Below are 144,179 nucleotides of genomic sequence, written 5' to 3' on the forward strand. Positions count from 1 at the left end.
GGAGCGATAAGAGCGTAGTAGTGGAAAAAGGAATATATTCAAATATAAACTACACAGAAGCATTCTGTGAAACTTCTTTCTGATCTGAGCATTCAGCTAACAGAGTTAAACCATACTTTGGATTGAGCAGTTTTCAAACACTCTGTCTGTAGAAAATGCAACTGGACATTCGTAGAGCTAAGTGGGTAATAGTGGAAAAAAGAATATGTTCAAATATAAACTACACAGAAGCATTGTATGAAACTTCTTTCTGTTCTGTGCATTCAACTAACAGAGTTGAACCTTACTTTTGATTGAGCCATTCTGAAACACTCTTTCTGTAGAAACTGCAATTGGACATTCTGAGCGCTAAGAGGCCTATATTGGGAAAAAGAATGTCTACAAATAAAAACTACACAGAAGAATTGTGTGAAACTTCTTTCTGTTCTGTTTGTTCAACTAAAAGAGTTGAACCTTAGTTTTGATTGAGCCGTTCTGAAACACTCTTTCTGTAGAAAATGCAAGTGGAGATTCGGAGCGCTAAGTGGGTAATAGTGGAAAAGGAATGTCTCCAAATATAAACTACACAGAATCATTCTGTGAAACTTCTTTCTGATCTGTGCATTCAGCTAACAGAGTTAAACCATACTTTTGATTGAGCAGATCTGAACACTCTTTCTGTAGAAAATGCAACTGGACATTTGGAGCGCTAAGAGAGTAGTAGTGGAAAAAGGAATATATTCAAATATAAACTACACAGAAGCATTCTGTGAAACTTCTTTCTGATCTGAGCATTCAGCTAACAGAGTTAAACCATACTTTTGATTGAGCAGTTTTGAAACACTCTGTCTGTAGAAAATGCAACTGGACATTCGTAGCGCTAAGTGGGTAATAGTGGAAAAAAGAATATGTTCAAATATAAACTACACAGAAGCATTGTATGAAACTTCTTTCTGTTCTGTGCATTCAACTAACAGAGTTGAACCTTACTTTTGATTGAGCCTTTCTGAAACACTCTTTCTGTAGAAACTGCAATTGGACATTCTGAGCGCTAAGAGGCCTATATTGGGAAAAATAATATCTTCAAATAAAAACTACACAGAAGCATTGTGTGAAACTTATTTCTGATATGTTCATTAAGCTAACAGAGTTAAACCATACTTTTGATTGCGCAGTTCTGAACACTCTTTCTGTAGAAAATGCAAGTGGACATTCGGAGCGCTAAGAGGGTAATAGTGGAAAAAGGAATATATTCAAATATAAACTACACAGTAGCATTCTGTGAAAATTCTTTCTGTTCTGTGCATTCAACTAACAGAGTTGAACCTTACTTTTGATTGAGCCGTTCTGAAACACTCTTTCTGTAGAAACTGCAGTTGGACATGCTAAGCGCTAAGAGGCCTACATTGGGAAAAAGAATATCTTCAAATAAAAACTACACAGATGCATTCTGTGAAACTTATTTCTGATCTGTAAATTCAGTTAACAGAGATAAAACATATTTTTGATTGATCAGTTATGAAACACTCTTTTTGTAGAAAATGCAAGTGGAGATTCGGAGCGCTAAGAGGGTAATAGTGGAAAAAGGAATGTCTTCAAATATAAACTACACAGAATCATTCGGTGAAACTTCTTTCTGATCTGTGCATTCAGCTAACAGAGTTAAACGATACTTTTGATTGAGCAGATCTGAACACTCTTTCTGTAGAAAATGCAACTGTACATTTGGAGCGCTAAGGGCGTAGTAGTGGAAAAAGGAATATATTCAAATATAAACTACACAGAAGCATTCTGTGAAACTTCTTTCTGATCTGAGCATTCAGCTAACAGAGTTAAACCATACTTTTGATTGAGCAGTTTTGAAACACTCTGTCTGTAGAAAATGCAACTGGACATTCGTAGCGCTAAGTGGGTAATAGTGGAAAAAAGAATATGTTCAAATATAAACTACACAGAAGCATTGTATGAAACTTCTTTCTGTTCTGTGTATTCAACTAACAGAGTTGAACCTTACTTTTGATTGAGCCGTTCTGAAACACTCTTTCTGTAGAAACTGCAATTGGACATTCTGAGCGCTAAGAGGCCTATATTGGGAAAAAGAATGTCTACAAATAAAAACTACACAGAAGAATTGTGTGAAACTTCTTTCTGTTCTGTTTGTTCAACTAAAAGAGTTGAACCTTAGTTTTGATTGAGCCGTTCTGAAACACTCTTTCTGTAGAAAATGCAAGTGGAGATTCGGAGGGCTAAGAGGGTAATAGTGGAAAAAGGAATGTCTCCAAATATAAACTACACAGAATCATTCTGTGAAACTTCTTTCTGATCTGTGCATTCAGCTAACAGAGTTAAACCATACTTTTGATTGAGCAGATCTGAACACTCTTGCTGTAGAAAATGCAACTGGACATTTGGAGCGCTAAGAGCGTAGTAGTGGAAAAAGGAATATATTCAAATATAAACTACACAGAATCATTCTGTGAAACTTCTTTCTGATCTGAGCATTCAGCTAACAGAGTTAAACCATACTTTTGATTGAGCAGTTTTGAAACACTCTGTCTGTAGAAAATGCAACTGGACATTCGTAGCGCTAAGTGGGTAATAGTGGAAAAAAGAATATGTTCAAATATAAACTACACAGAAGCATTGTATGAAACTTCTTTCTGTTCTGTGCATTCAACTAACAGAGTTGAACCTTACTTTTGATTGAGCCTTTCTGAAACACTCTTTCTGTAGAAACTGCAATTGGACATTCTGAGCGCTAAGAGGCCTCTATTGGGAAAAATAATATCTTCAAATAAAAACTACACAGAAGCATTGTGTGAAACTTATTTCTGATATGTTATATAAGCTAACAGAGTTAAACCATACTTTTGATTGCGCAGTTCTGAACACTCTTTCTGTAGAAAATGCAAGTGGACATTGGGAGCGCTAAGTGGGTAATAGTGGAAAAGGGAATATATTCAAATATAAACTACACAGTAGCATTCTGTGAAAATTCTTTCTGTTCTGTGCATTCAACTAACAGAGTTGAACCTTACTTTAGATTGAGCCGTTCTGAAACACTCTTTCTGTAGAAACTGCAATTGGACATGCTAAGCGCTAAGAGGCCTACATTGGGAAAAAGAATATCTTCAAATAAAAACTACACAGATGCATTCTGTGAAACTTATTTCTGATCTGTAAATTCAGTTAACAGAGATAAAACATATTTTTGATTGAGCAGTTATGAAACACTCTTTTTGTAGAAAATGCAAGTGGAGATTCGGAGCGCTAACAGGGTAATAGTGGAAAAAGGAATGTCTTCAAATACAAACTACACAGAATCATTCAGTGAAACTTCTTTCTGATCTGTGCATTCAGCTAACAGAGTTAAACCATACTTTTGATTGAGCAGATCTGAACACTCTTTCTGTAGAAAATGCAACTGGACATTTGGAGCGATAAGAGCGTAGTAGTGGAAAAAGGAATATATTCAAATATAAACTGCACAGAAGCATTCTGTGAAACTTCTTTCTGATCTGAACATTCAGCTAACAGAGTTAAACCATACTTTTGATTGAGCAGTTTGAAACACTCTGTCTGTAGAAAATGCAACTGGACATTCGTAGCGCTAAGTGGGTAATAGTGGAAAAAAGAATATGTTCAAATATAAACTACACAGAAGCATTGTATGAAACTTCTTTCTGTTCTGTGCATTCAACTAACAGAGTTGAACCTTACTTTTGATTGAGCCTTTCTGAAACACTCTTTCTGTAGAAACTGCAATTGGACATTCTGAGCGCTAAGAGGTCTCTATTGGGAAAAATAATATCTTCAAATAAAAACTACACAGAAGAGTTGTGTGAAACTTATTTCTGATATGTTCATTAAGCTAACAGAGTTAAACCATACTTTTGATTGCGCAGTTCTGAACACTCTTTCTGTAGAAAATGCAAGTGGACATTCGGAGCGCTAAGAGGTTAATAGTGGAAAAAGGAATATATTCAAATATAAACTACACAGTAGCATTCTGTGAAAATTCTTTCTGTTCTGTGCATTCAACTGACAGAGTTGAACCTTACTTTTTATTGAGCCGTTCTGAAACACTCTTTCTGTAGAAACTGCAATTGGACATGCTAAGCGCTAAGAGGCCTACATTGGGAAAAGAATATCTTCAAATAAAAACTACACAGATGCATTCTGTGAAACTTATTTCTGATCTGTAAATTCAGTTAACAGAGATAAAACATATTTTTGATTGAGCAGTTATGAAACACTCTTTCTGTAGAAAATGCAATTGGAGATTCGGAGCGCTAAGAAGGTAATAGTGGAAAAAGAAATGTCTTCAAATATAAACTACACAGAATCATTCGGTGAAACTTCTTTCTGATCTGTGCATTCAGCTAACAGAGTTAAACCATACATTTGATTGAGCAGATCTGAACACTCTTTCTCTAGAAAATGCAACTGGACATTTGGAGCGCTAAGAGCGTAGTAGTGGAAAAAGGAATATATTCAAATATAAACTACACAGAAGCATTCTGTGAAACTTCTTTCTGATCTGAGCATTCAGCTAACAGAGTTAAACCATACTTTGGATTGAGCAGTTTTCAAACACTCTGTCTGTAGAAAATGCAACTGGACATTCGTAGAGCTAAGTGGGTAATAGTGGAAAAAAGAATATGTTCAAATATAAACTACACAGAAGCATTGTATGAAACTTCTTTCTGTTCTGTGCATTCAACTAACAGAGTTGAACCTTACTTTTGATTGAGCCATTCTGAAACACTCTTTCTGTAGAAACTGCAATTGGACATTCTGAGCGCTAAGAGGCCTATATTGGGAAAAAGAATGTCTACAAATAAAAACTACACAGAAGAATTGTGTGAAACTTCTTTCTGTTCTGTTTGTTCAAGTAAAAGAGTTGAACCTTAGTTTTGATTGAGCCGTTCTGAAACACTCTTTCTGTAGAAAATGCAAGTGGAGATTCGGAGCGCTAAGAGGGTCATAGTGGAAAAAGGAATGTCTCCAAATAAAAACTACACAGAATCATTCTGTGAAACTTCTTTCTGATCTGTGCATTCAGCTAATAGAGTTAAACCATACTTTTGATTGAGCAGATCTGAACACGCTTTCTGTAGAAAATGCAACTGGACATTTGGAGCGCTAAGAGAGTAGTAGTGGAAAAAGGAATATATTCAAATATAAACTAAACAGAAGCATTCTGTGAAACTTCTTTCTGATCTGAGCATTCAGCTAACAGAGATAAACCATACATTTGATTGAGCAGTTTTGAAACACTCTGTCTGTAGAAAATGCAACTGGACATTCGTAGCGCTAAGTGGGTAATAGTGGAAAAAAGAATATGTTCAAATATAAACTACACAGAAGCATTGTATGAAACTTCTTTCTGTTCTGTGCATTCAACTAACAGAGTTGAACCTTACTTTTGATTGAGCCGTTCTGAAACACTCTTTCTGTAGAAACTGCAATTGGACATTCTGAGCGCTAAGAGGCCTATATTGGGAAAAAGAATGTCTACAAATAAAAACTACACAGAAGAATTGTGTGAAACTTCTTTCTGTTCTGTTTGTTCAACTAAAAGAGTTGAACCTTAGTTTTGATTGAGCCGTTCTGAAACACTCTTTCTGTAGAAAATGCAAGTGGAGATTCGGAGCGCTAAGAGGTTAATAGTGGAAAAAGGAATGTCTCCAAATATAAACTACACAGAATCATTCTGTGAAACTTCTTTCTGATCTGTGCATTCAGCTAACAGAGTTAAACCATACTTTTGATTGAGCAGATCTGAACACTCTTTCTGTAGAAAATGCAACTGGACATTTGGAGCGCTAAGAGTGTAGTAGTGGAAAAAGGAATATATTCAAATATAAACTACACAGAAGCATTCTGGGAAACTTCTTTCTGATCTGAGCATTCAGCTAACGGAGTTAAACCATACTTTTGATTGAGCAGTTTTGAAACACTCTGTCTGTAGAAAATGCAACTGGACATTCGTAGCGCTAAGTGGGTAATAGTGGAAAAAAGAATATGTTCAAATATAAACTACACAGAAGCATTGTATGAAACTTCTTTCTGTTCTGTGCATTCAACTAACAGAGTTGAACCTTACTTTTGATTGAGCCTTTCTGAAACACTCTTTCTGTAGAAACTGCAATTGGACATTCTGAGCGCTAAGAGGCCTATATTGGGAAAAATAATATCTTCAAATAAAAACTACACAGAAGCATTGTGTGAAACCTATTTCTGATATGTTCATTAAGCTAACAGAGTTAAACCATACTTTTGATTGCGTAGTTCTGAACACTCTTTCTGTAGAAAAGGCAAGTGGACATTCGGAGTGCTAAGAGGGTAATAGTGGAAAAAGGAATATATTCAAATATAAACTACACAGTAGCATTCTGTGAAAATTCTTTCTGTTCTGTGCATTCAACTAACAGAGTTGAACCTTACTTTTGATTGAGCCGTTCTGAAACACTCTTTCTGTAGAAACTGCAATTGGACATGCTAAGCGCTAAGAGGCCTACATTGGGAAAAAGAATATCTTCAAATAAAAACTACACAGATGCATTCTGTGAAACTTATTTCTGATCTGTAAATTCACTTAACAGAGATAAAACATATTTTTGATTGAGCAGTTATGAAACACTCTTTCTGTAGAAAATGCAAGTGGAGATTCGGAGCGCTAAGAGGGTAATAGTGGAAAAAGGAATGTCTTCAAATATAAACTACACAGAATCATTCGGTGAAACTTCTTTCTGATCTGTGCATTCAGCTAACAGAGTTAAAACGTACTTTTGATTGAGCAGATCTGAACACTCTTTCTGTAGAAAATGCAACTGGACTTTTGGAGCGCTAAGAGCGTAGTAAAGGAAAAAGGAATATATTCAAATATAAACTACACAGAAGCATTCTGTGAAACTTCTTTCTGATCTGAGCATTCAGCTAACAGAGTTAAACCATACTTTTGATTGAGCAGTTTTGAAACACTCTGTCTGTAGAAAATGCAACTGGACATTCGTAGCGCTAAGTGGGTAATAGTGGAAAAAAGAATATGTTCAAATATAAACTACACAGAAGCATTGTATGAAACTTCTTTCTGTTCTGTGCATTCAACTAACAGAGTTGAACCTTACTTTTGATTGAGCCGTTCTGAAACACTCTTTCTGTAGAAACTGCAATTGGACATTCTGAGCGCTAAGAGGCCTATATTGGGAAAAAGAATGTCTACAAATAAAAACTACACAGAAGAATTGTGTGAAACTTCTTTCTGTTCTGTTTGTTCAACTAAAAGAGTTGAAACTTAGTTTTGATTGAGCCGTTCTGAAACACTCTTTCTGTAGAAAATGCAAGTGGAGATTCGGAGGGCTAAGAGGGTAATTGTGGAAAAAGGAATGTCTCCAAATATAAACTACACAGAATCATTCTGTGAAACTTGTTTCTGATCTGTGCATTCAGCTAACAGAGTTAAACCATACTTTTGATTGAGCAGATCTGAACACTCTTTCTGTAGAAAATGCAACTGGATATTTGGAGCGCTAAGAGAGTAGTAGTGGAAAAAGGAATATATTCAAATATAAACTACACAGAAGCATTCTGTGAAACTTCTTTCTGATCTGAGCATTCAGCTAACAGAGTTAAACCATACTTTTGATTGAGCAGTTTTGAAACACACTGTCTGTAGAAAATGCAACTGGACATTCGTAGCGCTAAGTGGGTAATAGTGGAAAAAAGAATATGTTCAAATATAAACTACACAGAAGCATTGTATGAAACTTCTTTCTGTTCTGTGCATTCAACTAACAGAGTTGAACCTTACTTTTGATTGAGCCTTTCTGAAACACTCTTTCTGTAGAAACTGCAATTGGACATTCTGAGCGCTAAGAGGCCTATATTGGGAAAAATAATATCTTCAAATAAAAACTACACAGAAGCATTGTGTGAAACTTATTTCTGATATGTTCATTAAGCTAACAGAGTTAAACCATACTTTTGATTGCGCAGTTCTGAACACTCTTTCTGTAGAAAATGCAAGTGGACATTCGGAGCGCTAAGAGGGTAATAGTGGAAAAAGGAATATATTCAAATATAAACTACACAGTAGCATTCTGTGAAAATTCTTTCTGTTCTGTGCATTCAACTAACAGAGTTGAACCTTACTTTTGATTGAGCCGTTCTGAAACACTCTTTCTGTAGAAACTGCAATTGGACATGCTAAGCCCTAAGAGGCCTACATTGGGAAAAAGAATATCTTCAAATAAAAACTACACCGATGCATTCTGTGAAACTTATTTCTGATCTGTAAATTCAGTTAACAGAGATAAAACATATTTTTGATTGAGCAGTTATGAAACACTCTTTTTGTAGAAAATGCAAGTGGAGATTCGGAGCGCTAAGAGGGTAATAGTGGAAAAAGGAATGTCTTCAAATATAAACTACACAGAATCATTCGGTGAAACTTCTTTCCGATCTGTGCATTCAGCTAACAGAGTTAAACCATACTTTTGATTGAGCAGATCTGAACATTCTTTCTGTAGAAAATGCAACTGGACATTTGGAGCGCTAAGAGCGTAGTAGTGGAAAAAGGAATATATTCAAATATAAACTGCACAGAAGCATTCTGTGAAACTTCTTTCTGATCTGAGCATTCAGCTAACAGAGTTAAACCATACTTTTGATTGAGCAGTTTTGAAACACTCTGTCTGTAGAAAATGCAACTGGACATTCGTAGCGCTAAGTGGGTAATAGTGGAAAAAAGAATATGTTCAAATATAAACTACACAGAAGCATTGTATGAAACTTCTTTCTGTTCTGTGCATTCAACTAACAGAGTTGAACCTTACTTTTGATTGAGCCGTTCTGAAACACTCTTTCTGTAGAAACTGCAATTGGACATTCTGAGCGCTAAGAGGCCTATATTGGGAAAAAGAATGTCTACAAATAAAAACTACACAGAAGAATTGTGTGAAACTTCTTTCTGTTCTGTTTGTTCAACTAAAAGAGTTGAACCTTAGTTTTGATTGAGCCGTTCTGAAACACTCTTTCTGTAGAAAATGCAAGTGGAGATTCGGAGCGCTAAGAGGGTCATAGTGGAAAAAGGAATGTCTCCAAATATAAACTACACAGAATCATTCTGTGAAACTACTTTCTGATCTGTGCATTCAGCTAACAGAGTTAAAACATACTTTTGATTGAGCAGATCTGAACACGCTTTCTGTAGAAAATGCAACTGGACATTTGGAGCGCTAAGAGAGTAGTAGTGGAAAAAGGAATATATTCAAATATAAACTACACAGAAGCATTCTGTGAAACTTCTTTCTGATCTGAGCATTCAGCTAACAGAGTTAAACCATACTTTTGATTGAGCAGTTTTGAAACACTCTGTCTGTAGAAAATGCAACTGGACATTCGTAGCGCTAAGTGGGTAATAGTGGAAAAAAGAATATGTTCAAATATAAACTACACAGAAGCATTGTATGAAACTACTTTCTGTTCTGTGCATTCAACTAACAGAGTTGAACCTTACTTTTGATTGAGCCGTTCTGAAACACTCTTTCTGTAGAAACTGCAATTGGACATTCTGAGCGCTAAGAGGCCTATATTGGGAAAAAGAATGTCTACAAATAAAAACTACACAGAAGCATTGTGTGAAACTTATTTCTGTTCTGTTTGTTCAACTAAAAGAGTTGAACCTTAGTTTTGATTGAGCCGTTCTGAACACTCTTTCTGTAGAAAATGCAAGTGGACATTCGGAGCGCTAAGAGGGTAATAGTGGAAAAAGGAATATATTCAAATATAAACTACACAGTAGCATTCTGTGAAAATTCTTTCTGTTCTGTGCATTCAACTAACAGAGTTGAACCTTACTTTTGATTGAGCCGTTCTGAAACACTCTTTCTGTAGAAACTGCAATTTGACATGCTAAGCGCTAAGAGGCCTACATTGGGAAAAAGAATATCTTCAAATAAAAACTACACAGATGCATTCTGTGAAACTTATTTCTGATCTGTAAATTCAGTTAACAGAGATAAAACATATTTTTGATTGAGCAGTTATGAAACACTCTTTCTGTAGAAAATGCAAGTGGAGATTCGGAGCGCTAAGAGGGTAATAGTGGAAAAAGGAATGTCTTCAAATATAAACTACACAGAATCATTCGGTGAAACTTCTTTCTGATCTGTGCATTCAGCTAACAGAGTTAAAACATACTTTTGATTGAGCAGATCTGAACACTCTTTCTGTAGAAAATGCAACTGGACTTTTGGAGCGCTAAGAGCGTAGTAAAGGAAAAAGGAATATATTCAAATATAAACTACACAGAAGCATTCTGTGAAACTTCTTTCTGATCTGAGCATTCAGCTAACAGAGTTAAACCATACTTTTGATTGAGCAGTTTTGAAACACTCTGTCTGTAGAAAATGCAACTGGACATTCGTAGCGCTAAGTGGGTAATAGTGGAAAAAAGAATATGTTCAAATATAAACTACACAGAAGCATTGTATGAAACTTCTTTCTGTTCTGTGCATTCAACTAACAGAGTTGAACCTTACTTTTGATTGAGCCGTTCTGAAACACTCTTTCTGTAGAAACTGCAATTGGACATTCTGAGCGCTAAGAGGCCTATATTGGGAAAAAGAATGTCTACAAATAAAAACTACACAGAAGAATTGTGTGAAACTTCTTTCTGTTCTGTTTGTTCAACTAAAAGAGTTGAAACTTAGTTTTGATTGAGCCGTTCTGAAACACTCTTTCTGTAGAAAATGCAAGTGGAGATTCGGAGGGCTAAGAGGGTAATTGTGGAAAAAGGAATGTCTCCAAATATAAACTACACAGAATCATTCTGTGAAACTTGTTTCTGATCTGTGCATTCAGCTAACAGAGTTAAACCATACTTTTGATTGAGCAGATCTGAACACTCTTTCTGTAGAAAATGCAACTGGATATTTGGAGCGCTAAGAGAGTAGTAGTGGAAAAAGGAATATATTCAAATATAAACTACACAGAAGCATTCTGTGAAACTTCTTTCTGATCTGAGCATTCAGCTAACAGAGTTAAACCATACTTTTGATTGAGCAGTTTTGAAACACTCTGTCTGTAGAAAATGCAACTGGACATTCGTAGCGCTAAGTGGGTAATAGTGGAAAAAAGAATATGTTCAAATATAAACTACACAGAAGCATTGTATGAAACTTCTTTCTGTTCTGTGCATTCAACTAACAGAGTTGAACCTTACTTTTGATTGAGCCTTTCTGAAACACTCTTTCTGTAGAAACTGCAATTGGACATTGTGAGCGCTAAGAGGCCTATATTGGGAAAAATAATATCTTCAAATAAAAACTACACAGAAGCATTGTGTGAAACTTATTTCTGATATGTTCATTAAGCTAACAGAGTTAAACCATACTTTTGATTGCGCAGTTCTGAACACTCTTTCTGTAGAAAATGCAAGTGGACATTCGGAGCGCTAAGAGGGTAATAGTGGAAAAAGGAATATATTCAAATATAAACTACACAGTAGCATTCTGTGAAAATTCTTTCTGTTCTGTGCATTCAACTAACAGAGTTGAACCTTACTTTTGATTGAGCCGTTCTGAAACACTCTTTCTGTAGAAACTGCAATTGGACATGCTAAGCCCTAAGAGGCCTACATTGGGAAAAAGAATATCTTCAAATAAAAACTACACCGATGCATTCTGTGAAACTTATTTCTGATCTGTAAATTCAGTTAACAGAGATAAAACATATTTTTGATTGAGCAGTTATGAAACACTCTTTTTGTAGAAAATGCAAGTGGAGATTCGGAGCGCTAAGAGGGTAATAGTGGAAAAAGGAATGTCTTCAAATATAAACTACACAGAATCATTCGGTGAAACTTCTTTCCGATCTGTGCATTCAGCTAACAGAGTTAAACCATACTTTTGATTGAGCAGATCTGAACATTCTTTCTGTAGAAAATGCAACTGGACATTTGGAGCGCTAAGAGCGTAGTAGTCGAAAAAGGAATATATTCAAATATAAACTGCACAGAAGCATTCTGTGAAACTTCTTTCTGATCTGAGCATTCAGCTAACAGAGTTAAACCATACTTTTGATTGAGCAGTTTTGAAACACTCTGTCTGTAGAAAATGCAACTGGACATTCGTAGCGCTAAGTGGGTAATAGTGGAAAAAAGAATATGTTCAAATATAAACTACACAGAAACATTGTATGAAACTTCTTTCTGTTCTGTGCATTCAACTAACAGAGTTGAACCTTACTTTTGATTGAGCCGTTCTGAAACACTCTTTCTGTAGAAACTGCAATTGGACATTCTGAGCGCTAAGAGGCCTATATTGGGAAAAAGAATGTCTACAAATAAAAACTACACAGAAGAATTGTGTGAAACTTCTTTCTGTTCTGTTTGTTCAACTAAAAGAGTTGAACCTTAGTTTTGATTGAGCCGTTCTGAAACACTCTTTCTGTAGAAAATGCAAGTGGAGATTCGGAGCGCTAAGAGGGTAATAGTGGAAAAAGGAATGTCTCCAAATATAAACTACACAGAATCATTCTGTGAAACTTCTTTCTGATCTGTGCATTCAGCTAACAGAGTTAAACCATACTTTTGATTGAGCAGATCTAAACACTCTTTCTGTAGAAAATGCAACTGGACATTTGGAGCTTAAGAGAGTAGTAGTGGAAAAAGGAATATATTCAAATATAAACTACACAGAAGCATTCTGTGAAACTTCTTTCTGATCTGAGCATTCAGCTAACAGAGTTAAACCATACTTTTGATTGAGCAGTTTTGAAACACTCTGTCTGTAGAAAATGCAACTGGACATTCGTAGCGCTAAGTGGGTAATAGTGGAAAAAAGAATATGTTCAAATATAAACTACACAGAAGCATTGTATGAAACTCCTTTCTGTTCTGTGCATTCAACTAACAGAGTTGAACCTTACTTTTGTTTGAGCCGTTCTGAAACACTCTTTCTGTAGAAACTGCAATTGGACATTCTGAGCGCTAAGAGGCCTATATTGGGAAAAAGAATGTCTACAAATAAAAACTACACAGAAGAATTGTGTGAAACTTCTTTCTGTTCTGTTTGTTCAACTAAAAGAGTTGAACCTTAGTATTGATTGAGCCGTTCTGAAACACTCTTTCTGTAGAAAATGCAAGTGGAGATTCGGAGGGCTAAGAGTGTAATTGTGGAAAAAGGAATGTCTCCAAATATAAACTACACAGAATCATTCTGTGAAACTTCTTTCTGATCTGTGCATTCAGCTAACAGAGTTAAACCATACTTTGATTGAGCAGATCTGAACACTCTTTCTGTAGAAAATGCAACTGGACATTTGGAGCGCTAAGAGAGTAGTAGTGGAAAAAGTAATATATTCAAATATAAACTACACAGAAGCATTCTGTGAAACTTCTTTCTGATCTGAGCATTCAGCTAACAGAGTTAAACCATACTTTTGATTGAGCTGTTTTGAAACACTCTGTCTGTAGAAAATGCAACTGGACATTCGTAGCGCTAAGTGGGTAATAGTGGAAAAAAGAATATGTTCAAATATAAACTACACAGAAGCATTGTATGAAACTTCTTTCTGTTCTGTGCATTCAACTAACAGAGTTGAACCTTACTTTTGATTGAGCCTTCCTGAAACATTCTTTCTGTAGAAACTGCAATTGGACATTGTGAGCGCTAAGAGGCCTATATTGGGAAAAATAATATCTTCAAATAAAAACTACACAGAAGCATTGTGTGAAACCTATTTCTGATATGTTCATTAAGCTAACAGAGTTAAACCATACTTTTGATTGCGCAGTTCTGAACACTCTTTCTGTAGAAAATGCAAGTGGACATTCGGAGCGCTAAGAGGGTAATAGTGGAAAAAGGAATATATTCAAATATAAACTACACAGTAGCATTCTGTGAAAATTCTTTCTGTTCTGTGCATTCAACTAACAGAGTTGAACCTTACTTTTGATTGAGCCGTTCTGAAACACTCTTTCTGTAGAAACTGCAATTGGACATGCTAAGCGCTAAGAGGCCTACATTGGGAAAAAGAATATCTTCAAATAAAAACTACACCGATGCATTCTGTGAAACTTATTTCTGATCTGTAAATTCAGTTAACAGAGATAAAACATATTTTTGATTGAGCAGTTATGAAACACTCTTTTTGTAGAAAATGCAAGTGGAGATTCGGAGCGCTAAGAGGGTAATAGTGGAAAAAGGAATGTCTTCAAATATAAACTACACAGAATCATTCGGTGAATCTTCTTTCCGATCTGTGCATTCAGCTAACAGAGTTAAACCATACTTTTGATTGAGCAGATCTGAACACTCTTTCTGTAGAAAATGCAACTGGACATTTGGAGCGCTAAGATCGTAGTAGTGGAAAAAGGAATATATTCAAATATAAACTGCACAGAAGCATTCTGTGAAACTTCTTTCTGATCTGAACATTCAGCTAACAGAGTTAAACCATACTTTTGATTGAGCAGTTTGAAACACTCTGTCTGTAGAAAATGCAACTGGACATTCGTAGCGCTAAGTGGGTAATAGTGGAAAAAAGAATATGTTCAAATATAAACTACACAGAAGCATTGTATGAAACTTCTTTCTGTTCTGTGCATTCAACTAACAGAGTTGAACCTTACTTTTGATTGAGCCGTTCTGAAACACTCTTTCTGTAGAAACTGCAATTGGACATTCTGAGCACTAAGAGGCCTATATTGGGAAAAAGAATGTCTACAAATAAAAACTACACAGAAGAATTGTGTGAAACTTCTTTCTGTTCTGTTTGTTCAACTAAAAGAGTTGAAACTTAGTTTTGATTGAGCCGTTCTGAAACACTCTTTCTGTAGAAAATGCAAGTGGAGATTCGGAGCGCTAAGAGGGTAATAGTGGAAAAAGGAATGTCTCCAAATATAAACTACACAGAATCATTCTGTGAAACTTCTTTCTGATCTGTGCATTCAGCTAACAGAGTTAAACCATACTTTTGATTGAGCAGATCTGAACACTCTTTCTGTAGAAAATGCAACTGGACATTTGGAGCGCTAAGAGAGTAGTAGTGGAAAAAGGAAAATATTCAAATATAAACTACACAGAAGCATTCTGTGAAACTTCTTTCTGATCTGAGCATTCAGCTAACAGAGTTAAACCATACTTTTGATTGAGCAGTTTTGAAACACTCTGTCTGTAGAAAATGCAACTGGACATTCGTAGCGCTAAGTGGGTAATAGTGGAAAAAAGAATATGTTCAAATATAAACTACACAGAAGCATTGTATGAAACTTCTTTCTGTTCTGTGCATTCAACTAACAGAGTTGAACCTTACTTTTGATTGAGCCTTTCTGAAACACTCTTTCTGTAGAAACTGCAAATGGACATTCTGAGCGCTAAGAGGCCTATATTGGGAAACATAATATCTTCAAATAAAAACTACACAGAAGCATTGTGTGAAACTTATTTCTGATATGTTCATTAAGCTAACAGAGTTAAACCATACTTTTGATTGCGCAGTTCTGAACACTCTTTCTGTAGAAAATGCAAGTGGACATTCGGAGCTCAAAGAGGGTAATAGTGGAAAAAGGAATATATTCAAATATAAACTACACAGTATCATTCTGTGAAAATTCTTTCTGTTCTGTGCATTCAACTAACAGAGTTGAACCTTACTTTTGATTGAGCCGTTCTGAAACACTCTTTCTGTAGAAACTGCAATTGGACATGCTAAGCGCTAAGAGGCCTACATTGGGAAAAAGAATATCTTCAAATAAAAACTACACAGATGCATTCTGTGAAACTTATTTCTGATCTGTAAATTCAGTTAACAGAGATAAAACATATTTTTGATTGAGCAGTTATGAAACATTCTTTTTGTAGAAAATGCAAGTGGAGATTCGGAGCGCAAAGAGGGTAATAGTGGAAAAAGGAATGTCTCCAAATATAAACTACACAGAATCATTCTGTGAAACTTCTTTCTGATCTGTGCATTCAGCTAACAGAGTTAAACCATACTTTTAATTGAGCAGATCTGAACACTCTTTCTGTAGAAAATGCAACTGGACATTTGGAGCGCTAAGAGCGTAGTAGTGGAAAAAGGAATATATTCAAATATAAACTACACAGAAGCATTCTGTGAAACTTCTTTCTGATCTGAGCATTCAGCTAACAGAGTTAAACCATACATATGATTGAGCAGTTTTGAAACACTCTGTCTGTAGAAAATGCAACTGGACATTCGTAGCGCTAAGTGGGTAATACTGGAAAAAAGAATATGTTCAAATATAAACTACACAGAAGCATTGTATGAAACTTCTTTCTGTTCTGTGCATTCAACTAACAGAGTTGAACCTTACTTTTGATTGAGCCTTTCTGAAACACTGTTTCTGTAGAAACTGCAATTGGACATTCTGAGCGCTAAGAGGTCTCTATTGGGAAAAATAATATCTTCAAATAAAAACTACACAGAAGCATTGTGTGAAACTTATTTCTGATATGTTCATTAAGCTAACAGAGTTAAACCATAATTTTGATTGCGCACTTCTGAACACTCTTTCTGTAGAAAATGCAAGTGGACATTCGGAGCGCTAAGAGGTTAATAGTGGAAAAAGGAATATATTCAAATATAAACTACACAGTAGCATTCTGTGAAAATTCTTTCTGTTCTGTGCATTCAACTAACAGAGTTGAACCTTACTTTTGATTGAGCCGTTCTGAAACACTCTTTCTGTAGAAACTGCAATTGGACATGCTAAGCGCTAAGAGGCCTACATTGGGAAAAAGAATATCTTCAAATAAAAACTACACAGATGCATTCTGTGAAACTTATTTCTGATCTGTAAATTCAGTTAACAGAGATAAAACATATTTTTGATTGAGCAGTTATGAAACACTCTTTTTGTAGAAAATGCAAGTGGAGATTCGGAGCGCTAAGAGGGTAATAGTGGAAAAAGGAATGTCTTCAAATATAAACTATACAGAATCATTCGGTGAAACTTCTTTCTGATCTGTGCATTCAGCTAACAGAGTTAAACCATACTTTTGATTGAGCAGATCTGAACACTCTTGCTGTAGAAAATGCAACTGGACATTTGGAGCGCTAAGAGCGTAGTAGTGGAAAAAGGAATATATTCAAATATAAACTACACAGAATCATTCTGTGAAACTTCTTTCTGATCTGAGCATTCAGCTAACAGAGTTAAACCATACTTTTGATTGAGCAGTTTTGAAACACTCTGTCTGTAGAAAATGCAACTGGACATTCGTAGCGCTTAGTGGGTAATAGTGGAAAAAAGAATATGTTCAAATATAAACTACACAGAAGCATTGTATGAAACTTCTTTCTGTTCTGTGCATTCAACTAACAGAGTTGAACCTTACTTTTGATTGAGCCTTTCTGAAACACTCTTTCTGTAGAAACTGCAATTGGACATTCTGAGCGCTAAGAGGCCTCTATTGGGAAAAATAATATCTTCAAATAAAAACTACACAGAAGCATTGTGTGAAACTTATTTCTGATATGTTATTTAAGCTAACAGAGTTAAACCATACTTTTGATTGCGCAGTTCTGAACACTCTTTCTGTAGAAAATGCAAGTGGACATTGGGAGCGCTAAGAGGGTAATAGTGGAAAAGGGAATATATTCAAATATAAACTACACAGTAGCATTCTGTGAAAATTCTTTCTGTTCTGTGCATTCAACTAACAGAGTTGAACCTTACTTTAGATTGAGCCGTTCTGAAACACTCTTTCTGTAGAAACTGCAATTGGACATGCTAAGCGCTAAGAGGCCTACATTGGGAAAAAGAATATCTTCAAATAAAAACTACACAGATGCATTCTGTGAAACTTATTTCTGATCTGTAAATTCAGTTAACAGAGATAAAACATATTTTTGATTGAGCAGTTATGAAACACTCTTTTTGTAGAAAATGCAAGTGGAGATTCGGAGCGCTAACAGGGTAATAGTGGAAAAAGGAATGTCTTCAAATACAAACTACACAGAATCATTCAGTGAAACTTCTTTCTGATCTGTGCATTCAGCTAACAGAGTTAAACCATACTTTTGATTGAGCAGATCTGAACACTCTTTCTGTAGAAAATGCAACTGGACATTTGGAGCGATAAGAGCGTAGTAGTGGAAAAAGGAATATATTCAAATATAAACTACACAGAAGCATTCTGTGAAACTTCTTTCTGATCTGAGCATTCAGCTAACAGAGTTAAACCATACTTTGGATTGAGCAGTTTTCAAACACTCTGTCTGTAGAAAATGCAACTGGACATTCGTAGAGCTAAGTGGGTAATAGTGGAAAAAAGAATATGTTCAAATATAAACTACACAGAAGCATTGTATGAAACTTCTTTCTGTTCTGTGCATTCAACTAACAGAGTTGAACCTTACTTTTGATTGAGCCATTCTGAAACACTCTTTCTGTAGAAACTGCAATTGGACATTCTGAGCGCTAAGAGGCCTATATTGGGAAAAAGAATGTCTACAAATAAAAACTACACAGAAGAATTGTGTGAAACTTCTTTCTGTTCTGTTTGTTCAACTAAAAGAGTTGAACCTTAGTTTTGATTGAGCCGTTCTGAAACACTCTTTCTGTAGAAAATGCAAGTGGAGATTCGGAGCGCTAAGTGGGTAATAGTGGAAAAGGAATGTCTCCAAATATAAACTACACAGAATCATTCTGTGAAACTTCTTTCTGATCTGTGCATTCAGCTAACAGAGTTAAACCATACTTTTGATTGAGCAGATCTGAACACTCTTTCTGTAGAAAATGCAACTGGACATTTGGAGCGCTAAGAGAGTAGTAGTGGAAAAAGGAATATATTCAAATATAAACTACACAGAAGCATTCTGTGAAACTTCTTTCTGATCTGAGCATTCAGCTAACAGAGTTAAACCATACTTTTGATTGAGCAGTTTTGAAACACTCTGTCTGTAGAAAATGCAACTGGACATTCGTAGCGCTAAGTGGGTAATAGTGGAAAAAAGAATATGTTCAAATATAAACTACACAGAAGCATTGTATGAAACTTCTTTCTGTTCTGTGCATTCAACTAACAGAGTTGAACCTTACTTTTGATTGAGCCTTTCTGAAACACTCTTTCTGTAGAAACTGCAATTGGACATTCTGAGCGCTAAGAGGCCTATATTGGGAAAAATAATATCTTCAAATAAAAACTACACAGAAGCATTGTGTGAAACTTATTTCTGATATGTTCATTAAGCTAACAGAGTTAAACCATACTTTTGATTGCGCAGTTCTGAACACTCTTTCTGTAGAAAATGCAAGTGGACATTCGGAGCGCTAAGAGGGTAATAGTGGAAAAAGGAATATATTCAAATATAAACTACACAGTAGCATTCTGTGAAAATTCTTTCTGTTCTGTGCATTCAACTAACAGAGTTGAACCTTACTTTTGATTGAGCCGTTCTGAAACACTCTTTCTGTAGAAACTGCAGTTGGACATGCTAAGCGCTAAGAGGCCTACATTGGGAAAAAGAATATCTTCAAATAAAAACTACACAGATGCATTCTGTGAAACTTATTTCTGATCTGTAAATTCAGTTAACAGAGATAAAACATATTTTTGATTGATCAGTTATGAAACACTCTTTTTGTAGAAAATGCAAGTGGAGATTCGGAGCGCTAAGAGGGTAATAGTGGAAAAAGGAATGTCTTCAAATATAAACTACACAGAATCATTCGGTGAAACTTCTTTCTGATCTGTGCATTCAGCTAACAGAGTTAAACGATACTTTTGATTGAGCAGATCTGAACACTCTTTCTGTAGAAAATGCAACTGTACATTTGGAGCGCTAAGGGCGTAGTAGTGGAAAAAGGAATATATTCAAATATAAACTACACAGAAGCATTCTGTGAAACTTCTTTCTGATCTGAGCATTCAGCTAACAGAGTTAAACCATACTTTTGATTGAGCAGTTTTGAAACACTCTGTCTGTAGAAAATGCAACTGGACATTCGTAGCGCTAAGTGGGTAATAGTGGAAAAAAGAATATGTTCAAATATAAACTACACAGAAGCATTGTATGAAACTTCTTTCTGTTCTGTGTATTCAACTAACAGAGTTGAACCTTACTTTTGATTGAGCCGTTCTGAAACACTCTTTCTGTAGAAACTGCAATTGGACATTCTGAGCGCTAAGAGGCCTATATTGGGAAAAAGAATGTCTACAAATAAAAACTACACAGAAGAATTGTGTGAAACTTCTTTCTGTTCTGTTTGTTCAACTAAAAGAGTTGAACCTTAGTTTTGATTGAGCCGTTCTGAAACACTCTTTCTGTAGAAAATGCAAGTGGAGATTCGGAGGGCTAAGAGGGTAATAGTGGAAAAAGGAATGTCTCCAAATATAAACTACACAGAATCATTCTGTGAAACTTCTTTCTGATCTGTGCATTCAGCTAACAGAGTTAAACCATACTTTTGATTGAGCAGATCTGAACACTCTTGCTGTAGAAAATGCAACTGGACATTTGGAGCGCTAAGAGCGTAGTAGTGGAAAAAGGAATATATTCAAATATAAACTACACAGAATCATTCTGTGAAACTTCTTTCTGATCTGAGCATTCAGCTAACAGAGTTAAACCATACTTTTGATTGAGCAGTTTTGAAACACTCTGTCTGTAGAAAATGCAACTGGACATTCGTAGCGCTAAGTGGGTAATAGTGGAAAAAAGAATATGTTCAAATATAAACTACACAGAAGCATTGTATGAAACTTCTTTCTGTTCTGTGCATTCAACTAACAGAGTTGAACCTTACTTTTGATTGAGCCTTTCTGAAACACTCTTTCTGTAGAAACTGCAATTGGACATTCTGAGCGCTAAGAGGCCTCTATTGGGAAAAATAATATCTTCAAATAAAAACTACACAGAAGCATTGTGTGAAACTTATTTCTGATATGTTATATAAGCTAACAGAGTTAAACCATACTTTTGATTGCGCAGTTCTGAACACTCTTTCTGTAGAAAATGCAAGTGGACATTGGGAGCGCTAAGTGGGTAATAGTGGAAAAGGGAATATATTCAAATATAAACTACACAGTAGCATTCTGTGAAAATTCTTTCTGTTCTGTGCATTCAACTAACAGAGTTGAACCTTACTTTAGATTGAGCCGTTCTGAAACACTCTTTCTGTAGAAACTGCAATTGGACATGCTAAGCGCTAAGAGGCCTACATTGGGAAAAAGAATATCTTCAAATAAAAACTACACAGATGCATTCTGTGAAACTTATTTCTGATCTGTAAATTCAGTTAACAGAGATAAAACATATTTTTGATTGAGCAGTTATGAAACACTCTTTTTGTAGAAAATGCAAGTGGAGATTCGGAGCGCTAACAGGGTAATAGTGGAAAAAGGAATGTCTTCAAATACAAACTACACAGAATCATTCAGTGAAACTTCTTTCTGATCTGTGCATTCAGCTAACAGAGTTAAACCATACTTTTGATTGAGCAGATCTGAACACTCTTTCTGTAGAAAATGCAACTGGACATTTGGAGCGATAAGAGCGTAGTAGTGGAAAAAGGAATATATTCAAATATAAACTGCACAGAAGCATTCTGTGAAACTTCTTTCTGATCTGAACATTCAGCTAACAGAGTTAAACCATACTTTTGATTGAGCAGTTTGAAACACTCTGTCTGTAGAAAATGCAACTGGACATTCGTAGCGCTAAGTGGGTAATAGTGGAAAAAAGAATATGTTCAAATATAAACTACACAGAAGCATTGTATGAAACTTCTTTCTGTTCTGTGCATTCAACTAACAGAGTTGAACCTTACTTTTGATTGAGCCGTTCTGAAACACTCTTTCTGTAGAAACTGCAATTGGACATTCTGAGCACTAAGAGGCCTATATTGGGAAAAAGAATGTCTACAAATAAAAACTACACAGAAGAATTGTGTGAAACTTCTTTCTGTTCTGTTTGTTCAACTAAAAGAGTTGAAACTTAGTTTTGATTGAGCCGTTCTGAAACACTCTTTCTGTAGAAAATGCAAGTGGAGATTCGGAGCGCTAAGAGGGTAATAGTGGAAAAAGGAATGTCTCCAAATATAAACTACACAGAATCATTCTGTGAAACTTCTTTCTGATCTGTGCATTCAGCTAACAGAGTTAAACCATACTTTTGATTGAGCAGATCTGAACACTCTTTCTGTAGAAAATGCAACTGGACATTTGGAGCGCTAAGAGAGTAGTAGTGGAAAAAGGAAAATATTCAAATATAAACTACACAGAAGCATTCTGTGAAACTTCTTTCTGATCTGAGCATTCAGCTAACAGAGTTAAACCATACTTTTGATTGAGCAGTTTTGAAACACTCTGTCTGTAGAAAATGCAACTGGACATTCGTAGCGCTAAGTGGGTAATAGTGGAAAAAAGAATATGTTCAAATATAAACTACACAGAAGCATTGTATGAAACTTCTTTCTGTTCTGTGCATTCAACTAACAGAGTTGAACCTTACTTTTGATTGAGCCTTTCTGAAACACTCTTTCTGTAGAAACTGCAAATGGACATTCTGAGCGCTAAGAGGCCTATATTGGGAAACATAATATCTTCAAATAAAAACTACACAGAAGCATTGTGTGAAACTTATTTCTGATATGTTCATTAAGCTAACAGAGTTAAACCATACTTTTGATTGCGCAGTTCTGAACACTCTTTCTGTAGAAAATGCAAGTGGACATTCGGAGCTCAAAGAGGGTAATAGTGGAAAAAGGAATATATTCAAATATAAACTACACAGTATCATTCTGTGAAAATTCTTTCTGTTCTGTGCATTCAACTAACAGAGTTGAACCTTACTTTTGATTGAGCCGTTCTGAAACACTCTTTCTGTAGAAACTGCAATTGGACATGCTAAGCGCTAAGAGGCCTACATTGGGAAAAATAATATCTTCAAATAAAAACTACACAGATGCATTCTGTGAAACTTATTTCTGATCTGTAAATTCAGTTAACAGAGATAAAACATATTTTTGATTGAGCAGTTATGAAACATTCTTTTTGTAGAAAATGCAAGTGGAGATTCGGAGCGCAAAGAGGGTAATAGTGGAAAAAGGAATGTCTCCAAATATAAACTACACAGAATCATTCTGTGAAACTTCTTTCTGATCTGTGCATTCAGCTAACAGAGTTAAACCATACTTTTAATTGAGCAGATCTGAACACTCTTTCTGTAGAAAATGCAACTGGACATTTGGAGCGCTAAGAGCGTAGTAGTGGAAAAAGGAATATATTCAAATATAAACTACACAGAAGCATTCTGTGAAACTTCTTTCTGATCTGAGCATTCAGCTAACAGAGTTAAACCATACTTTTGATTGAGCAGTTTTGAAACACTCTGTCTGTAGAAAATGCAACTGGACATTCGTAGCGCTAAGTGGGTAATACTGGAAAAAAGAATATGTTCAAATATAAACTACACAGAAGCATTGTATGAAACTTCTTTCTGTTCTGTGCATTCAACTAACAGAGTTGAACCTTACTTTTGATTGAGCCTTTCTGAAACACTGTTTCTGTAGAAACTGCAATTGGACATTCTGAGCGCTAAGAGGTCTCTATTGGGAAAAATAATATCTTCAAATAAAAACTACACAGAAGCATTGTGTGAAACTTATTTCTGATATGTTCATTAAGCTAACAGAGTTAAACCATAATTTTGATTGCGCACTTCTGAACACTCTTTCTGTAGAAAATGCAAGTGGACATTCGGAGCGCTAAGAGGTTAATAGTGGAAAAAGGAATATATTCAAATATAAACTACACAGTAGCATTCTGTGAAAATTCTTTCTGTTCTGTGCATTCAACTAACAGAGTTGAACCTTACTTTTGATTGAGCCGTTCTGAAACACTCTTTCTGTAGAAACTGCAATTGGACATGCTAAGCGCTAAGAGGCCTACATTGGGAAAAAGAATATCTTCAAATAAAAACTACACAGATGCATTCTGTGAAACTTATTTCTGATCTGTAAATTCAGTTAACAGAGATAAAACATATTTTTGATTGAGCAGTTATGAAACACTCTTTTTGTAGAAAATGCAAGTGGAGATTCGGAGCGCTAAGAGGGTAATAGTGGAAAAAGGAATGTCTTCAAATATAAACTATACAGAATCATTCGGTGAAACTTCTTTCTGATCTGTGCATTCAGCTAACAGAGTTAAACCATACTTTTGATTGAGCAGATCTGAACACTCTTTCTGTAGAAAATGCAACTGGACATTTGGAGCGCTAAGAGCGTAGTAGTGGAAAAAGGAATATATTCAAATATAAACTACACAGATTCATTCTGTGAAACTTCTTTCTGATCTGAGCATTCAGCTAACAGAGTTAAACCATACTTTTGATTGAGCAGTTTTGAAACACTCTGTCTGTAGAAAATGCAACTGGACATTCGTAGCGCTTAGTGGGTAATAGTGGAAAAAAGAATATGTTCAAATATAAACTACACAGAAGCATTGTATGAAACTTCTTTCTGTTCTGTGCATTCAACTAACAGAGTTGAACCTTACTTTTGATTGAGCCTTTCTGAAACACTCTTTCTGTAGAAACTGCAATTGGACATTCTGAGCGCTAAGAGGCCTCTATTGGGAAAAATAATATCTTCAAATAAAAACTACACAGAAGCATTGTGTGAAACTTATTTCTGATATGTTATTTAAGCTAACAGAGTTAAACCATACTTTTGATTGCGCAGTTCTGAACACTCTTTCTGTAGAAAATGCAAGTGGACATTGGGAGCGCTAAGAGGGTAATAGTGGAAAAGGGAATATATTCAAATATAAACTACACAGTAGCATTCTGTGAAAATTCTTTCTGTTCTGTGCATTCAACTAACAGAGTTGAACCTTACTTTAGATTGAGCCGTTCTGAAACACTCTTTCTGTAGAAACTGCAATTGGACATGCTAAGCGCTAAGAGGCCTACATTGGGAAAAAGAATATCTTCAAATAAAAACTACACAGATGCATTCTGTGAAACTTATTTCTGATCTGTAAATTCAGTTAACAGAGATAAAACATATTTTTGATTGAGCAGTTATGAAACACTCTTTTTGTAGAAAATGCAAGTGGAGATTCGGAGCGCTAACAGGGTAATAGTGGAAAAAGGAATGTCTTCAAATACAAACTACACAGAATCATTCAGTGAAACTTCTTTCTGATCTGTGCATTCAGCTAACAGAGTTAAACCATACTTTTGATTGAGCAGATCTGAACACTCTTTCTGTAGAAAATGCAACTGGACATTTGGAGCGATAAGAGCGTAGTAGTGGAAAAAGGAATATATTCAAATATAAACTACACAGAAGCATTCTGTGAAACTTCTTTCTGATCTGAGCATTCAGCTAACAGAGTTAAACCATACTTTGGATTGAGCAGTTTTCAAACACTCTGTCTGTAGAAAATGCAACTGGACATTCGTAGAGCTAAGTGGGTAATAGTGGAAAAAAGAATATGTTCAAATATAAACTACACAGAAGCATTGTATGAAACTTCTTTCTGTTCTGTGCATTCAACTAACAGAGTTGAACCTTACTTTTGATTGAGCCATTCTGAAACACTCTTTCTGTAGAAACTGCAATTGGACATTCTGAGCGCTAAGAGGCCTATATTGGGAAAAAGAATGTCTACAAATAAAAACTACACAGAAGAATTGTGTGAAACTTCTTTCTGTTCTGTTTGTTCAACTAAAAGAGTTGAACCTTAGTTTTGATTGAGCCGTTCTGAAACACTCTTTCTGTAGAAAATGCAAGTGGAGATTCGGAGCGCTAAGTGGGTAATAGTGGAAAAGGAATGTCTCCAAATATAAACTACACAGAATCATTCTGTGAAACTTCTTTCTGATCTGTGCATTCAGCTAACAGAGTTAAACCATACTTTTGATTGAGCAGATCTGAACACTCTTTCTGTAGAAAATGCAACTGGACATTTGGAGCGCTAAGAGAGTAGTAGTGGAAAAAGGAATATATTCAAATATAAACTACACAGAAGCATTCTGTGAAACTTCTTTCTGATCTGAGCATTCAGCTAACAGAGTTAAACCATACTTTTGATTGAGCAGTTTTGAAACACTCTGTCTGTAGAAAATGCAACTGGACATTCGTAGCGCTAAGTGGGTAATAGTGGAAAAAAGAATATGTTCAAATATAAACTACACAGAAGCATTGTATGAAACTTCTTTCTGTTCTGTGCATTCAACTAACAGAGTTGAACCTTACTTTTGATTGAGCCTTTCTGAAACACTCTTTCTGTAGAAATTGCAATTGGACATTCTGAGCGCTAAGAGGCCTATATTGGGAAAAATAATATCTTCAAATAAAAACTACACAGAAGCATTGTGTGAAACTTATTTCTGATATGTTCATTAAGCTAACAGAGTTAAACCATACTTTTGATTGCGCAGTTCTGAACACTCTTTCTGTAGAAAATGCAAGTGGACATTCGGAGCGCTAAGAGGGTAATAGTGGAAAAAGGAATATATTCAAATATAAACTACACAGTAGCATTCTGTGAAAATTCTTTCTGTTCTGTGCATTCAACTAACAGAGTTGAACCTTACTTTTGATTGAGCCGTTCTGAAACACTCTTTCTGTAGAAACTGCAGTTGGACATGCTAAGCGCTAAGAGGCCTACATTGGGAAAAAGAATATCTTCAAATAAAAACTACACAGATGCATTCTGTGAAACTTATTTCTGATCTGTAAATTCAGTTAACAGAGATAAAACATATTTTTGATTGATCAGTTATGAAACACTCTTTTTGTAGAAAATGCAAGTGGAGATTCGGAGCGCTAAGAGGGTAATAGTGGAAAAAGGAATGTCTTCAAATATAAACTACACAGAATCATTCGGTGAAACTTCTTTCTGATCTGTGCATTCAGCTAACAGAGTTAAACGATACTTTTGATTGAGCAGATCTGAACACTCTTTCTGTAGAAAATGCAACTGTACATTTGGAGCGCTAAGGGCGTAGTAGTGGAAAAAGGAATATATTCAAATATAAACTACACAGAAGCATTCTGTGAAACTTCTTTCTTATCTGAGCATTCAGCTAACAGAGTTAAACCATACTTTTGATTGAGCAGTTTTGAAACACTCTGTCTGTAGAAAATGCAACTGGACATTCGTAGCGCTAAGTGGGTAATAGTGGAAAAAAGAATATGTTCAAATATAAACTACACAGAAGCATTGTATGAAACTTCTTTCTGTTCTGTGTATTCAACTAACAGAGTTGAACCTTACTTTTGATTGAGCCGTTCTGAAACACTCTTTCTGTAGAAACTGCAATTGGACATTCTGAGCGCTAAGAGGCCTATATTGGGAAAAAGAATGTCTACAAATAAAAACTACACAGAAGAATTGTGTGAAACTTCTTTCTGTTCTGTTTGTTCAACTAAAAGAGTTGAACCTTAGTTTTGATTGAGCCGTTCTGAAACACTCTTTCTGTAGAAAATGCAAGTGGAGATTCGGAGGGCTAAGAGGGTAATAGTGGAAAAAGGAATGTCTCCAAATATAAACTACACAGAATCATTCTGTGAAACTTCTTTCTGATCTGTGCATTCAGCTAACAGAGTTAAACCATACTTTTGATTGAGCAGATCTGAACACTCTTGCTGTAGAAAATGCAACTGGACATTTGGAGCGCTAAGAGCGTAGTAGTGGAAAAAGGAATATATTCAAATATAAACTACACAGAATCATTCTGTGAAACTTCTTTCTGATCTGAGCATTCAGCTAACAGAGTTAAACCATACTTTTGATTGAGCAGTTTTGAAACACTCTGTCTGTAGAAAATGCAACTGGACATTCGTAGCGCTAAGTGGGTAATAGTGGAAAAAAGAATATGTTCAAATATAAACTACACAGAAGCATTGTATGAAACTTCTTTCTGTTCTGTGCATTCAACTAACAGAGTTGAACCTTACTTTTGATTGAGCCTTTCTGAAACACTCTTTCTGTAGAAACTGCAATTGGACATTCTGAGCGCTAAGAGGCCTCTATTGGGAAAAATAATATCTTCAAATAAAAACTACACAGAAGCATTGTGTGAAACTTATTTCTGATATGTTATATAAGCTAACAGAGTTAAACCATACTTTTGATTGCGCAGTTCTGAACACTCTTTCTGTAGAAAATGCAAGTGGACATTGGGAGCGCTAAGTGGGTAATAGTGGAAAAGGGAATATATTCAAATATAAACTACACAGTAGCATTCTGTGAAAATTCTTTCTGTTCTGTGCATTCAACTAACAGAGTTGAACCTTACTTTAGATTGAGCCGTTCTGAAACACTCTTTCTGTAGAAACTGCAATTGGACATGCTAAGCGCTAAGAGGCCTACATTGGGAAAAAGAATATCTTCAAATAAAAACTACACAGATGCATTCTGTGAAACTTATTTCTGATCTGTAAATTCAGTTAACAGAGATAAAACATATTTTTGATTGAGCAGTTATGAAACACTCTTTTTGTAGAAAATGCAAGTGGAGATTCGGAGCGCTAACAGGGTAATAGTGGAAAAAGGAATGTCTTCAAATACAAACTACACAGAATCATTCAGTGAAACTTCTTTCTGATCTGTGCATTCAGCTAACAGAGTTAAACCATACTTTTGATTGAGCAGATCTGAACACTCTTTCTGTAGAAAATGCAACTGGACATTTGGAGCGATAAGAGCGTAGTAGTGGAAAAAGGAATATATTCAAATATAAACTACACAGAAGCATTCTGTGAAACTTCTTTCTGATCTGAGCATTCAGCTAACAGAGTTAAACCATACTTTGGATTGAGCAGTTTTCAAACACTCTGTCTGTAGAAAATGCAACTGGACATTCGTAGAGCTAAGTGGGTAATAGTGGAAAAAAGAATATGTTCAAATATAAACTACACAGAAGCATTGTATGAAACTTCTTTCTGTTCTGTGCATTCAACTAACAGAGTTGAACCTTACTTTTGATTGAGCCATTCTGAAACACTCTTTCTGTAGAAACTGCAATTGGACATTCTGAGCGCTAAGAGGCCTATATTGGGAAAAAGAATGTCTACAAATAAAAACTACACAGAAGAATTGTGTGAAACTTCTTTCTGTTCTGTTTGTTCAACTAAAAGAGTTGAACCTTAGTTTTGATTGAGCCGTTCTGAAACACTCTTTCTGTAGAAAATGCAAGTGGAGATTCGGAGCGCTAAGTGGGTAATAGTGGAAAAGGAATGTCTCCAAATATAAACTACACAGAATCATTCTGTGAAACTTCTTTCTGATCTGTGCATTCAGCTAACAGAGTTAAACCATACTTTTGATTGAGCAGATCTGAACACTCTTTCTGTAGAAAATGCAACTGGACATTTGGAGCGCTAAGGGCGTAGTAGTGGAAAAAGGAATATATTCAAATATAAACTACACAGAAGCATTCTGTGAAACTTCTTTCTGATCTGAGCATTCAGCTAACAGAGTTAAACCATACTTTTGATTGAGCAGTTTTGAAACACTCTGTCTGTAGAAAATGCAACTGGACATTCGCAGCGCTAAGTGGGTAATAGTGGAAAAAAGAATATGTTCAAATATAAACTACACAGAAGCATTGTATGAAACTTCTTTCTGTTCTGTGTATTCAACTAACAGAGTTGAACCTTACTTTTGATTGAGCCGTTCTGAAACACTCTTTCTGTAGAAACTGCAATTGGACATTCTGAGCGCTAAGAGGCCTATATTGGGAAAAAGAATGTCTACAAATAAAAACTACACAGAAGAATTGTGTGAAACTTCTTTCTGTTCTGTTTGTTCAACTAAAAGAGTTGAACCTTAGTTTTGATTGAGCCGTTCTGAAACACTCTTTCTGTAGAAAATGCAAGTGGAGATTCGGAGGGCTAAGAGGGTAATAGTGGAAAAAGGAATGTCTCCAAATATAAACTACACAGAATCATTCTGTGAAACTTCTTTCTGATCTGTGCATTCAGCTAACAGAGTTAAACCATACTTTTGATTGAGCAGATTTGAACACTCTTTCTGTAGAAAATGCAACTGGACATTTGGAGCGCTAAGAGAGTTGTAGTGGAAAAAGGAATATATTCAAATATAAACTACACAGAAGCATTCTGTGAAACTTCTTTCTGATCTGAGCATTCAGCTAACAGAGTTAAACCATACTTTTGATTGAGCAGTTTTGAAACACTCTGTCTGTAGAAAATGCAACTGGACATTCGTAGCGCTAAGTGGGTAATAGTGGAAAAAAGAATATGTTCAAATATAAACTACACAGAAGCATTGTATGAAACTTCTTTCTGTTCTGTGCATTCAACTAACAGAGTTGAACCTTACTTTTGATTGAGCCTTTCTGAAACACTCTTTCTGTAGAAACTGCAATTGGACATTGTGAGCGCTAAGAGGCCTATAATGGGAAAAATAATATCTTCAAATAAAAACAACACAGAAGCATTTGTGAAACTTATTTCTGATATGTTCATTAAGCTAACAGAGTTAAACCATACTTTTGATTGCGCAGTTCTGAACACTCTTTCTGTAGAAAATGCAAGTGTACTTTCGGAGCACTAAGAGGGTAATAGTGGAAAAAGGAATATATTCAAATATAAACTACAAAGAATCATTCTGTGAAACTTCTTTCTGTTTTGTGCATTCAACTAACAGAGTTGAACCTTACTTTTGATTGAGCCGTTCTGAAACACTCTTTCTGTAGAAACTCCAATTGGGCCTGCTAAGCGCTAAGAGGCCTACATTGGGAAAAAGAATATCTTCAAATAAAAACTACACAGATGCATTCTGTGAAACTTATTTCTGATCTGTAAATTCAGGTAACAGAGATAAAACATATTTTTGATTGAGCAGTTATGAAACACTCTTTTTGTAGAAAATGCAAGTGGAGATTCGGAGCGCTAAGAGGGTAATAGTGGAAAAAGGAATGGCTTCAAATATAAACTACTCAGAATCATTCGGTGAAACTTCTTTCTGATCTGTGCATTCAGCTAACAGAGTTAAACCATACTTTTGATTGAGCAGATCTGAACACTCTTTCTCTAGAATATGCAACTGGACATTTGGAGCGCTAAGAGCGTAGTAGTGGAAAAAGGAATATATTCAAATATAAAGTACACAGAAGCATTCTGTGAAACTTCTTTCTGATCTGAGCATTCAGCTAACAGATTTAAACCATACTTTTGATTGAGCAGTTTTGAAACACTCTGTCTGTAGAAAATTCAACTGGACATTCGTAGCGCTAAGTGGGTAATAGTGGAAAAAAGAATATGTTCAAATATAAACTACAGAGAAACATTGTATGAAACTTCTTTCTGTTCTGTGCATTCAACTAACAGAGTTGAACCTTACTTTTGATTGAGCCGTTCTGAAACACTCTTTCTGTAGAAACTGCAATTGGACATTCTGAGCGCTAAGAGGCCTATATTGGGAAAAAGAATGTCTACAAATAAAAACTACACAGAAGAATTGTGTGAAACTTCTTTCTGTTCTGTTTGTGCAACTAAAAGAGTTGAACCTTAGTTTTGATTGAGCCGTTCTGAAACACTCTTTCTGTAGAAAATGCAAGTGGAGATTCGGAGCGCTAAGAGGGTCATAGTGGAAAAAGGAATGTCTCCAAATATAAACTACACAGAATCATTCTGTGAAACTTCTTTCTGATCTGTGCATTCAGCTAACAGAGTTAAACCATACTTTTGATTGAGCAGATCTGAACACTCTTTGTGTAGAAAATGCAACTGGACATTTGGAGCGCTAAGAGAGTAGTAGTTGAAAAAGGAATATATTCAAATATAAACTACACAGAAGCATTCTGTGAAACTTCTTTCTGATCTGAGCATTCAGCTAACAGAGTTAAACCATACTTTTGATTGAGCAGTTTTGAAACACTCTGTCTGTAGAAAATGCAACTGGACATTCGTAGCGCTAAGTGGGTAATAGTGGAAAAAAGAATATGTTCAAATATAAACTACACAGAAGCATTGTATGAAACTTCTTTCTGTTCTGTGCATTCAACTAACAGGGTTGAACCTTACTTTTGATTGAGCCGTTCTGAAACACTCTTTCTGTAGAAACTGCAATTGGACATTCTGAGCGCTAAGAGGCCTATATTGGGAAAAAGAATCTCTACAAATAAAAACTACACAGAAGAATTGTGTGAAACTTCTTTCTGTTCTGTTTGTTCAACTAAAAGAGTTGAACCTTAGTTTTGATTGAGCCGTTCTGAAACACTCTTTCTGTATAAAATGCAAGTGGAGATTCGGAGCGCTAAGAGGGTAATAGTGGAAAAAGGAATGTCTCCAAATATAAACTACACAGAATCATTCTGTGAAACTTCTTTCTGATCTGTGCATTCAGCTAACAGAGTTAAACCATACTTTTGATTGAGCAGATCTGAACACTCTTTCTGTAGAAAATGCAACTGGACATTTGAGCGCTAAGAGTGTAGTAGTGGAAAAAGGAATATATTCAAATATAAACTACACAGAAGCATTCTGTGAAACTTCTTTCTGATCAGAGCATTCAGCTAACGGAGTTAAACCATACTTTTGATTGAGCAGTTTTGAAACACTCTGTCTGTAGAAAATGCAACTGGACATTCGTAGCGCTAAGTGGTTAATAGTGTAAAAAAGAATATGTTCAAATATAAACTACACAGAAGCATTGTATGAAACTTCTTTCTGTTCTGTGCATTAAACTAACAGAGTTGAACCTTACCTTTGATTGAGCCTTTCTGAAACACTCTTTCTGTAGAAACTGCAATTGGACATTCTGAGCGCTAAGAGGCCTATATTGGGAAAAATAATATCTTCAAATAAAAACTACTCAGAAGCATTCTGTGAAACTTATTTCTGATATGTTCATTAAGCTAACAGAGTTAAACCATACTTTTGATTGCGTAGTTCTGAACACTCTTTCTGTAGAAAATGCAAGTGGACATTCGGAGCGCTAAGAGGGTAATAGTGGAAAAAGGAATATATTCAAATATAAACTACACAGTAGCATTCTGTGAAAATTCTTTCTGTTCTGTGCATTCAACTAACAGAGTTGAATCTTACTTTTGATTGAGCCGTTCTGAAACACTCTTTCTGTAGAAACTGCAATTGGACATGCTAAGCGCTAAGAGGCCTACATTGGGAAAAAGAATATCTTCAAATAAAAACTACACAGATGCATTCTGTGAAACTTATTTCTGATCTGTAAATTCAGTTAACAGAGATAAAACATATTTTTGATTGAGCAGTTATGAAACACTCTTTCTGTAGAAAATGCAAGTGGAGATTCGGAGCGCTAAGAGGGTAATAGTGGAAAAAGGAATGTCTTCAAATATAAACTACACAGAATCATTCGGTGAAACTTCTTTCTGATCTGTGCATTCAGCTAACAGAGTTAAACCATACTTTTGATTGAGCAGATCTGAACACTCTTTCTGTAGAAAATGCAACTGGACTTTTGGAGCGCTAAGAGCGTAGTAGTGGAAAAAGGAATATATTCAAATATAAACTACACAGAAGCATTCTGTGAAACTTCTTTCTGATCTGAGCATTCAGCTAACAGAGTTAAACCATACTTTTGATTGAGCAGTTTTGAAACACTCTGTCTGTAGAAAATGCAACTGGACATTCGTAGCGCTAAGTGGGTAATAGTGGAAAAAAGAATATGTTCAAATATAAACTACACAGAAGCATTGTATGAAACTTCTTTCTGTTCTGTGATTTCAACTAACAGAGTTGAACCTTACTTTTGATTGAGCCGTTCTGAAACACTCTTTCTGTAGAAACTGCAATTGGACATTCTGAGCGCTAAGAGGCCTATATTGGGAAAAAGAATGTCTACAAATAAAAACTACACAGAAGAATTGTGTGAAACTTCTTTCTGTTCTGTTTGTTCAACTAAAAGAGTTGAACCTTAGTTTTGATTGAGCCGTTCTGAAACACTCTTTCTGTAGAAAATGCAAGTGGAGATTCCGAGCGCTAAGAGGGTAATAGTGGAAAAAGGAATGTCTCCAAATATAAACTACACAGAATCATTCAGTGAAACTTCTTTCTGATCTGTGCATTCAGCTAACAGAGTTAAACCATACTTTTGATTGAGCAGATCTGAACACTCTTTCTGTAGAAAATGCAACTGGACATTTGGAGCGCTAAGAGAGTAGTAGTGGAAAAAGGAATATATTCAAATATAAACTACACAGAAGCATTCTGTGAAACTTCTTTCTGATCTGAGCATTCAGCTAACAGAGTTAAACCATACTTTGGATTGAGCAGTTTTGAAACACTCTGTCTGTAGAAAATGCAACTGGACATTCGTAGCGCTAAGTGGGTAATAGTGGAAAAAAGAATATGTTCAAATATAAACTACACAGAAGCATTGTATGAAACTTCTTTCTGTTCTGTGCATTCAACTAACAGAGTTGAACCTTACTTTTGATTGAGCCGTTCTGAAACACTCTTTCTGTAGAAACTGCAATTGGACATTCTGAGCGCTAAGAGGCCTATATTGGGAAAAAGAATGTCTACAAATAAAAACTACACAGAAGAATTGTGTGAAACTTCTTTCTGTTCTGTTTGTTCAACTAAAAGAGTTGAACCTTAGTTTTGATTGAGCCATTCTGAAACACTCTTTCTGTAGAAAATGCAAGTGGAGATTCGGAGGGCTAAGAGGGTAATTGTGGAAAAAGGAATGTCTCCAAATATAAACTACACAGAATCATTCTGTGAAACTTCTTTCTGATCTGTGCATTCAGCTAACAGAGTTAAACCATACTTTTGATTGCGCAGTTCTGAACACTCTTTCTGTAGAAAATGCAAGTGGACATTCGGAGCGCTAAGAGGGTAATAGTGGAAAAAGGAATATATTCAAATATAAACTACACAGTAGCATTCTGTGAAAATTCTTTCTGTTCTGTGCATTCAACTAACAGAGTTGAACCTTACTTTTGATTGAGCCGTTCTGAAACACTCTTTCTGTAGAAACTGCAATTGGACATGCTAAGCGCTAAGAGGCCTACATTGGGAAAAAGAATATCTTCAAATAAAAACTACACAGATGCATTCTGTGAAACTTATTTCTGATCTGTAAATTCAGTTAACAGAGATAAAACATATTTTTGATTGAGCAGTTATGAAACACTCTTTCTGTAGAAAATGCAAGTGGAGATTCGGAGCGCTAAGAGGGTAATAGTGGAAAAAGGAATGTCTTCAAATATAAACTACACAGAATCATTCGGTGAAACTTCTTTCTGATCCGTGCATTCAGCTAACAGAGTTAAACCATACTTTTGATTGAGCAGATCTGAACACTCTTTCTGTAGATAATGCAACTGGACATTTGGAGCGCTAAGAGCGTAGTAGTGGAAAAAGGAATATATTCAAATATAAACTACACAGAATCATTCTGTGAAACTTCTTTCTGATCTGAGCATTCAGCTAACAGAGTTAAACCATACTTTTGATTGAGCAGTTTTGAAACACTCTGTCTGTAGAAAATGCAACTGGACATTCGTAGCGCTAAGTGGGTAATAGTGGAAAAAAGAATATGTTCAAATATAAACTACACAGAAGCATTGTATGAAACTTCTTTCTGTTCTGTGCATTCAACTAACAGAGTTGAACCTTACTTTTGATTGAGCCTTTCTGAAACACTCTTTCTGTAGAAACTGCAATTGGACATTCTGAGCGCTAAGAGGCCTATATTGGGAAAAATAATATCTTCAAATAAAAACTACACAGAAGCATTGTGTGAAACATATTTCTGATATGTTCATTAAGCTAACAGAGTTAAACCATACTTTTGATTGCGCAGTTCTGAACACTCTTTCTGTAGAAAATGCAAGTGGACATTGGGAGCGCTAAGAGGGTAATAGTGGAAAAGGGAATATATTCAAATATAAACTACACAGTAGCATTCTGTGAAAATTCTTTCTGTTCTGTGCATTCAACTAACAGAGTTGAACCTTACTTTTGATTGAGCCGTTCTGAAACACTCTTTCTGTAGAAACTGCAATTGGACATGCTAAGCGCTAAGAGGCCTACATTGGGAAAAAGAATATCTTCAAATAAAAACTACACAGATGCATTCTGTGAAACTTATTTCTGATCTGTAAATTCAGTTAACAGAGATAAAACATATTTTTGATTGAGCAGTTATGAAACACTCTTTTTGTAGAAAATGCAAGTGGAGATTCGGAGCGCTAACAGGGTAATAGTGGAAAAAGGAATGTCTTCAAATATAAACTACACAGAATCATTCAGTGAAACTTCTTTCTGATCTGTGCATTCAGCTAACAGAGTTAAACCATACTTTTGATTGAGCAGATCTGAACACTCTTTCTGTAGAAAATGCAACTGGACATTTGGAGCGATAAGAGCGTAGTAGTGGAAAAAGGAATATATTCAAATATAAACTACACAGAAGCATTCTGTGAAACTTCTTTCTGATCTGAGCATTCAGCTAACAGAGTTAAACCATACTTTGGATTGAGCAGTTTTCAAACACTCTGTCTGTAGAAAATGCAACTGGACATTCGTAGCGCTAAGTGGGTAATAGTGGAAAGAAGAATATGTTCAAATATAAACTACACAGAAGCATTGTATGAAACTTCTTTCTGTTCTGTGCATTCAACTAACAGAGTTGAACCTTACTTTTGATTGAGCCATTCTGAAACACTCTTTCTGTAGAAACTGCAATTGGACATTCTGAGCGCTAAGAGGCCTATATTGGGAAAAAGAATGTCTACAAATAAAAACTACACAGAAGAATTGTGTGAAACTTCTTTCTGTTCTGTTTGTTCAACTAAAAGAGTTGAACCTTAGTTTTGATTGAGCCGTTCTGAAACACTCTTTCTGTAGAAAATGCAAGTGGAGATTCGGAGCGCTAAGAGTGTAATAGTGGAAAAAGAATGTCTCCAAATATAAACTACACAGAATCATTCTGTGAAACTTCTTTCTGATCTGTGCATTCAGCTAACAGAGTTAAACCATACTTTTGATTGAGCAGATCTGAACACTCTTTCTGTAGAAAATGCAACTGGACATTTGGAGCGCTAAGAGTGTAGTAGTGGAAAAAGGAATATATTCAAATATAAACTACACAGAAGCATTCTGTGAAACTTCTTTCTGATCTGAGCATTCAGCTAACAGAGTTAAACCATACTTTTGATTGAGCAGTTTTGAAACACTCTGTCTGTAGAAAATGCAACTGGACATTCGTAGCGCTAAGTGGGTAATAGTGGAAAAAAGAATATGTTCAAATATAAACTACACAGAAGCATTGTATGAAACTTCCTTCTGTTCTGTGCATTCAACTAACAGAGTTGAACCTTACTTTTGATTGAGCCTTTCTGAAACACTCTTTCTGTAGAAACTGCAATTGGACATTCTGAGCGCTAAGAGGCCTCTATTGGGAAAAATAATATCTTCAAATAAAAACTACACAGAAGCATTGTGTGAAACTTATTTCTGATATGTTCATTAAGCTAACAGAGTTAAACCATACTTTTGATCGCGCAGTTCTGAACACTCTTTCTGTAGAAAATGCAAGTGGACATTCGGAGCGCTAAGAGGTTAATAGTGGAAAAAGGAATATATTCAAATATAAACTACACACTAACATTCTGTGAAAATTCTTTCTGTTCTGTGCATTCAACTAACAGAGTTGAACCTTACTTTTGATTGAGCCGTTCTGAAACACTCTTTCTGTAGAAACTGCAATTGGACATGCTAAGCGCTAAGAGGCTTACATAGGGAAAAAGAATATCTTCAAATAAAAACTACACAGATGCATTCTGTGAAACTTATTTCTGATCTGTAAATTCAGTTAACAGAGATAAAACATATTTTTGATTGAGCAGTTATGAAACACTCTTTTTGTAGAAAATGCAAGAGGAGATTCGGAGCGCTAAGAGGGTAATAGTGGAAAAAGGAATGTCTTCAAATATAAACTACACAGAATCATTCGGTGAAAATTCTTTCTGGTCTGTGCATTCAGCTAACAGAGTTAAACCATACTTTTGATTGAGCAGATCTGAACACTCTTTCTGTAGAAAATGCAACTGGACATTTGGAGCGCTAAGAGCGTAGTAGTGGAAAAATGAATATATTCAAATATAAACTACACAGAAGCATTCTGTGAAACTTCTTTCTGATCTGAGCATTCAGCTAACAGAGTTAAACCACACTTTTGATTGAGCAGTTTTGAAACACTCTGTCTGTAGAAAATGCAACTGGACATTCGTAGCGCTAAGTGGGTAATAGTGGAAAAAAGAATATGTTCAAATATAAACTACACAGAAGCATTGTATGAAACTTCTTTCTGTTCTGTGCATTCAACTAACAGAGTTGAACCTTACTTTTGATTGAGCCGTTCTGAAACACTCTTTCTGTAGAAACTGCAATTGGACATTCTGAGCGCTAAGAGGCCTATATTGGGAAAAAGAATGTCTACAAATAAAAACTACACAGAAGAATTGTGTGAAACTTCTTTCTGTTCTGTTTGTTCAACTAAAAGAGTTGAACCTTAGTTTTGATTGAGCCGTTCTGAAACACTCTTTCTGTAGAAAATGCAAGTGGAGATTCGGAGCGCTAAGAGGGTCATAGTGGAAAAAGGAATGTCTCCAAATATAAACTACACAGAATCATTCTGTGAAACGTCTTTCTGATCTGTGCATTCAGCTAACAGAGTTAAACCATACTTTTGATTGAGCAGATCTGAACACTCTTTCTGTAGAAAATGCAACTTGACATTTGGAGCGCTAAGAGAGTAGTAGTGGAAAAAGGAATATATTCAAATATTAACTACACAGAATCATTCTGTGAAACTTCTTTCTGATCTGAGCATTCAGCTAACAGAGTTAAACCATATTTTTGATTGAGCAGTTTTGAAACACTCTGTCTGTAGAAAATGCAACTGGACATTCGTAGCGCTAAGTGGGTAATAGTGGAAAAAAGAATATGTTCAAATATAAACTACACAGAAGCATTGTATGAAACTTCTTTCTGTTCTGTGCATTCAACTAACAGAGTTGAACCTTACTTTTGATTGAGCCTTTCTGAAACACTCTTTCTGTAGAAACTGCAATTGCACATTCTGAGCGCTAAGAGGCCTATATTGGGAAAAATAATATCTTCAAATAAAAACTACACAGAAGCATTGTGTGAAACTTCTTTCTGTTCTGTGCATTCAACTAACAGAGTTGAACCTTACTTTTGATTGAGCCGTTCTGAAACACTCTTTCTGTAGAAACTGCAATTGGACATTGTGAGCGCTAAGAGGCCTATAATGGGAAAAATAATATCTTCAAATAAAAACTACACAGAAGCATTTGTGAAACTTATTTCTGATATGTTCATTAAGCTAACAGAGTTAAACCATACTTTTGATTGCGCAGTTCTGAACACTCTTTCTGTAGAAAATGCAAGTGGACATTCGGAGCGCTAAGAGGGTAATAGTGGAAAAAGGAATATATTCAAATATAAACTACACAGTAGCATTCTGTGAAAATTCTTTCTGTTCTGTGCATTCAACTAACAGAGTTGAACCTTACTTTTGATTGAGCCGTTCTGAAACACTCTTTCTGTAGAAACTGCAGTTGGACATGCTAAGCGCTAAGAGGCCTACATTGGGAAAAAGAATATCTTCAAATAAAAACTACACAGATGCATTCTGTGAAACTTATTTGTGATCTGTAAATTCAGTTAACAGAGATAAAACACATTTTTGATTGAGCAGTTATGAAACACTCTTTTTGTAGAAAATGCAAGTGGAGATTCGGAGCGCTAAGAGGGTAATAGTGGAAAAAGGAATGTCTTCAAATATAAACTACACAGAATCATTCGGTGAAACTTATTTCTGATCTGTGCATTCAGCTAACAGAGTTAAACCATACTTTTGATTGAGCAGATCTGAACACTCTTTCTGTAGAAAATGCAACTGGACATTTGGAGCGCTAAGGGCGTAGTAGTGGAAAAAGGAATATATTCAAATATAAACTACACAGAAGCATTCTGTGAAACTTCTTTCTGATCTGAGCATTCAGCTAACAGAGTTAAACCACACTTTTGATTGAGCAGTTTTGAAACACTCTGTCTGTAGAAAGTGCAACTGGACATTCGTAGCGCTAAGTGGGTAATAGTGGAAAAAAGAATATGTTCAAATATAAACTACACAGAAGCATTGTATGAAACGTCTTTCTGTTCTGTGCATTCAACTAACAGAGTTGAACCTTACTTTTGATTGAGCCGTTCTGAAACACTCTTTCTGTAGAAACTGTAATTGGACATTCTGAGCGCTAAGAGGCGTATATTGGGAAAAAGAATGTCTACAAATAAAAACTACACAGAAGAATTTTGTGAAACTACTTTCTGTTCTGTTTGTTCAACTAAAAGAGTTGAACCTTAGTTTTGATTGAGCCGTTCTGAAACACTCTTTCTGTAGAAAATGCAAGTGGAGATTCGGAGCGCTAAGAGGGTAATAGTGGAAAAAGGAATGTCTCCAAATATAAACTACACAGAATCATTCTGTGAAACTTCTTTCTGATCTGTGCATTCAGCTAACAGAGTTAAACCATACTTTTGATTGAGCAGATCTGAACACTCTTTCTGTAGAAAATGCAACTGGACATTTGGAGCGCTAAGAGAGTAGTAGTGGAAAAAGGAATATATTCAAATATAAACTACACAGAAGCATTCTGTGAAACTTCTTTCTGATCTGAGCATTCAGCTAACAGAGTTAAACCATACTTTTGATAGAGCAGTTTTGAAACACTCTGTCTGTAGAAAATGCAACTGGACATTCGTAGCGCTAAGTGGGTAATAGTGGAAAAAAGAATATGTTCAAATATAAACTACACAGAAGCATTGTATGAAACTACTTTCTGTACTGTGCATTCAACTAACAGAGTTGAACCTTACTTTTGATTGAGCCTTTCTGAAACACTCTTTCTGTAGAAACTGCAATTGGACATTCTGAGCGCTAAGAGGCCTATATTGGGAAAAATAATATCTTCAAATAAAAACTACACAGAAGCATTGTGTGAAACTTATTTCTGATATGTTCATTAAGCTAACAGAGTTAAACCATACTTTTGATTGCGCAGTTCTGAACACTCTTTCTGTAGATAATGCAAGTGGACATTCGGAGCGCTAAGAGGGTAATAGTGGAAAAAGGAATATATTCAAATATAAACTACACAGTAGCATTCTGTGAAAATTCTTTCTGTTCTGTGCATTCAACTAACAGAGTTGAACCTTACTTTTGATTGAGCCGTTCTGAAACACTCTTTCTGTAGAAACTGCAATTGGACAGGCTAAGCGCTAAGAGGCCTATATTGGGAAAAAGAATATCTTCAAATAAAAACTACACAGATGCATTCTGTGAAACTTATTTCTGATCTGTAAATTCAGTTAACAGAGATAAAACATATTTTTGATTGAGCAGTTATGAAACACTCTTTCTGTAGAAAATGCAAGTGGAGATTCGGAGCCCTAAGAGGGTAATATTGGAAAAAGCAATGTCTCCAAATATAAACTACACAGAATCATTCTGTGAAACTTCTTTCTGATCTGTGCATTCAGCTAACAGAGTTAAACCATACTTTTGATTGAGCAGATCTGAACACTCTTTCTGTAGAAAATGGAACTGGACATTTGGAGCCCTAAGAGAGTAGTAGTGGAAAAAGGAATATATTCAAATATAAACTACACAGAAGCATTCTGTGAAACTTCTTTCTGATCTGAGCATTCAGCTAACAGAGTTAAACCATACTTTGGATTGAGCAGTTTTGAAACACTCTGTCTGTAGAAAATGCAACTGGACATTCGTAGCGCTAAGTGGGTAATAGTGGAAAAAAGAATATGTTCAAATATAAACTACACTGAAGCATTGTATGAAACTTCTTTCTGTTCTGTGCATTCAACTAACAGAGTTGAACCTTACTTTTGATTGAGCCTTTCTGAAACACTCTTTCTGTAGAAACTGCAATTGGACATTCTGAGCGCTAAGAGGCCTATATTGGGAAAAATAATATCTTCAAATAAAAACTACACAGAAGCATTGTGTGAAACTTATTTCTGATATGTTCATTAAGCTAACAGAGTTAAACCATACTTTTGATTGCGCAGTTCTGAACACTCTTTCTGTAGAAAATGCAAGTGGACATTCGGAGCGCTAAGAGGGTAATAGTGGAAAAAGGAATATATTCAAATATCAACTACACACTAGCATTCTGTGAAAATTCTTTCTGTTCTGTGCATTCAACTAACAGAGTTGAACCTTACTTTTGATTGAGCCGTTCTGAAACACTCTTTCTGTAGAAACTGCAATTGGACATGCTAAGCGCTAAGAGGCCTACATTGGGAAAAAGAATATCTTCAAATAAAAACTACACAGATGCATTCTGTGAAACTTATTTCTGATCTGTAAATTCAGTTAACAGAGATAAAACATATTTTTGATTGAGCAGTTATGAAACACTCTTTTTGTAGAAAATGCAAGTGGAGATTCGGAGCGCTAAGAGGGTAATAGTGGAAAAAGGAATGTCTTCAAATATAAACTACACAGAATCATTCGGTGAAACTTCTTTCTGATCTGTGCATTCAGCTAACAGAGTTAAACCATACTTTTGATTGAGCAGATCGGAACACTCTTTCTGTAGAAAATGCAACTGGACATTTGGAGCGCTAAGAGCGTAGTAGTGGAAAAAGGAATATATTCAAATATAAACTACACAGAAGCATTCTGTGAAACTTCTTTCTGATCTGAGCATTCAGCTAACAGAGTTAAACCATACTTTGGATTGAGCAGTTTTGAAACACTCTGTCTGTAGAAAATGCAACTGGACATTCGTAGCGCTAAGTGGGTAATAGTGGAAAAAAGAATATGTTCAAATATAAACTACACTGAAGCATTGTATGAAACTTCTTTCTGTTCTGTGCATTCAACTAACAGAGTTGAACCTTACTTTTGATTGAGCCGTTCTGAAACACTCTTTCGGTAGAAACTGCAATTGGACATGCTAAGCGCTAAGAGGCCTATATTGGGAAAAAGAATATCTTCAAATAAAAACTACACAGATGCATTCTGTGAAACTTATTTCTGATCTGTAAATTCAGTTAACAGAGATAAAACATATTTTTGATTGAGCAGTTATGAAACACTCTTTCTGTAGAAAATGCAAGTGGAGATTCGGAGCCCTAAGAGTGTAATAGTGGAAAAAGGAATGTCTCCAAATATAAACTACACAGAATCATTCTGTGAAACTTCTTTCTGATCTGTGCATTCAGCTAACAGAGTTAAAACATACTTTTGATTGAGCAGATCTGAACACTCTTTCTGTAGAAAATGCAACTGGACATTTGGAGCCCTAAGAGAGTAGTAGTGGAAAAAGGAATATATTCAAATATAATCTACACAGAAGCATTCTGTGAAACTTCTTTCTGATCTGAGCATTCAGCTAACAGAGTTAAACCATACTTTTGATTGAGCAGTTTTGAAACACTCTGTCTGTAGAAAATGCAACTGGACATTCGTAGCGCTAAGTGGGTAATAGTGGAAAAAAGAATATGTTCAAATATAAACTACACAGAAGCATTGTATGAAACTTCTTTCTGTTCTGTGCATTCAACTAACAGAGTTGAACCTTACTTTTGATTGAGCCTTTCTGAAACACTCTTTCTGTAGAAACTGCAATTGGACATTCTGAGCGCTAAGAGGCCTATATTGGGAAAAATAATATCTTCAAATAAAAACTACACAGAAGCATTGTGTGAAACTTATTTCTGATATGTTCATTAAGCTAACAGAGTTAAACCATACTTTTGATTGCACAGTTCTGAACACTCTTTCTGTAGAAAATGCATGTGGACATTCGGAGCGCTAAGAGGGTAATAGTGGAAAAAGGAATATATTCAAATATCAACTACACACTAGCATTCTGTGAAAATTCTTTCTGTTCTGTGCATTCAACTAACAGAGTTGAACCTTACTTTTGATTGAGCCGTTCTGAAACACTCTTTCTGTAGAAACTGCAATTGGACATGCTAAGCGCTAAGAGGCCTACATTGGGAAAAAGAATATCTTCAAATAAAAACTACACAGATGCATTCTGTGAAACTTATTTCTGATCTGTAAATTCAGTTAACAGAGATAAAACATATTTTTGATTGAGCAGTTATGAAACACTCTTTTTGTAGAAAATGCAAGTGGAGATTCGGAGCGCTAAGAGGGTAATAGTGGAAAAAGGAATGTCTTCAAATATAAACTACACAGAATCATTCGGTGAAACTTCTTTCTGATCTGTGCATTCAGCTAACAGAGTTAAACCATACTTTTGATTGAGCAGATCGGAACACTCTTTCTGTAGAAAATGCAACTGGACATTTGGAGCGCTAAGAGCGTAGTAGTGGAAAAAGGAATATATTCAAATATAAACTACACAGAAGCATTCTGTGAAACTTCTTTCTGATCTGAGCATTCAGCTAACAGAGTTAAACCATACTTTGGATTGAGCAGTTTTGAAACACTCTGTCTGTAGAAAATGCAACTGGACATTCGTAGCGCTAAGTGGGTAATAGTGGAAAAAAGAATATGTTCAAATATAAACTACACAGAAGCATTGTATGAAACTTCTTTCTGTTCTGTGCATTCAACTAACAGAGTTGAACCTTACTTTTGATTGAGCCGTTCTGAAACACTCTTTCTGTAGAAACTGCAATTGGACATTCTGAGCGCTAAGAGGCCTATATTGGGAAAAAGAATGTCTACAAATAAAAACTACACAGAAGAATTGTGTGAAACTTCTTTCTGTTCTGTTTGTTCAACTAAAAGAGTTGAACCTTAGTTTTGATTGAGCCGTTCTGAAACACTCTTTCTGTAGAAAATGCAAGTGGAGATTCGGAGCGCTAAGAGGGTAATAGTGGAAGAAGGAATGTCTCCAAATATAAACTACACAGAATCATTCTGTGAAACTTCTTTCTGATCTGTGCATTCAGCTAACAGTGTTAAACCATACTTTTGATTGAGCAGATCTGAACACTCTTTCTGTAGAAAATGCAACTGGACATTTGGAGCGCTAAGAGAGTAGTAGTGGAAAAAGGAATATATTCAAATATAAACTACAAAGAAGCATTCTGTGAAACTTCTTTCTGATCTGAGCATTCAGCTAACAGAGTTAAACCATTCTTTTGATTGAGCAGTTTTGAAACACTCTGTCTGTAGAAAATGCAACTGGACATTCGTAGCGCTAAGTGGGTAATAGTGGAAAAAAGAATATGTTCAAATATAAACTACACAGAAGCATTGTATGAAACTTCTTTCTGTTCTGTGCATTCAACTAACAGAGTTGAACCTTACTTTTGATTGAGCCTTTCTGAAACACTCTTTCTGTAGAAACTGCAATTGGACATTCTGAGCGCTAAGAGGCCTATATTGGGAAAAATAATATCTTCAAATAAAAACTACACAGAAGCATTGTGTGAAACTTATTTCTGATATGTTCATTAAGCTAACAGAGTTAAACCATACTTTTGATTGCGCAGTTCTGAACACTCTTTCTGTAGAAAATGCAAGTGGACATTCGGAGCGCTAAGAGGGTAATAGTGGAAAAAGGAATATATTCAAATATAAACTACACAGTAGCATTCTGTGAAAATTCTTTCTGTTTTGTGCATTCAACTAACAGAGTTGAACCTTACTTTTGATTGAGCCGTTCTGAAACACTCTTTCTGTAGAAAGTGCAATTGGACATTCTGAGCGCTAAGAGGCCTATATTGGGAAAAAGAATGTCTACAAATAAAAACTACACAGAAGTATTGTGTGAAACTTCTTTCTGTTCTGTTTGTTCAACTAAAAGATTTGAACCTTAGTTTTGATTGAGCCGTTCTGAAACACTCTTTCTGTAGAAAATGCAAGTGGAGATTCGGAGCGCTAAGAGGGTAATAGTGGAAAAAGGAATGTCTCCAAATATAAACTACACAGAATCATTCTGTGAAACTTCTTTCTGATCTGTGCATTCAGCTAACAGAGTTAAACCATACTTTTGATTGAGCAGATCTGAACACTCTTTCTGTAGAAAATGCAACTGGACATTTGGAGCGCTAAGAGAGTAGTAGTGGAAAAAGGATTATATTCAAATATAAACTACACAGAAGCATTCTGTGAAACTTCTTTCTGATCTGAGCATTCAGCTAACAGAGATAAACCATACTTTTGATAGAGCAGTTTTGAAACACTCTGTCTGTAGAAAATGCAACTGGACATTCGTAGCGCTAAGTGGGTAATAGTGGAAAAAAGAATATATTCAAATATAAACTACACAGAAGCATTGTATGAAACTTCTTTCTGTTCTGTGCATTCAACTAACAGAGTTGAACCTTACTTTTGATTGAGCCTTTCTGAAACACTCTTTCTGTAGAAACTGCAATTGGACATTCTGAGCGCTAAGAGGCCTCTATTGGGAAAAATAATATCTTCAAATAAAAACTACACAGAAGCATTGTGTGAAACTTATTTCTGATATGTTCATTAAGCTAACAGAGTTAAACCATACTTTTGATTGCGCAGTTCTGAACACTCTTTCTGTAGAAAATGCAAGTGGACATTCGGAGCGCTAAGAGGGTAATAGTGGAAAAAGGAATATATTCAAATATCAACTACACACTAGCATTCTGTGAAAATTCTTTCTGTTCTGTGCATTCAACTAACAGAGTTGAACCTTACTTTTGATTGAGCCGTTCTGAAACACTCTTTCTGTAGAAACTGCAATTGGACATGCTAAGCGCTAAGAGGCCTACATTGGGAAAAAGAATATCTTCAAATAAAAACTACACAGATGCATTCTGTGAAACTTATTTCTGATCTGTAAATTCAGTTAAAAGAGATAAAACATATTTTTGATTGAGCAGTTATGAAACACTCTTTTTGTAGAAAATGCAAGTGGAGATTCGGATCGCTAAGAGGGTAATAGTGGAAAAAGGAATGTCTTCAAATATAAACTACACAGAATCATTCGGTGAAACTTCTTTCTGATCTGTGCATTCAGCTAACAGAGTTAAACCATACTTTTGATTGAGCAGATCTGAACACTCTTTCTGTAGAAAATGCAACTTGACATTTGGAGCGCTAAGAGAGTAGTAGTGGAAAAAGGAATATATTCAAATATTAACTACACAGAATCATTCTGTGAAACTTCTTTCTGATCTGAGCATTCAGCTAACAGAGTTAAACCATATTTTTGATTGAGCAGTTTTGAAACACTCTGTCTGTAGAAAATGCAACTGGACATTCGTAGCGCTAAGTGGGTAATAGTGGAAAAAAGAATATGTTCAAATATAAACTACACAGAAGCATTGTATGAAACTTCTTTCTGTTCTGTGCATTCAACTAACAGAGTTGAACCTTACTTTTGATTGAGCCTTTCTGAAACACTCTTTCTGTAGAAACTGCAATTGCACATTCTGAGCGCTAAGAGGCCTATATTGGGAAAAATAATATCTTCAAATAAAAACTACACAGAAGCATTGTGTGAAACTTCTTTCTGTTCTGTGCATTCAACTAACAGAGTTGAACCTTACTTTTGATTGAGCCGTTCTGAAACACTCTTTCTGTAGAAACTGCAATTGGACATTGTGAGCGCTAAGAGGCCTATAATGGGAAAAATAATATCTTCAAATAAAAACTACACAGAAGCATTTGTGAAACTTATTTCTGATATGTTCATTAAGCTAACAGAGTTAAACCATACTTTTGATTGCGCAGTTCTGAACACTCTTTCTGTAGAAAATGCAAGTGGACATTCGGAGCGCTAAGAGGGTAATAGTGGAAAAAGGAATATATTCAAATATAAACTACACAGTAGCATTCTGTGAAAATTCTTTCTGTTCTGTGCATTCAACTAACAGAGTTGAACCTTACTTTTGATTGAGCCGTTCTGAAACACTCTTTCTGTAGAAACTGCAGTTGGACATGCTAAGCGCTAAGAGGCCTACATTGGGAAAAAGAATATCTTCAAATAAAAACTACACAGATGCATTCTGTGAAACTTATTTGTGATCTGTAAATTCAGTTAACAGAGATAAAACACATTTTTGATTGAGCAGTTATGAAACACTCTTTTTGTAGAAAATGCAAGTGGAGATTCGGAGCGCTAAGAGGGTAATAGTGGAAAAAGGAATGTCTTCAAATATAAACTACACAGAATCATTCGGTGAAACTTATTTCTGATCTGTGCATTCAGCTAACAGAGTTAAACCATACTTTTGATTGAGCAGATCTGAACACTCTTTCTGTAGAAAATGCAACTGGACATTTGGAGCGCTAAGGGCGTAGTAGTGGAAAAAGGAATATATTCAAATATAAACTACACAGAAGCATTCTGTGAAACTTCTTTCTGATCTGAGCATTCAGCTAACAGAGTTAAACCACACTTTTGATTGAGCAGTTTTGAAACACTCTGTCTGTAGAAAGTGCAACTGGACATTCGTAGCGCTAAGTGGGTAATAGTGGAAAAAAGAATATGTTCAAATATAAACTACACAGAAGCATTGTATGAAACGTCTTTCTGTTCTGTGCATTCAACTAACAGAGTTGAACCTTACTTTTGATTGAGCCGTTCTGAAACACTCTTTCTGTAGAAACTGTAATTGGACATTCTGAGCGCTAAGAGGCGTATATTGGGAAAAAGAATGTCTACAAATAAAAACTACACAGAAGAATTTTGTGAAACTACTTTCTGTTCTGTTTGTTCAACTAAAAGAGTTGAACCTTAGTTTTGATTGAGCCGTTCTGAAACACTCTTTCTGTAGAAAATGCAAGTGGAGATTCGGAGCGCTAAGAGGGTAATAGTGGAAAAAGGAATGTCTCCAAATATAAACTACACAGAATCATTCTGTGAAACTTCTTTCTGATCTGTGCATTCAGCTAACAGAGTTAAACCATACTTTTGATTGAGCAGATCTGAACACTCTTTCTGTAGAAAATGCAACTGGACATTTGGAGCGCTAAGAGAGTAGTAGTGGAAAAAGGAATATATTCAAATATAAACTACACAGAAGCATTCTGTGAAACTTCTTTCTGATCTGAGCATTCAGCTAACAGAGTTAAACCATACTTTTGATAGAGCAGTTTTGAAACACTCTGTCTGTAGAAAATGCAACTGGACATTCGTAGCGCTAAGTGGGTAATAGTGGAAAAAAGAATATGTTCAAATATAAACTACACAGAAGCATTGTATGAAACTACTTTCTGTACTGTGCATTCAACTAACAGAGTTGAACCTTACTTTTGATTGAGCCTTTCTGAAACACTCTTTCTGTAGAAACTGCAATTGGACATTCTGAGCGCTAAGAGGCCTATATTGGGAAAAATAATATCTTCAAATAAAAACTACACAGAAGCATTGTGTGAAACTTATTTCTGATATGTTCATTAAGCTAACAGAGTTAAACCATACTTTTGATTGCGCAGTTCTGAACACTCTTTCTGTAGATAATGCAAGTGGACATTCGGAGCGCTAAGAGGGTAATAGTGGAAAAAGGAATATATTCAAATATAAACTACACAGTAGCATTCTGTGAAAATTCTTTCTGTTCTGTGCATTCAACTAACAGAGTTGAACCTTACTTTTGATTGAGCCGTTCTGAAACACTCTTTCTGTAGAAACTGCAATTGGACAGGCTAAGCGCTAAGAGGCCTATATTGGGAAAAAGAATATCTTCAAATAAAAACTACACAGATGCATTCTGTGAAACTTATTTCTGATCTGTAAATTCAGTTAACAGAGATAAAACATATTTTTGATTGAGCAGTTATGAAACACTCTTTCTGTAGAAAATGCAAGTGGAGATTCGGAGCCCTAAGAGGGTAATATTGGAAAAAGCAATGTCTCCAAATATAAACTACACAGAATCATTCTGTGAAACTTCTTTCTGATCTGTGCATTCAGCTAACAGAGTTAAACCATACTTTTGATTGAGCAGATCTGAACACTCTTTCTGTAGAAAATGGAACTGGACATTTGGAGCCCTAAGAGAGTAGTAGTGGAAAAAGGAATATATTCAAATATAAACTACACAGAAGCATTCTGTGAAACTTCTTTCTGATCTGAGCATTCAGCTAACAGAGTTAAACCATACTTTGGATTGAGCAGTTTTGAAACACTCTGTCTGTAGAAAATGCAACTGGACATTCGTAGCGCTAAGTGGGTAATAGTGGAAAAAAGAATATGTTCAAATATAAACTACACTGAAGCATTGTATGAAACTTCTTTCTGTTCTGTGCATTCAACTAACAGAGTTGAACCTTACTTTTGATTGAGCCTTTCTGAAACACTCTTTCTGTAGAAACTGCAATTGGACATTCTGAGCGCTAAGAGGCCTATATTGGGAAAAATAATATCTTCAAATAAAAACTACACAGAAGCATTGTGTGAAACTTATTTCTGATATGTTCATTAAGCTAACAGAGTTAAACCATACTTTTGATTGCGCAGTTCTGAACACTCTTTCTGTAGAAAATGCAAGTGGACATTCGGAGCGCTAAGAGGGTAATAGTGGAAAAAGGAATATATTCAAATATCAACTACACACTAGCATTCTGTGAAAATTCTTTCTGTTCTGTGCATTCAACTAACAGAGTTGAACCTTACTTTTGATTGAGCCGTTCTGAAACACTCTTTCTGTAGAAACTGCAATTGGACATGCTAAGCGCTAAGAGGCCTACATTGGGAAAAAGAATATCTTCAAATAAAAACTACACAGATGCATTCTGTGAAACTTATTTCTGATCTGTAAATTCAGTTAACAGAGATAAAACATATTTTTGATTGAGCAGTTATGAAACACTCTTTTTGTAGAAAATGCAAGTGGAGATTCGGAGCGCTAAGAGGGTAATAGTGGAAAAAGGAATGTCTTCAAATATAAACTACACAGAATCATTCGGTGAAACTTCTTTCTGATCTGTGCATTCAGCTAACAGAGTTAAACCATACTTTTGATTGAGCAGATCGGAACACTCTTTCTGTAGAAAATGCAACTGGACATTTGGAGCGCTAAGAGCGTAGTAGTGGAAAAAGGAATATATTCAAATATAAACTACACAGAAGCATTCTGTGAAACTTCTTTCTGATCTGAGCATTCAGCTAACAGAGTTAAACCATACTTTGGATTGAGCAGTTTTGAAACACTCTGTCTGTAGAAAATGCAACTGGACATTCGTAGCGCTAAGTGGGTAATAGTGGAAAAAAGAATATGTTCAAATATAAACTACACTGAAGCATTGTATGAAACTTCTTTCTGTTCTGTGCATTCAACTAACAGAGTTGAACCTTACTTTTGATTGAGCCGTTCTGAAACACTCTTTCGGTAGAAACTGCAATTGGACATGCTAAGCGCTAAGAGGCCTATATTGGGAAAAAGAATATCTTCAAATAAAAACTACACAGATGCATTCTGTGAAACTTATTTCTGATCTGTAAATTCAGTTAACAGAGATAAAACATATTTTTGATTGAGCAGTTATGAAACACTCTTTCTGTAGAAAATGCAAGTGGAGATTCGGAGCCCTAAGAGTGTAATAGTGGAAAAAGGAATGTCTCCAAATATAAACTACACAGAATCATTCTGTGAAACTTCTTTCTGATCTGTGCATTCAGCTAACAGAGTTAAAACATACTTTTGATTGAGCAGATCTGAACACTCTTTCTGTAGAAAATGCAACTGGACATTTGGAGCCCTAAGAGAGTAGTAGTGGAAAAAGGAATATATTCAAATATAATCTACACAGAAGCATTCTGTGAAACTTCTTTCTGATCTGAGCATTCAGCTAACAGAGTTAAACCATACTTTTGATTGAGCAGTTTTGAAACACTCTGTCTGTAGAAAATGCAACTGGACATTCGTAGCGCTAAGTGGGTAATAGTGGAAAAAAGAATATGTTCAAATATAAACTACACAGAAGCATTGTATGAAACTTCTTTCTGTTCTGTGCATTCAACTAACAGAGTTGAACCTTACTTTTGATTGAGCCTTTCTGAAACACTCTTTCTGTAGAAACTGCAATTGGACATTCTGAGCGCTAAGAGGCCTATATTGGGAAAAATAATATCTTCAAATAAAAACTACACAGAAGCATTGTGTGAAACTTATTTCTGATATGTTCATTAAGCTAACAGAGTTAAACCATACTTTTGATTGCACAGTTCTGAACACTCTTTCTGTAGAAAATGCATGTGGACATTCGGAGCGCTAAGAGGGTAATAGTGGAAAAAGGAATATATTCAAATATCAACTACACACTAGCATTCTGTGAAAATTCTTTCTGTTCTGTGCATTCAACTAACAGAGTTGAACCTTACTTTTGATTGAGCCGTTCTGAAACACTCTTTCTGTAGAAACTGCAATTGGACATGCTAAGCGCTAAGAGGCCTACATTGGGAAAAAGAATATCTTCAAATAAAAACTACACAGATGCATTCTGTGAAACTTATTTCTGATCTGTAAATTCAGTTAACAGAGATAAAACATATTTTTGATTGAGCAGTTATGAAACACTCTTTTTGTAGAAAATGCAAGTGGAGATTCGGAGCGCTAAGAGGGTAATAGTGGAAAAAGGAATGTCTTCAAATATAAACTACACAGAATCATTCGGTGAAACTTCTTTCTGATCTGTGCATTCAGCTAACAGAGTTAAACCATACTTTTGATTGAGCAGATCGGAACACTCTTTCTGTAGAAAATGCAACTGGACATTTGGAGCGCTAAGAGCGTAGTAGTGGAAAAAGGAATATATTCAAATATAAACTACACAGAAGCATTCTGTGAAACTTCTTTCTGATCTGAGCATTCAGCTAACAGAGTTAAACCATACTTTGGATTGAGCAGTTTTGAAACACTCTGTCTGTAGAAAATGCAACTGGACATTCGTAGCGCTAAGTGGGTAATAGTGGAAAAAAGAATATGTTCAAATATAAACTACACAGAAGCATTGTATGAAACTTCTTTCTGTTCTGTGCATTCAACTAACAGAGTTGAACCTTACTTTTGATTGAGCCGTTCTGAAACACTCTTTCTGTAGAAACTGCAATTGGACATTCTGAGCGCTAAGAGGCCTATATTGGGAAAAAGAATGTCTACAAATAAAAACTACACAGAAGAATTGTGTGAAACTTCTTTCTGTTCTGTTTGTTCAACTAAAAGAGTTGAACCTTAGTTTTGATTGAGCCGTTCTGAAACACTCTTTCTGTAGAAAATGCAAGTGGAGATTCGGAGCGCTAAGAGGGTAATAGTGGAAGAAGGAATGTCTCCAAATATAAACTACACAGAATCATTCTGTGAAACTTCTTTCTGATCTGTGCATTCAGCTAACAGTGTTAAACCATACTTTTGATTGAGCAGATCTGAACACTCTTTCTGTAGAAAATGCAACTGGACATTTGGAGCGCTAAGAGAGTAGTAGTGGAAAAAGGAATATATTCAAATATAAACTACAAAGAAGCATTCTGTGAAACTTCTTTCTGATCTGAGCATTCAGCTAACAGAGTTAAACCATTCTTTTGATTGAGCAGTTTTGAAACACTCTGTCTGTAGAAAATGCAACTGGACATTCGTAGCGCTAAGTGGGTAATAGTGGAAAAAAGAATATGTTCAAATATAAACTACACAGAAGCATTGTATGAAACTTCTTTCTGTTCTGTGCATTCAACTAACAGAGTTGAACCTTACTTTTGATTGAGCCTTTCTGAAACACTCTTTCTGTAGAAACTGCAATTGGACATTCTGAGCGCTAAGAGGCCTATATTGGGAAAAATAATATCTTCAAATAAAAACTACACAGAAGCATTGTGTGAAACTTATTTCTGATATGTTCATTAAGCTAACAGAGTTAAACCATACTTTTGATTGCGCAGTTCTGAACACTCTTTCTGTAGAAAATGCAAGTGGACATTCGGAGCGCTAAGAGGGTAATAGTGGAAAAAGGAATATATTCAAATATAAACTACACAGTAGCATTCTGTGAAAATTCTTTCTGTTTTGTGCATTCAACTAACAGAGTTGAACCTTACTTTTGATTGAGCCGTTCTGAAACACTCTTTCTGTAGAAAGTGCAATTGGACATTCTGAGCGCTAAGAGGCCTATATTGGGAAAAAGAATGTCTACAAATAAAAACTACACAGAAGTATTGTGTGAAACTTCTTTCTGTTCTGTTTGTTCAACTAAAAGATTTGAACCTTAGTTTTGATTGAGCCGTTCTGAAACACTCTTTCTGTAGAAAATGCAAGTGGAGATTCGGAGCGCTAAGAGGGTAATAGTGGAAAAAGGAATGTCTCCAAATATAAACTACACAGAATCATTCTGTGAAACTTCTTTCTGATCTGTGCATTCAGCTAACAGAGTTAAACCATACTTTTGATTGAGCAGATCTGAACACTCTTTCTGTAGAAAATGCAACTGGACATTTGGAGCGCTAAGAGAGTAGTAGTGGAAAAAGGATTATATTCAAATATAAACTACACAGAAGCATTCTGTGAAACTTCTTTCTGATCTGAGCATTCAGCTAACAGAGATAAACCATACTTTTGATAGAGCAGTTTTGAAACACTCTGTCTGTAGAAAATGCAACTGGACATTCGTAGCGCTAAGTGGGTAATAGTGGAAAAAAGAATATATTCAAATATAAACTACACAGAAGCATTGTATGAAACTTCTTTCTGTTCTGTGCATTCAACTAACAGAGTTGAACCTTACTTTTGATTGAGCCTTTCTGAAACACTCTTTCTGTAGAAACTGCAATTGGACATTCTGAGCGCTAAGAGGCCTCTATTGGGAAAAATAATATCTTCAAATAAAAACTACACAGAAGCATTGTGTGAAACTTATTTCTGATATGTTCATTAAGCTAACAGAGTTAAACCATACTTTTGATTGCGCAGTTCTGAACACTCTTTCTGTAGAAAATGCAAGTGGACATTCGGAGCGCTAAGAGGGTAATAGTGGAAAAAGGAATATATTCAAATATCAACTACACACTAGCATTCTGTGAAAATTCTTTCTGTTCTGTGCATTCAACTAACAGAGTTGAACCTTACTTTTGATTGAGCCGTTCTGAAACACTCTTTCTGTAGAAACTGCAATTGGACATGCTAAGCGCTAAGAGGCCTACATTGGGAAAAAGAATATCTTCAAATAAAAACTACACAGATGCATTCTGTGAAACTTATTTCTGATCTGTAAATTCAGTTAAAAGAGATAAAACATATTTTTGATTGAGCAGTTATGAAACACTCTTTTTGTAGAAAATGCAAGTGGAGATTCGGATCGCTAAGAGGGTAATAGTGGAAAAAGGAATGTCTTCAAATATAAACTACACAGAATCATTCGGTGAAACTTCTTTCTGATCTGTGCATTCAGCTAACAGAGTTAAACCATACTTTTGATTGAGCAGATCTGAACACTCTTTCTGTAGAAAATGCAACTGGGCATTTGGAGCGCTTAGAGCGTAGTAGTGGAAAAAGGAATATATTCAAATATAAACTACACAGAAGCATTCTGTGAAACTTCTTTCTGATCTGAGCATTCAGCTAACAGAGTTAAACCATATTTTGGATTGAGCAGTTTTGAAACACTCTGTCTGTAGAAAATGCAACTGGACATTCGTAGCGCTAAGTGGGTGATAGTGGAAAAAAGAATATGTTCAAATATAAACTACACAGAATCATTGTATGAAACTTCTTTCTGTTCTGTGCATTCAACTACCAGAGTTGAACCTTACTTTTGATTGAGCCGTTCTGAAACACTCTTTCTGTAGAAACTGCAATTGGACATTCTGAGCGCTAAGAGGCCTATATTGGGAAAAAGAATGTCTACAAATAAAAACTACACAGAAGAATTGTGTGAAACTTCTTTCTGTTCTGTTTGTTCAACTAAAAGATTTGAACCTTAGTTTTGATTGAGCCGTTCTGAAACACTCTTTCTGTAGAAAATGCAAGTGGAGATTCGGAGCGCTAAGAGGGTAATAGTGGAAAAAGGAATGTCTCCAAATATAAACTACACAGAATCATTCTGTGAAACTTCTTTCTGATCTGTACATTCAGCTAACAGAGTTAAACCATACTTTTGATTGAGCAGATCTGAACACACTTTCTGTAGAAAATGCAACTGGACATTTGGAGCGCTAAGAGAGTAGGTGTGGAAAAAGGAATATATTCAAATATAAACTACACAGAAGCATTCTGTGAAACTTCTTTCTGATCTGAGCATTCAGCTAACAGAGTTAAACCATACTTTTGTTTGAGCAGTTTTGAAACACTCTGTCTGTAGAAAATGCAACTGGACATTCGTAGCGCTAAGTGGGTAATAGTGGAAAAAAGAATATATTCAAATATAAACTACACAGAAACATTGTATGAAACTTCTTTCTGTTCTGTGCATTCAACTAACAGAGTTGAACCTTACTTTTGATTGAGCCGTTCTGAAACACTCTTTCTGTAGAAACTGCAATTGGACATTCTGAGCGCTAAGAGGCCTATATTGGGAAAAAGAATGTCTACAAATAAAAACTACACAGAAGAATTGTGTGAAACTTCTTACTGTTCTGTTTGTTCAACTAAAAGAGTTGAACCTTAGTTTTGATTGAGCCGTTCTGAAACACTCTTTCTGTAGAAAATGCAAGTGGAGATTCGGAGCGCTAAGAGGGTAATAGTGGAAGAAGGAATGTCTCCAAATATAAACTACACAGAATCATTCTGTGAAACTTCTTTCTGATCTGTGCATTCAGCTAACAGAGTTAAACCATACTTTTGATTGAGCAGATCTGAACACTCTTTCTGTAGAAAATGCAACTGGACATTTGGAGCGCTAAGAGAGTAGTAGTGGAAAAAGGAATATATTCAAATATAAACTACACAGAAGCATTCTGTGAAACTTCTTTCTGATCTGAGCATTCAGCTAACAGAGTTAAACCATTCTTTTGATTGAGCAGTTTTGAAACACTCTGTCTGTAGAAAATGCAACTGGACATTCGTAGCGCTATGTGGGTAATAGTGGAAAAAAGAATATGTTCAAATATAAACTACACAGAAGCATTGTATGAAACTTCTTTCTGTTCTGTGCATTCAACTAACAGAGTTGAACCTTACTTTTGATTGAGCCTTTCTGAAACACTCTTTCTGTAGAAACTGCAATTGGACATTCTGAGCGCTAAGAGGCCTATATTGGGAAAAATAATATCTTCAAATAAAAACTACACAGAAGCATTGTGTGAAACTTATTTCTGATATGTTCATTAAGCTAACAGAGTTAAACCATACTTTTGATTGCGCAGTTCTGAACACTCTTTCTGTAGAAAATGCAAGTGGACATTCGGAGCGCTAAGAGGGTAATAGTGGAAAAAGGAATATATTCAAATATAAACTACACAGTAGCATTCTGTGAAAATTCTTTCTGTTCTGTGCATTCAACTAACAGAGTTGAACCTTACTTTTGATTGAGCCGTTCTGAAACACTCTTTCTGTAGAAACTGCAATTGGACATGCTAAGCGCTAAGAGGCCTACATTGGGAAAAAGAATATCTTCAAATAAAAACTACACAGATGCATTCTGTGAAACTTATTTCTGATCTGTAAATTCAGTTAACAGAGATAAAACATATTTTTGATTGAGCAGTTATGAAACACTCTTTTTGTAGAAAATGCAAGTGGAGATTCGGAGCGCTAAGAGGGTAATAGTGGAAAAAGGAATGTCTTCAAATATAAACTACACAGAATCATTCGGTGAAACTTCTTTCTGATCTGTGCATTCAGCTAACAGAGTTAAACCATACTTTTCATTGAGCAGATCGGAACACTCTTTCTGTAGAAAATGCAACTGGACATTTGGAGCGCTAAGAGCGTAGTAGTGGAAAAAGGAATATATTCAAATATAAACTACACAGAAGCATTCTGTGAAACTTCTTTCTGATCTGAGCATTCAGCTAACAGAGTTAAACCATACTTTTGATTGAGCAGTTTTGAAACACTCTGTCTGTAGAAAATGCAACTGGACATTCGTAGCGCTAAGTGGGTAATAGTGGAAAAAAGAATATGTTCAAATATAAACTACACAGAAGCATTGTATGAAACTTCTTTCTGTTCTGTGCATTCAACTAACAGAGTTGAACCTTACTTTTGATTGAGCCGTTCTGAAACACTCTTTCTGTAGAAACTGCAATTGGACATTCTGAGCGCTAAGAGGCCTATATTGGGAAAAAGAATGTCTACAAATAAAAACTACACAGAAGAATTGTGTGAAACTTCTTTCTGTTCTGTTTGTTCAACTAAAAGAGTTGAACCTTAGTTTTGATTGAGCCGTTCTGAAACACTCTTTCTGTAGAAAATGCAAGTGGAGATTCGGAGCACTAAGAGGGTAATAGTGGAAAAAGGAATGTCTCCAAATATAAACTACACAGAATCATTCTGTGAAACTTCTTTCTAATCTGTGCATTCAGCTAACAGAGTTAAACCATACTTTTGATTGAGCAGATCTGAACACTCTTTCTGTAGAAAATGCAACTGGACATTTGGAGCGCTAAGAGAGTAGTAGTGGAAAAAGGAATATATTCAAATATAAACTACACAGAAGCATTCTGTGAAACTTCTTTCTGATCTGAGCATTCAGCTAACAGAGTTAAACCATACTTTTGATTGAGCAGTTTTGAAACACTCTGTCTGTAGAAAATGCAACTGGACATTCGTAGCGCTAAGTGTGTAATAGTGGAAAAAAGAATATGTTCAAATATAAACTACACAGAAGCATTGTATGAAACTTCTTTCTGTTCTGTGCATTCAACTAACAGAGTTGAACCTTACTTTTGATTGAGCCTTTCTGAAACACTCTTTCTGTAGAAACTGCAATTGGACATTCTGAGCGCTAAGAGGCCTATATTGGGAAAAATAATATCTTCAAATAAAAACTACACAGAAGCATTGTGTGAAACTTATTTCTGATATGTTCATTAAGCTAACAGAGTTAAACCATACTTTTGATTGCGCAGTTCTGAACACTCTTTCTGTAGAAAATGCAAGTGGACATTCGGAGCGCTAAGAGGGTAATAGTGGAAAAAGGAATATATTCAAATATCAACTACACACTAGCATTCTGTGAAAATTCTTTCTGTTCTGTGCATTCAACTAACAGAGTTGAACCTTACTTTTGATTGAGCCGTTCTGAAACACTCTTTCTGTAGAAACTGCAATTGGACATGCTAAGCGCTAAGAGGCCTACATTGGGAAAAAGAATATCTTCAAATAAAAACTACACAGATGCATTCTGTGAAACTTATTTCTGATCTGTAAATTCAGTTAACAGAGATAAAACATATTTTTGATTGAGCAGTTATGAAACACTCTTTTTGTAGAAAATGCAAGTGGAGATTCGGAGCGCTAAGAGGGTAATAGTGGAAAAAGGAATGTCTTCAAATATAAACTACACAGAATCATTCGGTGAAACTTCTTTCTGATCTGTGCATTCAGCTAACAGAGTTAAACCATACTTTTGATTGAGCAGATCGGAACACTCTTTCTGTAGAAAATGCAACTGGACATTTGGAGCGCTAAGAGCGTAGTAGTGGAAAAAGGATTATATTCAAATATAAACTACACAGAAGCATTCTGTGAAACTTCTTTTTGATCTGAGCATTCAGCTAACAGAGTTAAACCATACTTTGGATTGAGCAGTTTTGAAACACTCTGTCTGTAGAAAATGCAACTGGACATTCGTAGCGCTAAGTGGGTAATAGTGGAAAAAAGAATATGTTCAAATATAAACTACACTGAAGCATTGTATGAAACTTCTTTCTGTTCTGTGCATTCAACTAACAGAGTTGAACCTTACTTTTGATTGAGCCGTTCTGAAACACTCTTTCTGTAGAAACTGCAATTGGACATGCTAAGCGCTAAGAGGCCTATATTGGGAAAAAGAATATCTTCAAATAAAAACTACACAGATGCATTCTGTGAAACTTATTTCTGATCTGTAAATTCAGTTAACAGAGATAAAACATATTTTTGATTGAGCAGTTATGAAACACTCTTTCTGTAGAAAATGCAAGTGGAGATTCGGAGCCCTAAGAGTGTAATAGTGGAAAAAGGAATGTCTCCAAATATAAACTACACAGAATCATTCTGTGAAACTTCTTTCTGATCTGTGCATTCAGCTAACAGAGTTAAAACATACTTTTGATTGAGCAGATCTGAACACTCTTTCTGTAGAAAATGCAACTGGACATTTGGAGCCCTAAGAGAGTAGTAGTGGAAAAAGGAATATATTCAAATATAATCTACACAGAAGCATTCTGTGAAACTTCTTTCTGATCTGAGCATTCAGCTAACAGAGTTAAACCATACTTTTGATTGAGCAGTTTTGAAACACTCTGTCTGTAGAAAATGCAACTGGACATTCGTAGCGCTAAATGGGTAATAGTGGAAAAAAGAATATGTTCAAATATAAACTACACAGAAGCATTGTATGAAACTTCTTTCTGTTCTGTGCATTCAACTAACAGAGTTGAACCTTACTTTTGATTGAGCCTTTCTGAAACACTCTTTCTGTAGAAACTGCAATTGGACATTCTGAGCGCTAAGAGGCCTATATTGGGAAAAATAATATCTTCAAATAAAAACTACACAGAAGCATTGTGTGAAACTTATTTCTGATATGTTCATTAAGCTAACAGAGTTAAACCATACTTTTGATTGCACAGTTCTGAACACTCTTTCTGTAGAAAATGCATGTGGACATTCGGAGCGCTAAGAGGGTAATAGTGGAAAAAGGAATATATTCAAATATCAACTACACACTAGCATTCTGTGAAAATTCTTTCTGTTCTGTGCATTCAACTAACAGAGTTGAACCTTACTTTTGATTGAGCCGTTCTGAAACACTCTTTCTGTAGAAACTGCAATTGGACATGCTAAGCGCTAAGAGGCCTACATTGGGAAAAAGAATATCTTCAAATAAAAACTACACAGATGCATTCTGTGAAACTTATTTTTGATCTGTAAATTCAGTTAACAGAGATAAAACATATTTTTGATTGAGCAGTTATGAAACACTCTTTTTGTAGAAAATGCAAGTGGAGATTCGGAGCGCTAAGAGGGTAATAGTGGAAAAAGGAATGTCTTCAAATATAAACTACACAGAATCATTCGGTGAAACTTCTTTCTGATCTGTGCATTCAGCTAACAGAGTTAAACCATACTTTTGATTGAGCAGATCGGAACACTCTTTCTGTAGAAAATGCAACTGGACATTTGGAGCGCTAAGAGCGTAGTAGTGGAAAAAGGAATATATTCAAATATAAACTACACAGAAGCATTCTGTGAAACTTCTTTCTGATCTGAGCATTCAGCTAACAGAGTTAAACCATACTTTGGATTGAGCAGTTTTGAAACACTCTGTCTGTAGAAAATGCAACTGGACATTCGTAGCGCTAAGTGGGTAATAGTGGAAAAAAGAATATGTTCAAATATAAACTACACAGAAGCATTGTATGAAACTTCTTTCTGTTCTGTGCATTCAACTAACAGAGTTGAACCTTACTTTTGATTGAGCCGTTCTGAAACACTCTTTCTGTAGAAACTGCAATTGGACATTCTGAGCGCTAAGAGGCCTATATTGGGAAAAAGAATGTCTACAAATAAAAACTACAGAGAAGAATTGTGTGAAACTTCTTTCTGTTCTGTTTGTTCAACTAAAAGAGTTGAACCTTAGTTTTGATTGAGCCGTTCTGAAACACTCTTTCTGTAGAAAATGCAAGTGGAGATTCGGAGCGCTAAGAGGGTAATAGTGGAAGAAGGAATGTCTCCAAATATAAACTACACAGAATCATTCTGTGAAACTTCTTTCTGATCTGTGCATTCAGCTAACAGTGTTAAACCATACTTTTGATTGAGCAGATCTGAACACTCTTTCTGTAGAAAATGCAACTGGACATTTGGAGCGCTAAGAGAGTAGTAGTGGAAAAAGGAATATATTCAAATATAAACTACAAAGAAGCATTCTGTGAAACTTCTTTCTGATCTGAGCATTCAGCTAACAGAGTTAAACCATTCTTTTGATTGAGCAGTTTTGAAACACTCTGTCTGTAGAAAATGCAACTGGACATTCGTAGCGCTAAGTGGGTAATAGTGGAAAAAAGAATATGTTCAAATATAAACTACACGGAAGCATTGTATGAAACTTCTTTCTGTTCTGTGCATTCAACTAACAGAGTTGAACCTTACTTTTGATTGAGCCTTTCTGAAACACTCTTTCTGTAGAAACTGCAATTGGACATTCTGAGCGCTAAGAGGCCTATATTGGGAAAAATAATATCTTCAAATAAAAACTACACAGAAGCATTGTGTGAAACTTATTTCTGATATGTTCATTAAGCTAACAGAGTTAAACCATACTTTTGATTGCGCAGTTCTGAACACTCTTTCTGTAGAAAATGCAAGTGGACATTCGGAGCGCTAACAGGGTAATAGTGGAAAAAGGAATATATTCAAATATAAACTACACAGTAGCATTCTGTGAAAATTCTTTCTGTTCTGTGCATTCAACTAACAGAGTTGAACCTTACTTTTGATTGAGCCGTTCTGAAACACTCTTTCTGTAGAAACTGCAATTGGACATGCTAAGCGCTAAGAGGCCTACATTGGGAAAAAGAATATCTTCAAATAAAAACTACACAGATGCATTCTGTGAAACTTATTTCTGATCTGTAAATTCAGTTAACAGAGATAAAACATATTTTTGATTGAGCAGTTATGAAACACTCTTTTTGTAGAAAATGCAAGTGGAGATTCGGAGCTCTAAGAGGGTAATAGTGGAAAAAGGAATGTCTTCAAATATAAACTACACAGAATCATTCGGTGAAACTTCTTTCTGATCTGTGCATTCAGCTAACAGAGTTAAACCATACTTTTGATTGAGCAGATCTGAACACTCTTTGTGTAGAAAATGCAACTGGACATTTGGAGCGCTAAGAGCGTAGTAGTGGAAAAAGGAATATATTCAAATATAAACTACACAGAAGCATTCTGTGAAACTTCTTTCTGATCTGAGCATTCAGCTAACAGAGTTAAACCATACTTTGGATTGAGCAGTTTTGAAACTCTCTGTCTGTAGAAAATGCAACTGGACATTCGTAGCGCTAAGTGGGTAATAGTGGAAAAAATAATATGTTCAAATATAAACTACACAGAAGCATTGTATGAAACTTCTTTCTGTTCTGTGCATTCAACTAACAGAGTTGAACCTTACTTTTGATTGAGCCGTTCTGAAACACTCTTTCTGTAGAAAGTGCAAATGGACATTCTGAGCGCTAAGAGGCCTATATTGGGAAAAAGAATGTCTACAAATAAAAACTACACAGAAGTATTGTGTGAAACTTCTTTCTGTTCTGTTTGTTCAACTAAAAGATTTGAACCTTAGTTTTGATTGAGCCGTTCTGAAACACTCTTTCTGTAGAAAATGCAAGTGGAGATTCGGAGCGCTAAGAGGGTAATAGTGGAAAAAGGAATGTCTCCAAATATAAACTACACAGAATCATTCTGTGAAACTTCTTTCTGATCTGTGCATTCAGCTAACAGTGTTAAACCATACTTTTGATTGAGCAGATCTGAACACTCTTTCTGTAGAAAATGCAACTGGACATTTGGAGCGCTAAGAGAGTAGTAGTGGAAAAAGGAATATATTCAAATATAAACTACACAGAAGCATTCTGTGAAACTTCTTTCTTATCTGAGCATTCAGCTAACAGAGTTAAACCATACTTTTGATAGAGCAGTTTTGAAACACTCTGTCTGTAGAAAATGCAACTGGACATTCGTAGCGCTAAGTGGGTAATAGTGGAAAAAAGAATATATTCAAATATAAACTACACAGAAGCATTGTATGAAACTTCTTTCTGTTCTGTGCATTCAACTAACAGAGTTGAACCTTACTTTTGATTGAGCCTTTCTGAAACACTCTTTCTGTAGAAACTGCAATTGGACATTCTGAGCGCTAAGAGGCCTATATTGGGAAAAATAATATCTTCAAATAAAAACTACACAGAAGCATTGTGTGAAACTTATTTCTGATATGTTCATTAAGCTAACAGAGTTAAACCATACTTTTGATTGCGCAGTTCTGAACACTCTTTCTGTAGAAAATGCAAGTGGACCTTCGGAGCGCTAAGAGGGTAATAGTGGAAAAAGGAATATATTCAAATATCAACTACACAGTAGCATTCTGTGAAAATTCTTTCTGTTCTGTGCATTCAACTAACAGAGTTGATCCTTACTTTTGATTGAGCCGTTCTGAAACACTCTTTCTGTAGAAACTGCAATTGGACATGCTAAGCGCTAAGAGGCCTACATTGGGAAAAAAAATATCTTCAAATAAAAACTACACAGATGCATTCTGTGAAACTTATTTCTGATCTGTAAATTCAGTTAACAGAGATAAAACATATTTTTGATTGAGCAGTTATGAAACACTCTTTTTGTAGAAAATGCAAGTGGAGATTCGGAGCGCTAAGAGGGTAATAGTGGAAAAAGGAATGTCTTCAAATATAAACTACACAGAATCATTCGGTGAAACTTCTTTCTGATCTGTGCATTCAGCTAACAGAGTTAAACCATACTTTTCATTGAGCAGATCGGAACACTCTTTCTGTAGAAAATGCAACTGGACATTTGGAGCGCTAAGAGCGTAGTAGTGGAAAAAGGAATATATTCAAATATAAACTACACAGAAGCATTCTGTGAAACTTCTTTCTGATCTGAGCATTCAGCTAACAGAGTTAAACCATACTTTTGATTGAGCAGTTTTGAAACACTCTGTCTGTAGAAAATGCAACTGGACATTCGTAGCGCTAAGTGGGTAATAGTGGAAAAAAGAATATGTTCAAATATAAACTACACAGAAGCATTGTATGAAACTTCTTTCTGTTCTGTGCATTCAACTAACAGAGTTGAACCTTACTTTTGATTGAGCCGTTCTGAAACACTCTTTCTGTAGAAACTGCAATTGGACATTCTGAGCGCTAAGAGGCCTATATTGGGAAAAAGAATGTCTACAAATAAAAACTACACAGAAGAATTGTGTGAAACTTCTTTCTGTTCTGTTTGTTCAACTAAAAGAGTTGAACCTTAGTTTTGATTGAGCCGTTCTGAAACACTCTTTCTGTAGAAAATGCAAGTGGAGATTCGGAGAGCTAAGAGGGTAATAGTGGAAAAAGGAATGTCTCCAAATATAAACTACACAGAATCATTCTGTGAAACTTCTTTCTGATCTGTGCATTCAGCTAACAGAGTTAAACCATACTTTTGATTGAGCAGATCTGAACACTCTTTCTGTAGAAAATGCAACTGGACATTTGGAGCGCTAAGAGAGTAGTAGTGGAAAAAGGAATATATTCAAATATAAACTACACAGAAGCATTCTGTGAAACTTCTTTCTGATCTGAGCATTCAGCTAACAGAGTTAAACCATACTTTTGATTGAGCAGTTTTGAAACACTCTGTCTGTAGAAAATGCAACTGGACATTCGTAGCGCTAAGTGGGTAATAGTGGAAAAAAGAATATGTTCAAATATAAACTACACAGAAGCATTGTATGAAACTTCTTTCTGTTCTGTGCATTCAACTAACAGAGTTGAACCTTACTTTTGATTGAGCCTTTCTGAAACACTCTTTCTGTAGAAACTGCAATTGGACATTCTGAGCGCTAAGAGGCCTATATTGGGAAAAATAATATCTTCAAATAAAAACTACACAGAAGCATTGTGTGAAACTTCTTTCTGATATGTTCATTAAGCTAACAGAGTTAAACCACACTTTTGATTGCGCAGTTCTGAACACTCTTTCTGTAGAAAATGCAAGTGGACATTCGGAGCGCTAAGAGGGTAATTGTGGAAAAAGGAATATATTCAAATATCAACTACACACTAGCATTCTGTGAAAATTCTTTCTGTTCTGTGCATTCAACTAACAGAGTTGAACCTTACTTTTGATTGAGCCGTTCTGAAACACTCTTTCTGTAGAAACTGCAATTGGACATGCTAAGCGCTAAGAGGCCTACATTGGGAAAAAGAATATCTTCAAATAAAAACTACACAGATGCATTCTGTGAAACTTATTTCTGATCTGTAAATTCAGTTAACAGAGATAAAACATATTTTTGATTGAGGAGTTATGAAACACTCTTTTTGTAGAAAATGCAAGTGGAGATTCGGAGCGCTAAGAGGGTAATAGTGGAAAAAGGAATGTCTTCAAATATAAACTACACAGAATCATTCGGTGAAACTTCTTTCTGATCTGTGCATTCAGCTAACAGAGTTAAACCATACTTTTCATTGAGCAGATCGGAACACTCTTTCTGTAGAAAATGCAACTGGACATTTGGAGCGCTAAGAGAGTAGTAGTGGAAAAAGGAATATATTCAAATATAAACTACACAGAAGCATTCTGTGAAACTTCTTTCTGATCTGAGCATTCAGCTAGCAGAGTTAAACCATACTTTGGATTGAGCAGTTTTGAAACACTCTGTCTGTAGAAAATGCAACTGGACATTCGTAGCGCTAAGTGGGTAATAGTGGAAAAAAGAATATGTTCAAATATAAACTACACAGAAGCATTGTATGAAACTTCTTTCTGTTCTGTGCATTCAACTAACAGATTTGAACCTTACTTTTGATTGAGCCGTTCTGAAACACTCTTTCTGTAGAAACTGCAACTGGACATTCTGAGCGCTAAGAGGCCTATATTGGGAAAAAGAATGTCTACAAATAAAAACTACACAGAAGAATTGTGTGAAACTTCTTTCTGTTCTGTTTGTTCAACTAAAAGAGTTGAACCTTAGTTTTGATTGAGCCGTTCTGAAACACTCTTTCTGTAGAAAATGCAAGTGGAGATTCGGAGCGCTAAGAGGGTAATAGTGGAAAAAGGAATGTCTCCAAATAAAAACTACACAGAATCATTCTTTGAAACTTCTTTCTGATCTGTGCATTCAGCTAACAGAGTTAAACCATACTTTTGATTGAGCAGATCTGAACACTCTTTCTGTAGAAAATGCAACTGGACATTTGGAGCGCTAAAAGAGTAGTAGTGGAAAAAGGAATATATTCAAATATAAACTACACAGAAGCATTCTGTGAAACTTCTTTCTGATCTGAGCATTCAGCTAACGGAGTTAAACCATACTTTTGATTGAGCAGTTTTGAAACACTCTGTCTGTAGAAAATGCAACTGGACATTCGTAGCGCTAAGTGGGTAATAGTGGAAAAAAGAATATGTTCAAATATAAACTACACAGAAGCATTGTATGAAACTTCTTTCTGTTCTGTGCATTCAACTAACAGAGTTGAACCTTACTTTTGATTGAGCCTTTCTGAAACACTCTTTCTGTAGAAACTGCAATTGGACATTCTGAGCGCTAAGAGGCCTATATTGGGAAAAATAATGTCTTCAAATAAAAACTACACAGAAGCATTGTGTGAAACTTATTTCTGATATGTTCATTAAGCTAACAGAGTTAAACCATACTTTTGATTGCGCAGTTCTGAACACTCTTTCTGTAGAAAATGCAAGTGGACATTCGGAGCGCTAAGAGGGTAATAGTGGAAAAAGGAATATATTCAAATATAAAATACACAGTAGCATTCTGTGAAAATTCTTCCTGTTCTGTGCATTCAACTAACAGAGTTGAACCTTACTTTTGATTGAGCCGTTCTGAAACACTCTTTCTGTAGAAACTGCAATTGGACATGCTAAGCGCTAAGAGGCCTACATTGGGAAAAAGAATATCTTCAAATAAAAACTACACAGATGCATTCTGTGAAACTTATTTCTGATCTGTAAATTCAGTTAACAGAGATAAAACATATTTTTGATTGAGCAGTTATGAAACACTCTTTTTGTAGAAAATGCAAGTGGAGATTCGGAGCGCTAAGAGGGTAATAGTGGAAAAAGGAATGTCTTCAAATATAAACTACACAGAATCATTCGGTGAAACTTCTTTCTGATCGGTGCATTCAGCTAACAGAGTTAAACCATACTTTTGATTGAGCAGATCTGAACACTCTTTCTGTAGAAAATGCAACTGGACATTTGGAGCGCTAAGAGCGTAGTAGTGGAAAAAGGAATATATTCAAATATAAACTACACAGAAGCATTCTGTGAAACTTCTTTCTGATCTGAGCATTCAGCTAACAGAGTTAAACCATACTTTTGATTGAGCAGTTTTGAAACACTCTGTCTGTAGAAAATGCAACTGGACATTCGTAGCGCTAAGTGGGAAATAGTGGAAAAAAGAATATGTTCAAATATAAACTACACAGAAGCATTGTATGAAACTTCTTTCTGTTCTGTGCATTCAACTAACAGAGTTGAACCTTACTTTTGATTGAGCCGTTCTGAAACACTCTTTCTGTAGAAACTGCAATTGGACATTCTGAGCGCTAAGAGGCCTATATTGGGAAAAAGAATGTCTACAAATAAAAACTACACAGAAGAATTGTGTGAAACTTCTTTCTGTTCTGTTTGTTCAACTAAAAGAGTTGAACCTTAGTTTTGATTGAGCCGTTCTGAAACACTCTTTCTGTAGAAAATGCAAGTGGAGATTCGGAGCGCTAAGAGGGTAATAGTGGAAAAGGAATGTCTCCAAATATAAACTACACAGAATCATTCTGTGAAACTTCTTTCTGATCTGTGCATTCAGCTAACAGAGTTAAACCATACTTTTGATTGAGCAGATCTGAACACTCTTTCTGTAGAAAATGCAACTGGACATTTGGAGCGCTAAAAGAGTTGTAGTGGAAAAAGGAATATATTCAAATATAAACTACACAGAAGCATTCTGTGAAACTTCTTTCTGATCTGAGCATTCAGCTAACGGAGTTAAACCATACTTTTGATTGAGCAGTTTTGAAACACTCTGTCTGTAGAAAATGCAACTGGACATTCGTAGCGCTAAGTGGGTAATAGTGGAAAAAAGAATATGTTCAAATATAAACTACACAGAAGCATTGTATGAAACTTCTTTCTGTTCTGTGCATTCAACTAACAGAGTTGAACCTTACTTTTGATTGAGCCTTTCTGAAACACTCTTTCTGTAGAAACTGCAATTGGACATTCTGAGCGCTAAGAGGCCTATATTGGGAAAAATAATGTCTTCAAATAAAAACTACACAGAAGCATTGTGTGCAACTTATTTCTGATATGTTCATTAAGCTAACAGAGTTAAACCATACTTTTGATTGCGCAGTTCTGAACACTCTTTCTGTAGAAAATGCAAGTGGACATTCGGAGCGCTAAGAGGGTAATAGTGGAAAAAGGAATATATTCAAATATAAACTACACAGTAGCATTCTGTGAAAATTCTTTCTGTTCTGTGCATTCAACTAACAGAGTTGAACCTTACTTTTGATTGAGCCGTTCTGAACACTCTTACTGTAGAAACTGCAATTGGACATGCTAAGCGCTAAGAGGCCTACATTGGGAAAAAGAATATCTTCAAATAAAAACTACACAGATGCATCCTGTGAAACTTATTTCTGATCTGTAAATTCAGTTAACAGAGATAAAACATATTTTTGATTGAGCAGTTATGAAACACTCTTTTTGTAGAAAATGCAAGTGGAGATTCAGAGCGCTAAGAGGGTAATAGTGGAAAAAGGAATGTCTTCAAATATAAACTACACAGAATCATTCGGTGAAACTTCTTTCTGATCTGTGCATTCAGCTAACAGAGTTAAACCATACTTTTGATTGAGCAGATCTGAACACTCTTTCTGTAGAAAATGCAACTGGACATTTGGAGCGCTAAGAGCGTAGTAGTGGAAAAAGGAATATATTCAAATATAAACTACACAGAAGCATTCTGTGAAACTTCTTTCTGATCTGAGCATTCAGCTAACAGAGTTAAACCATACTTTTGATTGAGCAGTTTTGAAACACTCTGTCTGTATAAAATGCAACTGGACATTCGTAGCGCTAAGTGGGTAATAGTGGAAAAAAGAATATGTTCAAATATAAACTACACAGAAGCATTCTATGAAACTACTTTCTGTTCTGTGCATTCAACTAACAGAGTTGAACCTTACTTTTGATTGAGCCGTTCTGAAACACTCTTTGTGTAGAAACTGCAATTGGACATTCTGAGCGCTAAGAGGCCTATATTGGGAAAAAGAATGTCTACAAATAAAAACTACACAAAAGAATTGTGTGAAACTTCTTTCTGTTCTGTTTGTTCAACTAAAAGAGTTGAACCTTAGTTTTGATTGAGCCGTTCTGAAACACTCTTTCTGTAGAAAATGCAAGTGGAGATTCGGAGCGCTAAGAGGGTAATAGTGGAAAAAGGAATGTCTCCAAATATAAACTACACAGAATCATTCTGTGAAACTTCTTTCTGAACTGTGCATTCAGCTAACAGAGTTAAACCATACTTTTGATTGAGCAGATCTGAACACTCTTTCTGTAGAAAATCCAACTGGACATTTGGAGCGCTAAGAGTGTAGTAGTGGAAAAAGGAATATATTCAAATATAAACTACACAGAAGCATTCTGTGAAACTTATTTCTGATCTGAGCATTCAGCTAACAGAGTTAAACCATACTTTGGATTGAGCAGTTTTGAAACACTCTGTCTGTAGAAAATGCAGCTGGACATTCGTAGCGCTAAGTGGGTAATAGTGGAAAAAAGAATATGTTCAAATATAAACTACACAGAATCATTGTATGAAACTTCTTTCTGTTCTGTGCATTCAACTACCAGAGTTGAACCTTACTTTTGATTGAGCCGTTCTGAAACACTCTTTCTGTAGAAACTGCAATTGGACATTCTGAGCGCTAAGAGGCCTATATTGGGAAAAAGAATGTCTACAAATAAAAACTACACAGAAGAATTGTGTGAAACTTCTTTCTGTTCTGTTTGTTCAACTAAAAGATTTGAACCTTAGTTTTGATTGAGCCGTTCTGAAACACTCTTTCTGTAGAAAATGCAAGTGGAGATTCGGAGCGCTAAGAGGGTAATAGTGGAAAAAGGAATATCTCCAAATATAAACTACACAGAATCATTCTGTGAAACTTCTTTCTGATCTGTGCATTCAGCTAACAGTGTTAAACCATACTTTTGATTGAGCAGATCTGAACACACTTTCTGTAGAAAATGCAACTGGACATTTGGAGCGCTAAGAGAGTAGTAGTGGAAAAAGGAATATATTCAAATATAAACTACACAGAAGCATTCTGTGAAACTTCTTTCTGATCTGAGCATTCAGCTAACAGAGTTAAACCATACTTTTGTTTGAGCAGTTTTGAAACACTCTGTCTGTAGAAAATGCAACTGGACATTCGTAGCGCTAAGTGGGTAATAGTGGAAAAAAGAATATGTTCAAATATAAACTACACAGAAGCATTGTATGAAACTTCTTTCTGTTCTGTGCATTCAACTAACAGAGTTGAACCTTACTTTTGATTGAGCCGTTCTGAAACACTCTTTCTGTAGAAACTGCAATTGGACATTCTGAGCGCTAAGAGGCCTATATTGGGAAAAAGAATGTCTACAAATAAAAACTACACAGAAGAATTGTGTGAAACTTCTTTCTGTTCTGTTTGTTCAACTAAAAGAGTTGAACCTTAGTTTTGATTGAGCCGTTCTGAAACACTCTTTCTGTAGAAAATGCAAGTGGAGATTCGGAGCGCTAAGAGGGTCAGAGTGGAAAAAGGAATGTCTCCAAATATAAACTACACAGAATCATTCTGTGAAACTTCTTTCTGATCTGTGCATTCAGCTAACAGAGTTAAACCATACTTTTGATTGAGCAGATCTGAACACTCTTTCTGTAGAAAATGCAACTGGACATTTGGAGCGCTAAGAGAGTAGTAGTGGAAAAAGGAATATATTCAAATATAAACTACAAAGAAGCATTCTGTGAAACTTCTTTCTGATCTGAGCATTCAGCTAACGGATTTAAACCATACTTTTGATTGAGCAGTTTTGAAACACTCTGTCTGTAGAAAATGCAACTGGACATTCGTAGCGCTAAGTGGGTAATAGTGGAAAAAAGAATATGTTCAAATATAAACTACACAGAAGCATTGTATGAAACTTCTTTCTGTTCTGTGCATTCAACTAACAGAGTTGAACCTTACTTTTGATTGAGCCTTTCTGAAACACTCTTTCTGTAGAAACTGCAATTGGACATTCTGAGCGCTAAGAAGCCTATATTGGGAAAAATAATGTCTTCAAATAAAAACTACACAGAAGCATTGTGTGAAACTTATTTCTGATATGTTCATTAAGCTAACAGAGTTAAACCATACTTTTGATTGCGCAGTTCTGAACACTCTTTCTGTAGAAAATGCAAGTGGACATTCGGAGCGCTAAGAGGGTAATAGTGGAAAAAGGAATATATTCAAATATAAACTACACAGTAGCATTCTGTGAAAATTCTTTCTGTTCTGTGAATTCAACTAACAGAGTTGAACCTTACTTTTGATTGAGCCGTTCTGAAACACTCTTTCTGTAGAAACTGCAATTGGACATGCTAAGCGCTAAGAGGCCTACATTGGGAAAAAGAATATCTTCAAATAAAAACTACACAGATGCATTCTGTGAAACTTATTTCTGATCTGTAAATTCAGTTAACAGAGATAAAACATATTTTTGATTGAGCAGTTATGAAACACTCTTTTTGTAGAAAATGCAAGTGGAGATTCGGATCGCTAAGAGGGTAATAGTGGAAAAAGGAATGTCTTCAAATATAAACCACACAGAATCATTCGGTGAAACTTCTTTCTGATCTGTGCATTCAGCTAACAGAGTTAAACCATACTTTTGATTGAGCAGATCTGAACACTCTTTCTGTAGAAAATGCAACTGGACATTTGGAGCGCTAAGAGCGTAGTAGTGGAAAAAGGAATATATTCAAATATAAACTACACAGAAGCATTCTGTGAAACTTCTTTCTGATCTGAGCATTCAGCTAACAGAGTTAAACCATACTTTGGATTGAGCAGTTTTGAAACACTCTGTCTGTAGAAAATGCAACTGGACATTCGTAGCGCTAAGTGGGTAATAGTGGAAAAAAGAATATGTTCAAATATAAACTACACAGAAGCATTGTATGAAACTTCTTTCTGTTCTGTGCATTCAACTAACAGAGTTGAACCTTACTTTTGATTGAGCCGTTCTGAAACACTCTTTCTGTAGAAACTGCAATTGGACATTCTGAGCGCTAAGAGGCCTATATTGGGGAAAAGAATGTCTACAAATAAAAACTACACAGAAGAATTGTGTGAAACTTCTTTCTGTTCTGTTTGTTCAACTAAAAGATTTGAACCCTAGTTTTGATTGAGCCGTTCTGAAACACTCTTTCTGTAGAAAATGCAAGTGGAGATTCGGAGCGCTAAGAGGGTAATAGTGGAAAAAGGAATGTCTCCAAATATAAACTACACAGAATCATTCTGTGAAACTTCTTTCTGATCTGTGCATTCAGCTAACAGAGTTAAACCATACTTTTGATTGAGCAGATCTGAACACTCTTTCTGTAGAAAATGCAACTGGACATTTGGAGCGCTAAGAGAGTAGTAGTGGAAAAAGGAATATATTCAAATATAAACTACACAGAAGCATTCTGTGAAACTTATTTCTGATCTGAGCATTCAGCTAACGGAGTTAAACCATACTTTTGATTGAGCAGTTTTGAAACACTCTGTCTGTAGAAAATGCAACTGGACATTCGTAGCGCTAAGTGGGTAATAGTGGAAAAAAGAATATGTTCAAATATAAACTACACAGAAGCATTGTAGGAAACTTCTTTCTGTTCTGTGCATTCAACTAACAGAGTTGAACCTTACTTTTGATTGAGCCTTTCTGAAACACTCTTTCTGTAGAAACTGCAATTGGACATTCTGAGCGCTAAGAGGCCTATATTGGGAAAAAGAATGTCTACAAATAAAAACTACACAGAAGAATTGTGTGAAACTTCTTTCTGTTCTGTTTGTTCAACTAAAAGAGTTGAACCTTAGTTTTGATTGAGCCGTTCTGAAACACTCTTTCTGTAGAAAATGCAAGTGGAGATTCGGAGCGCTAAGAGGGTCAGAGTGGAAAAAGGAATGTCTCCAAATATAAACTACACAGAATCATTCTGTGAAACTTCTTTCTGATCTGTGCATTCAGCTAACAGAGTTAAACCATACTTTTGATTGAGCAGATCTGAACACTCTTTCTGTAGAAAATGCAACTGGACATTTGGAGCGCTAAGAGAGTAGTAGTGGAAAAAGGAATATATTCAAATATAAACTACACAGAAGCATTCTGTGAAACTTCTTTCTGATCTGAGCATTCAGCTAACGGAGTTAAACAATACTTTTGATTGAGCAGTTTTGAAACACTCTGTCTGTAGAAAATGCAACTGGACATTCGTAGCGCTAAGTGGGTAATAGTGGAAAAAAGAATATGTTCAAATATAAACTACACAGAAGCATTGTATGAAACTTCTTTCTGTTCTGTGCATTCAACTAACAGAGTTGAACCTTACTTTTGATTGAGCCTTTCTGAAACACTCTTTCTGTAGAAACTGCAATTGGACATTCTGAGCGCTAAGAGGCCTATATTGGGAAAAATAATGTCTTCAAATAAAAACTACACAGAAGCATTGTGTGAAACTTATTTCTGATATGTTCATTAAGCTAACAGAGTTAAACCATACTTTGATTGCGCAGTTCTGAACACTCTTTCTGTAGAAAATGCAAGTGGACATTCGGAGCGCTAAGAGGGTAATAGTGGAAAAAGGAATATATTCAAATATAAACTACACAGTAGCATTCTGTGAAAATTCTTTCTGTTCTGTGCATTCAACTAACAGAGTTGAACCTTACTTTTGATTGAGCCGTTCTGAAACACTCTTTCTGTAGAAACTGCAATTGGACATGCGAAGCGCTAAGAGGCCTACATTGGGAAAAAGAATATCTTCAAATAAAAACTACACAGATGCATTCTGTGAAACTTATTTCTGATCTGTAAATTCAGTTAACAGAGATAAAACATATTTTTGATTGAGCAGTTATGAAACACTCTTTTTGTAGAAAATGCAAGTGGAGATTCGGAGCGCTAAGAGGGTAATAGTGGAAAAAGGAATGTCTTCAAATATAAACTACACAGAATCATTCGGTGAAACTTCTTTCTGATCTGTGCATTCAGCTAACAGAGTTAAACCATACTTTTGATTGAGCAGATCTGAACACTCTTTCTGTAGAAAATGCAACTGGACATTTGGAGCGCTAAGAGCGTAGTAGTGGAAAAAGGAATATATTCAAATATAAACTACACAGAAGCATTTTGTGAAACTTCTTTCTGATCTGAGCATTCAGCTAACAGAGTTAAACCATACATTTGATTGAGCAGTTTTGAAACACTCTGTCTGTAGAAAATGCAACTGGACATTCGTAGCGCTAAGTGGGTAATAGTGGAAAAAAGAATATGTTCAAATATAAACTACACAGAAGCATTGTATGAAACTTCTTTCTGTTCTGTGCATTCAACTAACAGAGTTGAACCTTACTTTTGATTGAGCCGTTCTGAAACACTCTTTCTGTAGAAACTGCAATTGGACATTCTGAGCGCTAAGAGGCCTATATTGGGAAAAAGAATGTCTACAAATAAAAACTACACAGAAGAATTGTGTGAAACTTCTTTCTGTTCTGTTTGTTCAACTAAAAGAGTTGAACCTTAGTTTTGATTGAGCCGTTCTGAAACACTCTTTCTGTAGAAAATGCAAGTGGAGATTCGGAGCGCTAAGTGGGTAATAGTGGAAAAAGGAATGTCTCCAAATATAAACTACACAGAATCATTCTGTGAAACTTCTTTCTGATCTGTGCATTCAGCTAACAGAGTTAAACCATACTTTTGATTGAGCAGATCTGAACACTCTTTCTGTAGAAAATGCAACTGGACATTTGGAGCGCTAAAAGAGTAGTAGTGGAAAAAGGAATATATTCAAATATAAACTACACAGAAGCATTCTGTGAAACTTCGTTCTGATCTGAGCATTCAGCTAACGGAGTTAAACCATACTTTTCATTGAGCAGTTTTGAAACACTCTGTCTGTAGAAAATGCAACTGGACATTCGTAGCGCTAAGTGGGTAATAGTGGAAAAAAGAATATGTTCAAATATAAACTACACAGAAGCATTGTATGAAACTTCTTTCTGTTCTGTGCATTCAACTAACAGAGTTGAACCTTACTTTTGATTGAGCCTTTCTGAAACACTCTTTCTGTAGAAACTGCAATTGGACATTCTGAGCGCTAAGAGGCCTATATTGGGAAAAATAATGTTTTCAAATAAAAACTACACAGAAGCATTGTGTGAAACTTATTTCTGATATGTTCATTAAGCTAACAGAGTTAAACCATACTTTTGATTGCGCAGTTCTGAACACTCTTTCTGTAGAAAATGCAAGTGGACATTCGGAGCGCTAAGAGGGTAATAGTGGAAAAAGGAATATATTCAAATATAAACTACACAGTAGCATTCTGTGAAAATTCTTTCTGTTCTGTGCATTCAACTAACAGAGTTGAACCTTACTTTTGATTGAGCCGTTCTGAAACACTCTTTCTGTAGAAACTGCAATTGGACATGCTAAGCTCTAAGAGGCCTACATTGGGAAAAACAATATCTTCAAATAAAAACTACACAGATGCATCCTGTGAAACTTATTTCTGATCTGTAAATTCAGTTAACAGAGATAAAACATATTTTTGATTGAGCAGTTATGAAACACTCTTTTTGTAGAAAATGCAAGTGGAGATTCGGAGCGCTAAGAGGGTAATAGTGGAAAAAGGAATGTCTTCAAATATAAACTACACAGAATCATTCGGTGAAACTTCTTTCTGATCTGTGCATTCAGCTAACAGAGTTAAACCATACTTTTGATTGAGCAGATCTGAACACTCTTTCTGTAGAAAATGCAACTGGACATTTGGAGCGCTAAGAGCGTAGTAGTGGAAAAAGGAATATATTCAAATATAAACTACACAGAAGCATTCTGTGAAACTTCTTTCTGATCTGAGCATTCAGCTAACAGAGTTAAACCATACTTTTGATTGAGCAGTTTTGAAACACTCTGTCTGTAGAAAATGCAACTGGACATTCGTAGCGCTAAGTGGGTAATAGTGGGAAAAAGAATATGTTCAAATATAAACTACACAGAAGCATTGTATGAAACTTCTTTCTGTTCTGTGCATTCAACTAACAGAGTTGAACCTTACTTTTGATTGAGCCGTTCTGAAACACTCTTTGTGTAGAAACTGCAATTGGACATTCTGAGCGCTAAGAGGCCTATATTGGGAAAAAGAATGTCTACAAATAAAAACTACACAGAAGAATTGTGTGAAACTTCTTTCTGTTCGGTTTGTTCAACTAAAAGAGTTGAACCTTAGTTTTGATTGAGCCGTTCTGAAACACTCTTTCTGTAGAAAATGCAAGTGGAGATTCGGATCGCTAAGAGGGTAATAGTGGAAAAAGGAATGTCTCCAAATATAAACTACACAGAATCATTCTGTGAAACTTCTTTCTGATCTGTGCATTCAGCTAACAGAGTTAAACCATACTTTTGATTGAGCAGATCTGAACACACTTTCTGTAGAAAATGCAACTGGACATTTGGAGCGCTAAGAGAGTAGTAGTGGAAAAAGGAATATATTCAAATATAAACTACACAGAAGCATTCTGTGAAACTTCTTTCTGATCTGAGCATTCAGCTAACAGAGTTAAACCATACTTTTGTTTGAGCAGTTTTGAAACACTCTGTCTGTAGAAAATGCAACTGGACATTCGTAGCGCTAAGTGGGTAATAGTGGAAAAAAGAATATGTTCAAATATAAACTACACAGAAGCATTGTATGAAACTTCTTTCTGTTCTGTGCATTCAACTAACAGAGTTGAACCTTACTTTTGATTGAGCCGTTCTGAAACACTCTTTCTGTAGAAACTGCAATTGGACATTCTGAGCGCTAAGAGGCCTATATTGGGAAAAAGAATGTCTACAAATAAAAACTACACAGAAGAATTGTGTGAAACTTCTTTCTGTTCTGTTTGTTCAACTAAAAGAGTTGAACCTTAGTTTTGATTGAGCCGTTCTGAAACACTCTTTCTGTAGAAAATGCAAGTGGAGATTCGGAGCGCTAAGAGGGTCAGAGTGGAAAAAGGAATGTCTCCAAATATAAACTACACAGAATCATTCTGTGAAACTTCTTTCTGATCTGTGCATTCAGCTAACAGAGTTAAACCATACTTTTGATTGAGCAGATCTGAACACTCTTTCTGTAGAAAATGCAACTGGACATTTGGAGCGCTAAGAGAGTAGTAGTGGAAAAAGGAATATATTCAAATATAAATTACACAGAAGCATTCTGTGAAACTTCTTTCTGATCTGAGCATTCAGCTAACGGATTTAAACCATACTTTTGATTGAGCAGTTTTGAAACACTCTGTCTGTAGAAAATGCAACTGGACATTCGTAGCGCTAAGTGGGTAATAGTGGAAAAAAGAATATGTTCAAATATAAACTACACAGAAGCATTGTATGAAACTTCTTTCTGTTCTGTGCATTCAACTAACAGAGTTGAACCTTACTTTTGATTGAGCCTTTCTGAAACACTCTTTCTGTAGAAACTGCAATTGGACATTCTGAGCGCTAAGAAGCCTATATTGGGAAAAATAATGTCTTCAAATAAAAACTACACAGAAGCATTGTGTGAAACTTATTTCTGATATGTTCATTAAGCTAACAGAGTTAAACCATACTTTTGATTGCGCAGTTCTGAACACTCTTTCTGTAGAAAATGCAAGTGGACATTCGGAGCGCTAAGAGGGTAATAGTGGAAAAAGGAATATATTCAAATATAAACTACACAGTAGCATTCTGTGAAAATTCTTTCTGTTCTGTGCATTCAACTAACAGATTTGAACCTTACTTTTGATTGAGCCGTTCTGAAACACTCTTTCTGTAGAAACTGCAATTGGACATGCTAAGCGCTAAGAGGCCTACATTGGGAAAAAGAATATCTTCAAATAAAAACTACACAGATGCATTCTGTGAAACTTATTTCTGATCTGTAAATTCAGTTAACAGAGATAAAACATATTTTTCATTGAGCAGTTATGAAACACTCTTTTTGTAGAAAATGCAAGTGGAGATTCGGAGCGCTAAGAGGGTAATAGTGAAAAAAGTAATGTCTTCAAATATAAACTACACAGAATCATTCGGTGAAACTTCTTTCTGATCTGTGCATTCAGCTAACAGAGTTAAACCATACTTTTGATTGAGCAGATCTGAACACTCTTTCCGTAGAAAATGCAACTGGACATTTGGAGCGCTAAGAGCGTAGTAGTGGAAAAAGGAATATATTCAAATATAAACTACACAGAAGCATTCTGTGAAACTTCTTTCTGATCTGAGCATTCAGCTAACAGAGTTAAACCATACTTTGGATTGAGCAGTTTTGAAACACTCTGTCTGTAGAAAAAGCAACTGGACATTCGTAGCGCTAAGTGGGTAATAGTGGAAAAAATAATATGTTCAAATATAAACTACACAGAAGCATTGTATGAAACTTCTTTCTGTTCTGTGCATTCAACTAACAGAGTTGAACCTTACTTTTGATTGAGCCGTTCTGAAACACTCTTTCTGTAGAAACTGCAATTGGACATTCTGAGCGCTAAGAGGCCTATATTGGGAAAAAGAATGTCTACAAATAAAAACTACACAGAAGAATTGTGTGAAACTTCTTTCTGTTCTGTTTGTTCAACTAAAAGAGTTGAACCTTAGTTTTGATTGAGCCGTTCTGAAACACTCTTTCTGTAGAAAATGCAAGTGGAGATTCGGAGCGCTAAGAGGGTAATAGTGGAAAAAGGAATGTCTCCAAATATAAACTACACAGAACCATTCTGTGAAACTTCTTTCTGATCTGTGCATTCAGCTAACAGAGTTAAACCATACTTTTGATTGAGCAGATCTGAACACTCTTTCTGTAGAAAATGCAACTGGACATTTGGAGCGCTAAGAGAGTAGTAGTGGAAAAAGGAATATATTCAAATATAAACTACACAGAAGCATTCTGTGAAACTTCTTTCTGATCTGAGCATTCAGCTAACGGAGTTAAACCATACTTTTGATTGAGCAGTTTTGAAACACTCTGTCTGTAGAAAATGCAACTGGACATTCGTAGCGCTAAGTGGGTAATAGTGGAAAAAAGAATATGTTCAAATATAAACTACACAGAAGCATTGTATGAAACTTCTTTCTGTTCTGTGCATTCAACTAACAGAGTTGAACCTTACTTTTGATTGAGCCTTTCTGAAACACTCTTTCTGTAGAAACTGCAATTGGACATTCTGAGCGCTAAGAGGCCTATATTGGGAAAAATAATGTCTTCAAATAAAAACTACACAGAAGCATTGTGTGAAACTTATTTCTGATATGTTCATTAAGCTAACAGAGTTAAACCATACTTTTGATTGCGCAGTTCTGAACACTCTTTCTGTAGAAAATGCAAGTGGACATTCGGAGCGCTAAGAGGGTAATAGTGGAAAAAGGAATATATTCAAATATAAACTACACAGTAGCATTCTGTGAAAATTCTTTCTGTTCTGTGCATTCAACTAACAGAGTTGAACCTTACTTTTGATTGAGCCGTTCTGAAACACTCTTTCTGTAGAAACTGCAATTGGACATGCTAAGCGCTAAGAGGCCTACATTGGGAAAAAGAATATCTTCAAATAAAAACTACACAGATGCATTCTGTGAAACTTATTTCTGATCTGTAAATTCAGTTAACAGAGATAAAACATATTTTTGATTGAGCAGTTATGAAACACTCTTTTTGTAGAAAATGCAAGTGGAGATTCGGAGCGCTAAGAGGGTAATAGTGGAAAAAGGAATGTCTTCAAATATAAACTACACAGAATCATTCGGTGAAACTTCTTTCTGATCTGTGCATTCAGCTAACAGAGTTAAACCATACTTTTGATTGAGCAGATCTGAACACTCTTTCTGTAGAAAATGCAACTGGACATTTGGAGCGCTAAGAGCGTAGTAGTGGAAAAAGGAATATATTCCAATATAAACTACACAGAAGCATTCTGTGAAACTTCTTTCTGATCTGAGCATTCAGCTAACAGAGTTAAACCATACTTTGGATTGAGCAGTTTTGAAACACTCTGTCTGTAGAAAATGCAACTGGACATTCGTAGCGCTAAGTGGGTAATAGTGGAAAAAAGAATATGTTCAAATATAAACTACACAGAAGCATTGTATGAAACTTCTTTCTGTTCTGTGCATTCAACTAACAGAGTTGAACCTTACTTTTGATTGAGCCGTTCTGAAACACTCTTTCTGTAGAAACTGCAATTGGAAATTCTGAGCGCTAAGAGGCCTATATTGGGAAAAAGAATGTCTACAAATAAAAACTACACAGAAGAATTGTGTGAAACTTCTTTCTGTTCTGTTTGTTCAACTAAAAGAGTTGAACCTTAGTTTTGATTGAGCCGTTCTGAAACACTCTTTCTGTAGAAAATGCAAGTGGAGATTCGGAGCGCTAAGAGGGTAATAGTGGAAAAAGGAATGTCTCCAAATATAAACTACACAGAATAATTCTGTGAAACTTCTTTCTGATCTGTGCATTCAGCTAACAGAGTTAAACCATACTTTTGATTGAGCAGATCTGAACCCTCTTTCTGTAGAAAATGCAACTGGACATTTGGAGCGCTAAAAGAGTAGTAGTGGAAAAAGGAATATATTCAAATATAAACTACACAGAAGCATTCTGTGAAACTTCTTTCTGATCTGAGCATTCAGCTAACGGAGTTAAACCATACTTTTGATTGAGCAGTTTTGAAACACTCTGTCTGTAGAAAATGCAACTGGACATTCGTAGCGCTAAGTGGGTAATAGTGGAAAAAAGAATATGTTCAAATATAAACTACACAGAAGCATTGTATGAAACTTCTTTCTGTTCTGTGCATTCAACTAACAGAGTTGAACCTTACTTTTGATTGAGCCTTTCTGAAACACTCTTTCTGTAGAAACTTCAATTGGACATTCTGAGCGCTAAGAGGCCTCTATTGGGAAAAATAATATCTTCAAATAAAAACTACACAGAAACATTGTGTGAAACTTATTTCTGATATGTTCATTAAGCTAACAGAGTTAAACCATACTTTTGATTGCGCAGTGCTGAACCCTCTTTCTGTAGAAAATGCAAGTGGACACTCGGAGCGCTAAGAGGGTAATAGTGGAAAAAGGAATATATTCAAATATAAACTACACAGTAGCATTCTGTGAAAATTCTTTCTGTTCTGTGCATTCAACTAACAGAGTTGAACCTTACTTTTGATTGAGCCGTTCTGAAACACTCTTTCTGTAGAAACTGCAATTGGACATGCTAAGCGCTAAGAGGCCTACATTGGGAAAAAGAATATCTTCAAATAAAAACTACACAGATGCATTCTGTGAAACTTATTTCTGATCTGTAAATTCAGTTAACAGAGATAAAACATATTTTTGATTGAGCAGTTATGAAACACTCTTTTTGTAGAAAATGCAAGTGGAGATTCGGATCGCTAAGAGGGTAATAGTGGAAAAAGGAATGTCTTCAAATATAAACTACACAGAATCATTCTGTGAAACTTCTTTCTGATCTGTGCATTCAGCTAACAGAGTTAAACCATACATTTGATTGAGCAGATCTGAACACTCTTTCTGTAGATAATGCAACTGGACATTTGGAGCGCTAAGAGTGTAGTAGTGGAAAAAGGAATATATTCAAATATAAACTACACAGAAGCATTCTGTGAAACTTCTTTCTGATCTGAGCATTCAGCTAACAGAGTTAAACCATACTTTGGATTGAGCAGTTTTGAAACACTCTGTCTGTAGAAAATGCAACTGGACATTCGTAGCGCTAAGTGGGTCATAGTGGAAAAAATAATATGTTCAAATATAAACTACACAGAATCATTGTATGAAACTTCTTTCTGTTCTGTGCATTCAACTACCAGAGTTGAACCTTACTTTTGATTGAGCCGTTCTGAAACACTCTTTCTGTAGAAACTGCAATTGGACATTCTGAGCGCTAAGAGGCCTATATTGGGAAAAAGAATGTCTACAAATAAAAACTACACAGAAGAATTGTGTGAAATTACTTTCTGTTCTGTTTGTTCAACAAAAAGAGTTGAACCTTAGTTTTGATTGAGCCGTTCTGAAACACTCTTTCTGTAGAAAATGCAAGTGGAGATTCGGAGCGTTAAGAGGGTAATAGTGGAAAAAGGAATGTCTCCAAATATAAACTACACAGAATCATTCTGTGAAACTTCTTTCTGATCTGTGCATTCAGCTAACAGAGTTAAACCATACTTTTGATTGAGCAGATCTGAACACACTTTCTGTAGAAAATGCAACTGGACATTTGGAGCGCTAAGAGAGTAGTAGTGGAAAAAGGAATATATTCAAATATAAACTACACAGAAGCATTCTGTGAAACTTCTTTCTGATCTGAGCATTCAGCTAACAGAGTTAAACCATACTTTTGATTGAGCAGTTTTGAAACACTCTGTCTGTAGAAAATGCAACTGGACATTCGTAGCGCTAAGTGGGTAATAGTGGAAAAAAGAATATGTTCAAATATAAACTACACAGAAGCATTGTATGAAACTTCTTTCTGTTCTGTGCATTCAACTAACAGAGTTGAACCTTACTTTTGATTGAGCCGTTCTGAAACACTCTTTCTGTAGAAACTGCAATTGGACATTCTGAGCGCTAAGAGGCCTATATTGGGAAAAAGAATGTCTACAAATAAAAACTACACAGAAGAATTGTGTGAAACTTCTTTCTGTTCTGTTTGTTCAACTAAAAGAGTTGAACCTTAGTTTTGATTGAGCCGTTCTGAGACACTCTTTCTGTAGAAAATGCAAGTGGAGATTCAGAGCGCTAAGAGGGTAATAGTGGAAAAAGGAATGTCTCCAAATATAAACTACACAGAATCATTCTGTGAAACTTCTTTCTGATCTGTGCATTCATCTAACAGAGTTAAACCATACTTTTGATTGAGCAGATCTGAACACTCTTTCTGTAGAAAATGCAACTGGACATTTGGAGCGCTAAGAGAGTAGTAGTGGAAAAAGGAATATATTCAAATATAAACTACACAGAAGCATTCTGTGAAACTTCTTTCTGATCTGAGCATTCAGCTAACGGAGTTAAACCATACTTTTGATTGAGCAGTTTTGAAACACTCTGTCTGTAGAAAATGCAACTGGACATTCGTAGCGCTAAGTGGGTAATAGTGGAAAAAAGAATATGTTCAAATATAAACTACACAGAAGCATTGTATGAAACTTCTTTCTGTTCTGTGCATTCAACTAACAGATTTGAACCTTACTTTTGATTGAGCCTTTCTGAAACACTCTTTCTGTAGGAACTGCAATTGGACATTCTGAGCGCTAAGAGGCCTATATTGGGAAAAATAATGTCTTCAAATAAAAACTACACAGAAGCATTGTGTGAAACTTATTTCTGATATGTTCATTAAGCTAACAGAGTTAAACCATACTTTTGATTGCGCAGTTCTGAACACTCTTTCTGTAGAAAATGCAAGTGGACATTCGGAGCGCTAAGAGGGTAATAGTGGAAAAAGGAATATATTCAAATATAAACTACACAGTAGCATTCTGTGAAAATTCTTTCTGTTCTGTGCATTCAACTAACAGAGTTGAACCTTACTTTTGATTGAGCCGTTCTGAAACACTCTTTCTGTAGAAACTGCAATTGGACATGCTAAGCGCTAAGAGGCCTACATTGGGAAAAAGAATATCTTCAAATAAAAACTACACAGATGCATTCTGTGAAACTTATTTCTGATTTGTAAATTCAGTTAACAGAGATAAAACATATTTTTGATTGAGCAGTTATGAAACATTCTTTTTGTAGAAAATGCAAGTGGAGATTCGGAGCGCTAAGAGGGTAATAGTGGAAAAAGGAATGTCTTCAAATATAAACTACACAGAATCATTCGGTGAAACTTCTTTCTGATCTGTGCATTCAGCTAACAGAGTTAAACCATACTTTTGATTGAGCAGATCTGAACACTCTTTCTGTAGAAAATGCAACTGGACATTTGGAGCGCTAAGAGCGCAGTAGTGGAAAAAGGAATATATTCAAATATAAACTACACAGAAGCATTCGGTGAAACTTCTTTCTGATCTGAGCATTCAGCTAACAGAGTTAAACCATACTTTTGATTGAGCAGTTTTGAAACACTCTGTCTGTAGAAAATGCAACTGGACATTCGTAGCGCTAAGTGGGTAATAGTGGAAACAAGAATATGTTCAAATATAAACTACACAGAAGCATTGTATGAAACTTCTTTCTGTTCTGTGCATTCAACTAACAGAGTTGAACCTTACTTTTGATTGAGCCGTTCTGAAACACTCTTTCTGTAGAAACTGCAATTGGAAATTCTGAGCGCTAAGAGGCCTATATTGGGAAAAAGAATGTCTACAAATAAAAACTATACAGAAGAATTGTGTGAAACTTCTTTCTGTTCTGTTTGTTAAACCAAAAGAGTTGAACCTTAGTTTTGATTGAGCCGTTCTGAAACACTCTTTCTGTAGAAAATGCAAGTGGAGATTCGGAGCGCTAAGAGGGTAATAGTGGAAAAAGGAATGTCTCCAAATATAAACTACACAGAATAATTCTGTGAAACTTCTTTCTGATCTGTGCATTCAGCTAACAGAGTTAAACCATACTTTTGATTGAGCAGATCTGAACCCTCTTTCTGTAGAAAATGCAACTGGACATTTGGAGCGCTAAAAGAGTAGTAGTGGAAAAAGGAATATATTCAAATATAAACTACACAGAAGCATTCTGTGAAACTTCTTTCTGATCTGAGCATTCAGCTAACGGAGTTAAACCATACTTTTGATTGAGCAGTTTTGAAACACTCTGTCTGTAGAAAATGCAACTGGACATTCGTAGCGCTAAGTGGGTAATAGTGGAAAAAAGAATATGTTCAAATATAAACTACACAGAAGCATTGTATGAAACTTCTTTCTGTTCTGTGCATTCAACTAACAGAGTTGAACCTTACTTTTGATTGAGCCTTTCTGAAACACTCTTTCTGTAGAAACTTCAATTGGACATTCTGAGCGCTAAGAGGCCTCTATTGGGAAAAATAATATCTTCAAATAAAAACTACACAGAAGCATTGTGTGAAACTTATTTCTGATATGTTCATTAAGCTAACAGAGTTAAACCATACTTTTGATTGCGCAGTGCTGAACCCTCTTTCTGTAGAAAATGCAAGTGGACACTCGGAGCGCTAAGAGGGTAATAGTGGAAAAAGGAATATATTCAAATATAAACTACACAGTAGCATTCTGTGAAAATTCTTTCTGTTCTGTGCATTCAACTAACAGAGTTGAACCTTACTTTTGATTGAGCCGTTCTGAAACACTCTTTCTGTAGAAACTGCAATTGGACATGCTAAGCGCTAAGAGGCCTACATTGGGAAAAAGAATATCTTCAAATAAAAACTACACAGATGCATTCTGTGAAACTTATTTCTGATCTGTAAATTCAGTTAACAGAGATAAAACATATTTTTGATTGAGCAGTTATGAAACACTCTTTTTGTAGAAAATGCAAGTGGAGATTCGGATCGCTAAGAGGGTAATAGTGGAAAAAGGAATGTCTTCAAATATAAACTACACAGAATCATTCTGTGAAACTTCTTTCTGATCTGTGCATTCAGCTAACAGAGTTAAACCATACATTTGATTGAGCAGATCTGAACACTCTTTCTGTAGATAATGCAACTGGACATTTGGAGCGCTAAGAGTGTAGTAGTGGAAAAAGGAATATATTCAAATATAAACTACACAGAAGCATTCTGTGAAACTTCTTTCTGATCTGAGCATTCAGCTAACAGAGTTAAACCATACTTTGGATTGAGCAGTTTTGAAACACTCTGTCTGTAGAAAATGCAACTGGACATTCGTAGCGCTAAGTGGGTCATAGTGGAAAAAATAATATGTTCAAATATAAACTACACAGAATCATTGTATGAAACTTCTTTCTGTTCTGTGCATTCAACTACCAGAGTTGAACCTTACTTTTGATTGAGCCGTTCTGAAACACTCTTTCTGTAGAAACTGCAATTGGACATTCTGAGCGCTAAGAGGCCTATATTGGGAAAAAGAATGTCTACAAATAAAAACTACACAGAAGAATTGTGTGAAATTACTTTCTGTTCTGTTTGTTCAACAAAAAGAGTTGAACCTTAGTTTTGATTGAGCCGTTCTGAAACACTCTTTCTGTAGAAAATGCAAGTGGAGATTCGGAGCGTTAAGAGGGTAATAGTGGAAAAAGGAATGTCTCCAAATATAAACTACACAGAATCATTCTGTGAAACTTCTTTCTGATCTGTGCATTCAGCTAACAGAGTTAAACCATACTTTTGATTGAGCAGATCTGAACACACTTTCTGTAGAAAATGCAACTGGACATTTTGAGCGCTAAGAGAGTAGTAGTGGAAAAAGGAATATATTCAAATATAAACTACACAGAAGCATTCTGTGAAACTTCTTTCTGATCTGAGCATTCAGCTAACAGAGTTAAACCATACTTTTGATTGAGCAGTTTTGAAACACTCTGTCTGTAGAAAATGCAACTGGACATTCGTAGCGCTAAGTGGGTAATAGTGGAAAAAAGAATATGTTCAAATATAAACTACACAGAAGCATTGTATGAAACTTCTTTCTGTTCTGTGCATTCAACTAACAGAGTTGAACCTTACTTTTGATTGAGCCGTTCTGAAACACTCTTTCTGTAGAAACTGCAATTGGACATTCTGAGCGCTAAGAGGCCTATATTGGGAAAAAGAATGTCTACAAATAAAAACTACACAGAAGAATTGTGTGAAACTTCTTTCTGTTCTGTTTGTTCAACTAAAAGAGTTGAACCTTAGTTTTGATTGAGCCGTTCTGAGACACTCTTTCTGTAGAAAATGCAAGTGGAGATTCAGAGCGCTAAGAGGGTAATAGTGGAAAAAGGAATGTCTCCAAATATAAACTACACAGAATCATTCTGTGAAACTTCTTTCTGATCTGTGCATTCATCTAACAGAGTTAAACCATACTTTTGATTGAGCAGATCTGAACACTCTTTCTGTAGAAAATGCAACTGGACATTTGGAGCGCTAAGAGAGTAGTAGTGGAAAAAGGAATATATTCAAATATAAACTACACAGAAGCATTCTGTGAAACTTCTTTCTGATCTGAGCATTCAGCTAACGGAGTTAAACCATACTTTTGATTGAGCAGTTTTGAAACACTCTGTCTGTAGAAAATGCAACTGGACATTCGTAGCGCTAAGTGGGTAATAGTGGAAAAAAGAATATGTTCAAATATAAACTACACAGAAGCATTGTATGAAACTTCTTTCTGTTCTGTGCATTCAACTAACAGATTTGAACCTTACTTTTGATTGAGCCTTTCTGAAACACTCTTTCTGTAGGAACTGCAATTGGACATTCTGAGCGCTAAGAGGCCTATATTGGGAAAAATAATGTCTTCAAATAAAAACTACACAGAAGCATTGTGTGAAACTTATTTCTGATATGTTCATTAAGCTAACAGAGTTAAACCATACTTTTGATTGCGCAGTTCTGAACACTCTTTCTGTAGAAAATGCAAGTGGACATTCGGAGCGCTAAGAGGGTAATAGTGGAAAAAGGAATATATTCAAATATAAACTACACAGTAGCATTCTGTGAAAATTCTTTCTGTTCTGTGCATTCAACTAACAGAGTTGAACCTTACTTTTGATTGAGCCGTTCTGAAACACTCTTTCTGTAGAAACTGCAATTGGACATGCTAAGCGCTAAGAGGCCTACATTGGGAAAAAGAATATCTTCAAATAAAAACTACACAGATGCATTCTGTGAAACTTATTTCTGATTTGTAAATTCAGTTAACAGAGATAAAACATATTTTTGATTGAGCAGTTATGAAACATTCTTTTTGTAGAAAATGCAAGTGGAGATTCGGAGCGCTAAGAGGGTAATAGTGGAAAAAGGAATGTCTTCAAATATAAACTACACAGAATCATTCGGTGAAACTTCTTTCTGATCTGTGCATTCAGCTAACAGAGTTAAACCATACTTTTGATTGAGCAGATCTGAACACTCTTTCTGTAGAAAATGCAACTGGACATTTGGAGCGCTAAGAGCGTAGTAGTGGAAAAAGGAATATATTCAAATATAAACTACACAGAAGCATTCGGTGAAACTTCTTTCTGATCTGAGCATTCAGCTAACAGAGTTAAACCATACTTTTGATTGAGCAGTTTTGAAACACTCTGTCTGTAGAAAATGCAACTGGACATTCGTAGCGCTAAGTGGGTAATAGTGGAAACAAGAATATGTTCAAATATAAACTACACAGAAGCATTGTATGAAACTTCTTTCTGTTCTGTGCATTCAACTAACAGAGTTGAACCTTACTTTTGATTGAGCCGTTCTGAAACACTCTTTCTGTAGAAACTGCAATTGGAAATTCTGAGCGCTAAGAGGCCTATATTGGGAAAAAGAATGTCTACAAATAAAAACTATACAGAAGAATTGTGTGAAACTTCTTTCTGTTCTGTTTGTTAAACCAAAAGAGTTGAACCTTAGTTTTGATTGAGCCGTTCTGAAACACTCTTTCTGTAGAAAATGCAAGTGGAGATTCGGAGCGCTAAGAGGGTAATAGTGGAAAAAGGAATGTCTCCAAATATAAACTACAGAGAATCATTCTGTGAAACGTCTTTCTGATCTGTGCATTTAGCTAACAGAGTTAAACCATACTTTTGATTGAGCAGATCTGAACACTCTTTCTGTAGAAAATGCAACTGGACATTTGGAGCGCTAAAAGAGTAGTAGTGGAAAAAGGAATATATTCAAATATAAACTACACAGAAGCATTCTGTGAAACTTCTTTCTGATCTGAGCATTCAGCTAACGGAGTTAAACCATACTTTTGATTGAGCAGTTTTGAAACACTCTGTCTGTAGAAAATGCAACTGGACATTCGTAGCGCTAAGTGGGTAATAGTGGAAAAAAGAATATGTTCAAATATAAACTACACAGAAGCATTGTATGAAACTTCTTTCTGTTCTGTGCATTCAACTAACAGAGTTGAACCTTACTTTTGATAGAGCCTTTCTGAAACACTCTTTCTGTAGAAACTGCAATTGGACATTCTGAGCGCTAAGAGGCCTCTATTGGGAAAACTAATATCTTCAAATAAAAACTACACAGAAGCATTGTGTGAAACTTATTTCTGATATGTTCATTAAGCTAACAGAGTTAAACCATACTTTTGATTGCGCAGTTCTGAACACTCTTTCTGTAGAAAATGCAAGTGGACATTCGGAGCGCTAAGAGGGTAATAGTGGAAAAAGGAATATATCCAAATATAAAATACAGTAGCATTCTGTGAAAATTCTTTCTGTTCTGTGCATTCAACTAACAGAGTTGAACCTTACTTTTGATTGAGCCGTTCTGAAACACTCTTTCTGTAGAAACTGCAATTGGACATGCTAAGCGCTAGGAGGCCTACATTGGGAAAAAGAATATATTCAAATAAAAACTACACAGATGCATTCTGTGAAACTTATTTCTGATCTGTAAATTCAGTTAACAGAGATAAAACATATTTTTGATTGAGCAGTTATGAAACACTCTTTTTGTATAAAATGCAAGTGGAGATTCGGAGCGCTAAGAGGTTAATAGTGGAAAAAGGAATGTCTTCAAATATAAACTACACAGAATCATTCGGTGAATCTTCTTTCTGATCTGTGCATTCAGCTAACAGAGTTAAACCATACTTTTGATTGAGCAGATCTGAACACTCTTTCTGTAGTAAATGCAACTGGACATTTGGAGCGCTAAGAGCGTAGTAGTGGAAAAAGTAATATATTCAAATATAAACTACACAGAAGCATTCTGTGAAACTTCTTTCTGATCTGAGCATTCAGCTAACAGAGTTAAACCATACTTTGATTGAGCAGTTTTGAAACACTCTGTCTGTAGAAAATGCAACTGGACATTCGTAGCGCTAAGTGGGTAATAGTGGAAAAAAGAATATGTTCAAATATAAACTACACAGAAGCATTGTATGAAACTTCTTTCTGTTCTGTGCATTCAACTAACAGAGTTGAACCTTACTTTTGATTGAGCCGTTCTGAAACACTCTTTCTGTAGAAACTGCAATTGGACATTCTGAGCGCTAAGAGGCCTATATTGGGAAAAAGAATGTCTACAAATAAAAACTACACAGAAGAATTGTGTGAAACTTCTTTCTGTTCTGTTTGTTCAACTAAAAGAGTTGAACCTTAGTTTTGATTGAGCCGTTCTGAAACACTCTTTCTGTAGAAAATGCAAGTGGAGATTCGGAGCGCTAAGAGGGTAATAGTGGAAAAAGGAATGTCTCCAAATATAAACTACACAGAATCATTCTGTGAAACTTCTTTCTGATCTGTGCATTCAGCTAACAGAGTTAAACCATACTTTTGATTGAGCAGATCTGAACACTCTTTCTGTAGAAAATGCAACTGGACATTTGGAGCGCTAAGAGAGTAGTAGTGGAAAAAGGAATATATTCAAATATAAACTACACAGAAGCATTCTGTGAAACTTCTTTCTGATCTGAGCATTCAGCTAACAGAGTTAAACCATACTTTTGATTGAGCAGTTTTGAAACACTCTGTCTGTAGAAAATGCAACTGGACATTCGTAGCGCTAAGTGGGTAATAGTGGAAAAAAGAATATGTTCAAATATAAACTACACAGAAGCATTGTATGAAACTTCTTTCTGTTCTGTGCATTCAACTAACAGATTTGAACCTTACTTTGATTGAGCCTTTCTGAAACACTCTTTCTGTAGAAACTGCAATTGGACATTCTGAGCGCTAAGAGGCCTCTATTGGGAAAAATAATGTCTTCAAATAAAAACTACACAGAAGCATTTTGTGAAACTTATTTCTGATATGTTCATTAAGCTAACAGAGTTAAACCATACTTTTGATTGCGCAGTTCTGAACACTCTTTCTGTAGAAAATGCAAGTGGACATTCGGAGCGCTAAGAGGGTAATAGTAGAAAAAGGAATATATTCAAATATAAACTACACAGTAGCATTCTGTGAAAATTCTTTCTGTTCTGTGCATTCAACTAACAGAGTTGAACCTTACTTTTGATTGAGCCGTTCTGAAACACTCTTTCTGTAGAAACTGCAATTGGACATGCTAAGCGCTAAGAGGCCTACATTGAGAAAAAGAATATCTTCAAATAAAAACTACACAGATGCATTCTGTGAAACTTATTTCTGATCTGTAAATTCAGTTAACAGAGATAAAACATATTTTTGATTGAGCAGTTATGAAACACTCTTTTTGTATAAAATGCAAGTGGAGATTCGGAGCACTAAGATGGTAATAGTGGAAAAAGGAATGTCTTCAAATATAAACTACACAGAATCATTCGGTGAAACTTCTTTCTGATCTGTGCATTCAGCTAACAGAGGTAAACCATACTTTTGATTGAGCAGATCTGAACACTCTTTCTGTAGAAAATGCAAGTGGACATTTGGAGCGCTAAGAGCGTAGTAGTGGAAAAAGGAATATATTCAAATATAAACTACACAGAAGCATTCTGTGAAACTTCTTTCTGATCTGAGCATTCAGCTAACAGATTTAAACCATACTTTTGATTGAGCAGTTTTGAAACACTCTGTCTGTAGAAAATGCAACTGGACATTCGTAGCGCTAAGTGGGTAATAGTGGAAAAAAGAATATGTTCAAATATAAACTACACAGAAGCATTGTATGAAACTTCTTTCTGTTCTGTGCATTCAACTAACAGAGTTGAACCTTACTTTTGATTGAGCCTTTCTGAAACTCTCTTTGTGTAGAAACTGCAATTGGACATTCTGAGCGCTAAGAGGCCTCTATTGGGAAAAATAATATCTTCAAATAAAAACTACACAGAAGCATTGTGTGAAACTTATTTCTGATATGTTCATTAAGCTAACAGAGTTAAACCATACTTTTGATTGCGCAGTTCTGAACACTCTTTCTGTAGAAAATGCAAGTGGACATTCGGAGCGCTAAGAGGGTAATAGTGGAAAAAGGAATATATTCAAATATAAACTACACAGTAGCATTCTGTGAAAATTCTTTCTGTTCTGTGCATTCAACTAACAGAGTTGAACCTTACTTTTGATTGAGCCGTTCTGAAACACTCTTTCTGTAGAAACTGCAATTGGACATGCTAAGCGCTAAGAGGCCTACATTGGGAAAAAGAATATCTTCAAATAAAAACTACACAGATGCATCCTGTGAAACTTATTTCTGATCTGTAAATTCAGTTAACAGAAATAAAACATATTTTTGATTGAGCAGTTATGAAACACTCTTTTTGTTGAAAATGCAAGTGGAGATTCGGAGCGCTAAGAGGGTAATAGTGGAAAAAGGAATGTCTTCAAATATAAACTACACAGAATCATTCGGTGAAACTTCTTTCTCATCTGTGCATTCAGCTAACAGAGTTAAACCATACTTTTGATTGAGCAGATCTGAACACTCTTTCTGTAGAAAATGCAACTGGACATTTGGAGCGCTAAGAGCGTAGTAGTGGAAAAAGGAATATATTCAAATATAAACTACACAGAAGCATTCTGTGAAACTTCTTTCTGATCTGAGCATTCAGCTAACAGAGTTAAACCATACTTTTGATTGAGCAGTTTTGAAACACTCTGTCTGTAGAAAATGCAACTGGACATTCGTAGCGCTAAGTGGGTAATAGTGGAAAAAAGAATATGTTCAAATATAAACTACACAGAAGCATTGTATGAAACTTCTTTCTGTTCTGTGCATTCAGCTAACAGAGTTGAACCTTACTTTTGATTGAGCCGTTGTGAAACACTCTTTGTGTAGAAACTGCAATTGGACATTCTGAGCGCTAAGAGGCCTATATTGGGAAAAAGAATGTCTACAAATAAAAACTACACAGAAGAATTGTGTGAAACTTCTTTCTGTTCTGTTTGTTCAACTAAAAGAGTTGAACCTTAGTTTTGATTGAGCCGTTCTGAAACACTCTTTCTGTAGAAAATGCAAGTGGAGATTCGGAGCTCTAAGAGGGTAATAGTGGAAAAAGGAATGTCTCCAAATATAAACTACACAGAATCATTCTGTGAAACTTCTTTCTGATCTGTGCATTCAGCTAACAGAGTTAAACCATACTTTTGATTGAGCAGATCTGAACACTCTTTCTGTAGAAAATGCAACTGGACATTTGGAGCGCTAAGAGAGTAGTAGTGGAAAAAGGAATATATTCAAATATAAACTACACAGAAGCATTCTGTGAAACTTCTTTCTCATCTGAGCATTCAGCTAACAGAGTTAAACCATACTTTTGATTGAGCAGTTTTGAAACACTCTGTCTGTAGAAAATGCAACTGGACATTCGTAGCGCTAAGTGGGTAATAGTGGAAAAAAGAATATGTTCAAATATAAACTACACAGAAGCATTGTATGAAACTTCTTTCTGTTCTGTGCATTCAACTAACAGAGTTGAACCTTACTTTTGATTGAGCCTTTCTGAAACACTCTTTCTGTAGAAACTGCAATTGGACATTCTGAGCGCTAAGAGGCCTCTATTGGGAAAAATAATATCTTCAAATAAAAACTACACAGAAGCATTGTGTGAAACTTATTTCTGATATGTTCATTAAGCTAACAGAGTTAAACCATACTTTTGATTGCGCAGTTCTGAACACTCTTTCTGTAGAAAATGCAAGTGGACATTCGGAGCCCTAAGAGGGTAATAGTAGAGAAAGGAATATATTCAAATATAAACTACACAGTAGCATTCTGTGAAAATTCTTTCTGTTCTGTGCATTCAACTAACAGAGTTGAACCTTACTTTTGATTGAGCCGTTCTGAAACACTCTTTCTGTAGAAACTGCAATTGGACATTCTGAGCGCTAAGAGGCCTATATTGGGAAAAAGAATGTCTACAAATAAAAACTACACAGAAGAATTGTGTGAAACTTCTTTCTGTTCTGTTTGTTCAACTAAAAGAGTTGAACCTTAGTTTTGATTGAGCCGTTCTGAAACACTCTTTCTGTAGAAAATGCAAGTGGAGATTCGGAGCTCTAAGAGGGTAATAGTGGAAAAAGGAATGTCTCCAAATATAAACTACACAGAATCATTCTGTGAAACTTCTTTCTGATCTGTGCATTCAGCTAACAGAGTTAAACCATACTTTTGATTGAGCAGATCTGAACACTCTTTCTGTAGAAAATGCAACTGGACATTCGGAGCGCTAAGAGAGTAGTAGTGGAAAAAGGAATATATTCAAATATAAACTACACAGAAGCATTCTGTGAAACTTCTTTCTGATCTGAGCATTCAGCTAACAGAGTTAAACCATACTTTTGATTGAGCAGTTTTGAAACACTCTGTCTGTAGAAAATGCAACTGGACATTCGTAGCGCTAAGTGGGTAATAGTGGAAAAAAGAATATGTTCAAATATAAACTACACAGAAACATTGTATGAAACTTCTTTCTGTTCTGTGCATTCAACTAACAGAGTTGAACCTTACTTTTGATTGAGCCTTTCTGAAACACTCTTTCTGTAGAAACTGCAATTGGACATTCTGAGCGCTAAGAGGCCTCTATTGGGAAAAATAATATCTTCAAATAAAAACTACACAGAAGCATTGTGTGAAACTTATTTCTGATATGTTCATTAAGCTAACAGAGTTAAACCATACTTTTGATTGCGCAGTTCTGAACACTCTTTCTGTAGAAAATGCAAGTGGACATTCGGAGCGCTAAGAGGGTAATAGTAGAAAAAGGAATATATTCAAATATAAACTACACAGTAGCATTCTGTGAAAATTCTTTCTGTTCTGTGCATTCAACTAACAGAGTTGAACCTTACTTTTGATTGAGCCGTTCTGAAACACTCTTTCTGTAGAAACTGCAATTGGACATGCTAAGCGCTAAGAGGCCTACATTGAGAAAAAGAATATCTTCAAATAAAAACTACACAGATGCATTCTGTGAAACTTATTTCTGATCTGTAAATTCAGTTAACAGAGATAAAACATATTTTTGATTGAGCAGTTATGAAACACTGTTTTTGTAGAAAATGCAAGTGGAGATTCGGAGCACTAAGAGGGTAATAGTGGAAAAAGGAATGTCTTCAAGTATAAACTACACAGAATCATTCGGTGAAACTTCTTTCTGATCTGTGCATTCAGCTAACAGAGGTAAACCATACTTTTGATTGAGCAGATCTGAACACTCTTTCTGTAGAAAATGCAACTGGACATTTGGAGCGCTAAGAGCGTAGTAGTGGAAAAAGGAATATATTCAAATATAAACTACACAGAAGCATTCTGTGAAACTTCTTTCTGATCTGAGCATTCAGCTAACAGAGTTAAACCATACTTTTGATTGAGCAGTTTTGCAACACTCTGTCTGTAGAAAATGCAACTGGACATTCGTAGCGCTAAGTGGGTAATAGTGGAAAAAAGAATATGTTCAAATATAAACTACACAGAAGCATTGTATGAAACATCTTTCTGTTCTGTGCATTCAACTAACAGAGTTGAACCTTACTTTTGATTGAGCCGTTCTGAAACACTCTTTCTGTAGAAACTGCAATTGGACATTCTGAGCGCTAGGAGGCCTATATTGGGAAAAAGAATGTCTACAAATAAAAACTACACAGAAGAATTGTGTGAAACTACTTTCTGTTCTGTTTGTTCAACTAAAAGAGTTGAACCTTAGTTTTGATTGAGCCGTTCTGAAACACTCTTTCTATAGAAAATGCAAGTGGAGATTCGGAGCGCTAAGAGGGTAATAGTGGAAAAAGGAATGTCTCCAAATATAAACTACACAGAATCATTCTGTGAAACTTCTTTCTGATCTGTGCATTCAGCTAACAGAGTTAAACCATACTTTTGATTGAGCAGATCTGAACACTCTTTCTGTAGAAAATGCAACTGGACATTTGGAGCGCTAAGAGAGTAGTAGTGGAAAAAGGAATATATTCAAATATAAACTACACAGAAGCATTCTGTGAAATTTCTTTCTGATCTGAGCATTCAGCTAACAGAGTTAAACCATACTTTTGATTGAGCAGTTTTGAAACACTCTGTCTGTAGAAAATGCAACTGGACATTCGTAGCGCTAAGAGGGTAATAGTGGAAAAAAGAATATGTTCAAATATAAACTACACAGAAGCATTGTATGAAACTTCTTTCTGTTCTGTGCATTCAACTAACAGAGTTGAACCTTACTTTTCATTGAGCCTTTCTGAAACACTCTTTCTGTAGAAACTGCAATTGGACATTCTGAGTGCTAAGAGGCCTCTATTGGGAAAAATAATATCTTCAAATAAAAACTACACAGAAGCGTTGTGTGAAACTTATTTCTGATATGTTCATTAAGCTAACAGAGTTAAACCATACTTTTGATTGCGCAGTTCTGAACACTCTTTCTGTAGAAAATGCAAGTGGACATTCGGAGCGCTAAGAGGGTAATAGTGGAAAAAGGAATATATTCAAATATAAACTACACAGTAGCATTCAGTGAAAATTCTTTCTGTTCTGTGCATTCAACTAACAGAGTTGAACCTTACTTTTGATTGAGCCGTTCTGAAACACTCTTTCTCTAGAAACTGCAATTGGACATGCTAAGCGCTAAGAGGCCTACATTGGGAAAAAGAATATCTTCAAATAAAAACTACACAGATGCATTCTGTGAAACTTATTTCTGATCTGTAAATTCAGTTAACAGAGATAAAACATATTTTTGATTGAGCAGTTATGAAACACTCTTTTTGTAGAAAATGCAAGTGGAGATTCGGAGCGCTAAGAGTGTAATAGTGGAAAAAGGAATGTCTTCAAATATGAACTACACAGAATCATTCTGTGAAACTTCTTTCTGATCTGTGCATTCAGGTAACAGAATTAAAACATACTTTTGATTCAGCAGATCTGAACACTCTTTCTGTAGAAAATGCAACTGGACATTTGGAGCGCTAAGTGGGTAATAGTGGAAAAAGGAATATGTTCAAATATAAACTACACAGAATCATTCTGTGAAACTTCTTTCTGATCTGTGCATTCAGCTAACAGAGTTAAACCATACTTTTGATTGAGCAGATCTGAACACTCTTTCTGTAGAAAATGCAACTGGACATTTGGATCGCTAAGAGAGTAGTAGTGGAAAAAGGAATATATTCAAATATAAACTACACAGAAGCATTCTGTGAAACTTCTTTCTGATCTGAGCATTCAGCTAACAGAGTTAAACCATACTTTTCATTGAGCAGTTTTGAAACACTCTGTCTGTAGAAAATGCAACTGGACATTCGTAGCGCTAAGTGGGTAATAGTGGAAAAAAGAATATGTTCAAATATAAACTACACAGAAGCATTGTATGAAACTTCTTTCTGTTCTGTGCATTGAACTAACAGAGTTGAACCTTACTTTTGATTGAGCCTTTCTGAAACACTCTTTCTGTAGAAACTGCAATTGGACATTCTGAGGGCTAAGAGGCCTATATTGGGAAAAATAATATCTTCAAATAAAAACTACACAGAAGCATTGTGTGAAACTTATTACTGATATGTTCATTAAGCTAACAGAGTTAAACCATACTTTTGATTGCGCAGTTCTGAACACTCTTTCTGTAGAAAATGCAAATGGACATTCGGAGCGCTAAGAGGGTAATAGTGGAAAAAGGAATATATTCAAATATAAACTACACAGTAGCATTCTGTGAAAATTCTTTCTGTTCTGTGCATTCAGCTAACAGAGTTGAACCTTACTTTTGATTGAGCCGTTCTGAAACACTCTTTCTGTAGAAACTGCAATTGGACATGCTAAGCGCTAAGAGGCCTATATTGGGAAAAAGAATATCTTCAAATAAAAACTACCCAGATGCATTCTGTGAAACTTATTTCTGACATGTAAATTCAGTTAACAGAGATAAAACATATTTTTGATTGAGCAGGTATGAAACACTCTTTTTGTAGAAAATGCAAGTGGAGATTCGGAGCGCTAAGAGGGTAATAGTGGAAAAAGGAATGTCTTCAAATATAAACTACACAGAATCATTCGGTGAAACTTCTTTCTCATCTGTGCATGCAGCTAACAGAGTTAAACCATACTTTTGATTGAGCAGATCTGAACACTCTTTCTGTAGAAAATGCAACTGGACATTTGGAGCGCTAAGAGCGTAGTAGTGGAAAAAGGAATATATTCAAATATAAACTACACAGAAGCATTCTGTGAAACTTCTTTCTGATCTGAGCATTCAGCTAACAGAGTTAAAACATACTTTTGATTGAGCAGTTTTGAAACACTCTGTCTGTAGAAAATGCAACTGGACATTCGTAGCACTAAGTGGGTAATAGTGGAAAAAAGAATATGTTCAAATATAAACTACACAGAATCATTGTATGAAACTTCTTTCTGTTCTGTGCATTCAACTAACAGAGATGAACCTTACTTTTGATTGAGCCGTTCTGAAACACTCTTTCTGTAGAAACTGAAATTGGACATTCTGAGCGCTAAGAGGCCTATATTTTGAAAAAGAATGTCTACAAATAAAAACTACACAGAAGAATTGTGTGAAACTTCTTTCTGTTCTGTTTGTTCAACTAAAAGAGTTGAACCTTAGTTTTGATTGAGCCGTTCTGAAACACTCTTTCTGTAGAAAATGCAAGTGGAGATTCGGAGCGCTAAGAGGCTAATAGTGGAAAAAGGAATGTCTCCAAATATAAACTACACAGAATCATTCTGTGAAACTTCTTTCTGATCTGTGCATTCAGCTAACAGAGTTAAACCATACTTTTGATTGAGCAGATCTGAACACTCTTTCTGTAGAAAATGCAACTGGACAATTGGAGCGCTAAGAGAGTAGTAGTGGAAAAAGGAATATATTCAAATATAAACTACACAGAAGCATTCTGTGAAACTTCTTTCTGATCTGAGCATTCAGCTAACAGAGTTAAACCATACTTTTGATTGAGCAGTTTTGAAACACTCTGTATATAGAAAATGCAACTGGACATTCGTAGCGCTAAGTGGGTAATAGTGGAAAAAAGAATATATTCAAATATAAACTACACAGAAGCATTGTATGAAACTTCTTTCTGTTCTGTGCATTCAACTAACAGAGTTGAACCTTACTTTTGATTGAGCCTTTCTGAAACACTCTTTCTGTAGAAACTGCAATTGGACATTCTGAGCGCTAAGAGGCCTATATTGGGAAAAATAATATCTTCAAATAAAAACTACACAGAAGCATTGTGTGAAACTTATTTCTGATATGTTCATTAAGCTAACAGAGTTAAACCATACTTTTGATTGCGCAGTTCTGAACACTCTTTCTGTAGAAAATGCAAGTGGACATTCGGAGCGCTAAGAGGGTAATAGTGGAAAAAGGAATATATTCAAATATAAACTACACAGTAGCATTATGTGAAAATACTTTCTGTTCTGTGCATTCAACTAACAGAGTTGAACCTTACTTTTGATTGAGCCGTTCTGAAACACTCTTTCTGTAGAAACTGCAATTGAACATGCTAAGCGCTAAGAGGCCTATATTGGGAAAAAGAATATCTTCAAATAAAAACTACACAGACGCATTCTGTGAAACTTATTTCTGATCTGTAAATTCAGTTAACAGAGATAAAACATATTTTTGATTGAGCAGTTATGAAACACTCTTTTTGTAGAAAATGCAAGTGGAGATTCGGAGCGCTAAGAGGGTAATAGTGGAAAAAGGAATGTCTTCAAATATCAACTACACAGATCATTCGGTGAAACTTCTTTCTGATCTGTGCATTCAGCTAACAGAGTTAAACCATACTTTTGATTGAGCAGATCTGAACACTCTTTCTGTAGAAAATGCAACTGGACATTTGGAGCGCTAAGAGAGTAGTAGTGGAAAAAGGAATATATTCAAATATAAACTACACAGAAGCATTCTGTGAAACTTCTTTCTGATCTGAGCATTCAGCTAACAGAGTTAAACCATACTTTTGATTGAGCAGTTTTGAAACACTCTGTCTGTACAAAATGCAACTGGACATTCGTAGCGCTAAGTGGGTAATAGTGGAAAAAAGAATATTTTCAAATATAAACTACACAGAAGCATTGTATGAAACTTCTTTCTGTTCTGTGCATTCAACTAACAGAGTTGAACCTTACTTTTGATTGAGCCGTTCTGAAACACTCTTTCTGTAGAAACTGCAATCGGACATTCTGACCGCTAAGAGGCCTATATTGGGAAAAAGAATGTCTACAAATAAAAACTACACAGAAGAATTGTGTGAAACTTCTTTCTGTTCTGTTTGTTCAACTAAAAGAGTTGAACCTTAGTTTTGATTGAGCCGTTCTGAAACACTCTTTCTGTAGAAAATGCAAGTGGAGATTCGGAGCGCTAAGAGGGTAATAGTGGAAAAAGGAATGTCTCCAAATATAAACTACACAGAATCATTCTGTGAAACTTCTTTCTGATCTGTGCATTCAGCTAACAGAGTTAAACCATACTTTTGATTGAGCAGATCTGAACACTCTTTCTGTAGAAAATGCAACTGGACATTTGGAGCGCTAAGAGAGTAGTAGTGGAAAAAGGAATATATTCAAATATAAACTACACAGAAGCATTCTGTGAAACTTCTTTCTGGTCTGAGCATTCAGCTAACAGAGTTAAACCATACTTTTGATTGAGCAGTTTTGAAACACTCTGTCTGTAGAAAATGCAACTGGACATTCGTAGCGCTAAGTGGGTAATAGTGGAAAAAAGAATATGTTCAAATATAAACTACACAGAAGCATTGTATGAAACTTCTTTCTGTTCTGTGCATTCAACTAACAGAGTTGAACCTTACATTTGATTGAGCCTTTCTGAAATACTCTTTCTGTAGAAACTGCAATTGGACATTCTGAGCGCTAAGAGGCCTATATTGGGAAAAATAATATCTTCAAATAAAAACTACACAGAAGCATTGTGTGAAACTTATTTCTGATATGTTCATTAAGCTAACAGAGTTAAACCATACTTTTGATTGCGCAGTTCTGAACACTCTTTCTGTAGAAAATGCAAGTGGACATTCGGAGCGCTAAGAGGGTAATAGTGGAAAAAGAAATATATTCAAATATAAACTACACAGTAGCATTCTGTGAAAATTCTTTCTGTTCTGTGCATTCAACTAACAGAGTTGAACCTTACTTTTGATTGAGCCGTTCTGAAACACTCTTTCTGTAGAAACTGCAATTGGACATGCTAAGCGCTAAGAGGCCTAAATTGGGAAAAAGAATATCTTCAAATAAAAACTACACAGATGCATTCTGTGAAACTTATTTCTGATCTGTAAATTCAGTTAACAGAGATAAAACATATTTTTGATTGAGCAGTTATGAAACACTGTTTTTGTAGAAAATGCAAGTGGAGATTCGGAGCGCTAAGGGGGTAATAGTGGAAAAAGGAATGTCTTCAAATATAAACTACACAGAATCATTCGGTGAAACTTCTTTCTGATCTGTGCATTCAGCTAACAGAGTTAAACCATACTTTTGATTGAGCAGATCTGAACACTCTTTCTGTAGAAAATGCAACTGGACATTTGGAGCGCTAAGAGCGTAGTAGTGGAAAAAGGAATATATTCAAATATAAACTACACAGAAGCATTCTGTGAAACTTCTTTCTGATCTGAGCATTCAGCTAACAGAGTTAAACCATTCTTTTGATTGAGCAGTTTTGAAACACTCTGTCTGTAGAAAATGCAACTGGACATTCGTAGCGCTAAGTGGGTAATAGTGGAAAAAAGAATATGTTCAAATATAAACTACACAGAAGCATTGTATGAAACTTCTTTCTGTTCTGTGCATTCAACTAACAGAGTTGAACCTTACTTTTGATTGAGCCGTTCTGAAACACTCTTTCTGTAGAAACTGCAATTGGACATTCTGAGCGCTAAGAGGCCTATATTGGGAAAAAGAATATCTTCAAATAAAAACTACACAGACGCATTCTGTGAAACTTATTTCTGATCTGTAAATTCAGTTAACAGAGATAAAACATATTTTTGATTGAGCAGTTATGAAACACTCTTTTTGTAGAAAATGCAAGTGGAGATTCGGAGCGCTAAGAGGGTAATAGTGGAAAAAGGAATGTCTTCAAATATCAACTACACAGATCATTCGGTGAAACTTCTTTCTGATCTGTGCATTCAGCTAACAGAGTTAAACCATACTTTTGATTGAGCAGATCTGAACACTCTTTCTGTAGAAAATGCAACTGGACATTTGGAGCGCTAAGAGAGTAGTAGTGGAAAAAGGAATATATTCAAATATAAACTACACGGAAGCATTCTGTGAAACTTCTTTCTGATCTGAGCATTCAGCTAACAGAGTTAAACCATACTTTTGATTGAGCAGTTTTGAAACACTCTGTCTGTAGAAAATGCAACTGGAGATTCGTAGCGCTAAGAGGGTAATAGTGGAAAAAAGAATATGTTCAAATATAAACTACACAGAATCATTGTATGAAACTTCTTTCTGTTCTGTGCATTCAACTAACAGAGTTGAACCTTACTTTTGATTGAGCCTTTCTGAAACACTCTTTCTGTAGAAACTGCAATTGGACATTCTGAGTGCTAAGAGGCCTCTATTGGGAAAAATAATATCTTCAAATAAAAACTACACAGAAGCATTGTGTGAAACTTATTTCTGATATGTTCATTAAGCTAACAGAGTTAAACCATACTTTTGATTGCGCAGTTCTGAACACTCTTTCTGTAGAAAATGCAAGTGGACATTCGGAGCGCTAAGAGGGTAATAGTGGAAAAAGGAATGTATTCAAATATAAACTACACAGTAGCATTCAGTGAAAATTCTTTCTGTTCTGTGCATTCAACTAACAGAGTTGAACCTTACTTTTGATTGAGCCGTTCTGAAACACTCTTTCTGTAGAAACTGCAATTGGACATGCTATGCGCTAAGAGGCCTACATTGGGAAAAAGAATATCTTCAAATAAAAACTACACAGATGCATTCTGTGAAACTTATTTCTGATCTGTAAATTCAGTTAACAGAGATAAAACATATTTTTGATTGAGCAGTTATGAAACACTCTTTTTGTAGAAAATGCAAGTGGAGATTCGGAGCGCTAAGTGGGTAATAGTGGAAAAAGGAATGCCTTCAAATATAAACTACACAGAATCATTCTGTGAAACTTCTTTCTGATCTGTGCATTCAGGTAACAGAATTAAAACATACTTTTGATTCAGCAGATCTGAACACTCTTTCTGTAGAAAATGCAACTGGACATTTGGAGCGCTAAGTGGGTAATAGTGGAAAAAGGAATATGTTCAAATATAAACTACACAGAATCATTCTGTGAAACTTCTTTCTGATCTGTGCATTCAGCTAACAGAGTTAAACCATACTTTTGATTGAGCAGATCTGAACACTCTTTCTGTAGAAAATGCAACTGGACATTTGGATCGCTAAGAGAGTAGTAGTGGAAAAAGTAATATATTCAAATATAAACTACACAGAAGCATTCTGTGAAACTTCTTTCTGATCTGAGCATTCAGCTAACAGAGTTAAACCATACTTTTGATTGAGCAGTTTTGAAACACTCTGTCTGTAGAAAATGCAACTGGACATTCGTAGCGCTAAGTGGGTAATAGTGGAAAAAAGAATATGTTCAAATATAAACTACACAGAAGCATTGTATGAAACTTCTTTCTGTTCTGTGCATTCAACTAACAGAGTTGAACCTTACTTTTGATTGAGCCTTTCTGAAACACTCTTTCTGTAGAAACTGGAATTGGACATTCTGAGCGCTAAGAGGCCTATATTGGGAAAAATAATATCTTCAAATAAAAACTACACAGAAGCATTGTGTGAAACTTATTACTGATATGTTCATTAAGCTAACAGAGTTAAACCATACTTTTGATTGCGCAGTTCTGAACACTCTTTCTGTAGAAAATGCAAATGGACATTCGGAGCGCTAAGAGGGTAATAGTGGAAAAAGGAATATATTCAAATATAAACTACACAGTAGCATTCTGTGAAAATTCTTTCTGTTCTGTGCATTCAGCTAACAGAGTTGAACCTTACTTTTGATTGAGCCGTTCTGAAACACTCTTCCTGTAGAAACTGCAATTGGACATGCTAAGCGCTAAGAGGCCTATATTGGGAAAAAGAATATCTTCAAATAAAAACTACCCAGATGCATTCTGTGAAACTTATTTCTGACCTGTAAATTCAGTTAACAGAGATAAAACATATTTTTGATTGAGCAGGTATGAAACACTCGTTTTGTAGAAAATGCAAGTGGAGATTCGGAGCGCTAAGAGGGTAATAGTGGAAAAAGGAATGTCTTCAAATATAAACTACACAGAATCATTCGGTGAAACTTCTTTCTGATCTGTGCATGCAGCTAACAGAGTTAAACCATACTTTTGATTGAGCAGATCTGAACACTCTTTCTGTAGAAAACGCAACTGGACATTTGGAGCGCTAAGAGCGTAGTAGTGGAAAAAGGAATATATTCAAATATAAACTACACAGTAGCATTCTGTGAAAATTCTTTCTGTTCTGTGCATTCAACTAACAGAGTTGAACCTTACTTTTGATTGAGCCGTTCTGAAACACTCTTTCTGTAGAAACTGCAATTGGACATGCTAAGCGCTAAGAGTCCTACATTGGGAAAAAGAATATCTTCAAATAAAAACTACACAGATGCATTCTGTGAAACTTATTTCTGACCTGTAAATTCAGTTAACAGAGATAAAACATATTTTTGATTGAGCAGGTATGAAACACTCTTTTTGTAGAAAATGCAAGTGGAGTTTCGGAGCGCTAAGAGGGTAATAGTGGAAAAAGGAATGTCTTCAAATATAAACTACACAGAATCATTCGGTGAAACTTCTTTCTGATCTGTGCATGCAGCTAACAGAGTTAAACCATACTTTTGATTGAGCAGATCTGAACACTCTTTCTGTAGAAAATGCAACTGGACATTTGGAGCGCTAAGAGCGTAGTAGTGGAAAAAGGAATATATTCAAATATAAACTACACAGAAGCATTCTGTGAAACTTCTTTCTGATCTGAGCATTCAGCTAAAAGAGTTAAAACATACTTTTGATTGAGCAGTTTTCAAACACTCTGTCTGTAGAAAATGCAACTGGACATTCGTAGCACTAAGTGGGTAATAGTGGAAAAAAGAATATGTTCAAATATAAACTACACAGAAGCATTTTATGAAACTTCTTTCTGTTCTGTGCATTCAACTAACAGAGTTGAACCTTACTTTTGATTGAGCCTTTCTGAAACACTCTTTCTGTAGAAACTGCCATTGGACATTCTGAGCGCTAAGAGGCCTATATTGGGAAAAATAATATCTTCAAATAAAAACTACACAGAAGCATTGTGTGAAACTTATTTCTGATATGTTCATTAAGCTAACAGAGTTAAACCATACTTTTGATTGCGCAGTTCTGAACACTCTTTCTGTAGAAAATGCAAGTGGACATTCGGAACGCTAAGAGGGTAATAGTGGAAAAAGGAATGTCTTCAAGTATAAACTACACAGAATCATTCGGTGAAACTTCTTTCTGATCTGTGCATTCAGCTAACAGAGTTAAACCATACTTTTGATTGAGCAGATCTGAACACTCTTTCTGTAGAAAATGCAACTGGACATTTGGAGCGCTAAGAGCGTAGTAGTGGAAAAAGGAATATATTCAAATATAAACTACACAGAAGCATTCTGTGAAACTTCTTTCTGATCTGAGCATTCAGCTAACAGAGTTAAACCATACTTTTGATTGAGCAGTTTTGAAACACTCTGTCTGTAGAAAATGCAACTGGACATTCGTAGCGCTAAGTGGGTAATAGTGGAAAAAAGAATATGTTCAAATATAAACTACACAGAAGCATTGTATGAAACTTCTTTCTGTTCTGTGCATTCAACTAACAGAGTTGAACCTTACTTTTGATTGAGCCGTTCTGAAACACTCTTTCTGGAGAAACTGCAATTGGACATTCTGAGCGCTAAGAGGCCTATATTGGGAAAAAGAATGTCTACAAATAAAAACTACACAGAAGAATTGTGTGAAACTACTTTCTGTTCTCTTTGTTCAACTAAAAGAGTTCAACCTTAGTTTTGATTGAGCCGTTCTGAAACACTCTTTCTGTAGAAAATGCAAGTGGAGATTCGGAGCGCTAAGAGGGTAATAGTGGAAAAAGGAATGTCTCCAAATATAAACTACACAGAATCATTCTGTGAAACTTCTTTCTGATCTGTGCATTCAGCTAACAGAGTTAAACTATACTTTTGATTGAGCAGATCTGAACACTCTTTCTGTAGAAAATGCAACTGGACATTTGGAGCGCTAAGAGAGTAGTAGTGGAAAAAGGAATATATTCAAATATAAACTACACAGAAGCATTCTGTGAAACTTCTTTCTGATCTGAGCATTCAGCTAACAGAGTTAAACCATACTTTTGATTGAGCAGTTTTGAAACACTCTGTCTGTAGAAAATGCAACTGGGCATTCGTAGCGCTAAGTGGGTAATAGTGGAAAAAAGAATATGTTCAAATATAAACTACACAGAAGCATTGTATGAAACTTCTTTCTGTTCTGTGCATTCAACTAACAGAGTTGAACCTTACTTTTGATTGAGCCGTCCTGAAACTCTCTTTCTGTAGAAAATGCAATTGGACATTCTGAGCGCTAAGAGGCCTATATTGGGAAAAATAATATCTTCAAATAAAAACTACACAGAAGCATTGTGTGAAACTTATTTCTGATATGTTCATTAAGCTAACAGAGTTAAACCATACTTTAGATTGCGCAGTTCTGAACACTCTTTCTGTAGAAAATTCAAGTGGACATTCGGAGCGCTAAGAGGGTAATAGTGGAAAAAGAAATATATTCAAATATAAACTACACAGTAGCATTCTGTGAAAATTCTTTCTGTTCTGTGCATTCAACTAACAGAGTTGAACCTTACTTTTGATTGAGCCGTTCTGAAACACTCTTTCTGTAGAAACTGCAATTGGACATGCTAAGCGCTAAGAGGCCTATATTGGGAAAAAGAATATCTTCAAATAAAAACTACACAGATGCATTCTGTGAAACTTATTTCTGATCTGTAAATTCAGTTAACAGAGATAAAATATATTTTTGATTGAGCAGTTATGAAACACTGTTTTTGTAGAAAACGCAAGTGGAGATTCGGAGCGCTAAAGGGGTAATAGTGGAAAAAGGAATGTCTTCAAATATAAACTACACAGAATCATTCGGTGAAACTTCTTTCTGATCTGTGCATTCAGCTAACAGAGTTAAACCATACTTTTGATTGAGCAGATCTGAACACTCTTTCTGTAGAAAATGCAACTGGACATTTGGAGCGCTAAGAGCGCAGTAGTGGAAAAAGGAATATATTCAAATATAAACTACACAGAAGCATTCTGTGAAACTTCTTTCTGATCTGAGCATTCAGCTAACAGAGTTAAACCATTCTTTTGATTGAGCAGTTTTGAAACACTCTGTCTGTAGAAAATGCAACTGGACATTCGTAGCGCTAAGTGGGTAAGAGTGGAAAAAAGAATATGTTCAAATATAAACTGCACAGATGCATTGTATGAAACTTCTTTCTGTTCTGTGCATTCAACTAACAGAGTTGAACCTTACTTTTGATTGAGCCGTTCTGAAACACTCTTTCTGTAGAAACTGCAATTGGACATTCTGAGCGCTAAGAGGCCTATATTGGGGAAAAGAATGTCTACAAATAAAAACTACACAGAAGAATTGTGTGAAACTTCTTTCTGTTCTGTTTGTTCAACTAAAAGAGTTGAACCTTAGTTTTGATTGAGCCGTTCTGAAACACTCTTTCTGTAGAAAATGCAAGTGGAGATTTGGAGCGCTAAGAGGGTAATAGTGGAAAAAGGAATGTCTCCAAATATAAACTACACAGAATCATTCTGTGAAACTTCTTTCTGATCTGTGCATTCAGCTAACAGAGTTAAACCATACTTTTGATTGAGCAGATCTGAACACTCTTTCTGTAGAAAATGCAACTGGACATTTGGAGCGCTAAGAGAGTAGTAGTGGAAAAAGGAATATATTCAAATATAAACTACACAGAAGCATTCTGTGAAACTTCTTTCTGATCTGAGCATTCAGCTAACAGAGTTAAACCATACTTTTGATTGAGCAGTTTTGAAACACTCTGTCTGTAGAAAATGCAACTGGACATTCGTAGCGCTAAGTGGGTAAGAGTGGAAAAAAGAATATGTTCAAATATAAACTACACAGAAGCATTGTATGAAACTTCTTTCTGTTCTGTGCATTCAACTAACAGAGTTGAACCTTACTTTTGATTGAGCCTTTCTGAAACACTCTTTCTGTAGAAACTGCCATTGGACATTCTGAGCGCTAAGAGGCCTATATTGGGAAAAATAATATCTTCAAATAAAAACTACACAGAAGCATTGTGTGAAACTTATTTCTGATATGTTCATTAAGCTAACAGAGTTAAACCATACTTTTGATTGCGCAGTTCTGAACACTCTTTCCGTAGAAAATGCAAGTGGACATTCGGAGCGCTAAGAGGGTAATAGTGGAAAAAGGAATGTCTTCAAGTATAAACTACACAGAATCATTCGGTGAAACTTCTTTCTGATCTGTGCATTCAGCTAACAGAGTTAAACCATACTTTTGATTGAGCAGATCTGAACACTCTTTCTGTAGATAATGCAACTGGACATTTGGAGCGCTAAGAGCGTAGTAGTGGAAAAAGGAATATATTCAAATATAAACTACACAGAAGCATTCTGTGAAACTTCTTTCTGATCTGAGCATTCAGCTAACAGAGTTAAACCATACTTTTGATTGAGCAGTTTTGAAACACTCTGTCTGTAGAAAATGCAACTGGACATTCGTAGCGCTAAGTGGGTAATAGTGGAAAAAAGAATATGTTCAAATATAAACTACACAGAAGCATTGTATGAAACTTCTTTCTGTTCTGTGCATTCAACTAACAGAGTTGAACCTTAGTTTTGATTGAGCCTTTCTGAAACACTCTTTCTGTAGAAACTGCAATTGGACATTCTGAGCGCTAAGAGGCCTATATTGGGAAAAATAATATCTTCAAATAAAAACTACACAGAAGCATTGTGTGAAACTTATTTCTGATATGCTCATTAAGCTAACAGAGTTAAACCATACTTTTGATTGCGCAGTTCTGAACACTCTTTCTGTAGAAAATGCAAGTGGACATTCGGAGCGCTAAGAGGGTAATAGTGGAAAAAGGGATATATTCAAATATAAACTACACAGTAGCATTCTGTGAAAATTCTTTCTGTTCTGTGCATTCAACTAACAGAGTTGAACCTTACTTTTGATTGAGCCGTTCTGAAACACTCTTTCTGTAGAAACTGCAATTGGACATGCTAAGCGCTAAGAGGCCTACATTGGGAAAAAGAATATCTTCAAATAAAAACTACACAGATGCATTCTGTGAAACTTATTTCTGATCTGTAAATTCAGTTAACAGAGATAAAACATATTTTTGATTGAGCAGTTATGAAACACTCTTTTTGTAGAAAATGCAAGTGGAGATTCGGAGCGCTAAGAGGGTGATAGTGGAAAAAGGAATGTCTTCAAATATAAACTACACAGAATCATGCGGTGAAACTTCTTTCTGATCTGTGCATTCAGCTAACAGAGTTAAACCATACTTTTGATTGAGCAGATCTGAACACTCTTTCTGTAGAAAATGCAACTGGACATTTGGAGCGCTAAGAGCGTAGTAGTGGAAAAAGGAATATATTCAAATATAAACTACACAGAAGCATTCTGTGAAACTTCTTTCTGATCTGAGCATTCAGCTAACAGAGTTAAACCATACTTTGGATTGAGCAGTTTTGAAACACTCTGTCTGTAGAAAATGCAACTGGACATTCGTAGCGCTAAGTGGGTAATAGTGGAAAAAAGAATATGTTCAAATATAAACTACACAGAAGCATTGTATGAAACTTCTTTCTGTTCTGTGCATTCAACTAACAGAGTTGAACCTTACTTTTGATTGAGCCGTTCTGAAACACTCTTTCTGTAGAAACTGCAATTGGACTTTCTGAGGGCTAAGAGGCCTATATTGGGAAAAAGAATGTCTACAAATAAAAACTACACAGAAGAATTGTGTGAAACTTCTTTCTGTTCTGTTTGTTCAACTAAAAGAGTTGAACCTTAGTTTTGATTGAGCCGTTCTGAAACACTCTTTCTGTAGAAAATGCAAGTGGAGATTCGGAGCGCTAAGAGGGTCATAGTGGAAAAAGGAATGTCTCCAAATATAAACTACACAGAATCATTCTGTGAAACTTCTTTCTGATCTGTGCATTCAGCTAACAGAGTTAAACCATACTTTTGATAGAGCAGATCTGAACACTCTTTCTGTAGAAAATGCTACTGGACATTTGGTGCGCTAAGAGAGTATTAGTGGAAAAAGGAATATATTCAAATATAAACTACACAGAAGCATTCTGTGAAACTTCTTTCTGATCTTAGCATTCAGCTAACAGAATTAAACCATACTTTATATTGAGCAGTTTTGAAACACTCTGTCTGTAGAAAATGCAACTGGACATTCGTAGCGCTAAGTTGGTAATAGTGGAAAAAAGAATATGTTCAAATATAAACTACACAGAAGCATTGTATGAAACTTCTTTCTGTTCTGTGCTTTCAACTAACAGAGATGAACCTTACTTTTGATTGAGCCTTTCTGAAACACTCTTTCTGTAGAAACTGCAATTGCACATTCTGAGCGCTAAGAGGCCTCTATTGGGAAAAATAATATCTTCAAATAAAAACTACACAGAAGCATTGTGTGAAACTTATTTCTGATATGTTCATTAAGCTAACAGAGTTAAACCATACTTTTGATTGCGCAGTTCTGAACACTCTTTCTGTAGAAAATGCAAGTGGACATTCGGAGCGCTAAGAGGGTAATAGTGGAAAAAGGAATATATTCAAATATAAACTACACAGTAGCATTCTGTGAAAATTCTTTCAGTTCTGTGCATTCAACTGACAGAGTTGAACCTTACTTTTGATTGAGCCGTTCTGAAACACTCTTTCTGTAGAAAATGCAATTGGACATTCTAAGCGCTAAGAGGCCTACATTGGGAAAAAGAATATCTTCAAATAAAAACTACACAGATGCATTCTTTGAAACTTATTTCTGATCTGTAAATTCAGTTAACAGAGATAAAACATATTTTTGATTGAGCAGTTATGAAACACTCTTTTTGTAGAAAATGCAAGTGGAGATTCGGAGCGCTAAGTGGGTAATAGTGGAAAAATAATGTCTTCAAATATAAACTACACAGAATCATTCGGTGAAACTTCTTTCTGATCTGTGCATTCAGCTAACAGAGTTAAACCATACTTTTGATTGAGCAGATCTGAACACTCTTTCTGTAGAAAATGCAACTGGTCATTTGGAGCGCTAAGAGCGTAGTAGTGGAAAAAGGAATATATTCAAATATAAACTACACAGAAGCATTCTGTGGAACTTCTTTCTGATCTGAGCATTCAGCTAACAGAGTTAAACCATACTTTTGATTGAGCAGTTTTGAAACACTCTGTCTGTAGAAAATGCAACTGGACATTCGTAGCGCTAAGTGGGTAATAGTGGAAAAAAGAATATGTTCAAATATAAACTACACAGAAGCATTGTATGAAACTTCTTTCGGTTCTGTGCATTCAACTAACAGAGTTGAACCTTACTTTTGATTGAGCCGTTCTGAAACACTCTTTCTGTAGAAACTGCAATTGGACATTCTGAGCGCTAAGAGGCCTATATTGGGAAAAAGAATGTCTACACATAAAAACTACACAGAAGAATTGTGTGAAACTTCTTTCTGTTCTGTTTCTTCAACTAAAAGACTTGAACCTTAGTTTTGATTGAGCCGTTCTGAAACACTCTTTCTGTAGAAAATGCAAGTGGAGATTCGGAGCGCTAAGAGGGTAATAGTGGAAAAAGGAATGTCTCCAAATATAAACTACACAGCATCATTCTGTGAAACTTCTTTCTGATCTGTGCATTCAGCTAACAGAGTTAAACCATACATTTGATTGAGCAGATCTGAACACTCTTTCTGTAGAAAATGCAACTGGACATTTGGAGCGCTAAGAGGGTAGTAGTGGAAAAAGGAATATAATCAAATATAAACTACACAGAAGCATTCTGTGAAACTTCTTTCTGATATGAGCATTCAGCTAACAGAGTTAAACCATACTTTTGATTGAGCAGTTTTGAAACACTCTGTCTGTAGAATATGCAACTGGACATTCGTAGCGCTAAGTGCGTAATACTGGAAAAAAGAATATGTTAAATATAAACTACACAGAAGCATTGTATGAAACTGCTTTCTGTTCTGTGCATTCAACTAACAGAGTTGAACCTTACTTTTGATTGAGCCGTTCTGAAACACTCTTTCTGTAGAAACTGCAATTGGACATGCTAAGCGCTAAGAGGCCTACATAGGGAAAAATAATATCTTCAAATAAAAACTACACAGATGCATTCTGTGAAACTTATTTCTGATCTGTAAATTCAGTTAACAGAGATAAAACATATTTTTCTTTGAGCAGTTATGAAACAATCTTTTTGTAGAAAATGCAAGTGGAGATTCGGAGCGCTAAGTGGGTAGTAGTGGAAAAAGGAATGTCTTCAAATATAAACTACACAGAATCATTCGGTGAAACTTCTTTCTGATCTGTGCATTCAGCTAACAGAGTTAAACCATACTTTTGATTGAGCAGATCTGAACACTCTTTCTGTAGAAAATGCAACTGGACATTTGGAGCGCTAAGAGCGTAGTAGTGGAAAAAGGAATATATTCAAATATAAACTACACAGAAGCATTCTGTGAAACTTCTTTCTGATCTGAGCATTCAGCTAACAGAGTTAAACCATACTTTTGATTGAGCAGTTTTGAAACACTCTGTCTGTAGAAAATGCAACTGGACATTCGTAGCGCTAAGTGGGTAATAGTGGAAAAAAGAATATGTTCAAATATAAACTACACAGAAGCATTGTATGAAACTTCTTTCTGTTCTGTGCATTCAACTAACAGAGTTGAACCTTACTTTTGATTGAGGCGTTCTGAAACACTCTTTCTGTAGAAACTGCAATTGGACATTCTGAGCGCTAAGAGGCCTATATTGGGAAAAAGAATGTCTACAAATAAAAACTACACAGAAGAATTGTGTGAAACTTCTTTCTGTTCTGTTTGTTCAACTAAAAGATTTGAACTTTAGTTTTGATTGAGCCGTTCTGAAACACTCTTTCTGTAGAAAATGCAAGTGGAGATTCGGAGTGCTAAGAGGGTAATAGTGGAAAAAGGAATGTCTCCAAATATAAACTACACAGAATCATTCTGTGAAACTTCTTTCTGATCTGTGCATTCAGCTAACAGAGTTAAACCATACTTTTGATTGAGCAGATCTGAACACTCTTTCTGTAGAAAATGCAACTGGACATTTGGAGCGCTAAGAGAGTAGTAGTGGAAAAAGGAATATATTCAAATATAAAGTACACAGAAGCATTCTGTGAAACTTCTTTCTGATCTGAGCATTCAGCTAACAGAATTAAACCATACTTTTGATTGAGCAGTTTTGAAACACTCTGTCTGTAGAAAATGCAACTGGACATTCGTAGCGCTAAGTGGGTAATAGTGGAAAAAAGAATATGTTCAAATATAAACTACACAGAAGCATTTTATGAAACTTCTTTCTGTTCTGTGCATTCAACTAACACAGTTGAACCTTACTTTTGATTGAGCCTTTCTGAAACACTCTTTCTGTAGAAACTGCAATTGGACATTCTGAGCGCTAAGAGGCCTCTATTGGGAAAAATAATATCTTCAAATAAAAACTACACAGAAGCATTGTGTGAAACTTATTTCTGATATGTTCATTAAGCTAACAGAGTTAAACCATACTTTTGATTGCGCAGTTCTGAACACTCTTTCTGTAGAAAATGCAAGTGGACATTCGGAGCGCTAAGAGGGTAATAGTGGAAAAAGGAATATATTCAAATATAAACTACACAGTAGCATTCTGTGAAAATTCTTTCTGTTCTGTGCATTCAACTAACAGAGTTGAACCTTACTTTTGATTGAGCCGTTCTTAAACACTCTTTCTGTAGAAACTGCAATTGGACATGCTAAGCGCTAAGAGGCCTATATTGGGAAAAAGAATATCTTCAAATAAAAACTACACAGATGCATTCTGTGAAACTTATTTCTGATCTGTAAATTCAGTTAACAGAGATAAAACATATTTTTGATTGAGCAGTTATGAAACACTGTTTTTGTAGAAAATGCAAGTGGAGATTAGGAGCGCTAAGAGGGTAATAGTGGAAAAAGGAATGTCTCCAAATATAAACTACACAGAATCATTCTGTGAAACTTCTTTCTGATCTGTGCATTCAGCTAACAGAGTTAAACCATACTTTTGATTGAGCAGAACTGAACACTCTTTCTGTAGAAAATGCAACTGGACATTTGGAGCGCTAAGAGAGTAGTAGTGGAAAAAGGAATATATTCAAATATAAACTACACAGAAGCATTCTGTGAAACTTCTTTCTGATCTGAGCATTCAGCTAACACAGTTAAACCATACTTTTGATTGAGCAGTTTTGAAACACTCTGTCTGTAGAAAATGCAACTGGACATTCGTAGCGCTAAGTGGGTAATAGTGGAAAAAAGAATATGTTCAAATATAAACTACACAGAAGCATTGTATGAAACTTCTTTCTGTTCTGTGCATTCAACTAACAGAGTTGAACCTTACTTTTGATTGAGCCGTCCTGAAACACTCTTTCTGTAGAAACTGCAATTGGACATTGTGAGCGCTAAGAGGCCTATATTGGGAAAAATAATATCTTCAAATAAAAACTACACAGAAGCATTGTGTGAAACTTATTTCTGATATGTTCATTAAGCTAACAGAGTTAAACCATACTTTAGATTGCGCAGTTCTGAACTCTCTTTCTGTAGAAAATTCAAGTGGACATTCAGAGCGCTAAGAGGGTAATAGTGGAAAAAGAAATATATTCAAATATAAACTACACAGTAGCATTCTGTGAAAATTCTTTCTGTTCTGTGCATTCAACTAACAGAGTTGAACCTTACTTTTGATTGAGCCGTTCTTAAACACTCTTTCTGTAGAAACTGCAATTGGACATGCTAAGCGCTAAGAGGCCTATATTGGGAAAAAGAATATCTTCAAATAAAAACTACACAGATGCATTCTGTGAAACTTATTTCTGATCTGTAAATTCAGTTAACAGAGATAAAACATATTTTTGATTGAGCAGTTATGAAACACTGTTTTTGTAGAAAATGCAAGTGGAGATTCGGAGCGCTAAGGGGGTAATAGTGGAAAAAGGGATGTCTTCAAATATAAACTACACAGAATCATTCGGTGAAACTTCTTTCTGATCTGTGCATTCAGCTAACAGAGTTAAACCATACTTTTGATTGAGCAGATCTGAACACTCTTTCTGTAGAAAATGCAACTGGACATTTGGAGCGCTAAGAGCGTAGTAGTGGAAAAAGGAATATATTCAAATATAAACTACACAGAAGCATTCTGTGAAATTTCTTTCTGATCTGAGCATTCAGCTAACAGAGTTAAACCATTCTTTTGATTGAGCAGTTTTGAAACACTCTGTCTGTAGAAAATGCAACTGGACATTCGTAGCGCTAAGTGGGTAATAGTGGAAAAAAGAATATGTTCAAATATAAACTACACAGAAGCATTGTATGAAACTTCTTTCTGTTCTGTGCATTCAACTAACAGAGTTGAACCTTACTTTTGATTGAGCCGTTCTGAAACACTCTTTCTGTAGAAACTGCAATTGGACATTCTGAGCGCTAAGAGGCCTATATTGGGAAAAAGAATGTCTAAAAATAAAAACTACACAGAAGAATTGTGTGAAACTCCTTTCTGTTCTGTTTGTTCAACTAAAAGAGTTGAACCTTAGTTTTGATTGAGCCGTTCTGAAACACTCTTTCTGTAGAAAATGCAAGTGGAGATTAGGAGCGCTAAGAGGGTAATAGTGGAAAAAGGAATGTCTCCAAATATAAACTACACAGAATCATTCTGTGAAACTTCTTTCTGATCTGTGCATTCAGCTAACAGAGTTAAACCATACTTTTGATTGAGCAGAACTGAACACTCTTTCTGTAGAAAATGCAACTGGACATTTGGAGCGCTAAGAGAGTAGTAGTGGAAAAAGGAATATATTCAAATATAAACTACACAGAAGCATTCTGTGAAACTTCTTTCTGATCTGAGCATTCAGCTAACAGAGTTAAACCATACTTTTGATTGAGCAGTTTTGAAACACTCTGTCTGTAGAAAATGCAACTGGACATTCGTAGCGCTAAGTGGGTAATAGTGGACAAAAGAATATGTTCAAATATAAACTACACAGAAGCATTGTATGAAACTTCTTTCTGTTCTGTGCATTCAACTAACAGAGTTGAACCTTACTTTTGATTGAGCCGTCCTGAAACACTCTTTCTGTAGAAACTGCAATTGGACATTCTGAGCGCTAAGAGGCCTATATTGGGAAAAATAATATCTTCAAATAAAAACTACACAGAAGCATTGTGTGAAACTTATTTCTGATATGTTCATTAAGCTAACAGAGTTAAACCATACTTTAGATTGCGCAGTTCTGAACACTCTTTCTGTAGAAAATTCAAGTGGACATTCAGAGCGCTAAGAGTGTAATAGTGGAAAAAGAAATATATTCAAATATAAACTACACAGTAGCATTCTGTGAAAATTCTTTCTGTTCTGTGCATTCAACTAACAGAGTTGAACCTTACTTTTGATTGAGCCGTTCTTAAACACTCTTTCTGTAGAAACTGCAATTGGACATGCTAAGCCCTAAGAGGCCTATATTGGGAAAAAGAATATCTTCAAATAAAAACTACACAGATGCATTCTGTGAAACTTATTTCTGATCTGTAAATTCAGTTAACAGAGATAAAACATATTTTTGATTGAGCAGTTATGAAACACTGTTTTTGTAGAAAATGCAAGTGGAGATTAGGAGCGCTAAGAGGGTAATAGTGGAAAAAGGAATGTCTCCAAATATAAACTACACAGAATCATTCTGTGAAACTTCTTTCTGATCTGTGCATTCAGCTAACAGAGTTAAACCATACTTTTGATTGAGCAGAACTGAACACTCTTTCTGTAGAAAATGCAACTGGACATTTGGAGCGCTAAGAGAGTAGTAGTGGAAAAAGGAATATATTCAAATATAAACTACACAGAAGCATTCTGTGAAACTTCTTTCTGATCTGAGCATTCAGCTAACAGAGTTAAACCATACTTTTGATTGAGCAGTTTTGAAACACTCTGTCTGTAGAAAATGCAACTGGACATTCGTAGCGCTAAGTGGGTAATAGTGGAAAAAAGAATATGTTCAAATATAAACTACACAGAAGCATTGTATGAAACTTCTTTCTGTTCTGTGCATTCAACTAACAGAGTTGAACCTTACTTTTGATTGAGCCGTCCTGAAACACTCTTTCTGTAGAAACTGCAATTGGACATTGTGAGCGCTAAGAGGCCTATATTGGGAAAAATAATATCTTCAAATAAAAACTACACAGAAGCATTGTGTGAAACTTATTTCTGATATGTTCATTAAGCTAACAGAGTTAAACCATACTTTAGATTGCGCAGTTCTGAACACTCTTTCTGTAGAAAATTCAAGTGGACATTCAGAGCGCTAAGAGGGTAATAGTGGAAAAAGAAATATATTCAAATATAAACTACACAGTAGCATTCTGTGAAAATTCTTTCTGTTCTGTGCATTCAACTAACAGAGTTGAACCTTACTTTTGATTGAGCCGTTCTTAAACACTCTTTCTGTAGAAACTGCAATTGGACATGCTAAGCGCTAAGAGGCCTATATTGGGAAAAAGAATATTTTCAAATAAAAACTACACAGATGCATTCTGTGAAACTTATTTCTGATCTGTAAATTCAGTTAACAGAGATAAAACATATTTTTGATTGAGCAGTTATGAAACACTGTTTTTGTAGAAAATGCAAGTGGAGATTCGGAGCGCTAAGGGGGTAATAGTGGAAAAAGGGATGTCTTCAAATATAAACTACACAGAATCATTCGGTGAAACTTCTTTCTGATCTGTGCATTCAGCTAACAGAGTTAAACCATACTTTTGATTGAGCAGATCTGAACACTCTTTCTGTAGAAAATGCAACTGGACATTTGGAGCGCTAAGAGCGTAGTAGTGGAAAAAGGAATATATTCAAATATAAACTACACAGAAGCATTCTGTGAACTTTCTTTCTGATCTGAGCATTCAGCTAACAGAGTTAAACCATTCTTTTGATTGAGCAGTTTTGAAACACTCTGTCTGTAGAAAATGCAACTGGACATTCGTAGCGCTAAGTGGGTAATAGTGGAAAAAAGAATATGTTCAAATATAAACTACACAGAAGCATTGTATGAAACTTCTTTCTGTTCTGTGCATTCAACTAACAGAGTTGAACCTTACTTTTGATTGAGCCGTTCTGAAACACTCTTTCTGTAGAAACTGCAATTGGACATTCTGAGCGCTAAGAGGCCTATATTGGGAAAAAGAATGTCTAAAAATAAAAACTACACAGAAGAATTGTGTGAAACTCCTTTCTGTTCTGTTTGTTCAACTAAAAGAGTTGAACCTTAGTTTTGATTGAGCCGTTCTGAAACACTCTTTCTGTAGAAAATGCAAGTGGAGATTAGGAGCGCTAAGAGGGTAATAGTGGAAAAAGGAATGTCTCCAAATATAAACTACACAGAATCATTCTGTGAAACTTCTTTCTGATCTGAGCATTCAGCTAACAGAGTTAAACCATACTTTTGATTGAGCAGTTTTGAAACACTCTGTCTGTAGAAAATGCAACTGGACATTCGTAGCGCTAAGTGGGTAATAGTGGAAAAAAGAATATGTTCAAATATAAACTACACAGAAGCATTGTATGAAACTTCTTTCTGTTCTGTGCATTCAACTAACAGAGTTGAACCTTACTTTTGATTGAGCCGTCCTGAAACACTCTTTCTGTAGAAACTGCAATTGGACATTGTGAGCGCTAAGAGGCCTATATTGGGAAAAATAATATCTTCAAATAAAAACTACACAGAAGCATTGTGTGAAACTTATTTCTGATATGTTCATTAAGCTAACAGAGTTAAACCATACTTTAGATTGCGCAGTTCTGAACACTCTTTCTGTAGAAAATTCAAGTGGACATTCAGAGCGCTAAGAGGGTAATAGTGGAAAAAGAAATATATTCAAATATAAACTACACAGTAGCATTCTGTGAAAATTCTTTCTGTTCTGTGCATTCAACTAACAGAGTTGAACCTTACTTTTGATTGAGCCGTTCTTAAACACTCTTTCTGTAGAAACTGCAATTGGACATGCTAAGCGCTAAGAGGCCTATATTGGGAAAAAGAATATCTTCAAATAAAAACTACACAGATGCATTCTGTGAAACTTATTTCTGATCTGTAAATTCAGTTAACAGAGATAAAACATATTTTTGATTGAGCAGTTATGAAACACTGTTTTTGTAGAAAATGCAAGTGGAGATTCGGAGCGCTAAGGGGGTAATAGTGGAAAAAGGGATGTCTTCAAATATAAACTACACAGAATCATTCGGTGAAACTTCTTTCTGATCTGTGCATTCAGCTAACAGAGTTAAACCATACTTTTGATTGAGCAGATCTGAACACTCTTTCTGTAGAAAATGCAACTGGACATTTGGAGCGCTAAGAGCGTAGTAGTGGAAAAAGGAATATATTCAAATATAAACTACACAGAAGCATTCTGTGAACTTTCTTTCTGATCTGAGCATTCAGCTAACAGAGTTAAACCATTCTTTTGATTGAGCAGTTTTGAAACACTCTGTCTGTAGAAAATGCAACTGGACATTCGTAGCGCTAAGTGGGTAATAGTGGAAAAAAGAATATGTTCAAATATAAACTACACAGAAGCATTGTATGAAACTTCTTTCTGTTCTGTGCATTCAACTAACAGAGTTGAACCTTACTTTTGATTGAGCCGTTCTGAAACACTCTTTCTGTAGAAACTGCAATTGGACATTCTGAGCGCTAAGAGGCCTATATTGGGAAAAAGAATGTCTAAAAATAAAAACTACACAGAAGAATTGTGTGAAACTCCTTTCTGTTCTGTTTGTTCAACTAAAAGAGTTGAACCTTAGTTTTGATTGAGCCGTTCTGAAACACTCTTTCTGTAGAAAATGCAAGTGGAGATTAGGAGCGCTAAGAGGGTAATAGTGGAAAAAGGAATGTCTCCAAATATAAACTACACAGAATCATTCTGTGAAACTTCTTTCTGATCTGTGCATTCAGCTAACAGAGTTAAACCATACTTTTGATTGAGCAGAACTGAACACTCTTTCTGTAGAAAATGCAACTGGACATTTGGAGCGCTAAGAGAGTAGTAGTGGAAAAAGGAATATATTCAAATATAAACTACACAGAAGCATTCTGTGAAACTTCTTTCTGATCTGAGCATTCAGCTAACAGAGTTAAACCATACTTTTGATTGAGCAGTTTTGAAACACTCTGTCTGTAGAAAATGCAACTGGACATTCGTAGCGCTAAGTGGGTAATAGTGGACAAAAGAATATGTTCAAATATAAACTACACAGAAGCATTGTATGAAACTTCTTTCTGTTCTGTGCATTCAACTAACAGAGTTGAACCTTACTTTTGATTGAGCCGTCCTGAAACACTCTTTCTGTAGAAACTGCAATTGGACATTCTGAGCGCTAAGAGGCCTATATTGGGAAAAATAATATCTTCAAATAAAAACTACACAGAAGCATTGTGTGAAACTTATTTCTGATATGTTCATTAAGCTAACAGAGTTAAACCATACTTTAGATTGCGCAGTTCTGAACACTCTTTCTGTAGAAAATTCAAGTGGACATTCAGAGCGCTAAGAGTGTAATAGTGGAAAAAGAAATATATTCAAATATAAACTACACAGTAGCATTCTGTGAAAATTCTTTCTGTTCTGTGCATTCAACTAACAGAGTTGAACCTTACTTTTGATTGAGCCGTTCTTAAACACTCTTTCTGTAGAAACTGCAATTGGACATGCTAAGCCCTAAGAGGCCTATATTGGGAAAAAGAATATCTTCAAATAAAAACTACACAGATGCATTCTGTGAAACTTATTTCTGATCTGTAAATTCAGTTAACAGAGATAAAACATATTTTTGATTGAGCAGTTATGAAACACTGTTTTTGTAGAAAATGCAAGTGGAGATTAGGAGCGCTAAGAGGGTAATAGTGGAAAAAGGAATGTCTCCAAATATAAACTACACAGAATCATTCTGTGAAACTTCTTTCTGATCTGTGCATTCAGCTAACAGAGTTAAACCATACTTTTGATTGAGCAGAACTGAACACTCTTTCTGTAGAAAATGCAACTGGACATTTGGAGCGCTAAGAGAGTAGTAGTGGAAAAAGGAATATATTCAAATATAAACTACACAGAAGCATTCTGTGAAACTTCTTTCTGATCTGAGCATTCAGCTAACAGAGTTAAACCATACTTTTGATTGAGCAGTTTTGAAACACTCTGTCTGTAGAAAATGCAACTGGACATTCGTAGCGCTAAGTGGGTAATAGTGGAAAAAAGAATATGTTCAAATATAAACTACACAGAAGCATTGTATGAAACTTCTTTCTGTTCTGTGCATTCAACTAACAGAGTTGAACCTTACTTTTGATTGAGCCGTCCTGAAACACTCTTTCTGTAGAAACTGCAATTGGACATTGTGAGCGCTAAGAGGCCTATATTGGGAAAAATAATATCTTCAAATAAAAACTACACAGAAGCATTGTGTGAAACTTATTTCTGATATGTTCATTAAGCTAACAGAGTTAAACCATACTTTAGATTGCGCAGTTCTGAACACTCTTTCTGTAGAAAATTCAAGTGGACATTCAGAGCGCTAAGAGGGTAATAGTGGAAAAAGAAATATATTCAAATATAAACTACACAGTAGCATTCTGTGAAAATTCTTTCTGTTCTGTGCATTCAACTAACAGAGTTGAACCTTACTTTTGATTGAGCCGTTCTTAAACACTCTTTCTGTAGAAACTGCAATTGGACATGCTAAGCGCTAAGAGGCCTATATTGGGAAAAAGAATATCTTCAAATAAAAACTACACAGATGCATTCTGTGAAACTTATTTCTGATCTGTAAATTCAGTTAACAGAGATAAAACATATTTTTGATTGAGCAGTTATGAAACACTGTTTTTGTAGAAAATGCAAGTGGAGATTCGGAGCGCTAAGGGGGTAATAGTGGAAAAAGGGATGTCTTCAAATATAAACTACACAGAATCATTCGGTGAAACTTCTTTCTGATCTGTGCATTCAGCTAACAGAGTTAAACCATACTTTTGATTGAGCAGATCTGAACACTCTTTCTGTAGAAAATGCAACTGGACATTTGGAGCGCTAAGAGCGTAGTAGTGGAAAAAGGAATATATTCAAATATAAACTACACAGAAGCATTCTGTGAAATTTCTTTCTGATCTGAGCATTCAGCTAACAGAGTTAAACCATTCTTTTGATTGAGCAGTTTTGAAACACTCTGTCTGTAGAAAATGCAACTGGACATTCGTAGCGCTAAGTGGGTAATAGTGGAAAAAAGAATATGTTCAAATATAAACTACACAGAAGCATTGTATGAAACTTCTTTCTGTTCTGTGCATTCAACTAACAGAGTTGAACCTTACTTTTGATTGAGCCGTTCTGAAACACTCTTTCTGTAGAAACTGCAATTGGACATTCTGAGCGCTAAGAGGCCTATATTGGGAAAAAGAATGTCTAAAAATAAAAACTACACAGAAGAATTGTGTGAAACTCCTTTCTGTTCTGTTTGTTCAACTAAAAGAGTTGAACCTTAGTTTTGATTGAGCCGTTCTGAAACACTCTTTCTGTAGAAAATGCAAGTGGAGATTAGGAGCGCTAAGAGGGTAATAGTGGAAAAAGGAATGTCTCCAAATATAAACTACACAGAATTATTCTGTGAAACTTCTTTCTGATCTGTGCATTCAGCTAACAGAGTTAAACCATACTTTTGATTGAGCAGAACTGAACACTCTTTCTGTAGAAAATGCAACTGGACATTTGGAGCGCTAAGAGAGTAGTAGTGGAAAAAGGAATATATTCAAATATAAACTACACAGAAGCATTCTGTGAAACTTCTTTCTGATCTGAGCATTCAGCTAACAGAGTTAAACCATACTTTTGATTGAGCAGTTTTGAAACACTCTGTCTGTAGAAAATGCAACTGGACATTCGTAGCGCTAAGTGGGTAATAGTGGACAAAAGAATATGTTCAAATATAAACTACACAGAAGCATTGTATGAAACTTCTTTCTGTTCTGTGCATTCAACTAACAGAGTTGAACCTTACTTTTGATTGAGCCGTCCTGAAACACTCTTTCTGTAGAAACTGCAATTGGACATTCTGAGCGCTAAGAGGCCTATATTGGGAAAAATAATATCTTCAAATAAAAACTACACAGAAGCATTGTGTGAAACTTATTTCTGATATGTTCATTAAGCTAACAGAGTTAAACCATACTTTAGATTGCGCAGTTCTGAACCCTCTTTCTGTAGAAAATTCAAGTGGACATTCAGAGCGCTAAGAGTGTAATAGTGGAAAAAGAAATATATTCAAATATAAACTACACAGTAGCATTCTGTGAAAATTCTTTCTGTTCTGTGCATTCAACTAACAGAGTTGAACCTTACTTTTGATTGAGCCGTTCTTAAACACTCTTTCTGTAGAAACTGCAATTGGACATGCTAAGCCCTAAGAGGCCTATATTGGGAAAAAGAATATCTTCAAATAAAAACTACACAGATGCATTCTGTGAAACTTATTTCTGATCTGTAAATTCAGTTAACAGAGATAAAACATATTTTTGATTGAGCAGTTATGAAACACTGTTTTTGTAGAAAATGCAAGTGGAGATTAGGAGCGCTAAGAGGGTAATAGTGGAAAAAGGAATGTCTCCAAATATAAACTACACAGAATCATTCTGTGAAACTTCTTTCTGATCTGTGCATTCAGCTAACAGAGTTAAACCATACTTTTGATTGAGCAGAACTGAACACTCTTTCTGTAGAAAATGCAACTGGACATTTGGAGCGCTAAGAGAGTAGTAGTGGAAAAAGGAATATATTCAAATATAAACTACACAGAAGCATTCTGTGAAACTTCTTTCTGATCTGAGCATTCAGCTAACAGAGTTAAACCATACTTTTGATTGAGCAGTTTTGAAACACTCTGTCTGTAGAAAATGCAACTGGACATTCGTAGCGCTAAGTGGGTAATAGTGGAAAAAAGAATATGTTCAAATATAAACTACACAGAAGCATTGTATGAAACTTCTTTCTGTTCTGTGCATTCAACTAACAGAGTTGAACCTTACTTTTGATTGAGCCGTCCTGAAACACTCTTTCTGTAGAAACTGCAATTGGACATTGTGAGCGCTAAGAGGCCTATATTGGGAAAAATAATATCTTCAAATAAAAACTACACAGAAGCATTGTGTGAAACTTATTTCTGATATGTTCATTAAGCTAACAGAGTTAAACCATACTTTAGATTGCGCAGTTCTGAACACTCTTTCTGTAGAAAATTCAAGTGGACATTCAGAGCGCTAAGAGGGTAATAGTGGAAAAAGAAATATATTCAAATATAAACTACACAGTAGCATTCTGTGAAAATTCTTTCTGTTCTGTGCATTCAACTAACAGAGTTGAACCTTACTTTTGATTGAGCCGTTCTTAAACACTCTTTCTGTAGAAACTGCAATTGGACATGCTAAGCGCTAAGAGGCCTATATTGGGAAAAAGAATATCTTCAAATAAAAACTACACAGATGCATTCTGTGAAACTTATTTCTGATCTGTAAATTCAGTTAACAGAGATAAAACATATTTTTGATTGAGCAGTTATGAAACACTGTTTTTGTAGAAAATGCAAGTGGAGATTCGGAGCGCTAAGGGGGTAATAGTGGAAAAAGGGATGTCTTCAAATATAAACTACACAGAATCATTCGGTGAAACTTCTTTCTGATCTGTGCATTCAGCTAACAGAGTTAAACCATACTTTTGATTGAGCAGATCTGAACACTCTTTCTGTAGAAAATGCAACTGGACATTTGGAGCGCTAAGAGCGTAGTAGTGGAAAAAGGAATATATTCAAATATAAACTACACAGAAGCATTCTGTGAAATTTCTTTCTGATCTGAGCATTCAGCTAACAGAGTTAAACCATTCTTTTGATTGAGCAGTTTTGAAACACTCTGTCTGTAGAAAATGCAACTGGACATTCGTAGCGCTAAGTGGGTAATAGTGGAAAAAAGAATATGTTCAAATATAAACTACACAGAAGCATTGTATGAAACTTCTTTCTGTTCTGTGCATTCAACTAACAGAGTTGAACCTTACTTTTGATTGAGCCGTTCTGAAACACTCTTTCTGTAGAAACTGCAATTGGACATTCTGAGCGCTAAGAGGCCTATATTGGGAAAAAGAATGTCTAAAAATAAAAACTACACAGAAGAATTGTGTGAAACTCCTTTCTGTTCTGTTTGTTCAACTAAAAGAGTTGAACCTTAGTTTTGATTGAGCCGTTCTGAAACACTCTTTCTGTAGAAAATGCAAGTGGAGATTAGGAGCGCTAAGAGGGTAATAGTGGAAAAAGGAATGTCTCCAAATATAAACTACACAGAATCATTCTGTGAAACTTCTTTCTGATCTGTGCATTCAGCTAACAGAGTTAAACCATACTTTTGATTGAGCAGAACTGAACACTCTTTCTGTAGAAAATGCAACTGGACATTTGGAGCGCTAAGAGAGTAGTAGTGGAAAAAGGAATATATTCAAATATAAACTACACAGAAGCATTCTGTGAAACTTCTTTCTGATCTGAGCATTCAGCTAACAGAGTTAAACCATACTTTTGATTGAGCAGTTTTGAAACACTCTGTCTGTAGAAAATGCAACTGGACATTCGTAGTGCTAAGTGGGTAATAGTGGACAAAAGAATATGTTCAAATATAAACTACACAGAAGCATTGTATGAAACTTCTTTCTGTTCTGTGCATTCAACTAACAGAGTTGAACCTTACTTTTGATTGAGCCGTCCTGAAACACTCTTTCTGTAGAAACTGCAATTGGACATTCTGAGCGCTAAGAGGCCTATATTGGGAAAAATAATATCTTCAAATAAAAACTACACAGAAGCATTGTGTGAAACTTATTTCTGATATGTTCATTAAGCTAACAGAGTTAAACCATACTTTAGATTGCGCAGTTCTGAACACTCTTTCTGTAGAAAATTCAAGTGGACATTCAGAGCGCTAAGAGTGTAATAGTGGAAAAAGAAATATATTCAAATATAAACTACACAGTAGCATTCTGTGAAAATTCTTTCTGTTCTGTGCATTCAACTAACAGAGTTGAACCTTACTTTTGATTGAGCCGTTCTTAAACACTCTTTCTGTAGAAACTGCAATTGGACATGCTAAGCCCTAAGAGGCCTATATTGGGAAAAAGAATATCTTCAAATAAAAACTACACAGATGCATTCTGTGAAACTTATTTCTGATCTGTAAATTCAGTTAACAGAGATAAAACATATTTTTGATTGAGCAGTTATGAAACACTGTTTTTGTAGAAAATGCAAGTGGAGATTAGGAGCGCTAAGAGGGTAATAGTGGAAAAAGGAATGTCTCCAAATATAAACTACACAGAATCATTCTGTGAAACTTCTTTCTGATCTGTGCATTCAGCTAACAGAGTTAAACCATACTTTTGATTGAGCAGAACTGAACACTCTTTCTGTAGAAAATGCAACTGGACATTTGGAGCGCTAAGAGAGTAGTAGTGGAAAAAGGAATATATTCAAATATAAACTACACAGAAGCATTCTGTGAAACTTCTTTCTGATCTGAGCATTCAGCTAACAGAGTTAAACCATACTTTTGATTGAGCAGTTTTGAAACACTCTGTCTGTAGAAAATGCAACTGGACATTCGTAGCGCTAAGTGGGTAATAGTGGAAAAAAGAATATGTTCAAATATAAACTACACAGAAGCATTGTATGAAACTTCTTTCTGTTCTGTGCATTCAACTAACAGAGTTGAACCTTACTTTTGATTGAGCCGTCCTGAAACACTCTTTCTGTAGAAACTGCAATTGGACATTGTGAGCGCTAAGAGGCCTATATTGGGAAAAATAATATCTTCAAATAAAAACTACACAGAAGCATTGTGTGAAACTTATTTCTGATATGTTCATTAAGCTAACAGAGTTAAACCATACTTTAGATTGCGCAGTTCTGAACACTCTTTCTGTAGAAAATTCAAGTGGACATTCAGAGCGCTAAGAGGGTAATAGTGGAAAAAGAAATATATTCAAATATAAACTACACAGTAGCATTCTGTGAAAATTCTTTCTGTTCTGTGCATTCAACTAACAGAGTTGAACCTTACTTTTGATTGAGCCGTTCTTAAACACTCTTTCTGTAGAAACTGCAATTGGACATGCTAAGCGCTAAGAGGCCTATATTGGGAAAAAGAATATCTTCAAATAAAAACTACACAGATGCATTCTGTGAAACTTATTTCTGATCTGTAAATTCAGTTAACAGAGATAAAACATATTTTTGATTGAGCAGTTATGAAACACTGTTTTTGTAGAAAATGCAAGTGGAGATTCGGAGCGCTAAGGGGGTAATAGTGGAAAAAGGGATGTCTTCAAATATAAACTACACAGAATCATTCGGTGAAACTTCTTTCTGATCTGTGCATTCAGCTAACAGAGTTAAACCATACTTTTGATTGAGCAGATCTGAACACTCTTTCTGTAGAAAATGCAACTGGACATTTGGAGCGCTAAGAGCGTAGTAGTGGAAAAAGGAATATATTCAAATATAAACTAAACAGAAGCATTCTGTGAAACTTCTTTCTGATCTGAGCATTCAGCTAACAGAGTTAAACCATACTTTTGATTGAGCAGTTTTGAAACACTCTGTCTGTAGAAAATGCAACTGGACATTCGTAGCGCTAAGTGGGTAATAGTGGAAAAAAGAATATGTTCAAATATAAACTACACAGAAGCATTGTATGAAACTTCTTTCTGTTCTGTGCATTCAACTAACAGAGTTGAACCTTACTTTTGATTGAGCCGTTCTGAAACACTCTTTCTGTAGAAACTGCAATTGGACATTCTGAGCGCTAAGAGGCCTATATTGGGAAAAAGAATGTCTAAAAATAAAAACTACACAGAAGAATTGTGTGAAACTCCTTTCTGTTCTGTTTGTTCAACTAAAAGAGTTGAACCTTAGTTTTGATTGAGCCGTTCTGAAACACTCTTTCTGTAGAAAATGCAAGTGGAGATTAGGAGCGCTAAGAGGGTAATAGTGGAAAAAGGAATGTCTCCAAATATAAACTACACAGAATCATTCTGTGAAACTTCTTTCTGATCTGTGCATTCAGCTAACAGAGTTAAACCATACTTTTGATTGAGCAGAACTGAACACTCTTTCTGTAGAAAATGCAACTGGACATTTGGAGCGCTAAGAGAGTAGTAGTGGAAAAAGGAATATATTCAAATATAAACTACACAGAAGCATTCTGTGAAACTTCTTTCTGATCTGAGCATTCAGCTAACAGAGTTAAACCATACTTTTGATTGAGCAGTTTTGAAACACTCTGTCTGTAGAAAATGCAACTGGACATTCGTAGCGCTAAGTGGGTAATAGTGGACAAAAGAATATGTTCAAATATAAACTACACAGAAGCATTGTATGAAAATTCTTTCTGTTCTGTGCATTCAACTAACAGAGTTGAACCTTACTTTTGATTGAGCCGTCCTGAAACACTCTTTCTGTAGAAACTGCAATTGGACATTCTGAGCGCTAAGAGGCCTATATTGGGAAAAATAATATCTTCAAATAAAAACTACACAGAAGCATTGTGTGAAACTTATTTCTGATATGTTCATTAAGCTAACAGAGTTAAACCATACTTTAGATTGCGCAGTTCTGAACACTCTTTCTGTAGAAAATTCAAGTGGACATTCAGAGCGCTAAGAGTGTAATAGTGGAAAAAGAAATATATTCAAATATAAACTACACAGTAGCATTCTGTGAAAATTCTTTCTGTTCTGTGCATTCAACTAACAGAGTTGAACCTTACTTTTGATTGAGCCGTTCTTAAACACTCTTTCTGTAGAAACTGCAATTGGACATGCTAAGCGCTAAGAGGCCTATATTGGGAAAAAGAATATCTTCAAATAAAAACTACACAGATGCATTCTGTGAAACTTATTTCTGATCTGTAAATTCAGTTAACTGAGATAAAACATATTTTTGATTGAGCAGTTATGAAACACTGTTTTTGTAGAAAATGCAAGTGGAGATTCGGAGCGCTAAGGGGGTAATAGTGGAAAAAGGGATGTCTTCAAATATAAACTACACAGAATCATTCGGTGAAACTTCTTTCTGATCTGTGCATTCAGCTAACAGAGTTAAACCATACTTTTGATTGAGCAGATCTGAACACTCTTTCTGTAGAAAATGCAACTGGACATTTGGAGCGCTAAGAGCGTAGTAGTGGAAAAAGGAATATATTCAAATATAAACTACACAGAAGCATTCTGTGAAATTTCTTTCTGATCTGAGCATTCAGCTAACAGAGTTAAACCATTCTTTTGATTGAGCAGTTTTGAAACACTCTGTCTGTAGAAAATGCAACTGGACATTCGTAGCGCTAAGTGGGTAATAGTGGAAAAAAGAATATGTTCAAATATAAACTACACAGAAGCATTGTATGAAACTTCTTTCTGTTCTGTGCATTCAACTAACAGAGTTGAACCTTACTTTTGATTGAGCCGTTCTGAAACACTCTTTCTGTAGAAACTGCAATTGGACATTCTGAGCGCTAAGAGGCCTATATTGGGAAAAAGAATGTCTAAAAATAAAAACTACACAGAAGAATTGTGTGAAACTCCTTTCTGTTCTGTTTGTTCAACTAAAAGAGTTGAACCTTAGTTTTGATTGAGCCGTTCTGAAACACTCTTTCTGTAGAAAATGCAAGTGGAGATTAGGAGCGCTAAGAGGGTAATAGTGGAAAAAGGAATGTCTCCAAATATAAACTACACAGAATCATTCTGTGAAACTTCTTTCTGATCTGTGCATTCAGCTAACAGAGTTAAACCATACTTTTGATTGAGCAGAACTGAACACTCTTTCTGTAGAAAATGCAACTGGACATTTGGAGCGCTAAGAGAGTAGTAGTGGAAAAAGGAATATATTCAAATATAAACTACACAGAAGCATTCTGTGAAACTTCTTTCTGATCTGAGCATTCAGCTAACAGAGTTAAACCATACTTTTGATTGAGCAGTTTTGAAACACTCTGTCTGTAGAAAATGCAACTGGACATTCGTAGCGCTAAGTGGGTAATAGTGGACAAAAGAATATGTTCAAATATAAACTACACAGAAGCATTGTATGAAACTTCTTTCTGTTCTGTGCATTCAACTAACAGAGTTGAACCTTACTTTTGATTGAGCCGTCCTGAAACACTCTTTCTGTAGAAACTGCAATTGGACATTCTGAGCGCTAAGAGGCCTATATTGGGAAAAATAATATCTTCAAATAAAAACTACACAGAAGCATTGTGTGAAACTTATTTCTGATATGTTCATTAAGCTAACAGAGTTAAACCATACTTTAGATTGCGCAGTTCTGAACACTCTTTCTGTAGAAAATTCAAGTGGACATTCAGAGCGCTAAGAGTGTAATAGTGGAAAAAGAAATATATTCAAATATAAACTACACAGTAGCATTCTGTGAAAATTCTTTCTGTTCTGTGCATTCAACTAACAGAGTTGAACCTTACTTTTGATTGAGCCGTTCTTAAACACTCTTTCTGTAGAAACTGCAATTGGACATGCTAAGCCCTAAGAGGCCTATATTGGGAAAAAGAATATCTTCAAATAAAAACTACACAGATGCATTCTGTGAAACTTATTTCTGATCTGTAAATTCAGTTAACAGAGATAAAACATATTTTTGATTGAGCAGTTATGAAACACTGTTTTTGTAGAAAATGCAAGTGGAGATTAGGAGCGCTAAGAGGGTAATAGTGGAAAAAGGAATGTCTCCAAATATAAACTACACAGAATCATTCTGTGAAACTTCTTTCTGATCTGTGCATTCAGCTAACAGAGTTAAACCATACTTTTGATTGAGCAGAACTGAACACTCTTTCTGTAGAAAATGCAACTGGACATTTGGAGCGCTAAGAGAGTAGTAGTGGAAAAAGGAATATATTCAAATATAAACTACACAGAAGCATTCTGTGAAACTTCTTTCTGATCTGAGCATTCAGCTAACAGAGTTAAACCATACTTTTGATTGAGCAGTTTTGAAACACTCTGTCTGTAGAAAATGCAACTGGACATTCGTAGCGCTAAGTGGGTAATAGTGGAAAAAAGAATATGTTCAAATATAAACTACACAGAAGCATTGTATGAAACTTCTTTCTGTTCTGTGCATTCAACTAACAGAGTTGAACCTTACTTTTGATTGAGCCGTCCTGAAACACTCTTTCTGTAGAAACTGCAATTGGACATTGTGAGCGCTAAGAGGCCTATATTGGGAAAAATAATATCTTCAAATAAAAACTACACAGAAGCATTGTGTGAAACTTATTTCTGATATGTTCATTAAGCTAACAGAGTTAAACCATACTTTAGATTGCGCAGTTCTGAACACTCTTTCTGTAGAAAATTCAAGTGGACATTCAGAGCGCTAAGAGGGTAATAGTGGAAAAAGAAATATATTCAAATATAAACTACACAGTAGCATTCTGTGAAAATTCTTTCTGTTCTGTGCATTCAACTAACAGAGTTGAACCTTACTTTTGATTGAGCCGTTCTTAAACACTCTTTCTGTAGAAACTGCAATTGGACATGCTAAGCGCTAAGAGGCCTATATTGGGAAAAAGAATATCTTCAAATAAAAACTACACAGATGCATTCTGTGAAACTTATTTCTGATCTGTAAATTCAGTTAACAGAGATAAAACATATTTTTGATTGAGCAGTTATGAAACACTGTTTTTGTAGAAAATGCAAGTGGAGATTCGGAGCGCTAAGGGGGTAATAGTGGAAAAAGGGATGTCTTCAAATATAAACTACACAGAATCATTCGGTGAAACTTCTTTCTGATCTGTGCATTCAGCTAACAGAGTTAAACCATACTTTTGATTGAGCAGATCTGAACACTCTTTCTGTAGAAAATGCAACTGGACATTTGGAGCGCTAAGAGCGTAGTAGTGGAAAAAGGAATATATTCAAATATAAACTAAACAGAAGCATTCTGTGAAACTTCTTTCTGATCTGAGCATTCAGCTAACAGAGTTAAACCATACTTTTGATTGAGCAGTTTTGAAACACTCTGTCTGTAGAAAATGCAACTGGACATTCGTAGCGCTAAGTGGGTAATAGTGGAAAAAAGAATATGTTCAAATATAAACTACACAGAAGCATTGTATGAAACTTCTTTCTGTTCTGTGCATTCAACTAACAGAGTTGAACCTTACTTTTGATTGAGCCGTTCTGAAACACTCTTTCTGTAGAAACTGCAATTGGACATTCTGAGCGCTAAGAGGCCTATATTGGGAAAAAGAATGTCTAAAAATAAAAACTACACAGAAGAATTGTGTGAAACTCCTTTCTGTTCTGTTTGTTCAACTAAAAGAGTTGAACCTTAGTTTTGATTGAGCCGTTCTGAAACACTCTTTCTGTAGAAAATGCAAGTGGAGATTAGGAGCGCTAAGAGGGTAATAGTGGAAAAAGGAATGTCTCCAAATATAAACTACACAGAATCATTCTGTGAAACTTCTTTCTGATCTGTGCATTCAGCTAACAGAGTTAAACCATACTTTTGATTGAGCAGAACTGAACACTCTTTCTGTAGAAAATGCAACTGGACATTTGGAGCGCTAAGAGAGTAGTAGTGGAAAAAGGAATATATTCAAATATAAACTACACAGAAGCATTCTGTGAAACTTCTTTCTGATCTGAGCATTCAGCTAACAGAGTTAAACCATACTTTTGATTGAGCAGTTTTGAAACACTCTGTCTGTAGAAAATGCAACTGGACATTCGTAGCGCTAAGTGGGTAATAGTGGACAAAAGAATATGTTCAAATATAAACTACACAGAAGCATTGTATGAAACTTCTTTCTGTTCTGTGCATTCAACTAACAGAGTTGAACCTTACTTTTGATTGAGCCGTCCTGAAACACTCTTTCTGTAGAAACTGCAATTGGACATTCTGAGCGCTAAGAGGCCTATATTGGGAAAAATAATATCTTCAAATAAAAACTACACAGAAGCATTGTGTGAAACTTATTTCTGATATGTTCATTAAGCTAACAGAGTTAAACCATACTTTAGATTGCGCAGTTCTGAACACTCTTTCTGTAGAAAATTCAAGTGGACATTCAGAGCGCTAAGAGTGTAATAGTGGAAAAAGAAATATATTCAAATATAAACTACACAGTAGCATTCTGTGAAAATTCTTTCTGTTCTGTGCATTCAACTAACAGAGTTGAACCTTACTTTTGATTGAGCCGTTCTTAAACACTCTTTCTGTAGAAACTGCAATTGGACATGCTAAGCCCTAAGAGGCCTATATTGGGAAAAAGAATATCTTCAAATAAAAACTACACAGATGCATTCTGTGAAACTTATTTCTGATCTGTAAATTCAGTTAACTGAGATAAAACATATTTTTGATTGAGCAGTTATGAAACACTGTTTTTGTAGAAAATGCAAGTGGAGATTCGGAGCGCTAAGGGGGTAATAGTGGAAAAAGGGATGTCTTCAAATATAAACTACACAGAATCATTCGGTGAAACTTCTTTCTGATCTGTGCATTCAGCTAACAGAGTTAAACCATACTTTTGATTGAGCAGATCTGAACACTCTTTCTGTAGAAAATGCAACTGGACATTTGGAGCGCTAAGAGCGTAGTAGTGGAAAAAGGAATATATTCAAATATAAACTACACAGAAGCATTCTGTGAAATTTCTTTCTGATCTGAGCATTCAGCTAACAGAGTTAAACCATTCTTTTGATTGAGCAGTTTTGAAACACTCTGTCTGTAGAAAATGCAACTGGACATTCGTAGCGCTAAGTGGGTAATAGTGGAAAAAAGAATATGTTCAAATATAAACTACACAGAAGCATTGTATGAAACTTCTTTCTGTTCTGTGCATTCAACTAACAGAGTTGAACCTTACTTTTGATTGAGCCGTTCTGAAACACTCTTTCTGTAGAAACTGCAATTGGACATTCTGAGCGCTAAGAGGCCTATATTGGGAAAAAGAATGTCTAAAAATAAAAACTACACAGAAGAATTGTGTGAAACTCCTTTCTGTTCTGTTTGTTCAACTAAAAGAGTTGAACCTTAGTTTTGATTGAGCCGTTCTGAAACACTCTTTCTGTAGAAAATGCAAGTGGAGATTAGGAGCGCTAAGAGGGTAATAGTGGAAAAAGGAATGTCTCCAAATATAAACTACACAGAATCATTCTGTGAAACTTCTTTCTGATCTGTGCATTCAGCTAACAGAGTTAAACCATACTTTTGATTGAGCAGAACTGAACACTCTTTCTGTAGAAAATGCAACTGGACATTTGGAGCGCTAAGAGAGTAGTAGTGGAAAAAGGAATATATTCAAATATAAACTACACAGAAGCATTCTGTGAAACTTCTTTCTGATCTGAGCATTCAGCTAACAGAGTTAAACCATACTTTTGATTGAGCAGTTTTGAAACACTCTGTCTGTAGAAAATGCACCTGGACATTCGTAGCGCTAAGTGGGTAATAGTGGACAAAAGAATATGTTCAAATATAAACTACACAGAAGCATTGTATGAAACTTCTTTCTGTTCTGTGCATTCAACTAACAGAGTTGAACCTTACTTTTGATTGAGCCGTCCTGAAACACTCTTTCTGTAGAAACTGCAATTGGACATTGTGAGCGCTAAGAGGCCTATATTGGGAAAAATAATATCTTCAAATAAAAACTACACAGAAGCATTGTGTGAAACTTATTTCTGATATGTTCATTAAGCTAACAGAGTTAAACCATACTTTAGATTGCGCAGTTCTGAACACTCTTTCTGTAGAAAATTCAAGTGGACATTCAGAGCGCTAAGAGGGTAATAGTGGAAAAAGAAATATATTCAAATATAAACTACACAGTAGCATTCTGTGAAAATTCTTTCTGTTCTGTGCATTCAACTAACAGAGTTGAACCTTAATTTTGATTGAGCCGTTCTTAAACACTCTTTCTGTAGAAACTGCAATTGGACATGCTAAGCGCTAAGAGGCCTATATTGGGAAAAAGAATATCTTCAAATAAAAACTACACAGATGCATTCTGTGAAACTTATTTCTGATCTGTAAATTCAGTTAACAGAGATAAAACATATTTTTGATTGAGCAGTTATGAAACACTGTTTTTGTAGAAAATGCAAGTGGAGATTCGGAGCGCTAAGGGGGTAATAGTGGAAAAAGGGATGTCTTCAAATATAAACTACACAGAATCATTCGGTGAAACTTCTTTCTGATCTGTGCATTCAGCTAACAGAGTTAAACCATACTTTTGATTGAGCAGATCTGAACACTCTTTCTGTAGAAAATGCAACTGTACATTTGGAGCGCTAAGAGCGTAGTAGTGGAAAAAGGAATATATTCAAATATAAACTACACAGAAGCATTCTGTGAAACTTCTTTCTGATCTGAGCATTCAGCTAACAGAGTTAAACCATTCTTTTGATTGAGCAGTTTTGAAACACTCTGTCTGTAGAAAATGCAACTGGACATTCGTAGCGCTAAGTGGGTAATAGTGGAAAAAAGAATATGTTCAAATATAAACTACACAGAAGCATTGTATGAAACTTCTTTCTGTTCTGTGCATTCAACTAACAGAGTTGAACCTTACTTTTGATTGAGCCGTTCTGAAACACTCTTTCTGTAGAAACTGCAATTGGACATTCTGAGTGCTAAGAGGCCTATATTGGGGAAAAGAATGTCTACAAATAAAAACTATACAGAAGAATTGTGTGAAACTTCTTTCTGTTCTGTTTGTTCAACTAAAAGAGTTGAACCTTAGTTTTCATTGAGCCGTTCTGAAACACTCTTTCTGTAGAAACTGCAATTGGATATGCTAAGCGCTAAGAGGCCTACATTGGGAAAAAGAATATCTTCAAATAAAAACTACACAGATGCATTCTGTGAAACTTATTTCTGATCTGTAAATTCAGTTAACAGAGATAAAACATATTTTTGATTGAGCAGTTATGAAACACTCTTTTTGTAGAAAATGCAAGTGGAGATTCGGAGCGCTAAGAGGGTAATAGTGGAAAAAGGAATGTCTTCAAATATAAACTACACAGAATCATGCGGTGAAACTTCTTTCTGATCTGTGCATTCAGCTAACAGAGTTAAACCATACTTTTGATTGAGCAGTTTTGAAACACTCTGTCTGTAGAAAATGCAACTGGACATTCGTAGCGCTAAGTGGGTAATAGTGGAAAAAAGAATATGTTCAAATATAAACTACACAGAAGCATAGTATGAAACTTCTTTCTGTTCTGTGCATTCAACTACCAGAGTTGAACCTTACTTTTGATTGAGCCTTTCTGAAACACTCTTTCTGTAGAAACTGCCATTGGACATTCTGAGCGTTAAGAGGCCTATATTGGGAAAAATAATATCTTCAAATAAAAACTACACAGAAGCATTGTGTGAAACTTATTTCTGATATGTTCATTAAGCTAACAGAGTTAAACCATACTTTTGATTGCGCAGTTCTGAACACTCTTTCTGTAGAAAATGCAAGTGGAAATTCGGAGCGCTAAGAGGGTAATAGTGGAAAAAGGAATGTCTTCAAGTATAAACTACACAGAATCATTCGGTGAAACTTCTTTCTGATCTGTGCATTCAGCTAACAGAGTTAAACCATACTTTTGATTGTGCAGATCTGAACACTCTTTCTGTAGAAAATGCAACTGGACATTTGGAGCGCTAAGAGCGTAGTAGTGGAAAAAGGAATATATTCAAATATAAACTACACAGAAGCATTCTGTGAAACTTCTTTCTGATCTGAGCATTCAGCTAACAGAGTTAAACCATACTTTTGATTGAGCAGTTTTGAAACACTCTGTCTGTAGAAAATGCAACTGGACATTCGTAGCGCTAAGTGGGTAATAGTGGAAAAAAGAATATGTTCAAATATAAACTACACAGAAGCATTGTATGAAACTTCTTTCTGTTCTCTGCATTCAACTAACAGAGTTGAACCTTACTTTTGATTGAGCCTTTCTGAAACACTCTTTCTGTAGAAACTGCAATTGGACATTCTGAGCGCTAAGAGGCCTATATTGGGAAAAATAATATCTTCAAATAAAAACTACACAGAAGCATTGTGTGAAACTTATTTCTGATATGCTCATTAAGCTAACAGAGTTAAACCATACTTTTGATTGCGCAGTTCTGAACACTCTTTCTGTAGAAAATGCAAGTGGACATTCGGAGCGCTAAGAGGGTAATAGTGGAAAAAGGAATATATTCAAATATAAACTACACAGTAGCATTCTGTGAAAATTCTTTCTGTTCTGTGCATTCAACTAACAGAGTTGAACCTTACTTTTGATTGAGCCGTTCTGAAACACTCTTTCTGTAGAAACTGCAATTGGACATGCTAAGCGCTAAGAGGCCTACATTGGGAAAAAGAATATCTTCAAATAAAAACTACACAGATGCATTCTGTGAAACTTATTTCTGATCTCTAAATTCAGTTAACAGAGATAAAACATATTTTTGATTGAGCAGCTATGAAACACTCTTTCTGTATAAAATGCAAGTGGAGATTCGGAGCGCTAAGAGGGTAATAGTGGAAAAAGGAATGTCTTCAAATATAAACTACACAGAATCATTCTGTGAAACTTCTTTCTGATCTGTGCATTCAGCTAACAGAGTTAAACCATACTTTTGATTGAGCAGATCTGAACACTCTTTCTGTAGAGAATGCAACTGGACATTTGGAGCCCTAAGAGAGTAGTAGTGGAAAAAGGAATATATTCAAATATAAACTACACAGAAGCATTCTGTGAAACTTCTTTCTGATCTGAGCATTCAGCTAACAGAGTTAACCATACTTTTGCTTGAGCAGTTTTGAAACACTCTGTCTGTAGAAAATGCAACTGGACATTCGTAGCGCTAAGTGGGTAATAGTGGAAAAAAGAATATGTTCAAATATAAACTACACAGAAGCATTGTATGAAACTTCTTTCTGTTCTGTGCATTCAACTAACAGAGTTGAACCTTACTTTTGATTGAGCCGTTCTGAAACACTCTTTCTGTAGAAACTGCAATTGGATATGCTAAGCGCTAAGAGGCCTACATTGGGAAAAAGAATATCTTCAAATAAAAACTACACAGATGCATTCTGTGAAACTTATTTCTGATCTGTAAATTCAGTTAACAGAGATAAAACATATTTTTGATTGAGCAGTTATGAAACACTCTTTTTGTAGAAAATGCAAGTGGAGATTCGGAGCGCTAAGAGGGTAATAGTGGAAAAAGGAATGTCTTCAAATATAAACTACACAGAATCATGCGGTGAAACTTCTTTCTGATCTGTGCATTCAGCTAACAGAGTTAAACCATACTTTTGATTGAGCAGATCTGAACACTCTTTCTGTAGAAAATGCAACTGGACATTTGGAGCGCTAAGAGCGTAGTAGTGGAAAAAGGAATATATTCAAATATAAACTACACAGAAGCATTCTGTGAAACTTCTTTCTGATCTGAGCATTCAGCTAACAGAGTTAAACCATACTTTGGATTGAGCAGTTTTGAAACACTCTGTCTGTAGAAAATGCAACTGGACATTCGTAGCGCTAAGTGGGTAATAGTGGAAAAAAGAATATGTTCAAATATAAACTACACAGAAGCATTGTATGAAAATTCTTTCTGTTCTGTGCATTCAACTAACAGAGTTGAACCTTACTTTTGATTGAGCCGTTCTGAAACACTCTTTCTGTAGAAACTGCAATTGGACATTCTGAGCGCTAAGAGGCCTATATTGGGAAAAAGAATGTCTACAAATAAAAACTACACAGAAGAATTGTGTGAAACTTCTTTCTGTTCTGTTTGTTCAACTAAAAGAGTTGAACCTTAGTTTTGATTGAGCCGTTCTGAAACACTCTTTCTGTAGAAAATGCAAGTGGAGATTCGGAGCGCTAAGAGGGTAATAGTGTAAAAAGGAATGTCTCCAAATATAAACTACACAGAATCATTCTGTGAAACTTCTTTCTGATCTGTGCATTCAGCTAACAGAGTTAAACCATACTTTTGATTGGGCAGACCTGAACACTCTTTCTGTAGAGAATGCAACTGGATATTTGGAGCGCTAAGAGATTAGTAGTGGAAAAAGGAATATATTCAAATATAAACTACACAGAAGCATTCTGTGAAACTTCTTTCTGATCTGAGCATTCAGCTAACAGAGTTAAACCATACTTTTGATTGAGCAGTTTTGAAACACTCTGTCTGTAGAAAATGCAACTGGACATTCGTAGCGCTAAGTGGGTAATAGTGGAAAAAAGAATATGTTCAAATATAAACTACACAGAAGCATTGTATGAAACTAATTTCTGTTCTGTGCATTCAACTAACAGAGTTGAACCTTACTTTTGATTGAGCCTTTCTGAAACACTCTTTCTTTAGAAACTGCAGTTGGACATTCTGAGCGCTAAGAGGCCTCTATTGGGAAAAATAATATCTTCAAGTAAAAACTACACAGAAGCATTGTGTGAAACTTATTTCTGATATGTTCATTAAGCTAACAGAGTTAAACCATACATTTGATTGCGCAGTTCTGAACACACTTTCTGTAGAAAATGCAAGTGGACATTCGGAGCGCTAAGAGGGTAATAGTGGAAAAAGGAATATATTCAAATATAAACTACACAGTAGCATTCTGTGAAAATTCTTTCTGTTCTGTGCATTCAACTAACAGAGTTGAACCTTACTTTTGATTGAGCCGTTCTGAAACACTCTTTCTGGAGAAACTGCAATTGGACATGCTAAGCGCTAAGAGGCCTACATTGGGAAAAAGAATATCTTCAAATAAAAACTACACAGATGCATTCTGTGAAACTTATTTCTGATCTGTAAATTCAATTAACAGAGATAAAACATATTTTTGATTGAGCAGTTATGAAACACTCTTTTTGTAGAAAATGCAAGAGGAGATTCGGAGCGCTAAGAGGGTAATAGTGGAAAAAGGAATGTCTTCAAATATAAACTACACAGAATCATTCGGTGAAACTTCTTTCTGATCTGTGCATTCAGTTAACAGAGTTAAACCATACTTTTGATTGAGCAGATCTGAACACTCTTTCTGTAGAAAATGCAACTGGACATTTGGAGCGCTAAGAGCGTAGTAGTGGAAAAAGGAATATATTCAAATATAAACTACACAGAAGCATTCTGTGAAACTTCTTTCTGATCTGAGCATTCAGCTAACAGAGTTAAACCATACTTTTGATTGAGCAGTTTAACAACACTCTGTCTGTAGAAAATGCAACTGGACATTCGTAGCGCTAAGTGGGTAATAGTGGAAAAAAGAATATGTTCAAATATAAACTACACAGAAGCATTGTATGAAACTTCTTTCTGTTCTGTGCATTCAACTAACAGAGTTGAACCTTACTTTTGATTGAGCCGTTCTGAAACACTCTTTCTGTAGAAACTGCAATTGGACATTCTGAGCGCTAAGAGGCCTATATTGGGAAAAAGAATGTCTACAAATTAAAACTACACAGAAGAATTGTGTGAAACTTCTTTCTGTTCTCTTTGTTCAACTAAAAGAGTTCAACCTTAGTTTTGATTGAGCCGTTCTGAAACACTCTTTCTGTAGAAAATGCAAGTGGAGATTCGGAGCGCTAAGAGGGTAATAGTGGAAAAAGGAATGTCTCCAAATATAAACTACAAAGAATCATTCTGTGAAACTTCTTTCTGAACTGTGCATTCAGCTAACAGAGTTAAACCATACTTTTGATTGAGCAGATCTGAACACTCTTTCTGTAGAAAATGCAACTGGACATTTGGAGCGCTAAGAGAGTAGTAGTGGAAAAAGGAATATATTCAAATATAAACTACACAGAAGCATTCTGTGAAACTTCTTTCTGATCTGAGCATTCAGCTAACAGAGTTAAACCATACTTTTGATTGAGCAGTTTTGAAACACTCTGTCTGTAGAAAATGCACCTGGACATTCGTAGCGCTAAGTGGGTAATAGTGGAAAAAAGAATATGTTCAAATATAAACTACACCGAAGCATTGTATGAAACTTCTTTCTGTTCTGTGCATTCAACTAACAGGGTTGAACCTTACTTTTGATTGAGCCGTCCTGAAACACTCTTTCTGTAGAAACTGCAATTGGACATTCTGAGCGCTAAGAGGCCTATATTGGGAAAAATAATATCTTCAAATAAAAACTACACAGAAGCATTGTGTGAAACTTATTTCTGATATGTTCATTAAGCTAACAGAGTTAAACCATACTTTAGATTGCGCAGTTCTGAACACTCTTTCTGTAGAAAATTCAAGTGGACATTCGGAGCGCTAAGAGGGTAATAGTGGAAAAAGAAATATATTCAAATATAAACTACACAGTAGCATTCTGTGAAAATTCTTTCTGTTCTGTGCATTCAACTAACAGAGTTGAACCTTACTTTTGATTGAGCCGTTCTGAAACACTCTTTCTGTAGAAACTGCAATTGGACATGCTAAGCGCTAAGAGGCCTATATTGGGAAAAAGAATATCTTCAAATAAAAACTACACAGATGCATTCTGTGAATCTTATTTCTGATCTGTAAATTCAGTTAACAGAGATAAAACATATTTTTGATTGAGCAGTTATGAAACACTGTTTTTGTAGAAAATGCAAGTGGAGATTCGGAGCGCTAAGGGGGTAATAGTGGAAAAAGGAATGTCTTCAAATATAAACTACACAGAATCATTCGGTGAAACTTCTTTCTGATCTGTGCATTCAGCTAACAGTGTTAAACCATACTTTTGATTGAGCAGATCTGAACACTCTTTCTGTAGAAAATGCAACTGGACATTTGGAGCGCTAAGAGAGTAGTAGTGGGAAAAGGAATATGTTCAAATATAAACTACACAGAAGCATTCTGTGAAACTTCTTTCTGATCTGAGCATTCAGCTAACAGTGTTAAACCATACTTTTGATTGAGCAGTTTTGAAACACTCTGTCTGTAGAAAATGCAACTGGACATTCGTAGCGCTAAGTGGGTAATAGTGGAAAAAAGAATATGTTCAATTATAAACTACACAGAAGCATTGTATGAAACTTCTTTCTGTTCTGTGCATTCAACTAACAGAGTTGAACCTTACTTTTGATTGAGCCTTTCTGAAACACTCTTTCTGTAGAAACTTCCATTGGACATTCTGAGCGCTAAGAGGCCTATATTGGGAAAAATAATATCTTCAAATAAAAACTACACAGAAGCATTGTGTGAAACTTATTTCTGATATGTTCATTAAGCTAACAGAGTTAAACCATACTTTTGATTGCGCAGTTCTGAACAATCTTTCTGTAGAAAATGCAAGTGGACAATCGGAGCGCTAAGAGGGTAATAGTGGAAAAAGGAATGTCTTCAAGTATAAACTACACAGAATCATTCGGTGAAACTTCTTTCTGATCTGTGCATTCAGCTAACAGAGTTAAACCATACTTTTGATTGAGCAGATCTGAAC

The sequence above is a fragment of the Symphalangus syndactylus genome, chromosome 16, assembly GCF_028878055.3.
Source record: "Symphalangus syndactylus isolate Jambi chromosome 16, NHGRI_mSymSyn1-v2.1_pri, whole genome shotgun sequence".
Lineage (NCBI taxonomy): Eukaryota > Metazoa > Chordata > Mammalia > Primates > Hylobatidae > Symphalangus > Symphalangus syndactylus.